This window comes from Pristiophorus japonicus, chromosome 8 (assembly GCF_044704955.1).
Source record: "Pristiophorus japonicus isolate sPriJap1 chromosome 8, sPriJap1.hap1, whole genome shotgun sequence".
NCBI classification, from domain to species: Eukaryota; Metazoa; Chordata; class Chondrichthyes; family Pristiophoridae; genus Pristiophorus; species Pristiophorus japonicus.
Genome location: NC_091984.1, coordinates 173184366 through 173328544, shown reverse-complemented (window position 1 = coordinate 173328544; position 144179 = coordinate 173184366). Strand labels below are relative to the sequence as shown.

Genomic DNA, 144179 nt, shown 5'->3' with positions numbered 1-144179 from the left:
GAAACGTTTCAAGGACACCCTCAAAGCCTCCCTGATAAAGTGCGACATCCCCACTGATACCTGGGAGTCCCTGGCCAAAGACCGCCCGAAGTGGAGGAAGAGCATCTGGGAGGGTGCTGAGCACCTCGAGTCTCATCGCCGAGAGCATGCAGAACTCAAGCGCAGGCAGCGGAAGGAGCGTGCGGGAAACTAGGCTCTCCACCCACCCCTTCCCTCAACCACTGTCTGTCCCACCTGTGACAGAGACTGTAATTCCCGTATTGGACTGTACAGTCACCTGAGAACTCACTTTTAGATTGGAAGCAAGTCTTCCTCGATTTCGAGAGACTGCCTATGATGATGATGATGAGTTGACCAACAGGAATCTATCAATTTCAGTCTTGAAAGCTCCAACTGTCCCAGTAACCACAGCCTTTTGGGGATAGAGTTCCAGATTCTCACTACCCTTTGTGTGAAAAGGTGATTCCTGATTTCCCCTCTAAGTAGCCTAGCTCCAATTTTAAGATCATGCTCCCAACAGAGGAAATAGTTTTACTGTATCTATCCTCTCAAATCCTTTTATCATTTTGAACACCTTGATTCGATCATCCTTCTAAACTCAGTGAATTAAAGCGTAGTTTATGAAACCTGTCTGTATAATTTAATACCCTTTCAGCCCTGGTGTCATTCTGGTGAACCTGCATTGCACTCCCTCCAAGACCAATAAATCCTTCCTGAGGAGCGGTGCCCAAAGACTAAGCACAGTCCTCCAGATGTGGTCTGAAGAAGGCTCTATTGAATTAAAGCATCACTTCTGTATTCCAACCCCAAACAACATAGAACAACAAAGGAAAAGGGGAATGTATTTAAAGCTATTTTGAGAGCTGACGATTAGGTTGAGGAAAATATATCTCGAGTACAGTGGTTAAATACGGGGGTTAGAAGGAGCCTTAAAAAAATCAATAGGAATACTTTAGAATGGGATGTCCAAACTATCACTCACATGACTCACCAGTCCCGGGAACCTGCCCCACAAATCACAAGCAACTGAAACATATTTGTGTATATTTGACCCATTCGAATTCCATGAGCCACGGGTGGCTAAATCCTAAATTGGAACACCAAGATCTGGTAGTAATTTCTACCGGGGGTCTGACCTCAAAGGTGGGAGTTAAAGTGGCCTGGGGCTCAGGCCACGCCGTCATGGGGGCTTCCTGGCTCCCCGGACCTCACACACCACACCTCGAACCTTTAGAGTGTGGCATCAACCCCAGAGTTGCCAGTGCACCAGGAGCGGGACATTCGCTTGACGTCAAAGCTGGTGATATTACGAACTTGAGCAATGTATCTCCGTAGCGCTGCAAGTACCGTGTGTGTCTGAGCAGTCACACGGAACGTTTGATTGTTGGACGCAAAATGTGGGGGTTAAAAACAAGATATTTGTATTACCGAAATTCAGAATGAAAATAATTGCTGTTGTTCTGTTACTGCTGTGTTGTTTTTCCAGGTGTTTAGTTGGAAATCCCAGTAGGAAAAGCTTTGGAGATGTTGCCTTCCTGGAGCACCACAACTTAATGGAAAATATAGAGAGTAAGTTAGCATCGAGTTTGTGACATTCTGCTATAGACAGTGGCTAAAGAATGGCTCCAAATTGAATTGATTGGAAGTGGGTGAAGATTTGTGGTCCTGTCATCATGGTTTAGATAGATTTGATATCATTTGAAAGGCTTAGGCAAAAAATTAACAATATGGAGGTCCAAGGAGTTTAATTTACTCTATGTGTAACCAGAGTGGAGATGAGGAGAATCTTTTTACACGGAGAGTTGTTATAATCTGGAACATACTGCCTGAAAGGGCGGTGGAAGCAGATTCAATAATAACTTTCAAAATGGAATTGGATAAATACTTGAAAAGGAACATTTTCAGGACCATGGGGAAAGAGCAGGGGAATGGGACTAATTGGATAGCTCTTTCCAAGAGCCGGCACAGGCTCGATGGGCCGAATGGCCTCCTTCTGTGCTGTATGATTCCATTTGTCGATGATCGGTTCACACGCTCGCCACAAATAGCACACAGATTTAGAATCATTTAAAATTCTTCTCAAATTTCTAAATGAAACGTGCATATTGAAAGTGATCCGTGAGCACCATTGACTGTCCCCTCTGCAGGTCTGAGCAGAAGCAAGTGGGCCGATGGTTGGAGTTCTGATGACTTTGAGTTGCTCTGTCCCGGTGGAGAGCGTGCCCCAGTCACAGAGTGGGAGAGTTGCAACTTGGGCCCCATCCCTCCAAATATCGTGATGACCAGGTCTGTCATTGCCACCAAAATCTACGACTTCCTGATGAAATCCCAGGTCTGTGTTTTGTTCGATGTTGTATATTTCTCTCTCAGAGCTTACGGTGGCTATGCTGGGCAGGACTGGAGCAATCTAGTGGTGAAGAGTTGTTTAACAGGTTCAAAAGTAATAGCTGAAGATGCCAATGGGGCAGCACTACAGAGAGATGACACTTATGGAGACCCGTGACAGTGTAAGGGGGTAATAACTTGCTTTTCAGCCTCGTGCAGTAAGCTGCAGCTTCATTCCAAGATTTCCATGTGCTGACTTCAAAGTCCAAGGGCTAGACTTTTCACTTCACATCACCCATATATCGCCCTGGACACCGTGGACCACTTCCCATATAGAAACATAGAAACATAGAAAATAGGTGCAGGAGTAGGCCATTCGGCCCTTCTAGCCTGCACCGCCATTCAATGAGTTCATGGCTGAACATTCAACTTCAGTACCCCATTCCTGCTTTCTCGCCATACCCCTTGATCCCCCTAGCAGTAAGGACCTCATCTAACTCCTTTTTGAATATATTTAGTGAATTGGCCTCAACAACTTTCTGTGGTAGAGAATTCCACAGGTTCACCACTCTCTGGGTGAAGAAGTTCCTCCGCATCTCGGTCCTAAATGGCTTACCCCTTATCCTTAGACTGTGACCCCTGGTTCTGGACTTCCCCAACATTGGGAACATTCTTCCTGCATCTAACCTGTCTAACCCCGTCAGAATTTTATATGTTTCTATGAGGTCCCCTCTCATTCTTCTGAACTCCAGTGAATACAAGCCCAGTTGATCCAGTCTTTCTTGATAGGTCAGTCCCGCCATCCCGGGAATCAGTCTGGTGAACCTTTGCTGCACTCCCTCAATAGCAAGAATGTCCTTCCTCAGGTTAGGAGACCAAAACTGTACACAATACTCCAGGTGTGGCCTCACCAATGCCCTGTACAACTGTAGCAACACCTCCCTGCCCCTGTACTCAAATCCCCTTGCTATGAAGGCCAACATGCCATTTGCTTTCTTAACCGCCTGCTGCACCTGCATGCCAACCTTCAATGACTGATGTACCATGACACCCAGGTCTCTTTGCACCTCCCCTTTTCCTAATCTGTCACCATTCAGATAATAGTCTGTCTCTCTGTTTTTACCACCAAAGTGGATAACCTCACATTTATCCACATTATACTTCATCTGCCATGCATTTGCCCACTCACCTAACCTATCCAAGTCGCTCTGCAGCCTCACAGCATCCTCCTCGCAGCTCACACTGCCACCCAACTTAGTGTCATCCGCAAATTTGGAGATACTACATTTAATCCCCTCATCTAAATCATTAATGTACAGTGTAAACAGCTGGGGCCCCAGCACAGAACCTTGCGGTACCCCACTAGTCACTGCCTGCCATTCTGAAAAGTACCCATTTACTCCTACTCTTTGCTTCCTGTCTGACAACCAGTTCTCAATCCATGTCAGTACACTACCCCCAATCCCATGTGCTCTAACTTTGCACATCAATCTCTTGTGTGGGACCTTGTCGAACGCCTTCTGAAAGTCCAAATATACCACATCAACTGGTTCTCCCTTATCCACTCTACTGGAAACATCCTCAAAAAATTCCAGAAGATTTGTCAAGCATGATTTCCCTTTCACAAATCCATGCTGACTTGGACCTATCATGTCACCTCTTTCCAAATGCACTGCTATGACATCCTTAATAATTGATTCCATCATTTTACCCACTACCGATGTCAGGCTGACCGGTCTATAATTCCCTGTTTTCTCTCTCCCTCCTTTTTTAAAAAGTGGGGTTACATTGGCTACCCTCCACTCCATAGGAACTGATCCAGAGTCAATGGAATGTTGGAAAATGACTGTCAACGCATCCACTATTTCCAAGGCCACCTCCTTAAGTACTCTGGGATGCAGTCCATCAGGCCCTGGGGATTTATCGGCCTTCAATCCCATCAATTTCCCCAACACAATTTCCCGGCTAATAAGGATTTCCCTCAGTTCCTCCTCCTTACTAGACCCCCCGACCCCTTTTATAACCGGAAGGTTGTTCGTGTCCTCCTTCGTGAATACCGAACCAAAGTACTTGTTCAATTGGTCCGCCATTTCTTTGTTCCCCGTTATGACTTCCCCTGATTCTGACTGCAGGGGACCTACATTTGTCTTTACTAACCTTTTTCTCTTTACATATCTATAGAAACTTTTGCAATCCGTCTTAATGTTCCCTGCAAGCTTCTTCTCATACTCCATTTTCCCTGCCCTAATCAAACCCTTTGTCCTCCTCTGCTGAGTTCTAAATTTCTCCCAGTCCCCAGGTTCGCTGCTATTTCTGGCCAATTTGTATGCCACTTCCTTGGCTTTAATACTATCCCTGATTTCCCTTGATAGCCACGGTTGAGCCACCTTCCATTTTTTATTTCTATGCCAGACAGGAATGTACAATTGTTGTAGTTCATCCATGCGGTCTCTAAATGTCTGCCATTGCCCATCCACAGTCAACCCCTTAAGTATCATTCGCCAATCCATCTCAGCCAATTCACGCCTCATACCTTCAAAGTTAGCCTTCTTGGGAGCCTCCTATCAACAAGAGCAGACAGTGACGACGAGATCCAACACCGCCTCCAATGCGCCATTGCAGCCTTCAGCCGCCTGAGGAAAAGAATATTTGAAGACCAGTCCCTCAAAACTGCCACCAAGCTCATGGTCTACAGGGCTGTAGTAATATCTGCCCTCCTGTATGGCTCAGAGACATGGACCATGTCCAGTAGACACCTCAAGTTGCTGGAGAAATATCACCAACGATGTCTCCGCAAGATCCTACACATCTTCTGGGAGGACAAGCGCACCAACATCAGTGTCCTCATTCAGGCTAGCATCCCCAGCATTAAAGCACTGACCACACTTGATCAGCTCCGCTGGGCAGGCCACATAGTGTGCATGCCAGACACGAGACTCCCAAAGCAAGTGCTCTACTCGGAGCTCCTTCAAGGCAAACGAGCCAAAGGTGGGCAGCGGAAACGCTACAAGGACACCCTCAAAGCCTCCCTGATAAAGTGCAACATCCCCACTGACACCTGGGAGTCCCTGGCCAAAGACTGCCCTAAGTGAAGGAAGTGTATCTGGGAGGGCACTGAGCACCTCGATTCTCATCGCCGAGAGCATGCAGAAATCAAGCGCAGACAGCGGAACGAGCATGCGGCAAACCTGTCCCACCCTCCCTTACCCTCAACGACTATCTGTCCCACCTGTGACAGAGTCTGTGGCTCTCGTATTGGGTTGTTCAGCCACCAAAGAACTCACTTCAGGAGTGGAAGCAAGTCTTCCTCAATTCAAAGGGACTGCCTATGATGATGATGATGATATCACCCAAAATGATCGGCTATTGCCCATTTTGACCAAATAGTGGAAATTCAGGCTGGAACATCGCCGGTAAATTAAGCCCCCCAAGTTTCAGCTCACATCGCCGAGCTGATCGCTGAGGTTTTTGCCCGCACATCGCCGAGTGGAACTTTCGGCACATCGCCGGCACAGCGCGGACTGATCGCTCGCCGAGAACATCGCTGGAGAATAGTTGCTTTTCCCGGGCCTTCCTCACCGAGCTGGGCACTACGGATGCCATTTTGAATTTCGGAGGAAGGGAGGAGGCAGCTAAAAAACTCGAGCTTATATATTGTGAGTTGGGCGATAACCAGCAAAGTGGAAAGTCTAGCTCCAAGACTTCAAAGTCCAAGCCATGCTGCATGCTGTTGTGGGGAGGCACTGATCCCAGGTAAGGCTTGTTCCTCTCTTCCACCACCCCCCCTCCCCCACTAGGAGGGAACCTTGGCTGCACTCATGTTGCCCTCGGTGGTTGGCTTAACTCACAGAAGCTTAAGAGAGGTTTCTTGCTCACCACCTTGGATTGGAGACTGCTACAGTCAGCAGATGGGACCTAAAGAAGGCAAGAATTATTTTTAAAGTGAAATCAAATCCTAATTGTTACCTGATCGTCCATCAGGATACTGCCCCCAGAGACAGTACCCTCATCATAGGCAGTCTCTCAGAATCGAGGAAGACTTGCTTCCACTCTTAACATGAGTCTTAGGTGGCTGAATAGTCCAATACGAGAACCACAGTTCCTGCCACAGGTGGGACAGATAGTCATTGAGGGAAGGGGAGGGTGGGACAGGTTTGCTGTACGCTCTTTCCGCAGCCTGCGTTTGATTTCTGCATGCTCTCGGCAATGAGACTCGAGGTGCTCAGCGCCCTCCCAGATGCACTTCCTTCACTTAGGGCAGTCTTTGGCCAGGGACTCCCAGGTGTCAGTGGGGATGTTGCACTTTATCAGGGAGGCTTTGAGGGTGTCCTTGTAATGTTTCCGCTGCCTACCTTTGGCTCGTTTGCTATGAAGGAGTTCCGAGTAGAGCGCTTGCTTTGGGAGTCTCGTGTCTGGCATGCAAACTATGTGACCTAATGTATAGGTGGCACACGTCTCTCCCAAGGACAGTAAGACACTTCCAAAGGCAAAGATAAATGGCGGCCCCAACAGCACTGAACACCATTAGCCTCCATTTTCCTGGCTGAGGCTGAGCTGATCTGGCCGCCTGCCCATAAAAGCTGAAGTGCAGGGTTTGAATTGTTGACGTTTATGGACAATCACCTGACATCAGCGATGGCCTCTCACATTTCTGGGTCAGAAGGTTGTGACTTTGAGACCCACTCTATGACTTGAGTTCATTATCTGGGCAGGCAATGCAGAGGGAGTGCTGTATTGTCAATGTTTCATTAAGCATCGTTAAACTGAAGTCTCGTCTGCTTGTTCAGCAGAACGTTAAAGCAGTGCTGGATTAATGGTAGACTTAAAGCATGAGGAGCTTGTTCATCCAAACCTATCTTTATTTGTATTCACAAGGCTCCAGATCATTCTGTCTTCCTTGGGAAGCAAGGTGAGATGTATTTGAGGTGAATTTGACTCTATGGCAAATTTCATATCCCAATACCTGAGCTAGATAGGTCTACAGTACTCCAAAGCAATGTTGATGATTGACCAGGTATCCTGGCTCGTTAATGGGTCCTGGACAAATAATCCTGTCACTGGGATCCTTCCCATTTAGCTCCACATATCGCTGTAATTAATAACATAAAGGGGAATTTGGCCCTCGTACATGAGCAGCAACCAGCTCACCAGTGCTCTGAGCATGGTTACAGCTGGTTAAACTCCTGGAGTGATTATTTGCCTGAACATGCTGCATGGTTTTCTGTGCATGCCGCCGTATCCCAAAGCTGCACATGTGCACCCGATTCCATTCTGGGCAGGGGGTCAGAAACTTGGGAGGGGAGTGGGTGGGAAGTAGATCAGGAACTTGTGGGGCGGGGCAGATGGGGGGGAATAGGAGGTCAGGAACTTGGGCTGGGGGGGTGGGGGGAGGTCAGGAACTTGTTTGGGGGGGTGGGAGAATGTCTTAACCTGTGAGAGTGAGCCCTGTGTTCTCCAAGTGAACTCTGTCTGAAGTAGGCAGTCAGAATGGCTCGAATTACACTTTGCAAACTAATTGACTAAGTAGGTATGTCCTTAAATTCCGGCAGTAATCCTTCGCACCCTTGCAGTAGCTAAACCTTGGCTGTCGCCAACCTGCGCTGAAGCTCTCTGGGCCCCATGAGAAGAAAGTGTGCACTCCGTATCAGACAAGCAGAAACTCTTCCCAGGTGGATTTCTCAGTAACTTGGTTTAGAGATTAGCTGCTGGGTTCACACATGTTGCACATCCGACTGACCAAACCAAAATCTCCTTCAGTTGGTAAAGAAGGAAGCAGATACACAGGAGTTAGGTTAACATCAGAAGAGCCGAGGGCCCAGGGGCAGCATGGGCCAGGCCACACTACGATATGTGTGCGCACTGGGTCCGTGCAGCAGAGCTGGTCTCAAGTCGTCTTGGCTAACCCTTGCCACTGGATCAAGACCTAGTTCTGTCAAGTCCATGTGGTGGCTGGTGTGCAATGGTCGCCACACGTTAAAAACATCTACGCACAGGCATCTTCCACCCTTCAATTGGAGTTCAGGACTGGAATATCGGGTCCTTCATCTGTGAACTTATCCCTTTTGGTGTGGAATCAAGTCATCCTCATTCGAGGGACTGCCTATGATGATATTAACATCAGTAAACGAGTTTATTATATTGGTGCCGGTGTGTTTAGGCTCTTTGAACATCACCGTCACCCCTTGGGCGGTAAATTGGCAGATTGTCCAACCCTTATAGGACCTGCCTGAACTCTGTTTCCATTGGACGATCTTTTCTGCCCTGTTGCCTCCCAGGTAGGGGAAGTTGAAAATTAAATTTTATTCTTCAGCCTTAGGCAAGTATTTGCAAAAACATTTATTTCTTAAAATCGAAGTGAACGTCCTGTGCAGGTCCCCCCAGTGAGTCAGAGAGCCTGGCAGAGGGCAATCAGGGTTGCAGTGAAAGATGGCCATATTCCCTCTGTACTGCACTGAAGTACCAGGCCGGATTAGTCCTGAAATGCGGCTTGAACTCACGACTTTCTGATTATCCAGGTTTTAAGCTCATTGGCATTCTTGAGTCATGAGGCACCACTGGGAAAATTGGGGCCAGGATATTTCATGAGTCGGGCATTTATGGAGATGATATGCTTCAGACCAGTACTGGGAAACCAGCTGCCTTGACTGTGAATAGCTCTGCTGCAATGAATGGAAACCATGGCTAGCACGCTGCCCCGGTTTATTACCATCTTAGTTCTTTGCCCTCTGAAACACAGCTTAATGGTCTACTTCTCAATTAACAGGAGCATTTTGGGGTCAGCTCGGACTCTGAATTTCAGCTTTTCCAGTCCCAGAAATATGGGGAAAGGGACCTGATTTTCAAAGACGCCACAAAATGTTTGACTCACGCGACTCATCTCAACTACATGAAGATCCTAGGCAATGAATTCTTTGACCTGGCGGAATCCGTTTTCAGTTGCACAGATTCAGGTAACCTTCATCAGTTTTATCAATAATTATTAAAAGTGCTTCAGACATAATACCACTCTCATCGGTGTATCATTGTATTGGTGTTTACTGAGGAAGAGGATGCTAACAAAATATCGGTAGAAGCAAATGGGCAGACAAGTGGCAGATGGAATTTAATACAGAGAAGTGTGAGGTGATGCATTTTGGCAGGAGGGATAGGGAGAGGCAGTATAGACTTAATGGCTCAGTTCTAAAAAGCACGCAGGGACAGAGGGTCCTGGGGATTCATGTGCATAGATCTTTGAAGGTGGCAGGACATATTGAGAGAGTAAGCGTCCTGGGCTTCATAAATAGAGGTACTGAGTACAAAAGTAGGGAAGTTATGTTGAACCTTTATAAAGCTCTGGTTAGGCCACAACTGGAGTATTGCGTCCAGATCTGGTCACCACACCAGGAAGGATGTGAAGGTCGTTGAGCGGGTGCAGTGGAGATTTACCAGAATGGTTCCAGGGATGAGGGATTTTAGCCACAAGGCTAGATTGGAGAAGCTGGGGTTGTTCTCCTTTGAGAAAAGGAGGTTAAGGGGAGATTTGATAGAGGTGTACAAGATTATGACAGGTTTGGATAAGGTAGACAGTGAAAGGCTGTTCCCATTAGCTGATGGTACAAGGACGAGGGGGACACAGATTTAAGGTTTTGAGCAAGAGATACAGGGGGGATGTGAGGAAGAACATTTTACACAGCGAGTGGTAATAATAGAAATTTACTGTACGGAAGGAGGCCATTTCGATCCATCGTGTCCATGCCAGCCAACAAGAGGCTATCCAGCCTATTCCCACTTTCCAGCTCTAGGTCCGTAATGATCTGGAACTCGCTGGCTATGAGAGTGGTGGAAGCGGAGACGATTTCAAAAGGAAATTGGATCGGCACGTGAGGGAAATAAACGTGCAGGGCGACGGGGATAGAGGGGGGAATGGGACTGACTGGATTGCTCTAGAGAGCCGGCATGGACTCGATGGGCCAAATGGCCTCTTTCTGTGCTGTAATGACGCATCCGACAAGAGCTGATCTATATTTCTGTACTGATTGCTTGACAGAAATTCTAGAATTCTGCACTCAGGATGTGTGCAGCAACCTGTGAGGGCGACTCTTCATCCGACTCTCCCATCCTGGCGACCCGGAGCGGAATGTGATTTTGGTCTTCATTGGGATTAGATTGCTCCACGCACTACTTTTAGAACACTGGGCAAGGTGCTTGGACAAATTCTTCTCTGGATTGTTTTAATACAGTTGGTAATTGTTTAAAATACATGAGTTAAGGACTATGGGGGTGGTTTTGGCATTGGCCGATAGTGTGAAATGGGCAAAATTGATTTGGCCGCTCGTTACACACCTCTTTCAGAATCAGTTTCCATTGGCTTTAGCAGGGGAATCGATATCGCCCATTTGATATTATCGCCCAAAGTCAAACTTAACCCCCCACACCCGTGTTAAAATAGCACGCAGGAATCCACCTGAATTTGTTTACTGGTGTGCTAAAGATAGTTCACCAAGGAAATCAAAGTCACACGCTAGCACAGGGTTTCGTGGGACGCAGCCAACACACTGTACTGTCCCTGAAAAGACTGATTCGCTGATCCTACACTCCCAGCGGCGAGGATTCGGTGCCGCAGTGTCACAGCTCACCGACTGCCCCTGTTCCCTCTGAGCACAGCCCGCCGCAGGAACCTTGGGCTTGACGGATTTCTCCAGCAGTCTCTACTCCCCTCAGGACAATGAGAAAGGGAGCCTCACCCACACAGCCCACTGCTCGTGTTGTTCTCTGGCTGGCGCTTCTGGCCTTGAATGTACCAGTGTGAGCGGGTTTGGAGGGGTTACTGAGCTCCACACTGCAGAGGAGCCAAAGTGACCTGAAACAATGGGCTGCTGGCTTCTGAAGTGAATGTAACTCCTGCACACTGTCGACTCAATGAGGCAGATCTTGACTTTGTGAGATAGTGTAAAATGGATGGGCTGGTTTTACATCTCTCTCATCAATGACTTCAATGGAAATTAAAATGAGGGGGGATGTAAAGTGGACAGCCGACTCGCTATCACCCATTTGACACTATCGCAGAGTCACAATCTACCCCAGTACCTTCTCTCACGTTGTTGCCCTAATAATCTCAGTGGGCTGCGATAGTTACAAATCAGTAAAACATACAAGGGTAAATAAAAATTAAACATCATCATTGATAAAGGTAATGCTTCATAATTCATATTGGAAGAGCGGTAAGTGACCCTCTCTTTAATGGTCAATAGATCGGGATATAGGATAACAAAGTGGTCACAATCAGACATTTTCCTTCATGATATTGTTCTAGAATATTCTGTCTTTTTCAAGTAGTAAAATCTGACCATTTTAACAAACCTGTTATCGCAGTCATAACCAGGTCAATGTCTTCATTATACAAGTGGACAAAGCAATTTGCTATCAGCTCATTCTACATAGAATCTTACAGCTCAGCTGGAGGCCTTTCGGCCCATCATGCTTGTGCAGGCTCTTTGGTAGAGCTTTCCAATTAATCCCACATTTCTTTCCCCGTAGCCCTGCATCTTTTCCCCTTTCAAGTATACATGCAATTCCCTTTTGAAAGTTTCCATTGAATCTGCTTCCACCTCCCTTTCAGGCACTGCGTTCTAGGTCACAACAACTCACTGTGTTAAAAAAAAAACCTTCTCATCTCCCCTCTGATTTGTTTGCCAAATATCTCAAACTGTGTCCTCTGGTTCTCGACTCACTTGCCAATGGAAACAGTTACTCTCTCAAAGCCCTGCCTAATTTGGAGCGCCTCTATTAAATCTCCCTTTAATTCAATTAAATATCGATGAAGCTTCTCTTCTCTGGTGAGAACAACCCCAGCTTCTCCAGTCTCTCCACGTAACCGAAGTCCCTCATCTCTGGTACCATTCTAGTAAATCTCTTCTGCACCCTCTCCAAGGCCTTGACATCCTTCCTAAAGTGCGGTGCCCAGAATTGGCCACAATACTCTAGCTGGGGCCGAACCAGTGAATTATAAGGGTTTAACATAAATTCTTCACTGATATCGTACGGAGATTTTTACCGTAAGTGAGCTTGGTGTCAATTGATGCTTCATTCATTACTCGTGGGACTGGGTAACCAACTGGAATGTTCTAATTGGATATTATTTTTTGTCTGAACCTCTTTCTGGCACTTACCAAACCACCTGAAGACATAAATACACGGCAGGAGATTCAGTCACAACGGCACGTTCCCACTTACAGTTTGGGGGAAAAAAATCAAAATCAATTATTTTCTGTTATTGGAACCACTGCACAGGTGGTAGAATATAACAACAGGCAAAGTATTCAATCGAATCCTCTCACCAGACCAGACGACATAAGCTGTCCAGTCTGTGGGCTCACGAGTGCTGCAGGCTGAGCTCGCTTGCTGGGTTATTTGGTGCAATAGTTAATGATGTACATGTTGTGTGTTGACGCATGTTGTCTAGTGGCAAAAAGGACCTGTACAGAGAAACAGAGTGTGGAGGACATTTACATAGTATTGTATAAATCCATGATATGACATGGGCCTCCAGGAGAAAGCCCAATGTATCATTTAATGTTAACTTTACACATGATTCATCACATTTTAGATTGATTTAAAAATGAACAATTATTTGTGGCACACAATAGGATAATATAGTTATCAGCTGTGGCTCAGTGGGTAGCACTCTCGCATCTGAGTCAGAGGATTGTGGGTTCAAGTCCCACTCCAGGGATTTGAGCACAGAAATCTAGGCTGACACTCCAGTGCAGTGCTGAGGGTGTGCTGCATTATCGGAGGTGTTGTCTTTCGGATGAAATGTTAAACCGAGGCCCCGTCTGCTCTCTCAAGTGGACGTATAAGATCCCATGGCATAATTTCAAAGAAGAGCAGGGGAGTTACCCCTGGTGTCCTGGGCAATATTTATTCCTCAAACAAAAAAACCCAGATTATCTGATCATTATCACATTGCTGTTCGTGGGACCCTGCTGTGTGCAAATTAGCTGCCGCATTTCCTACATTACAACAGTGACTACACTCCAAAAGTACTTCATTGGCTGGGAGACCTCCAGTGGTCGTGAAAGATGCTATATAAATAGTTTTTCTTTTCAAAAATACGAGTTTTCTTCCGGTTACTAATGTGGGATTTACAGTGAATGGACAACATATGTAGGGCATTGCAGTGGCTCTATAAGTAAGGCCAATGCCCCATGTGGAACTGAATCAAACAAAGCAGTCAGGTCCCAGGCTCCATCCTTGGCCTGTGTTGAGTAAGTGATCTCAGTCAGGGTGGTGGTTACATAAGAACATAAGAAATCGAAGCAGGAGTAAGCCAAACGGCCCCTCAAGCCTGCTCCGCCATTTAATACAATCATGGCTGATCCAATCATGGACTAAGGTCCACTTCCCTGCCCGATTGCAGATAGTCAACAGTTGAAGCCATCAAAGAGGGTAAGGTAGCATAGTGGTAATCCATAAGCCTGGATTAATAATCCAGAGACATGAGTTCAAATCCCACCATGGCAGCTGGAGAATTTAAATTCAGTTAATTAAATAAATCTGAAATTAAAAAGCTAGTATCAGTAATGGTGAGCATATAACTACCAGATTTTCGGAAAAACCCAACTAATGTCCTTTAGGGAAGGAAATTTGCCGACTTACCTGGTCTGGCCTATGTGACTCCACAGCAATGTGGTTGACTCTTAATTGCCCGCTGAAATGGCCCAGCAAACCACTCAGTTGTACCAAACTGCTACAACAAAGTCAGCATTGTGGGAGTATCTTCACCACACGAACTGCAGCGGTTCAAAAAGGTGGCTTACCTCCACCTTCTCAAAGGCAATAGGGATGGGCAATAAATGCTGGTCTTACCAGCAACACCCACATCCCATGAACGAATCAGTAAGGTAACAGATGGTTCCTTTTAGTTTGACTTTGAGAGACAAGGAGAAATTGTATCTTCCAAAAACTGGAATAATTGAAGGGCACAAAGGAATTCATAGAAACATAGAAAATAGGTGCAGGAGTAGGCCACTCAGCCCTTCGAGCCTGCACCGCCATTCGATAAAATCATGGCTGATAATTCCCTCAGTACCCCTTTCCTGCTTTCTTTCCATACCCTTTGATCCCTTTAGCTGTAAGGGCCATATCTAACTCCCTCTTGAATATATCTAATGAACTGGCATCAACAACTCTCTGCGGTAGGGAATTCCACAGGTTAACAACTCTGAGTGAAGAAGTTTCTCCTCATCTCAGTCCTAAATGGCCTACCCCTTATCCTAAGACTGTGTCCCCTGGTTCTGGGCTTCCCCAACATCGGGAACATTCTACCCGCATCTAACCTGTCCCGTCCCGTCAGAATCTTATATGTTTCTATGAGATCCCCTCTCATCCTTCTAAACTCCAATGTATAAAGGCCCAGTTGATCCAGTCTCTTCTCATATGTCAGTCCTGCCATTCCGGGAATCAATCTGATGAACCTTCGCTGCACTCCCTCAATAGCAAGAATGTCCTTCCTCAGATTAGGAGACCAAAACTGAACACAATATTCCAGGTGAGGCCTCACCAAGGCCCTGTACAACTGCAGTAAGACCTCCCTGCTCCTATACTCAAATCCCCTATGAAGTGATTCAGCCATTGCACTGGGAGAAGATTGGGAGTTGTGAACACTGAAGGGGGCTGTAATCTCACAAAGTCAATGAATATAGAAATCTAGAATGGAATAATCATTGAAAGGAGCAGATGAGGTTAGAGCATGAGTGGAAATTAACGAGTTGGAGAAGAAAGAGAGTGGGAAAGAAGGCTCAGATGTGGAATGATGGGCTGGCAGCTCAAGGTTTCCAGAGATCTAAGGACCATGAACTTTATGACGCACTCACTGTCTCTCAACACTGCTGTTTACGATCAGTGAGAATTGGGAAGCCTGATAGTCTGTCAAGCATTAGTACGCTGTGACCCAGATGACCTATTTTGATGAAGTAGCTTCTGAATTCTCTGAGGCTGGAAGTTTTTCAATGTGTATAAATGGGGCAATAGATGAAAGAACATTAAAACAATATGGAATGAGAATAAGGCATTTGGTCATCAAACCCAATGCTTATACAGACCATGTACACTGTATAATACACGGTTACAGGTTAAGAACTTGCCCAAAATATTCTCATGGTCCAGCAGTGCTGGTCATCTCACATTGAGGGGTGCGCCTGTACAGCCCAATATCTAACTATTCCACCAACTGTCTCCTTCAATCCCTCTCCCCGGCCCCCTCCACCCTCACATCCAACAAGTGCGAGGAGCTCATAAGAACGCTAAGAAACAGGAGCTTCTTTGTCACCAAAATTGAGCCCATCCGCTGAGCTGCCTGTTGCTTCCCTCCTTCCCCCAGTCCACTGCGCCAAACCTTGCCTCTCCCAGACTACCCCATCCTACTCACTGCACCAAACCTTGCCTCTCCCAGACTCCCTCCTTCCCCCAGCCCACTGCACCAAACCTTGCCTCTCCCAGACTCCCTCCTGTCCTAACCCTAAACCCCAATCTCTCTCCAATAAGCTGCTTTATTTCATAGCAAGTGCAATTATCTGACTCATGTCATACAACAACAACTTGTATTTATATAGAGCCTTTAACATAGTAAAACATTCCAAGGTGCTTCACAGCAGTGTTATAAAACAAAATTTGACACCGAGCCACACAAGAAGAAATGAGGGCAGATGACCAAAAGCTTGGTCAAAGATGTTGGTTTTCAGGAGTGTCTTAAAGGAGGAAAGAGAGGTAGAGAGGCGGAGAGGTTTAGGCAGGGAGTTCCAGAGCTGGGGGCCCAGGCAACTGAAGGCAAGACCACCAAAGGTGGAGCGATTATAATCAGGGATGCTCAAGAGGCCAAAATTAGAAGAGTGCAGATATCTTAGGGGGGGGTCGGAGGGTTGGAGGAGATTACGGAGATAGGGAGGGGCGAGGCCATGGAGGGATTTGAAAACAAGGATGAGAATTTTAAAATCGAGGCGTTGCTTAACCAGGAGCCAATGTAGGTCAGTGAGCACAGGGGTGATTGATGCGAGTTAGGGCAGCAGAGTTTTGGGTGACATCAAATTTATGCAGGATAGAACATGAGGCGCCAGCCAGGAGAGGTAATAAAGCCATGGATGAAGGTTTGAGCAGCAGATGAGCTGAGGCAGGGGAGTGGTTGCAGGATGTTAGAGGTGGAAATTATATAAAATGATGAGCACAGTCCACTTCCCCACATCAATGGGTTATGTTACTTGACATAAACTAACCCCTCTCTTAGCCTCCCACATGTCCATTTCATCTCCTGAGAGAAAGTTCCTCTTAAACACTCTCTGATCCCCAAAGGTTAATGAAGCAAGACTCCTGAATATTCACCTTTGCCCATATCTGCTATATCTTAGTGCCCTCCACAAGACACAGCCCCTCGGACTGTTGAATTGTGTGAAACGTTTAACTATTTCAGTCTTTTCCTACCCCATAACCGCCAATCCTATTCCCAATCCATTTTGAAGAAATCGAGCAACGCAGCCTCAATGCCTTTTTTCCCCCCACAGTCTGCTCCAGATATCCACTAATTCTGAGGGGATGGGAGAGAATGTTGCTCCTAAATCAAAACTGATTTATAATGTGTTTTCCTGCTGTTAAAAAGTGGTCCAAGTGAGCGACTGTCTTGAAAACAGAAGGCACGGAAAATGTGGTAGTTGTTAGAAGATGAAAGGGAGGCGAGGGTCACTTCTACAAATCAGACACCCTGCGAATCATGAAGGGGTCCACCTCTGAGGCTGAAGTCGGGCACACATTGCAGCCACGTGCTGGGAAGGTGCGCGAGCTTCCTGTGTACTCTCGAGCCCAGTCATTGATGGTCCTTCCTTTCCGGCTTCCCAACTGCTTTCTCATTACTCATCCAGATCAAAAAGGGACGTACTCAAGACTTTAACCTCCTTGTACCCCATTCCCATCCCTGGCTAAGCCCTGTGCAGAGATATCTTTGAACTATGATTCATCTGTACAGTTTTCCATTTGCTTTTGAAAGGAATGAATTACACTTTTTCATCCTGTGCTCAAAATATTTAGGCAAGTGAGTTCTCGTACTTTTTGCAAGTCTTGTGTCTGACCCTGACTTAACCGGATTAAAAAAAAATATATATAACTACAGTAAAATAAAGATTTACAGGACCTCGGGCCCCAAAGCATTTTGCAACCAAAGTAGTACTTGGGGGGCATAAATATAAGAAAGTCACTAATAAATCCAATCGGGAATTCAGGAGAAACTTCTTTACCCAGAGAGTGGAACTCGCTATCAAAAAGGAGTAGTTGAGCCGTATAGCATTTGCGGGTGTCATGTATTCAACCAGCATTGTAACCCATGCATAATCTGACCTAAGTTGTACACTGTGAGAACAATGACCACTAGGTGGTGAACTTATGGGAGATACTCCTAACCTGGACCTTCAGATATAAAAGGGGAAGCTCCACCCACTTCCAGCACTTAGAACATAAAACATAAGAATTAGGAACAGGAGTAGGCCATCTAGCCCCTCGCGCCTGCTCCGCCATTCAAAAAGATCATAGCTCCACTTACCCGCCCGCTCCCCATAACCCTTAATTCCCTTATTGGTTAAAAATCTATCTTACTGATATAAAAAAAAAGAAAAGCTACTCACCAATCACCAGCCAATCACTTACCCCTTTGGTTGTGACGTCACCTTTTGATTCCTTTCTACTTTTTTTGCTTTTTCTCCCGGCTGGAGCTGCACAAGCACACCTTTTATAGGCCTCACCACGCACCTCCAGCTCCCGCCTCCGATCTGCCGCCGCGTGTCGCAGCCCGCTGATTCAAAGCACTTGAGTGCTAAGGAAAAAGGCAGGTCACAGACTGACCTTCTCTCAAGCGTGGGCCTTGTGTCACTTTATACTGTATGTAAGGAATATGTGAAGAAGGGCGGGCATAAACACCAGCAGAATTGGCCCAAATGACTCTTTCTTACTTCTATGAAGTGTAATCACTGTCGCAATGAAATTTATGTGGGCTCGGACATGCTCTTCTTCGAAATCAATGTGCAGTGGGACCTTTTACGCCAACTGAGGGGGCAGACGGAGCCTCAGTTTAACCAAAAAGATGGTACCTGTGAGTGCAGCGCTCCCTCAGCACTGCACTGGAGCGTCAGGTTAGATTTTGTGCCCAAGTCGGAGTGACTCACCTTCCAATGAGAGGTCCTGACGCTCTCGGCTAAAAATTGTTAGTTCCTCAATATTCAACAGCAATTAAATATCTTCATTTGACAGTTTATAGGAAAAAGTTAAATTTTCTCATTTATTATTTATTTGGAAGTATATTTTGGGGATTTTCTCTTGAGGCTCCAAGTTTTCAGATGACACTAAACTGGATGGCCGGTGAAAGCTGTGAGGGGATGCTAAGAGGCTGCAGGGTGATTTGGACAGGTTAGGTGAGTGGGCAAATGCATGGCAGATGCAGTATAATGTGGATAAATGTGAGGTTATCCACTTTGGGGGCAAAAACGCGAAGACAGATTATCTGAATGGTGGCAGATTAGGAAACGGGGAGGTGCAATGAGACCTGGGTGTCATGGTTCATCAGTCATTGAAAGTTGGCATACAGGTACAGCAGGCGGTGAAGAAGGCAAATGGTATGTTGGCCTTCATAGCTAGGGGATTTGAGTATAGGAACAGGGAGGTCTTACTGCAGTTGGACAGGCCTCACCTGGAATATTGTGTACAGCTTTGGTCTCCTAATCTGAGGAAGGACGTTCTTGCTATTGAGGGAGTGCAGCGAAGGTTCACCAGACTGATTCCCGAGATGGCTGGACTGACATATGAGGAGAGACTGGATCAACTGGGCCTTTATACATTGGAGTTTAGAAGGATGAGAGGGGATCTCATAGAAACATACAAGATTCTGACAGGACTGGACAGGTTAGATGCGGGTAGATTGATCCTGATGTTGGGGAAAGTCCAGAACCCAGGGGATACAGTCTTAGGATAAGGGGTAGGCCATTTAGGATGGAGATGAGGAGAAACTTCTTCACTCAGAGAGTTGGTAACCTGTGGGAATTCCCTGCCGCAGAGAGTTGTTGATGCCAGTTCATTGGATATATTCAAGAGGGAGTTAGATATGGCCCTTATGGCTAACGGGATCAATGGGTATGAAGAGAAAGCAGGAATGAGGGAATGATCAACCATGATCTTATTGAATGGTGGTGCAGGCTCGAAGGGCTGAATGTCCTATTCCTGCACCTATTTTCTATGTTTCTGTTGGGCGGCCAACAAAACCCATAGGCAAATGGTCCAGACTTCACGTCACGGGGGAGGAAACAGGCCTTACAGAATCTCAGAGCCATTGGCTCTCGACGTGGATCAGTGGTATAATGCATCTTGCAGGGTTGCCAACTTTGGTTGGGCTTGGTCCTGGAGGTTTTATTACATGACCACCTGCCGGCAACTTCCCTGCCCCCACACTCACGCCATTGGTCCATACTCCAGTTATAGCCTTCCCACGGCCAATTGGAAAGGGAATAGACTCTTCATTTTCTGATTGGATGGTTCTTGATGATCAGTTAAACAGTCGTTTTCCCCCTATGTCTGTTATTTTATACCTAATATACAAGTGTTAGTTATTTGTATATTAGTTATATATACACAAATAGTGTTCAAAGAAAATGGAAAAAAAAACTAATGCTCCTATAATTTTTCTCCTGGGTTGCTGGCAGCTGTGTCCTAGAAATTAACCTTCAATTCCTGGAGACTCCAGGGCCAGGCTGGAGGGTTGGCAACTCTAGTCTCATGCAGGATAGATATAGTGTCACTGTAGTATGCAGGTACAGCAAGTAATCAGGAAGGCAAATGGAATGTTGGCCTTTATTGCAAGGGGGATAGAGTATAAAAGCAGAGAAGTCCTGCTACAACTGTACAGGGTATTGGTGAGGCAACACCTGGAGTACTGCGTACAATTTTGGTCTCCGTATTTAAGGAAGGATATACTTGCATTGGAGGCTGTTCAGAGAAGGTTCACTAGGTTGATTCCGGAGATGAGGGGGTTGACTTATGAAGATAGGTTGAGCCTATACTCATTGGAGTTCAGAAGAATGAGAGGTGATCTTATCGAAACATGTAAGATAATGAGGGGGCTCGACAAGGTGGATGCAGAGAGGATGTTTCCACTCATAGGGGAAACTAAAACTAGGACATAATTTCAGAATAAGGGGCTACCCATTTAAAACTGAGATGAGGAGAAATTTCTTCTCTCAGAGGGTTGTAAATCTATGGAATTCTCTGCCCCAGAGAGCTGTGGAGGCTGGGTCATTGAATATATTTAAGGCGGAGAGAGACAGATTTTTGAGCGATAAGGGAGTAAAAGGGTTATGGGGAGCAGGCAGGGAAGTAGAGCTGAGTCCATGATCAGATCAGCCACGATCTTATTGAATGGTGGAGCAGGCTCGAGGGGCCAAATGGTTTACTCCTGCTCCTATTTCTTAATGTTCTTATGAACAGTACAGGCCGGGACACTCCCAGGCTGCAACCCTGCTGTTTGTGGAGTTGGCTGATCTGCCCGTGACATCAGGCTCGGAGGTGGGTGGGGGAATCCACCAGGTATTGCACTCCTGATCATTACACATTCCATATCATCATAGGCAGTCCCTTGGAATAGAGGAAGACTTGCTTCCACTCCCAAAGTGAGTTCTTTGGTGGCTGAACAGTCCGATACGAGAGCCACAGACCCTGTTACAGGTGGGACAGACATTCGTCGAGGGAAGGGGTGGGTGGAGTTGGTTTGCTGCGCGCTCCTTCCGCTGCCTGCACTTGACCTCTTCACGCTCTTTGCGTTGACACTCGAAGAGCTCAACACCCTCCCGGATGGACTTTCTCCACCTCGGGCGGTCTTCGGCCAGGGTCCCCCAGGTGTCAGTGGTGATGTCGCACTTTACCAGGGAGGCTTTGAGCGTGTCCTTGTAATGTTTCCGCTGTCCACCTTTGGCTCGTTTGCCATGAAGGAGCTCCGCATAAAGCATTTGCTTAGGGAGTCTCATATCTGGCATGCGAAATATGTGGCCTGCCCAGCGAAGCTGATCAAGTGTGGTCAGTGCTTCAATACTGGGGATGTTAGCCTGGTCGAGGACACTGATGTTGGTGCATCTGTCCTCCCAGGGGATTTGCAGGATCTTGAGGAGACATCATTAGTGATATATCTCCAGTGACTTGAGGTGCCTTCTATACATCGTCCATGCCTCAGGTCCATACAGGAAGGTGGGTATTACTAGAGCCCTGTAGACCATGAGTTTGGTGGTAGATTTGAGGGCCTGGTCTTCAAACACTCTTTTCCTCAGGTGGCTGAAGGCTGCACAGGCGCACTGGAGGCGAAGTTGAATCTCCACATCAATGTCTGCCTTTGTTGATGAGGCTCCCGAGATATGGGAAATGGTCCATGTTGTCGAGGGCCGTACCGTGAATCTTCATGATTGGAGGGCAGTGCTGTGCGGCAGGATCAGGTTGGTGGAGGACCTGTGTCTTACGGATGTTAAGCGTTATGCATTAACCTTTGCTGAAAGGATGCATGCAGGGGTGTAGGGTGAATAGGATGGGATTTGGCTGGATGCTCACAATGGAATACGATGAACACGCACTCAGATTTATACAGCGCCTTTCGTGAACTCAGGATTTCCCAAAGCACTTAACAGCCAATGAAGTACTTTTGAAATGTAGTGACTTATGTAGGAAGTACAGCAGTTAACGTCGACATCGCCACACTAAGACAGACCCGACAGGCAGGGGAAGGCCAATTCAAAGAACAAGATGGTGGTTACACCTTCTTCTGGAAAAGTAAACCAGAAGAAGAACGCCGCCTCCATGGAGTTGGCTTCATCATCAAGAACAAGCTGGTCGATCGTCTCAGAGATTCCTCTTGTGGGATAATCGAAGGGCTCACCCTATCCCGGAACCAATGCGCCACAGTCATCAGTGCGTATGCCCCAACACTCGACGCAACAGATGAGACCAAAGAGGAATTCTACTCCAGCCTCGAACAATCCCTGTCCAGAGTTCCAACGGATGACAAACTGATCCTCCTCGGTGACTTCAACGTCAGGGTTGGCAAGGACACAACCCTCTGGGGAGGCGTGATCGGCAGAGAGAGGGTAGGGAAAACCAATTCCAGCAGTACCCTGCTCCTGACAAAATGCCTAGAACACGACCTTGTCATCACCAACACCTTGTTCCGTTAGCGGGGCAAGTTCAAGGCATCATGGCAACACCCTCGCTCCAAGCACAGGCATTTGCTTGACTAAGTCATCGTTCGAGCGAGAGACCGCAAGGACGGGAGCCGATGACTGCTGGATGGACCACCGCCTAATCTGCTCCGTCATTATCAATATAGCCCCAAAGCAGTGTCGGCAACAGAAACAATGCCGCAGAAAAATCAATGCCGGGGCATTCAAAGACCCAGTTAAGAGAGCCCTATACAGCCAGCGCCTCACTGCCAACCTGGCACGAGTGTCCTTGACTTCATCCCACAGGATGGTACCCGCCACCATCTCAGCAAAACCCCTGTGTGAGGTAGAAAAGGCCATCCGTCAGCTCAAGAACACCCCCTCAATGACCTCGAGACGCAGAGTGTCCACAGTGCTTGGTCTGCCTTCAAGGCCTACATAGCCAGCGCCTGTGGAGAGACACTCGGTTAATCAACCAGGAAACACCAAGACTGGTTTGAGGAGAATGACCAGGAGATCCAGGAGCTAATAAGCCGCAAGCGTAGTGCATTTCTGAACTTAAAGCAGCAACTCAACTTGGGAACAGCAAAGCATATCCACAGGAGGCTGAACACTGAGGTCCAACAAAAATCCCACGATCTAAAGAATAGATGGTGGGTGGAGAAAGCACAGCAGCTGGCCGACAGCTATGACGTGCAAAGATTCTTCAGTGCAGTCAAGGCCACCTACAGCCCAAGCACCCATGGCCCCACCCCACTGCTGGCCAAGAATGGAGAGACACTCATTAAGGACCCCGAGGCAGTCAGGGCCTGCTGGAAGGAGCACTTTGAAGATCTCCTTAACTGAGATTCGGCCTTCAACTCGAGTGTCCTCGACTCCATCCCGCAGCATGCTACCCGCCACCATCTCAGCAAATCCCCAGCCCTGCACGACGTAGAAAAGACCATCTGTTAGCTCAATAACAAGGCGGCATCAGGGGCAGATGGAATCCCTGCTGAGGCACTAAAGTATGGCAGAGAATCACTATTGGCACGAATGCATGATCTCATCTTTCTTATTTGGAAGGAGGAGCACATGCCAGGAGATCTCAAAAAAGGGGACAAGTCCGACTGAGGCAACTACAGCAGAAGCTCCCTGTTGTCGGCCACTGGGAAAGTCATTGCAAAAATTCTCCTCAACTGTCTTCTCTCTGTGGCTGAAGAGCTCCTCCCAGAGTTGCAATGTGGATTCTGTCCACTAAGGGGCACAACGGACATGATCTTCACCACGTGACAACTACAAGAGAAATGCAGGGAACAGCACCAACCCTTATTCATGGCCTTCTTTGACCTCACAAAGGCCTTTGGAACTGTCAACCGTGAGGAACTATCGAGTATCCTCCTCCATTTCGGCTGCCCCCAAAAGTTTGTCACCATCCTCCATCTGCTCCACGACGACATGCAAGCCGTGATTCTGACCAACAGATCCACCACAGACCCAATCCACGTACAGCCCGGGGTCAAACACTCTTCTTGATCTTCCTTGTTGCAATGCTCCATCTCACTATCAACAAGCTCCCCGCTGGAGTGGAACTAAACTACAGAACCAGTGGGAATCTGTTCAACCTTTGTCGTCTCCAGGCCAGGTCCAAGACCACCCCAAACTCTGTTGTTGAGCTACAGTATGCGGCTGACGCCTGCATCTGCGCACACAGAGGATGAACTCCAAGTCATAGTCAACGTATTTACTGAGGCGTACGAAAGCATGGGCCTTACGCTAAACATCCGTAAGACAAAAGGTCCTCCATCAGCCTGTCCCTGCCACACAGCACTGCTCCCCAGTCATCAAGATCCACGGCGCGGCCCTGGACATTTCCCATACCTTGGAAGCCTCTTAACAAGAGCAGATGAGATTTAACACCGCCTCCAGTGCGCCAGTACAGCCTTCGGCCGCCTGAGGAAAAGAGTGTTCGACGACCGGGTCCTCAAATCTGCCACCAAGCTCATGGTCTACAGGGCTGTAATAATACCCGCCCTCCTATATGGATCAGAGACATGGACAATGTACAGTAGACACCTCAAGTCGCTGGAAAATACCACCAATGATGTCTCCGCAAGATCCTACAAATCCCCTGGGAGGACAGACGCACCAACATCAGCGTCCTCGACCAGGCCAACATCTCCAGCATTGAAGCACTGACCACACTTGATCAGCTCCGCTGGGCAGGCCACATTGTCCGCATGCCAGACACAAGACTCCCAAAGCACGCGCTCTACTCGGAACTCCTTCACAGCAAACGAGCCAAAGGTGGGCAGAGGAAACATTACAAGGACACCCTCAAAGCACAACATCCCCACTGACACCTGGGAGTCCCTGACCAACGACCACCCTAAGCGGAGGAAGTGCATCTGGGAGGGCGCTGAGCACCTCGTGTCTCGTCGCCGAGAGCATGCAGAAATCAAGCGCAGGCAGCGGAAAGAGCATGCAGCAAACCAGTCCCACCCACCCTTCCCTCAACGACTATCTGTCCCACCTGTTAGAGACTAATTCCCGCATTGGACTGTACAGCCACCTGAGAACTCACTTTTGGAGTGGAAGCAAGTCTTCCTCGATTTCAAGGGACTGCCTATGATGACAGCAGCCAATATCTGAACAGCAAGGTCCCACAAACAGCAATGTGATAACCAGAGGGATCAATGTTGACCAGGACGCAGGGGAGAACTCCCCCGCTCTTCAAATAGGATCTTTTACATTCTGAAGAGGCAGACAGGCCTCAGTTTAACATCTCATCCAAAAGATGAACGCCCTCCTGATGCTCAACGTGCCAGCTCAGTTATGAAGAATGGTCATATTAGTGAGGCCACTGCCTTCAGGATAGAAGGGCAAAGAAAATGTGCTGAGTTATATTTACAGTGCAATAGTAAAGTGCGCTGGATTATTATAGGTGCTGTCCTTCACGCAAGAGATTGTTGAGGCGGATGTTGGAGATCTCATGGCACTATTTGAGAAGCAGAGTTCCCCTGGTCAACATTCCTCCTTCAACCAACACCACCAAAATCACAGCAACAAGGCACAGTTACTATTTGTGGGATCGTGTTGTTTGGCGATTGGCAGCTGTGTTTGCCTACATAACAGTGCTTGTACTTCAAAAGTAGTTTGTGTAAAGTGCTTTGGGATGTTTCAGAGATGTGAAATGGTGCAATATAAATGCAAGGCTTTCTTTGTAATTAATGGGAAGGAAATTGTTACAGAAAAGTTTAAACTAGCTTGGCAGGGGGATGGGAGCCTGAGACTAGATTCAATAGGGAAGGAAGTAAAGCAGAAATTGGATAGCAAGAATTTAGAAAGCAAGTCTATAAGACAGAGGAAACAAGAGTTAGTAAGTAGTAATCAAGGAGGTCTTCCTGTGTTGCACAGTATATTCTTTAATGCAAGGAGTATAACGAACAAGGCGGATGAGCTAAGAGCACAGGTAGATACTTGGAAATATGACATTATAGCCATTATAGAGACATAGAAACAGAGAAAATAGGTGCAGGAGTAGGCCATTCGGTCCTTGGAGCTATTCAATAAGATCATGGCTGATCATTCACCTCAGTAACCCTTTCCTGCTTTCTCTCCATACCCCTTGATCCCTTTAGCCGTAAGGGCCATATCTAACTCCCTCTTGAATATATCCAATGAACTGGCATCAACGACTCTCTGCGGTAGAGAATTCCACAGGTTAACAACTCTAAGTGAAGAAGTTTCTCCTCGTCTCAGTCCTAAATGGCTTACCCCTTCTCCTTAGACTATGTCCCCTGGTTCTGGACTTCCCCAATATCGGGAACATTCTTCCTGCATCTAACCTGTCCAGCCCCGTCAGAATTTTATGTTTCTATGAGATCCCCTCTCATCCTTCTAAACTCCAGTGAATACAGGCCCAGTCGATCCAGTCTCTCCTATGTCAGTCCTGCCATCCCAGGAATCAGTCTGGTGAACCTTTGCTGCACTCCCTCAAAAGCAAGAATGTCCTTCCTCAGATTGAGAGACCAAAACTGAACACAATATTCCAGGTGAGGCCTCATCAAGACCCTGTAGAACTGCAGTAAGACCTCCCTGCTCCTATACCCAAATCCCTTAGCTATGAAGGCCAACATACTATTTGCCTTCATCGCCGCCTGTTGTACCTGCATGCCAACTTTCAATGACTGATGTACCATGACACCCAGGTCTCGTTGCACCTCTCCTTTTCCTAATCTGCCACCATTCAGATAATATTCTGCCTTTGTGTTTTTGCCACCAAAGTGGATAACCTCACATTTATCCACATTATACTGCATCTGCCATGCATTTGCTCACTCACCTAACCTGTCCAAGTCACCCTGCAGCCTCTTAGCGTCCCCCTCACAGCTCACACCGCCACCCAGTTTAGTGTCATCTGCAAACTTGGAGATATTAACTCAATTCTTTCATCTAAATCATTAATGTATATTGTAAATAACTGGGGTCCCAGCACTTGAGCCCTGCGGCACCCCACTAGTCACTGCCTTCCATTCTGAAAAGGACCCGTTTATCTCGACTCTCTGCTTCCTGTCTGCCAACCAGTTCTCTATTCACGTCAGTACATTACCCCCAATACCATATGCTTTGATTTTTCACACCAATCTCTTGTCAAAAGCCTCTTGAAAGTCCAAATACACCACATCCACTGGTTCTCCCTTGTCCACTCTACCAGTTACATCCTCAAAAAATTTGTCGAGCATGATTTCCCTTTCATAAATCCATGCTGACTTGGACCGATCCCGTCACTGCTTTCCAAATGCGCTGCTATTTCATCTTTAATAATTAATTCCAACATTTCCCCCACTACTGACGTCAGGCCAACCGGTCTATAATTACCCGTTTTCTCTCTCCCTCCTTTCTTAAAAAGTGGTGTTACATTAGCTACCCTCCAGTCCATAAGAACTGATTCAGAGTCGATAGACTGCTGGAAAATGATCACCAATGCATCCACTATTTCTAGGACCACTTCCTTAAGTACTCTGGGATGCAGACTATCAGGCCCCGGGGATCTATCGGCCTTCAATCCCATCAATTTCCCTAACACAATTTCCCGCCTAATAAGAATTTCCTTCAGTTCCTCCTTCTCACTAGACCCTTGGTCCCCTAGTATTTCTAGAAGGTTATTTGTGTCTTTCTTCGTGAAAACAGAACCAAAGTATTTGTTCAACAGGTCTGCCATTTCTTTGTTTCCCATTATCAATTCACCTGAATCTGACTGCAAGGGACCTATGTTTGTCTTCACTAATCTTTTTCTCTTCACATATCTATAGAAGCTTTTGCAGTCAGTTTTTATATTCCTGGCAAGCTTCCTCTCATACTCTATTTTCCCCCTGCTAATTAAAACCTTTGTCCTCCTCTGCTGAATAATAAAATTCTCCCAGTTCTCAGGTTTGCTGCTTTTTCTGGCCAATTTATATGCCTCTCCTTGGATTTAACACTATCCTTAATTTCCCTTGTTAGCCATGGTTGAGCCACCTTCCCAGTTTTATTTTTACTCCAGACATGGTTGAAATAGGGGTAGGTTTGGCAGCTCAATATTCCTGGTTACAGAATTTTTAGACAAGACAGAGAGGGGGGTTAAAATAAAAAAGGGGATCACAGTATTGATTAAAGAAACTATTACAGCGGTGAGGAGAACATAAGAATTAGGAACAGGAATAAGCCATCTAGCCCCTCGAGCCTGCTCCGCCATTCAACAAGATCATGGCTGATCTGGCCGTGGACTCAGCTCCACTTACCCGCCCGCTCCCCATAACCCTTAATTCCCTTATTGGTTAAAAATCTATCTATCTGTGACTTGAATACATTCAATGAGCTAGCCTCAACTGCTTCCTTGGGCAGAGAATTCCAGATTCACAACCCTCAGAAGAAATTCCTTCTCAACTCGGTTTTAAATTGGCTCCCCCGTATTTTGAGGCTGTGCCCCCTAGTTCTAGTCTCCCCGACCAGTGGAAACAACCTCTCTGCCTCTATCCTGTCTATCCCCTTCATTATTTTAAATGTTTCTATAAAATCACCTCTCATCCTTCTGAACTCCAACGAGTAAAGACCCAGGCTACTCAATCTATCATCATAAGGTAACCCTCTCATCTCCGGATCAGCCTAGTGAATCGTACCCCCTCCAAAGCTAGTTTATCCTTCCTTAAGTAAGGTGAACAAAACTGCACGCAATACTCCAGGTGCGGCCTCACCAATACCCTGTACAGTTGCAGCAGGACCTCCCTGCTTTTGTACTCCATCCCTCTCGCAATGAAGGCCAACATTCCATTTGCCTTCCTGATTACCTGCTGCACCTGCAAACTAACTTTTTGGGATTCATGCACAAGAACCCCCAGGTCCCTCTGCACCGCAGCATGTTGTAATTTCTCCCCATTCAAATAATATTTCCTTTTACTGTTTTTTTTTCCCAAGGTGGATGACCTCACATTTTCCGACATTATATTCCATCAGCCAAACCTTAGCCCATTCGCTTAACCTATCTAAATCTCTTTGCAGCCTCTCTTGTGTCCTCTACACAACCCGCTTTCCCACTAATCTTTATGTCATCTGCAAATTTTGTTACACTACACTCCGTCCCCTCTTCCAGGTCATCTATGTATATTGTAAACAGTTGTGGTCCCAGCACCGATCCCTGTGGCACACCACTAACCACCGATTTCCAACCCGAAAAGGACCCATTTATCCCGACTCTCTGCTTTCTGTTAGCCAGCCAATTCTCTATCCATGCTAATACATTTCCTCTGACTCCGCGTACCTTTATCTTCTGCAGTAACCTTTTGTGTGGCACTTTATCGAATGCCTTTTGGAAATCTAAATACACCACATCCATCGGTACACGTCTATCCACCATGCTCGTTATATCCTCAAAGAATTAATGATAGCTTCAAGCATTTTCCCCACTACAGATGTTAAACTAACCGGCCCTATAGTTACCTGCCTTTTGTCTGCCCCCTTTTTTTTAAACAGAGGCGTTACATTAGCTGCTTTCCAATTCGCTGGTACCTCCCCAGAGTCCAGATAATTTTGGTAGATTATAACGGATGCATCTGCTATAACTTCCGCCATCTCTTTTAATACCCTGGGATGCATTTCATCAGGACCAGGGGACTTGTCTACCTTGAGTCCTATTAGCCTGTCCAGCACTACCTCCCTAGTGATAGTGATTGTCTCAAGGTCCTCCCTTCCCACATTCCCGTGACCTGCAATTTTTGGCATGGTTTTTGTGTCTTCCACTGTGAAGACCGAAGCAAAATAATTGTTTAAGGTCTCAGCCATTTCCACATTTCCCATTATTAAATCTCCCTTCTCATCTTCTAAGGGACAAACATTTACTTTAGTCACTCTATTCCGTTTTATATATCGGTAAAAGCTTTTACTATCTGTTTTTATGTTTTGCGCAAGTTTACTTTCATAATCTATCTTTCCTTTCTTTATTGCTTTCTTAGTCATTCTTTGCTGTCATTTAAAATTTTCCCAATCTTCTAGTTTCCCCACTAACCTTGGCCACCTTATATGTATTGGTTTTTAATTTGATACTCTCCTTTATTTCCTTGGTTATCCACGGCTGATTATCCCTTCTCTTACCGCCCTTCTTTTTCACTGGAATATATTTTTGTTGAGCACTATGAAAGAGCTCCTTAAAAGTCCTCCATTGTTCCTCAATTGTGCCACCGTTTAGTCTGTGTTTCCAGGAGGGATGATATTTTAGTGGGATCATCAAATGAAGACATATGGGTTGAATTGAAAAATAAAAAAGGGGCGATCACACTGCTGGGCGTGTATTATAGACCCCCAAACAGTGGGAGGGAGATGGAGGAGTAAATATATAGACAAATTACTGTGAAGTCCAAAAATCATAGGGTAGTAATAGTAGGGGATTTTAACTATCCAAATATTAATTGGGACAAATATAGTGTGAAGGGTATAGAGGATGAAGGGGTATTAGTGGGAGAGCACTTGGGTGCCAGTGACCATAATTCAGTCAGATTCAAATTAGTTATGGATAAGGACATGGATAGGCCTGGAATAAAAGTTCCGAATTGGGGAAAAGCTAATTTTGCTAAGTTAAGGAGTGATTTGGCCATAGTGGACTGGATACAGCTACTTGTGGGTAAATCAGTGTCGGAACAGTGGGAGGCATTCAAGGAGGAGATCCAAAAGGTTCAGGCCAAACATGTGCCCTTAAAGAAAAAGGCTGGGCATAACAATTCTAGAGCCTCCTGGATGTCTAGGAACTTACAGCAGAGCATAAAGAAAAAAGGGAAGCTTGTCGTCATATACTGACAGCTAAATACTATAGAATGTTTGGAGGAATATAGAAAGTTAAGAAGTAAAATTAAAAAGGATATTAGGAATGCTAAGAGAGCATGAAAAATTCTTGGCGAGTAAAATTAAGGAAAACCCAAATTTGTTCGATAAATATATTAAGAATAAGAGGGTACCTAAAGAAAGGGCAGGGCCTAGAGACCATGAGGATAATCTATGTGTGGAGGCAGATGTTGGTAAGATTCTTAATGAATACTTTGCGTCTGTTTACACAAAGGAAATTAAGCAGTAGGCCACTTAATTGTGTAGATGAACAAAGGGACCTTGGAGTGCTTGTCCACAGATTCCTGAAAGTAGGCCAGGTGGATAAGGTGATTAAGAAGGCATACGGAATGCTTGCCTTTATTGGACGAGGCATAAAATACAAGAGCAGGGAGGTTATGCTTAAATTGTGTAATACTCTGGTTAGGCCACAGCTGGAGTACTGCATGCAGTTCTGGTCGCCGTATTATAGGAAAGACGTGATTGCACTAGAGAGGGTGCAGAGGAACCCTCTCTAGTGCAATCACGTACTTCCTATAATACTGGAATGGAGAATCTTAGTTATGAGGACAGATTGGATAGGTTGGGTTTGTTCTCATTGGAACAGGGGAGATTGAGAGGAGACCTCATTGAGATGTACAAAATATTGAGGGGCCTGGACATAGAGGAGGAATCAATTACGAGGGGGCATAGTTTTAAGGTGGTTGGTGGAAGGTTCAGAGGGGATTTGAGGGGGTGGGGGGCTTCTTTACGCAGAGAGTTGTGGGGATCTGGAACTCTGTCTGGAAGGATGGTATATGCAGAAACCCTCACCACATTTAAAAGGTGCTCAGATGGGCACTTAAAGTGCCGTAACTTACAGGGTTATGGACCTAGAGCTGGTAATTGGGATTAGACTGGATGACCTTTTGTTGGCTGGCGCAGATATGATGGTAAGTACTGCAGGGAATCGAATACGGAATAGGGTGATCTCCTGGACTAGTTTTGATCGCCTGGCTGGGTCGGAGAGGAATTTTCCGATTTTTTTTTTTTCTTCCCCAATGGTCCTGGGTTTTTAAATCTGGTTTTTGCCTCTCCCAGGAGATCACATGGCTCCAGTTGGGGTGGAGTGTAGAATGTTTCAGTGTAAGGGGTGTCGCAGTTGTGTGGGGTGGACTGGTTGGGCTGGGTGCTCTTTGCCATTCCGTCATTGTTCATAGGTTTATAGGTAACTTTCAGGGCTGCTGACCAAGGGCCGTGTGACTCTGTCTGCCGGCATGGACACGATGGGCTGAAATGGCCTCCTTCTGCGCTGTAAATTTCTATGTTTTTAAGGCTTGCACAGGGAAACAGCAAATCAGCTGGCTTCACTGTGATATCACAAACAAGCTTCCATAGAAGTCTGAAATTTATTGATTGTGGATGAAGCCCTACTTTTACTATAATTTGTCATATACATGCTACAATCAATATCTTAGGAATCATAACCCATTCATGGTTTCAGTCAGCCTCATGTGCTTGCATCATATATCATGGTTCAGAAAGAGCTGTCATTATTTATCACCAATGATCATCACAACTAAGCCAAAACAAAGGTGCTAATAGTTTCAATCCTGGATCTTTGCACTTACAGCCCCGGGTGAAGATTGATGGTGTTAGTGACAAAAATGTGTTCTTTTTTTAAACAACTTTGTTGCCACCACATCAAGAAACATTTTGAATTTGAGTTACTGTACAAGCCTAAACTTTAGCACATCAGAGACAAGGGGGTAGATTTTCAATGTGGTCACCTCCAGACTCTCCCGAGAACAATTACCCATGTTCCACACTCAACATTAGCTTATCCAAAACTCTACTCCCCAAGGGGGCATAAATTTAAACCGAGAGCTAGGCCATTTATGGGGGATGTCAGGAAGCATGGTTTCACACAAAGGATAGTGGAAATCTCAGCTCCCTCCCTCCAAAATAAAAATCTGTTGAGGCTGGAGGTCATTTGAAAATGTAGATTGATGATTTTTGTTGAGTAAGGGTATTCAAGGGTTACAGAACCAAGGTGGGTAGATGGAGTTAAGATCCAGATCGGCCCCAATCTAATTGAATGGCGGAAGAGGCTCGAGGGGCCGAATGAGCTACTCCTGTTACTATGTTTCATATCTTGTCCTGCACTAAGTCATCCTTGTCCTGCATCAGTTCCTGGTCCAGCACCACCTCAAATTTAAAATTCTCATCATGTTAAAATTCTAACATCTCCCTTGTTGGTTAAGGAGGAACTGAGGGAAATCCTTATTAGTCAGGAAATTGATGGGATTGAAGGCCGATAAATCCCCAGGGCCTGATGGAATGCATCCCAGAGTACTTAAGGAGGTGGCCTTGGAAATAGCAGATGCATTGCATCATTTTCAAACATTCCATAGACTCTGGATCAGTTGCTATGGAGTGGAGTGTAGCCAATGTAACCCCACTTTTTAAAAAAGGAGAGAGAAAACAGGGAATTATAGACCGGTCAGCCTGACATCGGTAGTGGATAAAATTATGGAATCAATTATTAAGGATGTCATAGCAGCACATTTGGAAAGAGGTGACATGATAGGTCCAAGTCAGCATGGATGTGTTAAAGGGAAATCATGCTTGACAAATCTTCTGGAATTTTTTGAGGATGCTTCCAATAGAGTGGACAAGGGAGAACCAGTTGATGGTGTATTTGGACTTTGAGGCTTTCGACAAGGTCCCACACAAGAGATTAATGCGCAAAGTTAAAGCACATGGGATTGGGGGTAGTGTGCAGACGTGGATTGAGAACTGGTTGGCAGACAGGAAGCTAAGAGTAGGAGTAAATGGGTACTTTTCAGAATGGCAGACAGTGACTAGTGGGGTACCGCAAGGTTCTGTGCGGGGCCCCAGCTGTTTACATTGTACATTAATGATTTAGATGAGGGGATTAAATGTAGTATCTCCAAATTTGCGGATGACATTAAGTTGGGTGGCAGTGTGAGCTGCGAGGAGGATGCTATGAGGCGGCAGAGTGACTTGGATAGGTTAGGTGAGTGGGCAAATGCATGGCAGATAAAGTATAATGTGGATAAATGTAAGGTTATCCACTTTGGTGGTAAAAACAGAGAGACAGACTATTATCTGAATGGTGACAGATTAGGAAAAGGGGAGGTGCAACGAGACCTGGGTGTCATGGTACATCAGTCATTGAAGGTTGACATGCAGGTACAGCAGGTGGTTAAGAAAGCAAATGGCATGTTGGCCTTCATAGCGAGGGGATTTGAGTACAGGGGCAGGGAGGTGTTACTACAGTTGTACAGGGCCTTGGTGAGGTCACACCTGGAGTATTGTGTACAGTTTTGGTCTCCTAACTTGAGGAAGGACATTCTTGCTATTGAGGGAGTGCAGCAAAGGTTCACCAGACTGAATCCTGGGATGACAGGACTGACATATCAAGACAGACTGGATCAACTGGGCTTGTATTCAACTGAAGTTCAGAAGAATGAGAGGGGATCTCATAGAAACATTTAAAATTGACAGGTTTAGACAGGTTAGATGCAGGAAGAATGTTCCCAATGTTGGGGAAGTCCAGAACCACGGGTCACAGTCTAAGGATAAGGGGTAAGCCATTTAGGACCAAGATGAGGAGAAACTTCTTCACCCAGAGAGTGGTGAACCTGTGGAATTCTCTACCACAGAAAGTTGTTGAGGCCAATTCACTAAATATATTCAAAAAGGAGTTAGATGTAGTCCTTACTACTAGGGGGATCAAGGGTTATGGCGAGAAAGCAGGAATGGGGTACTGAAGTTGCATGTTCAGCCATGAACTCATTGAATGGCGCTGCAGGCTCGAAGGGCCGAATGGCCTACTCCTGCACCTATTTTCTATGTTTCCAAGTCTCTGAAGTGCTGTGGGATGTTTTTCTATGCTAGACACTTTATCGATGCAAGTTGCTGTTCTCGTATAATGGATGGATAGATACTTTGTCCCTTTTGTGTTGGCCAGTGCTGGGAAACATTACATGTAGAATGCACTCTACCTTCTCCAGCAGTACCTGTGACACAGCCGAGCCGAGTTAGATTAGGTCCAAAGTGATTTGTCGGTGATTTTAAATTGCTCTGAAAGAAATGCGGCCCTATTGATCTCAGACCACTTCGTACTTGGGTGCTGAGGAAGGACATCATTAACCCAGAGCCTTTTCTCAGCTCCTATAAACGTTGGAAAAACTCCTGTTAACCCATCAGCCAGAGGACCTGGCTTCCAGTGAGCCAACTTGATGTAGATAGAATAGCCAAAATTTGTAGGAAAGGAATAACTCAGGAAATTGCAAGCATAAAGCATTTTTGTCTTCAAGCCCCTCCACATGGCTCGCACATCCCTATCCATATCTCTGTAATCTCCTGCCCTACAACCCTTTATGTCCCTCCAACTTTGGCCTTTTGTGCATCCCTCACTTTCTTCACTCGACCATAGGTGGCCGTGCCTTCAGCCGACTAAGTCCTAAGCTCTGGAATTCCCTTCCCAAACCCAATCGCCTCTCTGACACAGTTTAAAACCAACCTCTTTTACCAAGCGTTTCATCACCTGTCTCAACATCTCCCTCTTTGGCTCGGTGTCAATTTTGGTCTGATTACATTCCTGTGAAGCACCAATGTTAAAAGTGCTATATAAATGCAAGTTGTTATTTTAGGTGTACATATTCCCATAATCACCAACATCTAGTGTGATATTACATTTTTATATTAATGTTTTCCACCCCCTTCAGTTTCACCTCTAGACTTACTGAAGGGGCAGAGCTATTGGCCATTCCCAGATCTCCCAAGCCACTGAGAACACAGCGCAGATTCCCATGCTGTCCAATGTTCCCTCTCCAGGCAAACTGCGGGAAATTCAGAGCTCATCAATGCAGTGAGGGGATTCGTGTGAAGAAGCTGAGATCAAAACATGGAAAATAGTAGTAGGCCATTCGAGTCTATCTATCTCCCTCTTAAATATATTCCATGACTTGGCCTCCACAGCTTTCTGTGGTAGAGAATTCCACAGGATCACTACCCTTAGTGAAAACATTCCTCCTCATCTCGGTCCTAAATTTCCTACCCCATATCCTGAGACTGTGACCCCTTGTTCTAGACTTCCCAGCCAGGGGAAACATCCAGTCTGTCCAACCCAACACTGGTGGCCAATGCACTCGACCTGTACTTCCGAGAAAGAGATGTAGCTCAATGCTAGAGGCTGTGCACTGAACAGGAACCCTTCAAGACATTTCATGGGTGGGGTAGAGTTCATGTTTGTATAAGGAATGGGCTCAATGGGGCCATATGGCTTCATTTGACCCTCTCCCAAAGGTTCTCACTCACTCAATTGCCAACGTATTGTCTAGTAACCATGTTACTTTCACATTAACAAGGCAACCAATAAAAAAAAGAAACACAGTTTTATTAGTATCATCGAAAATATACAGAGACAACTCTCAAACAGATCACGATTATTAGAAGATCTACACAAAAGGGCACACAAATCACTCGGGTACTCAAAAGGCACCGGTTAATTACATTTACAATAAAGCGGTATAATGGATTAGAAGCTGGTCAAGTGCAAGACATTCTGATCAACGAGACCAATCCACCCAGTAACCAGCACTATCCGAGGTATAATCCCCCCTGGTGTCAAACCAAAGGACAGAACCTCCAATAACAGCATTAAAAAGGCAACCAAAGAGATGAAGTACAATATCCAGCCTCTCTCACTAGCAGATATACACATGCATGCGAGTTGAAGGGTTCCCCAATGACTTTAGTGGGTAACTGTCAGCTACATCACAGACCTGTTCCCAGCCTACGCCACGTTAGCTCATCTTCACTACGGCTGCATTGGGAATTTCACATTTGCTCCAAGTTTCCCTGGGCTGGGAATCGAAAATATTTAAAAAAGTCAGCCGACATTGGGCCGGATTCGCTGCAATTCCACCCCCTCCAGTTGAATAACCGGCTGTATTCGATCGCCTGGGTGAGGTAGTGCAGGGGCGGTCTCTGAGGAACACTGCCAGCAATCATTCAACACCCGCAGGCAGGACTGCACTTGGGGCTCCAGGTCGGAGACGGGCACAAAAGGTCAGAGTGCAGAGTTGTTCCCGACGGACTACACAGCAAGGTGTGACTGCAGGCTCAGTACAACTCCCCAGAGATTTCAGTTCTAGTTAAAAATAAAATCATCCAGTGAGTAAGCAACAAATTATTTCAAAGCACGGAACTGGAGATTGTAGCGCAATCCCTCCAGGGGTACTCGTGGTGGGGGGGGGGGGGGGGGGGACAGGAGAGACTGAATATTACAGGGGTACAGGAGACAGAGGGTGAAACTTTACAGCTGCTTCCACCCTCATTCCTTACACATTTAAATAGGAAACATTTGCAAATTGCAATTTAGTTGAAACAAGAATCAGAATCACATTGTATTTTTCAAACGCTACTCGCAAATGTTATCATTCTTTAAATGGTGGTGCCATGTTATCAGGACAAAAATAAACAAACATTCAAGTAACGCAGATTTAATAAAAGTTTGAAGTTTAGTACGTGGCCCATTTTTGTTCCCCCCGGGAGCTGTCGATTATTAAGATGGGAATTTTTTAGTTTGCGTTTAGCCATATCTATATGGAAATAAAACAAAGAAAGTTAAACAGTTAGTGTTGGTGTGCTGTGATAGTACCATTATCATGCGTCCATTAAAAACCCCAGGCTTCAGTTATATGGAATAGGAGATGACACACTTCTGTGTAACGGGCTGGTTGGATGTGTGAATAGGACATTTCCGCCAGAGCAAATGTGCATCAATCTGCAAATGATTTAACACTAAATAAACACACTCTCCTCAAGCCAGGCATTATCTAGCTCGGGCTGTGTGCGGGGACCGGGGGGCGGGGGAAGGAGAGGAGAGGAAATCTCGCCCAGGTGATACCTCACACTGCCTCGTGTCTGGCAGATGCCTGGTGACCAGTCACCAGCAAGTGCAAGCAGAAGGGGACAAAAAATAAAGTGACAAATTAAACTAAAAGCTATCAACATCTCCTGGCAGAGGCTCCCTGTGGTGGCTGTGCCACTTCCCAACAGCAGCTTGTGTGTGCACAAAGACTCCCTCCAATTCCCCACAAAAACCATTCACTCCCCCCAAGTGACTAAAACCACAATCGGAAAGCTTTATAACTGGAGCAATACGGGGAGAGGTGAAAGACTTCATAGTTTGGAAACTGGACTTCACCTCGTGTGTAATAATCAGAAAATGGGGGTGAGGGAAGGGATGATCTCCCGGTATAAGGAGGCAAAGAACGTCAAAGCTAAAAGTACACGTGTCGACATGAACTGGGCCAGAATCCAGGTCACTCCAGGGAATTGAACATAATCCAGGCTGACACTCCAGTGCAGTACCGAGGGAGTGCCGAACTATCAGACATACCGTCTTTCGGATGATACATTAAACAGAGGCCCCGTATGCCCTCTTAGTGGACGTAAAAAAATCCCATGGCACCATTAGAAAAAGGGGAGCATTTTCATAATGTCCTGGGCCAATATTCATCACTCAACCATCATCACTCAAATGGATGATCTGGTCATTTCTCTCATTTTCTGTTTGTGGGAGCTTGCTGTACACAAATCAGCTGCCACGTTTCCTACATTACAACAGACTACACATGTAAAAGTAATTAATTGGCAGCAAAGTGCTTTGGGACGTCCGGAGGATGTGAAAGATGCTACATAAATGCAAGTTCTTGAAGCGGAGCACAATCCCCAGAGATGGGAATTAAGTTCTAGCTGTGCACCGACTGCTGCTCTGCCAGTTAGACTCAATTATAGCAATTGAGTTTCACAAGTACCCCTCCAAAAAAGAAACCATTGCCGTGTGCACCTCGAACTCCCACAAGATAAACACAGCAAAGGAAGGCAACTTGGCCCATTCTAGCTCATTCATTCAGGTGGACCCTGCAGTCCCACACAGCAGCCGCCCGTTAAACAATTCTCGGGTTTTTTTTCGCCTTCCTAACTGGAAGCCCATTCAATGCATTAACCACTTTTGCACGAACTTCCTGACATCAGTCCGAAACGTTTCTCAGACCGACATCACCAGCCTCCAAACTGACGGACACCACTTGCATACAGTAGAGCAGACGGTCCCACTCTGGTTTTCCTGCATTAAACAAAAGTAAAAATAAGGGAACACAGTCATAGAAAGCGAGACTTGCATTTATATGGTGCCTTTCACAACTTCAGGGCCTCCCACAACACTTCACTGCCAATGAAGTACTTTTGAAGTGTGGTCATTGTTGTAACGTAGACAACATGGCAGCCGCATTGTCTGTTGTTTGAGGGATAAACATTGGTCAGGAGAACGCCCCAGGTCTTCAAATTAATCCTGTGGAATGTTCCACACGTCTCAATGGAAAGACAGCATCTCCGACAGTGCAGGGCTCCTTCAGTACTGCCGTCAGACTGGATTATGTGCTCAAGGCTCTGTAGTGGGACTTGAACCCACAACCTTCTGACTTAGAGGCGAGAGTGCTATCCACTGAGCCACGGCTGACACTGCAGCAATTTAAAGACACATTTTAAACCCTTTTAGTGAGCATTTGGGCTTCGGCCCTGTAAGAGATAAGGTACAGGATTTATACGGTACTGCTCCTGTTTCTCCCGGCATGCTGGGTTACATACTGTAATCTGCACTACTCCGATCTACATTCTACAAGACACACTGTCACCTAACCCAAGAACATCCGTTCCTACTCTGGTTAGGATTGAGCAGGTAATGCCAGTTACTGCCAATACGATCCAGCATCTGAATATCAAAAACATTACCAAAAGTTAAATCTGCAGTAATCGTAAAACCAATTCACACGATCGCTGTAAATTAAGCACTCCGCCAGTGTAAAAACTAAGAAAACATACACACAATCAACGTGGACCAAAAGCCCGTACAGGTACCCCCTCTGGCAATGCAGACCTTCCACGGATAAAGGCTAAAGCTTAGGCCATGTTAACTGGGAGAGAGTGCAAGACATCAGGTTAAAGCTGCACTGCCCTCTACTGGGCACGTGCAACGTGCATCAGTGGTACCTGTACTCTCACATTTAGGAGCTGACAAGACACACACACACACACACACACACACACACGTCATTCCTGTTTCAGTATTTACTTTGGAATATTTACTTTTAGCACTTTAGGCTCAAGTTGCTTAGATATATAATCGGCATCCACCGTCAAACTGATCTCAGCCAGAACACACTTAAAGTTAGGGCTTCACTGAGCAGTTAATCCAGCCCAAACCACTGAAATTTACTGCTGGATCTGCAATCTTGTAAACATTAAAAGATGCTCTCTGCATTGCGTTCAAGCCATTCCTTCCCCAGTATGACAGTTTAAGCCAGATATTGGTTTGCAGCAAATCAAACTTTTGTGGAAATTGGGGAGCAGCAACTTAATTCGACGGTGAGCTTGCAAAGGTGGATTTCCTCCCAACGATCGATCCTCTTCCGTTCACTTCCGAATCTCTCCACAAACGCCCTTGCAATAAAGTACCATATTCCTCTTCCCGTCGCCGCTCACATACAGCAAGAGTGGAGCGGTGCCGTTACCGCAGGGCACTGTTTAAAGCCCCGCGCTCTCCCATTTCTACATGCAGCAGCCTGCAAGCTGTGCACCATTCTCTTCCCCGGGAACGAGGCTGAGGCATGGCGCAAGACCCCGGATCTTCGGCGTGTAGTGTAAACAGACCTGGGCACTCCGAGTGGTGGCCAGCTCAAGTCTAGTACGATTGGATAAATCGGTCAGCAGTGAACACTAGTCCTCTCCGGCCAGGAAGGCCTCCAGTTCGGTAAGTTTTTGGATGAGCAGCGAGTCGCTCTCCCCATCGCGCGTGGTCGCCTTCCTGCCGCGCGTGCGGCTCGGAACCTTCACCCCAGCGTGTGCTCGCCGCTTGCGGGGAAGGGTGTAGTCCTGGAATTCTAACAGGCGCTTGCGTTTTTGGAGGCTGGTGCAGACAAAGGAGCCCTTCTTCAGAACAGGCTCTTCAAAAATAGTCTCCAGATATTTACTGTTGCGGGGGGGAAGAGAGAAAAAAAATCATCACACACAAAAAATATTTAAACACAAGCAGAGTCAAATAATCACCGTACATTGCGTGTTACGTTACAGTCCTGCCCCTACTTCAAGTAACTAATATTCATAGCCAACAGCGCCGTCTGTAGGTTGCAGGCTGGTGATTAACACCATGGTTATTTCGGACCACACGGCCTCCCCCGACGGTTTGGGGAAGGCTCACTGATGTTCCAGAACCATCAGCCATTGAAAGAAAGTCAACCAACACATGCAGTTGTTCAAGTTGCAGCTCCCACCTCAACATCTCCGCGGCATCCCGGGAAAAGCCCGAGAGCAGGATTAAAGGCAAATACATTCCCAGATGCCTGGTCCCACTGCCGCTAAAGAGCTCACTATTTCTCTTTAGATTGTGAGACCCCAAAAAGGACAGACTTGCATTACACAGCGCCATTCACGACCTCGGTGTCCCCAAGCATGTTATAGCCAATGAGGTACAGCAGTCACTGCTGTAATGTAGGAAACGCAGGAGCAATTTGCGCACACAGCAAGGTCCCACAAACAGCTATGTGATAATGACCAGATCATCTGGTTGTTTTTTTAGTACTAATAGGCAGTCTTTCCTATCGAGGATGACTTGCTTCCACACCAAAAAGGGATCGAGTTCACAGGTGTTTCAATGAGGGTCCTGACATTCTAGGTCCCGAACTACATACTGAAGGGTGGAAGTTGCCTGTGTGTGGATTTTTTTTAATGTGTGGTGACCGTTGCACACCAGCCACCACACGGGCTTGACAGAGCTAGGTCTTGGCCCAGTGGCAAGGGTTAACCAAGACGTCTGGAGACCAGCTCTGCTGCACGGCCCTAGTGCGCACACATGCTCCTACTGTCCATAGATTTTTTTTTAAAAAAGGTGATGTTGGTTGAGGGATAAATATTGGCCAGGATACCGGGGCTCACCAACCCACCATCTATCAATTGCAGAGCGCTGCATTATTCCATTAGAAAAGTCAGGTGTAAAGGGGAAGGAATCACCATCGTCCTCTCCTCCACTTCCACTTCAGTCACAATCCAGACTGACACAGGCTCCCAGCGAGGAGAGCGGCCAACTTTCACTCCCGCACTCTCCCCGCCTCTCTGCACCTTCCAGCCGCAAGATAAATATGAAGAGACTCCATTTGTAAACATCCAACGAGCTTCCTCCCGAGCTCATCGTACTCGGTGAAACCGTCAGATTACTCGAGAAATTTCAGCTCCTGCGAATGACCTCAGCTAACGAAGCTGAGATTTTCTCCCACTTCCCCCAAAGTATATTCTGTGAGCTCAGCCACCTGCTAGGAGTGGGACAGGGGTGGGGAGGTGGAATCCAAGCTGTGTACTTGCCCACAAGGGGTTACCCTGCAACTTGAAATGGTGGAGTTGCAGGTTGGGAGGAATCTCAAGATGCTCCATGTTCTAACATGCAATGCAGCCCAGTAGGTGCACAACCTTTGCTGAAGCACTGAACTCATCACCCCACCCCCCCCAAACGGAAACCAGACGAGACAGAAGTGGAAGAAAGGAAGGTGAGCCCCAATTTTAAAAAAGTGACCTTTGGTGCTTTGCATTTTAGAAATCTCCAACGGCCCATGCAAATACAGAACCAACTACTTCAGATCCAGAACATTGCAAATGCGATTCCTAACTATCACTTGTATAGGGCCTTGCTGAGACCACACCTGGAGTACTGTGTATAGTTTTGGTCTCCTTACCCAAGGAAGGATATACTTGCCTTAGAGGAAGTGAAATGAAGGTTCAACAGGCTGGTTGCTGGGATTGCCCTATGAGGAGAGATTGTGTAGTCTAGCCTATATTCCCTAAAGTTTAGAAAAATGAGAGATGATCTCATTGAAACATAAAATTCTTAAGCAGCTCGACAGGGTAGATGCTGGGAGTATGTTTCCCTTGGCTGGAAAATCTAGAGCTAGGGTTCACAGTCTCAGAATAAGGGGTTGGTCATATGGGACTGAGATGAGGAGAAATTTCTTCACTCAAAGGGTTGTGAATCTTTATCCAAAGATCTGTGGATGCTCAGTCATTGAGTATATTCAAGACAGAGATTGATAGATTTCTGGATACTAGGGCAAGGGGATATTGTGGGAAGGTGGAGCTGAGGTAGAAAATCAGCCATGATCTTATTGAATGGCAGAGCAGACTCGAAGGGCCGAATGGCCTACTTCTGCTCCTATTTCATATGTTATATTCCTTGGGTTCAGCATCATAGGCACTCCTGCAAGTGGATTTTACATTCCGTACGAATCTGGGTGTCTTTATCTGCCAAATAGCAAGACTGCGGGATTGAACAGGGAGCCCTTGATACTGCACTCCCGCTGATTGGGATACACGGTGCAAAATGACCTTGTCATTGGGAGGTGAAGGTCTTGTATACCCTGTACAGACCTAGGCTGGCTACAATCGAGAATTCGTTTTAAAAACTGTTAAACAGGTCAATGAACAGCACGAACATTTACATAGTTTACATAATTTAAGGACATAAGAAATAGGAGCAGGAGTAGGCCATACAGCCCCTCGAGCCTGCTCCGCCATTTAATACGATCTTGGCTGATCCAATCATGGGCTCAGCTCCTGCCTGCTTCCCATAACCCCTTATCGGTTAAGAAACTGTCTATTTCAGTCTTAAATTTATTCAATGACCCGGCTTCCACAGCTCTCTGAGGCAGCCAATTCCCCAGATTTACAACCCTCTGAGAAAATTAATTTCTCCTCATCTCAGTTTTAAATGGGCGGCCCCTTATTCTAAGATCATGCCCTCTAGTTCTAATCTTCCCCATCAGTGGAAACATTCCCTGCATCCACCTTGTCAAGCCCCCTCATAATCTTGTGTTTCGATAAGATCACCTCTCATTCTTCTGAATTCCAATGAGTAGAGGCCCAACCTACTCAACCTTTCCTCATAAGTCATCCCCCTCATCTCTGGAATCAACCTAGTGAACCTTCTCTGAACTGCCTCCAAAGCAAGTATCTTTCGTAAATATGGAAACCAAAACTGCACGCAGTATTTCAGGTGTGACCTCACCAAAACCTTATATAGCTGTAGTATCCATCCTCTGTGAAAGGTTTGCAACATTAAAAATAGTCCCATGTAGCCAACGTAAACAGAGACCACAGAGCCAGTAGAGGGAGGTTATTAGCAGTGACGGGGGCTAATCAAAAACAGGCCTTTTTGAGACGGTTTCCAAAGGTAGAGCAGTTGAGGAGTTTAAAGGGCGACGGGAGAGTTCCAGAGTAGGATTGAAGGCTCTGCCACAAGGGAGGGGGGAGGAGGGTTGTAATTGGCCAAAATCAGAAGATTTAAGGGAGGAGACTCGAGGCTGGAGGTGGTTGTGGACATGGGGTGGGGGCAAGGCAATAGAGGGATATGAAACACAGACTTGACTTTTAATTCACGGGAGAACAGAGATGTAGTCAGCGCGAACTGGGGTAAGTCAGTAGGTGGGACGAGATGCAGGAGAGGAAATGAGCTGGTGTGTTTTGGTTAAATTGGAGTTTAGAGAATAGAAGGCCGGCAAGCACGATATCATTAGAATCATTAAATCTAGAGGAAACTCGATCATGGGCGAGGGTTTCAGTGACAGAGGCCAAGTGGTTGAAGATGGAAGATATCGAAGGCTGAAGCAAGTGATCTTCCTGATGGACTCGGTTTATTTTCAGGATTGAACACAGCACCAGGACGGCAAAAGGTTTGGTTCAGCCGAAGAGAGCAGTTGAGAAAATGGCGTGGAATCAGAGTTAGGGCAGCTTTGGTATTCCTTAAGTTCCAGATCTGCTCTGGCCCCAGATGGCCCAATAACCATCCCTTTCTCCCTCTTCCCAACAGAATCCTTAGAGGTGACCTGCTCTTGTCTCGGTCTAAGCCCTCCTCCCACACCACTGGCCACTCAACCCCCTCCCCCACCCCACCGGCCACTCGATTTCCCCCCCCCCCCCCCCCCCAAAGTTCAGTCAAACGAGGAACCAGAGGCTCAGAACACCACACTGGACCAGCACATTCCAAAACATAACCGTTGTCCGGTGTTAAACCTGGAATCTGGGCTTTGAATAAAAATGAGGGGAAAACACATTTAATCCTGTAACATACCTGTGTGCAGATGGTGACTTGTAATTCTGATTAGTGTATATCTCCTCCAAACTAAATTCTTTCTTCTTCAATCTAGAAAGCAGAGCGGTCTCCAATTAACCATTAAAATAGTCAGCAAATTATCCGGAATAGCAAATGCCGTGGTGTGCCTGCTGTACACAGGGGTGCATCGTACTAACCTCTTGGGTTTGGGCAGCCCCATGGGGGTAAGATTAGTGTCTTGCTTGGGAACGGTTTTCCGGATTCGGATTTGGGAGACCTTCCTCAGAGATCCCTTCGATTTGCTGACGGGCTTCTCGGGAGGTGCACGTTCCTGAAGAGGAGTCAAGACTGGTTACTGCCAGATTCAGCATCAATAGAGCAACACACGGACAGGAGTCAGCCATTTGGCCCCTCCAGCCTCTTCCGCCATCCAATTGGATCAAGGCTGATCTATATCTTAACTCCATCCACCCGCCTTGGAACTGTAACCTTAATACCCTTTCCAAATCTATCAATCTCAGTTTTGACATTTTCTATTGACCCCACCCCCTGCCACCCCCAGCATTTTGGGAGAGTGCCAGATTCCCATTGCCCTTTGTGTGAAGTGCTTCCTGACATCATCGCTGAACGGCCTAGCTCTAATTTTAAGGTTATGCTCCCTTGTTGTGGAATCCCTCACCAGAGGAAAAGGCTTATCTCTATCTACCCTATCAAATTCTATCATCTTAAACACCTCAATTAGATCTTCGATACTCAAGGGAATACCAGCCTAGAATAAGGGGCCGCCCATTTAAAAACAGAGATGAGGAGAAATTTCTTCTCTGAGGGTTGTAAATCTGTGGAATTCACTACCTCAGAGCTGTGGAAGCTGGGACATTGAATATATTTAAGACAGAAATAGACAGTTTCTTAAACGCTAAGGGGATAAGGGGTTATGGGGAGCGGGCAGGGAAGTGGAGCTGAGTCCATGATCAGATCAGTCATGATCTTATTAAATGGCAGAGCAGGCTCGAGGGGCCAAATGACCTACTCCTGCTCCTATTTCTTATATTATGTTCTTATGTAGTCTATTCAACCTATCCTCCTAATTGAACTATTTTAGCCCCAGTATCATTCTGGTGAATCTGTGCTGCAAGACATATGATGTGGTGCCCAGAACTGAATGTAGTACTCTAGATGGATATCTAACCAGAACTTGGTATTGGTCAGTCCATTCACTGGCAAAGAAACACAAGGTGTAAGTGGTGGAAAAGTTGACTTGTACCCATCAGACTTTCAAAGAAACCCTTTAAAACCAGTGATGGAGGCTCAAGCCCCAAAGCACAGGCTATCATTGAGAAACAGTTGTTGACTCTGTTTAACAAGGCTCAGATTGTACAAACACTCTTGGAGAGCATGTGTCTACACATTGAATATACTGCATGATGGGCTTCCGTGGAGACAATATTTCACACGTTTTAAGTCCAGATCTGCCACTGATCGTTGCTGTGCTCAATCTAGTGGTTACACATCTGTCATAAGAACGCAAGATTAAGGAGCAGTAGGTCATACGGTCCTTCGAGTCTGCTCTGCCATTCAATAAGATCAACTCCACTTTCCCACTCTATCCCCATATCTCTTATCCCCTTAGTGCCCAAAAATCAATTGATCCCAGTCTTGAATATACTCATTGATTGAGCATCACAACACTCGAGGATAGAAAATTCCAAAGATTCACAACCCTTTGAGTGAAGAAATTTCTCATCAGTCCTAAATGGCCGACCCCTTATCCTGAGACTGTGCTCCCTAGTTCTAGACTCTCTAGCCAGGGGAAAACAGCCTCTCAGCATCTATACTGTCAAACCCTCGAAGAATGCTATATGTTTCAATGAGATCACACCTCATTCTTCTAAACTCCATCCTATCCTATCTCTCCTGCAGCCCTCTCAACCCAGGAATCAATCTAATAAATCTATGTTGCACCCCCTTCAAGGCAAGTATATCCTTCCTTGGGTAAGGAGAACAACATTGTACACAGTACTCCAGGTATGGTCACACCAGGGCCCTATATAATTACAGCAAGACTTCCTTACTCTCATACTCCAACCACCCCCCCTACCCGCCCTTTGCAATAAAGGCCAACGTACCATTTGCCTTCCTAACTGCTCGGTGTACCTGCATGTTAACTTTGTGATTCATGAACAAGGACTCCCAAATCTCTCTGAATACCAACATTTACTAGTCTTCCACCCTTTAACAAAAATTCTGCTTTTCCATTCTTCCTACTAAAGTGGATAATTTCCCACATTATACTCCATCTACCACCTTCTTGCCCAATTACTTATCGCATCCTCCTCACAGGTTACTTTCCCACCTGTCTTTGTATCGTCAGCTCAGTCCCCTCATCTAAATCATTGATATAAATTGTAAATAGCTGAGGCTCAAGCACTGACCCTTGCAGCATTCCACTAGTTACACCCTACCATCTCAAAAATGACTGTTTATTCCTACTCTCTCTTTTCTGTCCGTTAACCAATCCTCAATCCATGCTAACCTATTCCTCCCATCCATGAGCCCTAATCTTATGCAACAACCTCTTGTGTGGCACCTTATCAAGTGCCTTCTGAAAATCCAAATAGACTACACCACTGGTTCCTCCTTATCTACTCTGCTAGTTACCCCCTCAAAAGACTCAACAGATTTGTCAAATACAATTTCACTTTCATAAAACCACGTTTAGTCTGCCGAATTATAGTGATTTTCGAAGTGTCCCGTCCACGTCCTTAATAATAGATTCTAGCATCTTCCCTACCACCTATAACTGGTCTATAGTTCCCCATTTTTTCTTGAACAGCTATCTTCCAATCCACGGGGACCAGTCTAAAATCTGGGGGACTCTCAGACCAAAACCAATGCAGCCACCATCTCTGGGGGTATCTCTTAAAACACTAGGATGTAGGCCATGGGGATGTCCCATTAATTTCTCTGGTACTTTTCCTTTACTAATATCAATTATTTTAAGTTCCTCACTCTCATTAGATCCTTGGTTCCCCACAATTTCCAGTATGTTTTGTGTATCTTCGACACTGGTCAGGTGGGCAGAACAGTGACAAATGGAATTCAATCCGGAGAAGTGTGAGGTAATACATTTGAGGAGGGTTAACAAGGAAAGGGAATACACATTAAATAGTAGGACACTGAAGTGTAGAGGAACAAAGGGACCTTGGAGTGCATTTCCACAGATCCCTGAAGGTAGCAGGACAGGTAGATAAGGTGGTTAAGAAGGCATACGGAATATACTTGCCTTTATTAGCTGAGGCATAGAATACAAGAGCAGGGAGGTTATGCTTACATAGAAACATAGAAATTAGGTGCAGGAGCAGGCCATTCGGCCCTTCGAGCCTGCACAGCCATTCAATATGATCATGGCTGATCATTCAACCTCAGTACCCCTTTCCTGCTTTCTCTCCATACCCCTTGATCCCTTTGGCCGTAAGGGCCAGGAAAGATGTGATTGCACTAGAGGGTAGAGAGGAGATTTACGAGGATGTTGCCTGGGCTGGAGAATTTTAGCTGTGAGGAAAGATTGGATAGGCTGGGGATGTTTTCTTTCGAACAGTTGAGGCGGAGGAGAGACCTTATTGAGGTGTATACATTTGAGGGGCCTAGATAGGGTGGATAGGGCGGACCTATTTCCCTTAGCAGAGGGGTCAACAACCAGGGGGCATAGATTTAAAATAATTGGTAGGAGATTTGAGTGAAAAGAAAATTCACCCAGAGGGTGGTGGGGGTCTGGAACTCACTGCCTGAAAGGGTGGTAGAGGCAGAAACCCTCACAACATTTAAAAAGTACTTGAATATGCACTTGAAGTGCCGTAACCTACAGGGCTATGGACCAAGAGCTGGAAAATGGGATTAGGCTGGATAGCTCTTTGTCAGCCGGCACAAACGCGATGGGCTAAAATGGCCTCCTTCCATGCTGTAAATTTCTATGCTTCTATGATTTTACTGTGAACACAGATGCAAAATATTTCTTTAATATCTCTGCCATTTCCTTATTCCCCATTATAATTTCTCCTGTTACTGCCTCACATTTACTTTCGCTTATCTCCTCTTTACATACTTGTAAAAGCTCTTACAATCTGTTTTTATATTTCTTGCTAGTTTACTTTAATACTATTTTCTCCCTCTAACAATTTCTTGGTCATCCTTTGCTGATCTAAAAAAAACCATCCCAATCCTCAGGCTTACTACTCTTTCTGGCAACATTGTCAGCCTCTTTTAATGTAACACTATCCTGAACTTTTCTAGTTAGCCATGGCTATACCACTTCACCAGTGGAGTTTTTATTCCTCAAGGGAATGTATATTCATTGAGAATTATTTATCTCAAATATTTGTCATTGCCTATCTCTCGTTATATCTTTTAATCTAATTTCCAAATCTACCTCAGCTCCTCATAAATTTAAACAAAGCCAATTACAGAGTTAAGACCCTAGTTTCAGACTTAACCACATCACTCAAACTCAGTATGAAATTCTATCATATGACCACTCTGCCAGAGGATCCTATGCTATAAGATTACAAATTAACCCCATCATTATACAATACTAGATCGAAAATAGCCTGTTCCCTTATTCGTTCCAACATATTGTTCTAGAGACTGGCTCGAATGCATTCCATGAACTCACCCTCCAAGCTACTTTTGTTAATTTGGTTTGCCCAGTCTATAAGAAGATTAAAGTCCCCCACGATTATTGCATTGCCTGTTACATGCTACTCTAACGTCTTGATTTATATTCTGTCCAACACTATGATTACTGTCAATATACTCCCACCAGTGTTTGCTGCCCTGTGTTATTTTTTCCGCTCCATCCATATGGTTTATACACAGGATATACAGCATAGAAACAGGCGATTCGGCCCAACCAGTCCATGCTGGCATTTATGCTCCATAAGAGCCTCCTCCCGTTGTTCCTATCTAACTCATCAGCAGAACCCTCAATTCCCATCTCCTCATATGCTTATTTAGCTTCCCCTTAAATGCATCTATACTATTTGCTTCAACCATTCCCTGTGGTAGCGAGTTCCACATTCTCACCACTCTCTGGGTAAAGTAGTTTCTTCTGAATTCCCTATTGGATTTCTAGGTGACTATCTTATATTGATGGCCTCTAGTTATGCTCATCCCCACAAGTGGAAACACTCTTTCTATATCTATTCTATCAAAATTTTCATAATCTCAAAGAACTCTATTAGGTCACCCCTCAGTCTTCTCTTTTGAAGAGAAAAGAGACCTAGCCGGTTTATCCTTTCCTGATAGATTATAACCTTATTACTGGTATCATCCTTGTAAATCTTCTCTGCACCCTCTCCAGTGCCTCTCTATCCTTTTTATAATATGACGACCAGAACTGTGCCTTGCCCCAAATGGGGTCTAACCAAGGTTCAATACAAGTTTAGCGTAACTTCTCTACTTTTCAATTCCATCCCTCTAGAGATAAACCCTAGTGCCTGGTTTGCTTTTTTTTGGCCTTACTAACCTGTGTCACTACATTTAGTGATGTGTATTTGTACTCCCAAATCCCTTTGCTCTTCTACCACATTTAGATCCTTATTTTTCAAGTAATGACCTCCTTATTTTTGTTGCCAAAATGCAATACCTCACATTTGTGTGAGTTAAAATCCATTTGCCAATGATATGCCCATTCTGCAAGTTTATTAACGTCTTCCTGTTGCAGTCCTCTTCAATACTGGCTATGCCCCCTAAATTTGGTGTTTTTGATTCCAACGTTTAAATTGTTAACATAAATTGTGAACAGTGGTCCCAGCACTGATCTTTGCTAGACCCCACTTTCCACCTGCCACCGTGAATATCAGCGACCCTTTACCCCTACTCTCTGCTTCCTGACTTGAAGCCAGCTAGCAATCCATTCTGCTACTTGTCCCCTGACTGCGCATTCTCTGACCTTGTTCATTAGTCTATTATGGGGTACCTTATCGAAGGCCTTTTGGAAATCTAGATAATTACATCTACTGCATTACCCTTATCTACTCTGTTACCTCTTCAAAAAATTCAATGAGGTTGGTCAAGTAAGATTTTCCCTTTTGAAATCCATGCTGACTATTAGTTATATTTTGGGTTTCTAGAGGTTCTATTTTCTCCATTAGTAGGAACTCCATTACTTTTCTTACCACCAATGTTAAGCTGACTGGTCTATAGTTCCCTGGAAATGTTCAATCTCCCTTCTTAAATAAAGGTATTACGTTAGCTATCCGCCAGGCCTCTGGCACTACACCATTTTCTAACAAATGGTTAAATGTGTGTAATATAGTGCCTCTGCTATCTCTTTCCTAGATTATTTTAAAATGCGCAGTTGTAATCCTAGCTTCTCAAACACTCGAGCAGAATCTCATTCCTCGCTCTACCTGTGTCATTGGTTCCTACGTGGACCACGACAACTGGATCCTCCCCCTCTTGCTCCAGCTGCAAGGCTTTAACCAGTCTTTAGCCTTGGCACCGGCCAGGCAACACAGCCTTCTGGACTCCCGGTCACGGCTGCATTGAACAGTATCGGTCTCCTCTTGACTCGCTATCTCCTACCACTACAACATTCCTTTTCGTCCCCCCTACTCAATTGTGACTTTCAAAAACGCAACTGGACAAGTACCTGAAGGAAAAAGAATTTGCAGGGCTACAAGGAAAGTGCGGGGGAATGGGACTAGTCGAAGTGCTCTTGCAGAGAGCCGGCACGGGCTCGATGGGCCGAATGGCCTCTTTCCATGCTGTAATCATTCTATGATGCTGCTTGAATAGCCTCCTGTACCACAGTGCTGTGGTCAGTTTGCAGACTTTGCCCTCATCCACACAGGCAGAAAGCTCCTTGTACCAGTTGGATAAGGGCAAAGGCCGAGGCTCCTCCAGCACTGCACCTGGGCTCTCCTTATCTGCCCCGAGTTGGAGTCACATCCTTCTGTTTCTTATCACTAACTGAATCTAGACCACTACCAAACCAAGAGGTGTGACTGCCTCCTGGGTCAAAATGCCCAGGTAACACTCTCCTCTTTCTCCCCACCACCGGATGTCCTGCAATATCTGCACCTCGGACTCCAGCTTAACAACTGGCGAGTTTTACTTGCCTCTTTTTGCTCAGAGTGGAGTTGGGTTTCAACGTATGTAATGCTCGGGATGGGGAGTGAAGCGGAGGAGAAGGTGCTGTCGGAAACAGTGCATTCTGTGGATGAGGTAGGCGGGTCTGGCAAAGCAAGATACGGCTCTTTGACGCAGGCAAAACTCAAGTGCTGCAGGCCACTGTGGGGGAAAAAAAGCAAAGATTACTTTCCCTGCTCCTTTAGAACAAGCCCGCCCACTGACACTACAAATCCCCAATAACAGAACATACCAAGAACCATAAATTATATTGAGATATCAGCCACTGGCAAACATCATACTCTATCCCACACTCATCCTTCCCTCCCCCCCCCCCCCCGCCCTTGTCCAACAATCTCCAGTACTATTAGCAGACTATTTGATCATGGGAGGCAGCATTCCAGCTCACCCAGCATCCACACGACTGGGCATTCTCCAGTAGGGGGCACTGGATAGTGATCAGAAGTGGGAACACCGACCGATCCAGAGTCTGGGGTCCAGGGGGTCAAGCACATGGGTCATGGCCACATCCTGCCCTTGCCGAGATCCCCCAATTCTCCTGGAATGAAAGCTCGGACCTTCCTGCTCTACTTGTCTCAGTACCACCATCCTCACCAGAGAATATTACAGCAGCCGAGCCGGCTTCACCTGACGCTTCTGGGACTAAAAGATGGAGCTCTCGCCAGGGTAGATAATCCATATCGCATTTTAGAAACGTAAAGCGGATGAGGGCCCATTCTGGGCCGAGGGGTTATCGTTTAGGGGCAAGGGACCAAAGGAAGCCCAAGTCCCAGTATCCACCAGCCAGAGAATTAAAAACACTGCTCGTTTTAGGAGGGACAAGTTCACCTCCACAAGGGAAGGGCTGCTGAAGTGACATTGCACATTAATTACAGGGAGGGGGAAGGGGAAAGGCATGAGAGGGGGAGGAGAGGGTTGAGGATTCTGGGGTAGCCCACACTTGAATTCAGAGACCAGTATTCTATAGTCATCATAGGCAGTCCCTCGGAATCAAGGAAGACTTGCTTCCACTACTAAAGAGTTCTTTGGTACTGAACAGTCCAACACGAGAGCCACATACCCTGTCACAGGTGGGACAAATGTTCGCTGGGGGAAGGGGGGCTGGGACTAATTTACCACACGCTCCTTCTGCTGCCTGCGCCTGCCTGACCTCTTCACGCTGGCAGCATTGAGATTCAAAGAGCTCAACGCCCTCCTGGTTGCACTTTCGCCACCAAGGGCGGTCTTCAGCCAGGGTCTCCCAGGTGTCAGTGGTGATGTCGTACTTCACCAGGGAGACTTTGAAGGTGGCCTTGTAACTTTTACGCTGCCCACCTTTGGCTCGGTTGCCATGAAGGAGCTTCGCGTAGAGAAATTGCTTAGGGAGTCTTGTGTCCGGCATGCGAACTAAGTGGCCTGCCCAGCGGAGCTGATCGAGTGTGGTCAGTGCTTCAATGCTGGAGGTGTTAGCCTGAGCGAGGGACACTGATGTTGGTGCGTCTGCTCTCCCAGGGGATTTTCAGGATCTTATGGAGACATCGTTGGTGATATATCTCTAGCGACTTGGTGTCTTCCGTACATCGTCCATGCCTCTGATCCATACAGGAGGGCGGGAATTACTACAGCTCTGTAGACCACGAGCTTGGTGGTAGGTTTGCGGACCTGGTCTTCGAACACACTTTTCCTCAGGCGGCCGAAGGTTGCACTGGCGGCGATGTTGAATCTCCGCATCAATGTCTGCCTTTGTTGACGAGAGGCTCCCGAGGTATGGGAAGTGGTTCACGTTTAAGGGCTCGAGGGCCGCGCCGTGAATCTCGAGGATAGGGGGGGGGCAGTGCTGTGCGGCGAGGGCAGGCTGGTGGAGGATCTTTGTCTTACGGATGTTAAGCGCAAGGCCTATGCTTTCCTATGCCTCAGTGAATACATCGACTATATCCTGGAATTCAGCCTCAGAATGTGCGCAGACGCAGGCTACAGTAGCCCACACCTGTATTCAGAGACCAGTATTCTATAGCTGCCCCCATCTGTATTAAGACTGGGGCTGGATTTCTGGTCTTCTGCCTCCCGTTGGCACCCCAGAGTGGCGAGCCGGTGTGCAACACCCCTGGTTGGGATACTGGCTCGATTTTTGGCTGCCGCCCCTTTGTTATGGTGCTCCGAGGTCGACTGTTTAACTCGGAATTTTCGCTTGCTCAAGCCGGCCTAGTGCCCTAAAAGAGGTGTGCAACGCTTTTCTTAGTGCTCTGCTCCAACTCCGGGCCCAGCTGATGAACTTTGTGGTGGCAGACACAATCCATTTACTGGTGCAAAAATGACCACTCCGCCTGGGTTAATGCCGCGACAGAGGCGTGACCGAATGGCCACCTGCAGCATTCTATAGCAGCCACGCAGGTAATTGTGACACTTACATCCCCTTATTGGTCTGTAGACGTAGCAATGACTTTGCTTCACTCAAATTGGTTCCATTCCCAGCGACCAGATAGGACGGAAGATAACTGGAGAAACAAACACGCGTCTATTATGTGTACAACTGCAAACAGAAAAACACCTACATGAAAGATTCACGACTTTTTCTAATGAATCACCATAGGATATATGTGGCTGGGAAACATGGGCCAAGACTCTTATCGCAACTAGACAGCCGAATACAAGGCCTATATTAAGGATATTAACCTCTTCCCGCGGGGCATCGGGGAATATTTGGATACCATGACGGAAAGGTTCAACTAAAATGAGAATGCCAGAGTTAACCTAAAGTTGGAGACATTTACCTCTAAGTTTGTACAGTGTTAACTCAAAAGAATCTGGACATTTTTTACACTCCATTTACATGTCTGTTTGAATCTTATTAAAACAGGGCCAACCATTTACTGCGCTAACATCATTTCTAAGACTTTATATACAGGGAAAATAACATTCGATTCGATAATTAAGGGGATAGATAGCATCGTCTGCATTCACGGCTGAGAGTTTAGGAGGGCTTGTTACCTTCCTGGCGAGGGCAAAGGACATCGATGCAACTGGAGGGGAACTGGTAATGGAGGGGGAAGATCCAGTTATGATCCATGTCGGGAGCAATTAACACAGGAAAGGGAGGGGGGTCCAGCTGAGGTAGCATCAGGAGCTAATTTATAAAGCAGGACCTCACAGATTATCTCGGGATTACTACCAGAGCCTTGTGCTAATCACACAAGGGTAAACAGATCAGAGGCGCGAATGCATGGCTGGAGTGGTGTGGGAAGGTGGGTGCCCACTCCATGGGGCACTGATACCTGCATTGGAACAGGAGGGAGCTGTACCACTGGGATGGGCTCCAGCTGAACCAGAATGGGACCATGGTCCTAGCAGAAAGGATATATAGGGCTGTAGATAAGACTTTAAACTAGTAAAATGGGGGGAGGGATCTGGTAGAAATAACAGTAGCCTGAAGATAAAAGAAACGAGATATGAGAAAAGGCAAGGAATTAGGGTAACATAAAACGGGTAGATAGTTTGGAACATAGGAGCAGGAGGAGGCCATTCAGCCCCTCGAGCTTCTTCTGCCTGATTAACCTGCTTTACTACTTTTAGTAATTTGTGAATCTGTACCCCCAAGATCCCTGTTCCTCTACCCCATTTAGACATTTATTTCCAAGGAGAATGTGGCCTCATTCTTCCTACCAAAATGTATTACCTCGCACTTATCTATATTGAAGTTCATCTGCCAATTACACACCCATTCTGCAAGTTTATTAATGTCTTCTTGTATTTAGTCGCATTCCTCCTGTATTAACTACACTCCCGCAATTTGTTGCGATCTGCAAATGAAATTGTATTTCATGGCCAATACGTAGCTCAACTCCACGTCCCCTAATACCCAGACCCAACACAAATCTCCCTTAAAACCAGACCCAACACAAATCTCAGCTTTTAATTTTTCAATTGAGCCCCAGCCTCAAAATCTTTGAGGAAAAGAAACTCAGATTTTCACCACCCTTTGTATGAAGTGCTTCTTGACATCATCCCTGAACAGCCTAGCTCTAATTTTAAGGTTATGCCCCCTTGTTCTGGACTCCACCCGAGGAAATAGTTTGTGGCTCTACCCTATCGCATTCTTTAATCATCTTAAACACTTCAATTATATCACTTCTTAATCTTCTATATTCAAGGGAACACAAGCCTAGTCTAGTCTCTATGCAAGCTGTCCTCATAATTTAAAGTTTTTAGCGCTGGATCATTCTGCTGAATCTGTGCTGCGCCCTCCATGGCCAATATACCCTCCCTGTGGTGTGGTGCCCAGGCTGGATGCATTGCTGCAGAGGGGGTCTGACCAGAAGCTCTGCATAGGTGCAGTATAACTTCCACCCTTTTACATTCCAGCCCCCTTGGAGGTTAAATCTGCTTTTTAAATTATTTTTTGTAATAGTTCACTAGCTTTTTAGTGATTTCTGTACCTGGACCCCTAAATCTCCCTGCTCCTCCTTAGCTCAAAACTTTTTACCATTTAGAAATTACTCTTACTTGGGCCCTAAAGATAGATCAATGATCTCACGCTTCCCCGCGTTGAACTCCCATTGGCCAGAGTTTGCTCACACACTTAATCTATCAATGTCCCTTTGCAACTTTCGGGTCTCATCTACACTACTTGCTGCACTTCCTAGCCTAGTTTACACAAGATATACGGCACAGAAACAGGCCGTTCGGCCCAACTAGTCCATGCCAGCGTTTATGCTCCATTCGAACCTCTCCAGTCTGTCTTCATCTAAATCTATCCGTATAACCCTCTATTCCCTTCTCCCTCATGTGCTTATCCAACCTCCCCTTAAATGCATCAACACTATTCGCCTCGATCACTCCCTGTGGTAGCAAGTTCCACATTCTCATCACTCTCTGGGTAAAGAATTTTCTTCTGAATTCAATATTTAAATTCTTGTTGACTATCTTATAGTGATGGCCTCTAGTCACACTCTTGTCCACCAGTGCAAACATATTCTCTCTGTATCCACTCTGTCAAAACCTTTCATAATTTTAAAGACCTCTATTAGGCCACCCCTCAGCCTTCTTATTTCAAGTGAAAAGAGACCCAGCCTGTCCATCCATGGCCAACGATCCAGAGGACCCGCGCTGGCCACTCAACGGCTTTTACATGAAAGAAACCACGCACGTGCAAATGTTTGAATGGGCCGCGCAGCCAGTTAAAGGGACAGAATTTTTTTTTTTTTTTTTTTTTAAAAAGAGGGAACATTGTACTCAGCTCTATTCCTTCACCAAAATCATTTATAAATATAGTGAAGAACTGAGGCCCCAGTATAGGTCGCTGTGGGACACCACTCGTCACATCCTGTCACATGGAGCACATACCCATTTATCCCCCCCACCCATGCACTCATTTTTTACCAACAGTTGTATTGTTGGAACCTTATCGACTGCCTTCTGGACATCCATATGAACAACATCCATAGACACTCCCTGCCAGGTTAGTACCGAGCTACGGAATACAAGTATAAAACAGCGAGAGGGGCAACTAATAAAACCAAATTAAATTGCCTGTAGAGCAATGTGCACAGCTTCAGAGACAAAATGGGGGCAACTGGAGGCAATAATTTGTAGAGAGGAACCTGATGTAGCAGGGATAACTGAAACATGGCTGTGTAAAGAACAGGATTGGCCGTTAAATATTGCATATATTAAATATAAACTTATTTCGAAAAGATAGGGAAGAGGGGAGGTGGGGAGAAGCTGTGCTAATTAGAGATAACAACGGCAGTAGAAAAAAAAACAGGCTAACTAGCATTGACAATAAAAACAATGTACATGAATGGAGATAGAGGATAAGAAGGTATCGATCACGCTAATAGGGGTATTCTACAGACCACCAAATAACAAAAGGGAAGTGGAGGGAGAAATATGTAGGCATATCTATGAAATGAGTAAAAGACATAGAATAATAATGGGGGACTTCAGCTACCCTGAAATAAACTGGCAAGAGGCAGTGAAAAGGGAAGACGAGGAATGGAGTTTTAAAGACAGTGTCCACAGGACTCCTTTCTTGCCCAGCATGCAAGAAGCCCAAGAGAGGAACGACTGCTGGCAATGGGATATGAACCAGAGCCGATAAGAGAAGTGTAGGGGAGCATCTAGGCAATAGCAATCATAACATAATACGATTTAAGGTAATGATTGAGAGCGACATAAGCAAGTCAAAGACTAAAAGTAATAGATTGGAAAAAAGCTAATTATAAAAGGGATGAGAATAGAACTAGGAAAACTGGAAAAACATATTGGGTTGAAAATTACAGCCTCGCCAGGTGCATATGAAGTGCACCCGGCGAGGCCTCACAAAAGCTGGTTCTTGCCGCACGACACGCATAGAACCGGCTTTTCCAATCGGTCAAACTTTTTTTTTTTTTTAAAAAGACAGATCCTATGCATCCCCAGGAGAAGGACATCCGCGTGGCAGAGATTCAGCTATTTGCCCAACGAATGTCCTTCAAACTCTAATGCCTGGCGTATAGCTTACTTTTACCAGGCAAGAGTTTTAAAACATAGAAAAATTAAATCTAATCACTCAATTTTATATTAAACATCCTCTCCATTAAGTTTATTTTTAACCCTATTAAAACACATTAAAAAATGTTTTTCTAAAACATTCAATTTCAATTAATTTAAAATGTGAGGTGTTTTTTTAAAAAAAAAATTATTGTGCTGCATTTCTTGTTTTAGGTGGGTTTCCTCATTGATAGCAATGGGAGCTCGTACAAACGGAGTTCCCATTATCAGTGAGAATACTAGATAATGATTGGTGGTCTAGGCCCACGTGACTCCAGCAGATGCATTTGTACGTGGAAGACATGTCCCCGTGCACTGCGCAGCGAACGAAGGCCTCCGACCGGAATCCTATGTTTCTCTGGGACCACCAGGTATTTTCGTAGATTTCTTTTGGAGTCGGACGCGCTCGTACAGAGGAAGCCTCCGACTGCAATTTTCGGCCGATTGACAGAGATAGAACAGCAGTGAGAAATAGTTAAAGAGGTGATCAAGAGAGTTCAGGAGAAAAATAACAATAGCCAATAATTAAATACCATGGATGAATAAAGATATATGAGTAACATGGAAACTCAAGGAAAGGGCATACACTAAGTACATAGACAACAAAGGAGAGGATGACAGAAGGAGATACAAAGGCATTAGGAAAGAAGTCAAAGAACAATTACGAAAGCATATTTAAACTAGTAAGTTATAATATCAAGGGATATAAAAATGGTGACGTATTCTAGTCACATAAATAACAAATGAGATAGGGCCACTAAGGGATGCACGATAAACTCATGGGAAATGACAGCCTAATTAAAAATGGCAGGAATATTGAATAACTGCAGCATACACCAGCGAGACTAACAAGGTGGATTAGGAGAAATCAAGAAGGATATGAAGACATTTAAGATAGAAAGGAAGGAAATAATAGATAAACTAGAGGATATGACCCCTGGTTTGGATGGATTGCATCCAAACAAAGTAGAGTGTATATATAAAAAATATATATCTAATGAATATATATAAAATATAAATAAAAACATTATGAAAGGGAATAGGGACAGGACAGCTAATATTATTCCGATATTTAATAAGGGAGATGCAACAAATCAAGGGAACTATAGACATGTTAACTTAACGCCAGTGGCAGGAAAGATTTTGGAATTTTTACTAAAAGATGTAATAGAAAAACCTCTGGAAACCAAAAATATAGATTTCAAAAGGCAAGGTCATTTTTGACCAACCTTATTGAATTCTGTGAAATAATAGACAAGGGTAATGCAGTTGATGCAATATACACGGACTTTCAAAAGACCTTCGATAGAGTGTTCAAAGTAGCCTCATGAACAAGGTCAGAGAGCATGTGGAGTCAGGGGACAGCAGAATGGAACGGGCTGCAAAAGAGCGCAGCGATTAAATGTAAAACAGAAAATGCTGGAAACGCTCAGAAAATGTTAACTTGGTCTCTCCCTCCGCGGATGTGGACAGAGGCGTTAACTCGGTCTCTCCCTCCGCGGATGCTGCCTGGCCTGCTGAGCATTTCCAGCATTTTCTGATTGTGTTTCGGGTTCCAACATCCGCAGTATTCTGCTATTATATTGGGATTAAAGGTAGCTGCTCAGATTGGCAAACGGTGAGAAGTCGGATTCCACAAGGATTGGTCCCGGAACCACTGCCGTTCACCATTTACATAAAACAATTAAAACATTTGCGAATGACACCAAATTGGGAGGCACAGTTAATACTGAGGAAGACCACGAAAAAAAATACAAGACGTTAACAAATTTGCAGAATGGGCATGCAAATGGCAAATTAATTTCAAGAGAGTCCATTCTGGTAGAAGGAATAAGGACTACACACACTCCTTGGAAAATGGGAGATAAATGGGCTCGATGTGCAAAGGCATTTAGGAGGTACACATTCACATTGTTAAAAGTAGGAACTCAGGTTAAAGTCATAAAAAAAATGTAAACAAAACACTGGGGGTTCATTTCCAGAGAAACAGAATTCAAAAGCAAAAAGTGATGTTAAAAACCTCTATAGAACCTTGATTGGATTGCACAGAGTGCTGTGCACAGCTCTGGTCTCCATGTTACAGAAAGCATATACAAGCACTGGGAAAAGTGCAACACAGGTTTACAAGGACGATACCAGAACCAAGAGGCACAACTATCAGGAAAGACCGAGCAGGCTAGGGCTCTTCTCTCTAGAAAGGAGAAGGCCGAGGGGTGATCGATAATACTCTTTACAAATATGAAGGGGCAAGATGCTTTCACTTGGGGGAGGGGAGGGGGGAAGGAAAGAGAGAGAGAGAGAGAGAGAGAGAGAGAGAGAGAGAAAAAAAAAAGAGAGAGAGAGATCAAAACTAGGGGTCATAAATACAAGTGTCACTAATAAATCCAATATGTAATTCAGGAGAAACTTCTTTACTCAATGAGAATGTAGAACTTGCTATCACGACAACATGCATTTTATATAGCACCTTTAATGTAGTAAAACGTTATAAGTCGCTTCACAGGAGCGATTCTCAAATAAATTCAACACCGAGCCACACAAGGAGATATTATGAAAGGTGACCAGAAGCTTGGTCAAAGGTGTAGATGTTAAGGACTGTCCTAAAAAGAGAGAGAGGCGGACGGGTTTGGAGAGGGAATTCCAGAGCTCAGGGCCTAAGCTCTGCACTGGTAGTGCGATGAAAATCAGGGATGTGCCAGAGGCCAGAACTGGTGGAACGCAGAGATATGAGGGTTGTAGGGCTGTGGTCATGGTAGGATTTCAAAACAAGGATGAGAATTTTAAACTTGAGGCGTTGCCAGACAAGGAACCAGGATGAACAGGTCAAAACAGCAGCGTGGAGGCCCCGACCTGCGTGAGAACACCAGCAGCAGGTCGGGGCCATAAAAGGAGAGGCCTCGGGAGCAGCGTGGAGGCATACAACTCCAGGGAGCAACGCGAGCTGGTACAGGTGGGCAACAGCAGCGAAGAGTGATGTCATCAAGGTCCAAATCGGTGATTGGAGCGTGGGCAGATACAGCAGGAGCAGCGAGATTAGGGCGAAGGAGCGGTGGGAGCCTGTGGAGGAACGTGATTGGAGCCCAGGAGAGGCGCGAGTTCAGCCTAGGGGAAGTGCAAGTTCGGGGCCAGGGGCAACACGGGCCAGCCAACACTACGATGTGTGCGCGCACTAGGTCCGTGCAGCAGAGCAGGTCCCATCGAAACATAGAAAATAGGTGCAGGAGTAGGCCATTTGGCTCTTCGAGCCTGCACCACCATTCAATAAGATCATGGCTGATCATTCCCTCAGTACGCCTTTCCAGCTTTCTCTCCCTACCCCTTGATTCCCTTAGCCGTAAGGGCCATATCTAACTCCCTCTTGAATATATCCAATGAACTGGCATCAACAACTCTCTGCGACAGGGAATTCCACAGGTCAACAACTCTGAGTGAAGAAGTTTTTCCTCATCTCAGTCCTAAATGGCCTACCCCTTATCCTTAGACTGTGTCCCCTGGTTCTGGACTTCCCCAACATCAGGAACATTCTTCCCGCATCTAACTTGTCCAGGCCCTTCAGAATCTTATAGGTTTCTATGAGATCCCCTCTCATCCTTCTAAACTCCAATGTATAAAGGCCCAGTTGATCAAGTCTCTCCTCATGTGTCAGTCCGGCCATCCTGGGAATCAGTCTGGTGAACCTTCGCTGCACTCCCTCAAAAGCAAAAACATCCTTCCTCAGATTAGGAGACCAAAACTGAACACAATAGTCCAGGTGAGGCCTCACCAAGACCCTGTACAACTGCAGTAAGACCTCCTATACTCAAATCCCCTAGCTATGAAGGCCAACATACCATTTGCCTTCTTCATTGCCTGCTGTACCTGTATGCCAACCTGGTCGTCTTGTTTAACCCTTGTCACTGGACCAAGACCTAGCTCTGTCAAGCCCGTGTGATGGCTGGTGTGCAACAGCCACCACATGTTAAAATCCACGTACAGGCATCTTCCACCCTTCAGGATGTAGTTCGGGTCCTTCATTGAAACACCTGTGAACTCATCCTTTTAGCGTGGAAGCAAGTCATCCTCTCTGAGGGACTGCCTATGATGAACAGGACATGGTGCGAGTTAGGATACAGACAGCAGAGTTCTGGATGAGCTCAGGTACAGAGGGTGCAAGGTGGGAGCCGGCCAGAAGAGGGTTGGAATAGTCGAGTCTAAAAGGCATGAATAAGGGTTTCAGCAGCAAATGAGCTGAGGCAGGGGCAGAGATGGGCAATGTTAGAGGGGGGGGGGGGGGGGGGGGAAAGCAGGCGTTCTTAATGATGGAGAGGGTATGGGATCAGAAGCTCATCTCAGGGTTAAATAGGATGCCAAGGTGCCCACAGTCTGGTTCAGTCTCAGAGGCCGGGGAGAGGTATTAAGTCGGTGGCCAGGGAACGGAGTTTGTGCTGGGAACTGAAGACAATGGTTTTGGTTGTGCCAATATTTAATTGGAGGAAATTTCTGCTCAACCAATACTGGATGTCGGACAAGCAGCGTGACAAATCAGAAGCAGTGGAGGGATTGAGAGGTGATGATGAGATAGAGCTTGGTTTGTCAGCATCCTTGTGGAACCGAAGTCATGTTTTCCGATGAGATCGTTGAGGGGCAGCATGTAGATGAGAACTAGGATGTGGTCAAGGATAGATCCCATCACACGGAGTAATTGAGGCAAATAGCAGATGCATTTAAGGGGAAGTTAGATAAGTACATGAGAGATAAAGAAATAAAAGGATATGTTGATGGGGTAAGGTGGGAGACTAATGTGAAGCATAAACACCAGCATAAATCGGTTGGGCCGAATGCCTGTGTCTGTGCTGTAATTTGTCTAATTCTATTTAACATTTTAATACAATAATCAGAAACAATATTCATGGGTGTCAGCTCACTGCAGGAGAGTTGGGACGTAGGGCAATAGTAGGCCCGATTCCTGCCTTTTCTCCTAACCCACCAACACTAATTACTGAATAGAAACCAGTGGCACTCTTGACTGGTTTTAAAACCGAGCTCCTTGATGAATCAGGGATAAACACGGGACAACCCAAACCAGAGCTATAAAAACCAGAATGGTTCTGTGATCGATCTGTGGCCTGTGCAAATGACGACAATATCAAAATAGACTTCAGCAGACTAGACTTGAAAGGGGAGAGGGAAAGAAATCAATCAGGTCTCCCACTTCTGATCACTACCCAGTGAGTGCTATTGGAGCCACATGTATTGTTGAGAAAACTAGAAATCAGCTGCGATAGCACCCACGAGACAATAGCCATATGGGGCTACGTGAACTATGCCAATATTTGGGTGAAACACTGGGGGTGGGGGTGGCGAGGTTGTCAACGGCAGTTCCTGTGGAACCACAATCCCCAAGTTACCACCTTCAGAACAGGAAGAATTGTAGAAAACTGGAGGAGTTAAGAGAATGCACAAAAGTTCAGAGACTATGGCAGACTCGAGGCCAAGCAGCAACTTATGATCTGGAGTGCACTGCCCGAGTGTGTGGGGGGACCAGATTCAATAGTAACTTTCAAAAAGGGAATTGGATGCATACTTGAAGGAACAATTTGCAGGGCTATTGGGGAGAGAGAAGGGGAGTGGAACTAATCAGATTGCTCTTTCAAAGAGCTGGCGCAGGTATGATGTGCCATGTACTGTATCATGTACATTAGACACCTCAAGTCGCTGGAGAAATACCACCAATGATGTCTCCGCAAGATCCTACCAATCCCCTGGGAGGACAGACGCACCAACATTAGCACCCTCGACCAGGCCAACATCGAAGCACTGACCACACTTGATCAGCTCCGCTGGGCTGGCCACATTGTGCGTATGCCAGACGCGAGACTCCCAAAGCAAGCGCTCTACTCGGAACTCCCACACAACAAACGAGCCGAAGGCGGGCAGAGGAAATGTTACAAGGACACCTTCAAAGCCTCCCTGATAAAGTGCAACATCCCCACCGACACCTGGGAGTCCCTGGCCAAAGACCGCCCTAAGTGGAGGAAGTGCATCCGGGAGGGTGCTGAGCACCTCGAGTCTCATCGCCGAGAGCATGCAGAAATTAAGCGCAGGCAGCGGAAAGAGCATGCAGAAAACCTGTCCCACCCACCCCTTCCCTCAACGACTGTCTGTTCCACTTGTGATAGGGACTGTGGTTCTCGTATTGGACTGTTCAGCCACCCAAGGACTCATTTTAAAAGTGGAAGCAAGTCTTCCTCGACTCCGAGGGACTGCCTATGATGATGATGGGCTGAATGGCCACCTGCAGTGCTGCAAGATTCTATTGACTAGTATTTGCCCCATTACAATGACCTTCCTCTCCTAAAGTGCACCTGATATAATATAAAGGATGTGGCACTAACCTGGGGCAGCTTCCCAAGCTGCTCCTCCTGCAGTTGTTCCAAGGGCCGATGTTGAAAGTTGACACACAAGGAGATGGACTGTGAGGATCCCACCATGACACCACTCCGCCCAAGCTATAGGGCAGCGACAAAAGGGGGTTTTCTGAAGGAGTTGGGGGAATTAGTCTTTTTAAACCCTCTCCGAACTGAGTCAAGAATGGCTGCTGGGCATTAGGGACTCTACCAAAATGGCGCTGCCGTGTCCAGAGCCTGTAACAGGCCGGGGATGAAAGTGCTAGAACAGTGTGCAAACCAAACTTGGAACGAGTGCAAGGGCACCGGCCAGTCCTGAACGGTGAAGCAGGCGGCCAAAAGGTCTTGTCAAAGCTGGCCTGGAATTGGGAGACCATCCAAGAGTCTTGGCTCGAGTGTTGAGGAATGATCGATAAATCTGTCCTTTCAGACACACCGCGTTGATCAACTGCTTTACTGCCGTCGGTAAATAAAGTAAGTAGCGAGGCCAGATCGAGGGGAGGCGAAACAGGGAAAACTGGAGTAACGAAATGCACCGACTGCGTACAGTTACTTGGAAAAGGCCAGTGCTGATCCTTTCCATAAAATCGAGCAAGAGGCTTCACACTGATGGACTGATCTTTACTTGGGGTCCGTAGGTGACAGAAAGTGTCCCAGAAGGATGTTCGTTCAGCATTGAAGCAAAACTGTAGGTCCATGCATTTCCGGGATTGAAACCTACTGCACATGCCCATAGCTATAATAAGCTCGGATGTTCTAGAGAATTCCTGCTGCATTTCTACACACTTGGAAAACACACCCAGACCATTGGCAATGGTTGACAAATGCTCCAACAGCATGGGCTGTCTGCACAGTTTACTATGTGTTAAATCGTTAAACGGAAGAAGAGGCAGATTCTTTGGTTTTATTTCTTCCATTTGCTGAAACTTGTGGTCAAAGTCAGAAATGACACAGTTACTCTCTCTCCTGCAACAATCCTCACTCGCTGAAGTCCTGTTCACCCAGAACTTCTCCAGTTTGGGGAAATTTGGAGTACAATCTGGTAAAAGCATGGTGTGGTTTAATTTCCTCAACTTTAACGTGACAAATTCATTTCTCCTATTTGTACTTCTCAGCGCTTTCCGCTTTGCAGAGCAAATAGCTGCTTTCTCAGGCACTGGTACAGTTCCAAATTCGCCAAGCATGTCTGTTCTGTCCATAACCAGTTGACCATGTCTATCTTCCACAAAGCTTGTCTCCTGGTCTCTGCACTGAACACACACATGGTTTGTAAACGGCACTGGCACACATTCCAACTCAGAGTTATTGGACTCAGCAGCTCTGTGTCCATTATCCTCACAACACATTGCATCATTTTCGGCACAGACATTGCCTCTTTTAGATGTTAGTGACTCGGATTGCTTGTTTTGGAAGGTGTTGATACCAGAGATTTCATCTGACACCTTGCTTTTCACTGTGCCTTTAATCCCCTCTTCGATTGCATTTCTGGCCACTGTTGGCTCATCTTCTGCATGATCATTGGTCGGTGCTGTTGGATAACCTTCTGCATGGTCATTGGTCAATGCTGCCATTACTGCATCTCCTGCATTGTCATTGGTCAATGCTGCCATTACTTCATCTCCCGCATTGTCATTGGTCAATGCTGCTGTTACCTCACCGTTTGTAGCCATCCCCATGCTGGCTATATCTGGAGGTGGCTTCATCGACCCATTCTCTTCAAGTATGCTGCTAGTCATCACAACCTCTACAGGAACTTCTCTGACCTTCTCCTCCTCTATGGGTGCCAAGGACCTTGGCGAAAACGCAACCAATTCATTCTCTGAAAAGACCCGACTGGTTGTTATATGATGGGAAGGCACTGCATTAGCTAGCCAGTCAATGGCAGACATCTCCTTGGTTATTGTATCTGGGGATAGAACAAACAATCCATTCGCTGCAAACATTCCTTTGGTTGTCGCAACTTCTAAAGGCTTTGCTTCATCGACATCAACCACTGTAGCCAATTTAGTGACTACTATATCTGTGGTGATATCCACTAACTCCCCGTCTGCTAGAACCTCAAATATTACACTTTCAGCTGTAGTTTCAACTTCTGCAAGTGCCTCACCAGCTAGCTGTTCCTTGGCAAATGCACTACCGGTGGTCACACCTATTTCAATGGCCAGCTCACGTGCTCTATAAACCTCCATGGCAGCAGCAGTAGTATCTGTGGGTATGTCAGCCAACTCATTCTCAGTTAGTCCTCCATCAGCCGCCACATCTTCAACAGGCACTTCCATGGTCAGCTCATCTACTGCAAAAGCCTCCATGGTGGCAGCAGTAATATCTGTAGGCACTTCAGCCAACTCATTCTCTCCCATGAAATTGGACATCACCCTTTCTACAGGATCTTCTTTGGGCAGCCTGCTATCTGCAGACATCGCCATGGCTGTATCTGGAGGGAGCTCACTATTTTCAGACACCTCCATGGTTGTATCTGGATGGACCTCATTGGGCAATCCAGCAGACATCTCTACGGCTGATTCAGGATGGAGCTCATTGGGCAGTCTACTCTCTGCAAACACTCCCACAGTTGTGTCTGTATGAAACTCATTAGGCAGCCCGCTATCTGCAGACATCTCCATGGTTGCCGCAACTCCTAAAGGTACTGCTTTGGTCATATCATCTGTAGTCAATTGACTAGGCGTTGTATCTGTGGGTACATCAGTCAACTTGTACTCTGCTAGAAACTCAAAGATCACAAATTCTGAAGTTGTTACCTCCCCTGCAAATACCTCAATGGCCAACTGATTCTCAACAAGTGTCCCACTGGTTCTCACATTTTCAACAGGCACGGCTGTGATCACCTCACCTTCTGCAGCGGTGTCCATGGCTTCTGTAGTACCCGAAGGTACCTCAGTCAATGTGTCCTGAACAGCCCCATTGGTTATTGCAATTTCAAACAGCATTCCTTTGGCCACTGCATACTCTGCAGTCAACTCACTGGGTACTGTTTCTATTGGTACATCTGCCAACTGGTCCTCTCCGAGATTAGCACAAGCCACACATTTGCTAATCACTTCACCTAATGTGTCACAAGCCAACTGACTCTCTGCAAGAGGATCTGAGGTCACCTCACCTTCCACAGGCAGCTCAACAGTTGATTTTTCTGAAGGCACCTCAGCCAACCCATTCTCTGCAAATGTCCTAATGGCTGCTGCACCTCCTATAGGCACTTCATTAGCCACCTCATTCTCTGCAAGCAAGTGGTTAGTTACTGTGGCGGCTGAAGGAATCTGGTCAGGCACATCACTGGTCACAACATCTTCTAAAGGCACTTCTTGAACCAACTCAACCTCTGTAGGTTTCTCAGCGGCCGCAGCATAGAGAGGTACCCCAACCAAGTTATTTTCTGCCAGTGCCTCACCAGCACTCTCTGTTTCCGCACGTAGCCCTGTGGCCTTCTCTCCCTCAATGTGCTTCACAGGTGTGGCAGGAAGCTTCATTGCACATTTTGGAACTTTGGTACCCATGTTCCCTTCAGATACATCACCGCTTGCTCCGTTTTCTGTACACATTTCATTGGCCAATGCAGAAAACAAACGGTCATTGCTGGCCGAGTGTTTCACACTGCGACACAGAAGATAACTGCACTTTGTTTCGTGCTGATGGACATGAGCAGTGGGGACTCCTCTCTCGCAGTTGTCCATTACAGTGGGAACTTCTGCTCTCCTGTACCCCTCCGCGCTCTCATACCCGGCTACTGATAGGGCAGCTCCGCAGCTCGAGTCATCTCCACCTGGCAACAGAAATACAGAAAGAAAGTTACCACCAGTCTGTTCGGCACTAGGGAATGTTACCAATATAGATTAAATCTTTCTACCCAGTTCTCCCCACCACAATCTTAGTCAACCTCCAAATCCCACAATCTCCACCAGTTAGAAGGGCAAGGGCAGCAGGCGCACGGGAACACCATCACCTCCAAGTCACACACCGTCCTGACTTGGAAATATATCGCCGTTCCAAAATCCTGGAACTCCCGCCCCAACAGCACTGTGGGAGTACCTTCACCACACGGACTGCAGCGCTTCAAGAAGACAGATCACCATCATCTTCTCAAGGACAATTTGGGATGGGCAATAAATGCTGGCCTTGCCAGCGACACCCATGTCCCATGAATGAATGAAACACTTCATGGTTCGACCAATGAATAGTCAACTTGAGGATGCTTAAAATGAACCACACAGAAGAACATGAGGGGCCGATTCCTGTTGTACCCTGAAGCCCCAAAGTACCTCATTTCAATATAATGGTGTCGCTACAAAAGTTTCAATGTCTGCCCATAAGTTTGAAATTCAAGCCACAGTTTAGCAAAGGTCAGAATTAGACATTTCCCAGAGTCAGGACAGGAAGGAGCTGTACCGATGGAACAGGCTCCACCTGAACAGGGATGGGACCTGTGTCCTACCGGAAAGGGCAAATAGGGAGGTGGCAAAGGCTTTAAACTAGTTGGTGGGGGGGGGGGGGGGGAGGGATTTACAAGAAACGTAACCAGCCTAAATATAAACAAAATAGGAATAGAGAGCGTAGGAAATAATAAAGTAAGGGAGGACATTGGTGGGGATGGAATAAAGTTATAGAACAGGAGTCTAAAAGATAGTTAAACATAAAGTGAGAGGAAATCCTATTAAAAATTAGTTAAACTGTCTGTAATAAAACAGGGGAGCTGGAGACAATCAGACATTGCGAGGAACCAGACATAGTAGGGATTACTGAGACATGGCTACAGAAAAATCAGGACTGGGAATTAAACATTGTAGGGTATAACATACTTAGAAAAGATAGAGGGGGAAAGGGGAGGTAGAGTTGCTGTACTTATTAGGATAACATAATGGCAGTAGAAAAATGTGACACAGCTATCAGCAAGACAAACATAGAATCCATGTGGATAGAGAAAAGATAATAAAGGATCAATCACACGAATAGGCGTACTCTACAGACCACCTAATAGTGAAAGGGAGGCGGAGGAAGAAATATGCAGACAAATTAGGGAAATGAGTAAAAAAATAGATCATCATGGGGGATTTCAACTACAATATTAATTGGACAGAAGAGGTAGGTAAAGGGGCTAAGGGAATAGAGTTCCTACAATGTGCACAGGACTCCTTTTTAATCCAATATGTAAGAAGCCCAACAAGGGAGGATTCACTATTGGATCCAGTACTGGGGAATGAACCAGAGCAGATGAGAAGTAAAAGTAGGGGAACATCTAGGAAATAGTGACCATAATATAATACTCTTTATAATTGAGAAGGACATAAGTATGACAGAAAACCAGGATAATAAATTGGAGAAAAGCTGATTGAGGAGCTGAGGATAGAACTTGGGAAAATAAAATGGACAACAATATTGGCAAAAAATGACGTAGAACAATGGGAAACATTTAAAATGGTGTTCAACAGAGTGCAGAAACAATATATTCCGCTAAAAGGAAAGAACAACCTAAACACTAATGAGACTCCATGGATGAATAAAGCCATAAGGGAACAATTGAGGGCAAGGAAAGAGGCATCCATTAAGTACATATACAGCAGGGGAGTGCATGATCAGGGAGAATACGAAGAGATTAGGAGAGAAGTCAAAAAAACAATTAGGAAGGCAAAGTGGAACTATGAAATTAAATTATCAAGGAACATAAAACAAAATAGTAAAATATTTTACAGTCTCATCAATAAAAAAAAGGAAGGTTGGGATGGGATTAGGGCCATTAAGGGAGACACAGAATAATACCACAAGTAACGATAAAGAGATGGCATAAATATTAAATTATTATTTAGCTTCAGTATTTACCAGGGAGATAGAACAGGTGGACATGACATTGGATGATGAGATTAGTAATGAAATAAGTACATTTTAAATAAAGAGAGAATATATTAAATAAACTAATGAAACTCAGGATAAAACCCCTGGTCTGGATGGATTGCATCCACACATTTAAAAAAAATCTAGGGAAGGGATAGCAGAGGCATTAATAATTTGTTGGAAAAAGGTGCAGTGCCAGAGGACAGCTAACGTAATACCTATATTTAAGGAAGGGGATAGAACATGTCCAGGGAACTATAGACCAGTCAGCTTAATATTAGTGGTAGGAAAAATAATGGAATCCCTACTAAAGGAGAAATAGAACATCTAGAAATCAAAAATAATAATAATAGTCGGCATGGATTTTAAAAGGAAAAGTCTTGTTTGACCAACTTCATTGAATGTTTTGAAGAGGTAACAGAGAGTAGACAAGGGTAATGCAGTAGATGTAATTTATCTAGATTTTCAAAAGGCCTTCGATAAGGTAGCCCATAATAGACTGATGAACAAGGTCAGAGAATGCGGAGTCGGGGACAAGTAGAATGGATTGCTAGCTGGCTTCAAGACAGAAAGCAGAGAGTAGGGGTAAAGGGTAGTTATTCACGGTGGCAGAAGGTGGGTAGTGGTGTTCCACAAGGATCAGTGCTGGGACCACCGTTGTTCACAATTTATATTAACGATTTAGACTTTGGAATCAAAAACACAATTTCTAAATTTGCAGATGACACCAAATTGGGGCGATAGTCAATACTGAGGAGGACTGCAACAAATTACAGGAGGACATTAATAAACTTGCAGAATGAGCATATCATTGGCAAGTGAAGTTTAATACAGATAAATGTGAGGTATTACATTTTGGTAGGAAGAATAGGGAGATCACTTATTACTTGGAGGGTGCAAGTCTGGGTGGGGTAGAGGAACAAAGGGATCTCGGAGTACAAATACACCAATCGTTAAAAGTTGAGACACAGGTTAGCAAGGCCATAAAAAAAAAGCAAACCAAGCACTAGGGTTTATTTCTAGAGGTATAGAATTGTATTGAACCATGGTTAGACCACACTTGGAGTACTGTGTACAGTTCTTGTCACCATATCATAAAAAGGATACGGGGCACTGGAAAGGGTGCAGAAAAAGAAATGCGAGGGTATACAAATCAAGAAAGGATGAACAGGTTGGGTCTCTACTCCTGAAAAAAGACCGAGGGGTGATCTAATAGAGGTCTTTAAAATTATGAACCGTTTTGATAGAGTAGATACAGAGTGCTTCCACTTGGGGAAGAGCATAACTAGAGGTCATCGATATAAGATAGTCAACAAGAAATCTAACAGGGAATTCAGAAGAAACTCCTTTAGCCAGAGAGTGGTGAGAATGTGGAACTCGCTGCCACAGGGAGTGGTTGAAGCAAATAGTATAGATGTATTTAAAGGGGAGGTTGGACAAACATGAGGGAGAAGGGAACAGCAGGTTACGCTGATAGATTTAGAGGAGGAAAGACGGCAGGAGGCTTGAGTGGAGCATAAACGCCGGCATGGACTGGTTGGGCCGAATGGCCTGTTTCTGTGTTGTATATCCGATGGTATTTTCTGTTTAAAGTTAACTTTGACTGGCAGACAAACTAAAAATGTATAGAAAACTAAGATAGGATTCTTACAACATTTACAACCACAGCTGGAACAGCATTTTAAAGCTAGACTGCAAGAAAAACAGATCAAATAACAAGAATGAAAAGAAAAAAAATTGCAGGGCTAAGGGGAAAGAGCAAGGGAGTGGGAGTAGTTGGATCGCTCTTTCAAAGAGCTGCCCAGGCACGATGGGCCGAATGGCCTCCTGTGCTGTCTGTCTCTATGAACAATATTGTGAATACTGGTTCGCAAGGGTGGCAATAAAACGTCACGACTTATAATTTAAAAGGGACTCCTTGGTCCGGAAGTACTTGATCTTCAGGATGGGTGGACCACACCATCTCACTCATCATTCCCTCCTTTACTTTGGATTTATTCCAAAAAAATAATCGGCAAAACAGACAAATCTGCAAAACACTTCCCCGCTCTTCGCTTTCCTCTCAACACCAAAATAAGTTGGATCATAATAGAAATGTCAGGCCTCCGGCTTGCATCATTGTTAAAGGGCAGCAATTACAGTAGAGGAACACCCAACCCTGGGAGAAACGATCAATATTCATATAGCAGCTCCTTGCTCCCAAATGTCCCAGAGCGCTTTACAGCCAATGAAGTATTTTTGGAGTGTAGTCACTGTTGTAATATGGGAAACGCAGCAACCAACTTGCGCACAGCAAACTCCCACAACCAGCAATGTGATAATGACCAGATAATTCATTTTTGTTACGTTGATTGAGGGATAAATATTGGCCAGGACATCGGGGATAACGCCCCTGCTCTTCTTCGAAATAGTGCCATGGGATCTTTGATGTCCACCTGAGAAGGCAGACAGGGTCTCATCCGAAAAACGGCACTGCTGACAGTGCAGCACTCCCTCAGCACTGCATTGGGAGTGCCAGCCTAGATTTTTATGCTTAAGTCGGTGGACTGGGACTTTAACTCTCAACCTCCGTGCCACCAACTGAGCCACTGGATGTCAGCTTTGCTCCAACTATGTAGACAAATGTGTCAGGCAATCTTTGTGCAAGGTCCCACAACAGGAAATGAGGTAAATGACGAAGTAATCAGTTTTCGATGTTGAAGTGAGGGAAGCTTGGGCAGGACCCCCCAGCCCCCCACCCCACTCTTCAGAAAGTGCAACGGGATTTTTTTTTTTTTATATATCTACATGAACAGGCTTCAGTGCCGAAAGCCCTTTCACACAATGAATTACTTTTGAGTGCAGTGACCGTTACGTAGGCTGCCTACAAAGAGCAGACACACAGCCAGCCAATTCCATTCCTTGTTGATGTATTGATCAAGGGAAGACGCTGCTTTTCAAATAATGCCATGGGATCTTTAACTTCTACCTGAACAGCCAGACAGGATGTTGGCTCAAAGCCTTATTAAAAAGGGACAGTGCTTCAGCCGGTATTTGATCATGACTTAATCTGACTTGTGGCTCTGGAAAATGAGAGGTGGTGGTAAATGACAATGATAGTATCGACCGACACCAACAGACTGGCTGGTGCCGTGATATCTCTCGATACTTGGCACAGCATCACAACAGCTGGAGGAGGCCCTCGGTGAATGCCCTGGAGGACACAGGCTCAGCCAAAACAGTCACTTAGAACCATCCGAAGGGCTTGCCAAGAGCCTGAATTGGTCTGATCAAAACCTGCAAATGCTCTATGGTAGAGTATCAGGTGCTGAATTTACTATTTGTGTTGGCAGCATGGAGTTGAATGTAAACACAAGTGCGAGAACAAAGTCAACACCGACTTTGCCAAGACGGACTCAGGTATGCTTCTGCACCAAGTGCCTGAACACTGCATGGACCCATCATCATCACAGGCAGTCCCTCGGAATCGAGGAAGACCTCCTTCCACTCTTAAAGTGAGTCCTTGGGTGGCTGAACAGTCCAATACGAGAACCACAGTCCCCGTCACAGGTGGGACACATAGTTAAGGGAAGGGGTGGGTGGGACTGGTTTGCCACACGCTCTTTCCACTGCCTGCGCTTGATTTCTGCATGCTCTCGGCGATAAGTGTTGGGAGCTCATGTGACCCTCAGTTCCTGCACCTCAAAACGAGAAGGAACACATCCCAATGGCTTGCCCCCAATTTACAGAGAGGTTAAATGCATGCAATCCATTCAGGGTCGGTCTACACCTGCCTGTTCTTTTTTTCATGGGATGTTAGCCGTGATCCAATTGTACGACAGATTTGTATACTCACTACATAGGTTGGTTGCTAAGGCAACCGGATTCTCACCAGTCTGGATACGGGCTTCAGGCAACTCCACCTTCAGCTTGATGCTACAAAGAGGAGAAATGGTCACGTAAACAAAACATTTTATGGAAAGACAAATAAGAGAGTCTCTCTCCCCCCACCATATATTCTCACATTTACCATTTTTAGAGTTTCTATTTTCCTGCCGCTTCTCTTAGTCCCCTTCTCTAATCCTCCACATTTATTATATTTCTCTGTCATTTGCCCCCCTCATCTAACACTAGTAATGAGGCCATTCGAAGACTCCAGTGGCCATTTTCTTTGTTGCAATACATTTCTCTAAGGATCACCAAAGTTACATACAGGGAAGGTTATTTGTTTTGGGTGGGGTAGTAGTATTAATGGAGGGAGAATAATGGGCTGAATTTGGACAAAGCACAAAACAGGCCAGAGGAAATCAGCAGCCTTTTACACTCGGCTCCGTTGTCTTTTACAAAGATTTGCAGGGTTACGGGGAAAGGGCAGGGGAGTAGGACTAGTTGAAGTGCTCTTGCAGAGAGCCGGCATGGGCTCGGCAGGCTGAATGGCCTCCTTCTGTGCTGTAACCATTCTGATTATATTCCATTCTCCCTCATGCATTTAGCTAGCTTCCCCTTAAATGCATCGATACTGTTTGCCTCAACCACTTGCTGTAGTAGAGTTCCACATTCTCACCACTCTCTGGGTAAAGACATTCTCCCGGAATTGGATTATTGCATCCAATATTGAACTGGATCCCTATTGGATTTATAAGTGATGATCTTATATTTATGACATCTAGTTTGGCTCTCCCCACAAGTGGAAACATCTTTAAGTTTACCCTATCAAACCCTTTCATAATCAGGTCACCTCTCAGCCTTGTCTTTTCTAGAGAAAAAAGCCCCAGCCTGTTCAGTGGAGTTAAGACAAGGCAATTGCAATGATTCAAAGTGACTAATTGTGTTCACACGGTTACCCAGGAGGGCCCAATCTTTGAAGTGATCTTTCAATGGTCAGTTTAAAAAAGGTGCATAAATGTTTCACACTCACTCAGTGATGGTTGACGACCAAGTCTCTGGTCCCGCTTCACTGCCGGCCTGTTTGCACAAAAAAGATGGGTTAAAGATCAGAGAACAGTAAAACCGCTGCCATTCGCTCCAGCCTTGCACAAAGTCACCAAACAGCAGCCCACTGCACCCAGCCCAGGACTCAGGAGATTTCGCCTTCAAAATCACCAACATCTTTCCCGGAAATTACGGTACTTGTCAGTCTTTCAAATGATGTTAAACCGTTTTTTAAAAAAAAAAGTGGATGATGTAAAAGACCCCACAGCACTGAGGAGCTGGGGAGTTCTCCCCGGTGTCCTGGCCAATATTTATCCCTCAACTAACATCACTAAACAGATTATCTAGTCATTATCACAATGCTATGAGGGAGCTTGCTGTGAGCAAATTGGCTGCTGCGTTTCCTACATTACAACAGTGACTACGCTTCAAAAAAGTACTTCATTGGCTGTAAAGCGCTTTGGGATGTCGAGGTTGTGAAAGGCGCTTTAAATGCAACTTATTGCTTACTTCTTTGTAAGCAAGAAAGTAATATTGATAGCGCAATATTGCCCAGCGTGGGCTGCACATTACAACAGTGACTACACTTCAAAAGTATTTATTTTTTACTGAGTTCAGGACCATCAATTAATTTCCTTGTGGATGCATAAAGCTGCCTACATTTCAGCGGTCACAGGGATGGTGTGGGAAATGAATCCAGACTCGCGCTGTAGAGACTGCTCTAATGAGACTAGGGTTAAGGCACGATAGGCAGAGTGGAAGCAGCAGTACGAGGAGCTAAAAGTTCATCCTACTCCCCGGCACCAACAAACACCAACACAGAGATGAAAGCAAAATTGGGAAACGTTGGTGTTCAGAGGGACCTGGGTGTCCTTGTATACGAATCACTAAAAGTTAACATGCAGGTACAGCAAGCAATTAAGAAATCAAAAGGTTTGTCAGCCTTTATTACAAGAGGATTTGAGTACAAGAATAAAGACGTCTTACTGCAATTATATAGGGCCCTGGTGAGACCGCACCTGGAGTATTGTGCACAGTTTTGATCTCCTTACCGAAGGAAGGATATACTTGCCAGAGGGAGTACAATGAAGGTTCACCAGACTGATTCCTGGGATGGGGGGGGATGTCCTATGAGGAGGGATTGAGCAGACTAGGCCTATAATCTTTAGAGTTTAGAAGAATGAGAGGTGATCTCATTGAAACATACAGAATTCTTACAGGGCAGATGCAGGGAGGATGTTTCCTCTGGCTGGGGAGTCTAGAACCAGGGTCAGCCATTTAGGACTGAGATGAGGAGAAACCGCTTCACTGAGGGTGGTGAACCTTTGCAATTCTTGGATGATGTGGAATCTGTATAGGTAGAGCTGCGGAACACCAAAGGACAGAAAACGCTAGTGGGAATTGTGTACAGACCACCAAACAGTAGTAATGAGGTTGGGGATGGCATCAACAGGAAATTAGGGGTGCATGCAATAAGGGTACAGCAGTTATCATGGGTAACTTTAATCTACATATAGATTGGGCTAACCAAACTGGTAGCAATACGTTGGAGGATTTCCTGGAGTGAATAAGGGATGGTTTTCTAGATCATTATGTCGAGGAACCAACTAGAGAGCTGGCCATCCTAGACTGGGTGTTGTGTAATAAGAGGGGATTAATTAGCAATCTTGTTGTGCGAGGCCCCTTGGGGAAGAGTGACCATAATATGGTAGAATTCTTCATTAAGATGGAGAGTGACACAGTTAATTCAGAGACTAGGGTCCTGAACTTAAAGAAAGGTAACTTCAATGGTATGAGACGTGAATTGGCTAGGATAGACTGGCGAATGATACTTAAAGGGTTGGTGGAGGATAGGCAATGGCAGACATTTAACGATCACATGGATGAACTTCAACAATTGTACATTCCTGTCTGGCAATAAAATAAAACAGGGAAGGTGGCTCAACCGTGGCTAACAAGGAAAATTAGGGATAATGTTAAATCCAAGGAAGAGGCATATAAATTGGCCAGAAAAAGCAGCAAACCTGAGGACTGGGAGAATTTTAGAATTCAGCAGAGGAGGACAAAGGGTTTAATTAGGAGGGGGAAAATAGAGTACGAGAGTAAGCTTGCAGGGAACATAAAAACTGACTGCAAAAGCTTCTATAGATGTGAAGAGAAAAAGATTAGTGAAGACAAATGTAGGTCCCTTGCAGTCAGAATCAGGTGAATTTATAATGGGGAACAAAGAAATGGCAGACCAATTATACAAATACTTTGGTTCTGTCTTCACTAAGGAAGACACAAATAACCTGCCGGAAATACTAGGGGACCGAGGGTCTAGCGAGAAGGAGGAACTGAGGGATATCCTTATTAGTCAGGAAATTGTGTTAGGGAAATTGATGGTATTGAAGGCTGATAAATCCTGAGGGCCTGATAGTCTGCATCCCAGAGTACTTAAGGAAGTGGCCCTAGAAATAGTGGATGCATTGGTGATCATTTTCCAACATTCTATAGACTCTGGATCAGTTCCTTGGATTGCAGGGTAGCTAATGTAACCCCACTTTTAAAAAAAGGAGGGAGAGAAAAAACAGGGAATTATAGACCGGTTAGCCTGACATCAGTAGTGGGGAAAATGTTGGAATCAATTATTAAGATGTAATAGCAGCACATTTGGAAAGCAGTGACAGGATCGGTCCAAGTCAGCATGGATTGATGAAAGGGAAATCATGCTTGACAAATCTTCTAGAATTTTTTGAGGATGTAACTAGTAGAGTGGACAAGGGAGAACCAGTAGATGTGGTGTATTTGGACTTTCAAAAGGCTTTTGACAAGGTCCCACACAAGAGATTAGTGTGCAAAATTAAAGCACATGGTATTGGGGGTAATGTATTGACGTGGATAGAGAACTGGTTGGCAGACAGGAAGCCAAGAGTAGGAATAAACGGGTCCCTTTCAGAATGGCAGGCAGTGATTAGTGGGGTACCGCAAGGTTCAGTGCTGGGTCCCCAGCTATTTGCAATATACATTAATGATTTAGACGAAGAAATTGAATGTAATATCTCCAAGTTTGCAGATGACACTAAGCTGGGTGGCAGTGTGAGCTGTGAGGAGGATGCCAAGAGGCTACAGGGTGACTTGGACAGGTTAGGTGAGTGGGCAAATGCAGTTTAATGTAGATAAATGTGAGGTTATCCAGTTTGGTGGCAAAAACAGGAAGACAGATTATCTGAATGGTGATAGATTAGGAAAAGGAGAGGTGCAACGAGACGGGTGTCATGGTACATCAGTCATTGAAAGTTGGCATGCAGCTATAGCAGGTGGCAAATGGCAGGTTAGTCTTCATAGCTAGAAGATTTGAGTATAGGAGCAGGGAGGTCTTACTGCAGTTGTACAGGGCCTTGGCGAGACCACACCTTGATTGTGTACAGTTTTGGTCTCCTAATCTGAGGAAAGACATTCTTGCTATTGAGGGAGTGCAGCGAAGGTTCACCAGACTGATTCCCGGGATGGCAGGAGTGACATATGATGAAAGACTGGTTAGACTAGGCTTATATTCACTGGAATTTAGAAGAATGACAGGGAATCTTATAGAAACATAAGATTCTGATGGGACTGGACAGGTTAGATGCAGGAAGAATGTTACCAATGTTGGGGAAGTCCAGAACCAGGGGTCACAGTCTATGGATAAGGGGTAAGCCATTTAGGACCAAGATGGAGAAACTTCTTCACTCAGGAGAATTGTGAACCCGAGTCCAGTTCGTTAGATATATTCAAAAGGGAATTAGATGTGGCCCTTACGGCTAAAGGGATCAAGGGGTATGGAGAGAAAGCAGGAATGGGGTACTGAAGTTGCATGATCAGCCATGATCATATTGAATGGTGGTGTAGGCTCGAAGGGCCGAATGGCCTACTCCTGCATCTATTTTCTATGTTTAGCCCAGAGGACTGTGGTGGCTCAGTCTTTTGAGTATATTCAAGGCAGATATCGAATGTATAAACAAAGGTGAATCAGAAAATGCAGTCAAAGCAGGAAAAAATGGTAAATAAACAAATTTAAAAGCTCTACCTGAATGCAAGCAGCATTCGTAACAAAATAGATGAGTTGACAGCACAAATGGATCTGATATGATCTGATAGCCATTACATAGACGTGGATGCAAGGTGATCAGGACTGGGAACTAAATATTCAGGGCTATTTGAAAATTCGGAAGGATAGAAAGAAAGCAAAAGGAGGTGTGGTAGCTCGTTAATAAAGGATGCGATCAGAGAGTTAGAGAGAAACAATATTGGCTCAGAGGATCAAGATGTAGAATCAGTTTGGGTGGAGATAAGGAACACTAAGGGGAAAAAGTCACTAGTGGGTGCAGTCTATAGGCCCCCTAACAGTAGCTACACTGTTGGACAGAGTATCAAGAAATAATGGAGGCTTGTAAAAAAGGAACAGCAATAATCATGGGCTATTATAACGTGCATATTGGACAAAGCAAATTGGCCAGGGTAGCATTGAGGTAGAGTTCATAGAGTGTATCCGGGATAGTTTCCTTGAACAGTACATTGCGTAACCAACCAGGGAGGCGGCTATCTTAGATCTGGTACTGTGTAATGAGACAGGATTAATAACTGATCTCTTAGAAGAATAAAGGATCCTCTAGGAATGAGTGACCATAACATGGTTGAATTTCAAATTCAGTTGGAGTGAGAGAAAGTTGGATCTCAAACTAAGCTTAAATAAAGGAGACTGCAAAGGTATGAGGGCAGAGTTGGCTAAAGTGGACTGGGAAAATAGATTCAAGTATGGGACGATTGATGAGCAGTGGCAAACATTTAAGGAGATATTTCCTAACTCGCAAGAAAAATATATCCCAATGAGAAGGAAAGACTAAGCAAGGGGATAACCATCTGTGGCTAACTAAGGAAATGAGGGACAGCATCAAATTGAAAACAAGGGCATACAAAGTGGCCAAGATTAGTGGGAAGCCAGAGAATTGGGAAACTTTTAAAAGCCAGCAAATAACGACTAAAAAAGTGATAGAGAGGGAAGATAGATTATGAAAGTAAACTAGCACAGAATATAAAAACAAAGAGTTTCTACAGGTACATAAAAAAAAAAAGAGTGGCTAAAGTAAATGTTAGAGGATGAGACTGGGGAATTAATAATGGAGAACAGGGAAATGGCAGAGACTTTGAACAAATATTTTGTATCGGTCTTCACGGTAGAAGACACGAAAAACATCCCATAGTGGATAATCAAAGGGCTATAGGGAGAGAGGAACTTAATACAATCACTATCACAAATGAAGTAGTACTTAGTCAAATAATGGGACTAAAGGCGGACATGTCCCCTGGACCTGACGGCGTACATCCTAGGGTCTTAAAAGAAGTGGCTGCAGAGATAGTGGATGTAGGAAACTATAAACCAGTTAACCTAACATCTGTCGTTGGGAAAATGCTGGAGGCCATTATTAAGGAAGCAGTAGCGGGACATTTGGAAAAGCATAATTCAATCAAGCAGAGTCAGCATAGTTTTATGAAAGGGAAATGGTGTTTGACAAATTTGCTGGAGTTCTTTGAAGATGTAATGAGCAGAGTGAATAAGGGGGAACCAGTGGATGTGGTGTATTTGGATTTCTAGAAGGCATTCGATAAGATGCCATATAAAAGGTTACTGCACAAGATAAAAGTTCACGGGGTTGGGGGCAATATATTAGCATGGATAGAGGATTGGCTAACTAACAGAAAACTGAGAGTCGGGATAAACGGGTAATTTTCCGGTTGGCAAACAGTAACTTGTGGGGTGCTGCTGGGGCCTCAACTATTTACAGCCTATATTAGTGACTTGGATGAAGGGACCGAGTGTAATGTAGCCAAGTTTGCTGATGATACAAAGAAGAGTAGGAAGACAAATTGTGAGGACGATACAAAAGATCTGCAAAGGGATATAGACAGGCTAAGTGAGTGGGCAAACATTTGGTAGATGGAGTATAATATGGGAAAATGTGGGGTTATCCACTTTGACTGAAAAAAAATAGAAGAAAATAAGTTAAATGGAGAAAAATTGCAAAGTGCTGCAGTAGAGGGACCTGGGGGTCCTTGTGCATGAAACACAAAAAGTTAGTATGCAGATACAGCAAGTAATCAGGAAGGCAAATGAAATGTTGGCCTTTATTGCAAGGGGGATAGAGTATAAAATCAGAGAAGTCCTGCTACAACTGTACAGGGTATTGGTGAGGTCACACCTGGAGTACTGCATACATTTTTGGTCTCCATATTTAAGGAAGGATATACTTGCATTGGAGGCTGTTCAGAGAAGGTTCACTCGGTTGATTCCGGAGATGAGGGGGGTTGACTTATGAAGATAGGTTGAGTAGTTTGGGCCTCTACTCATTGGAGTTCAGATGAGAGGTAATCTTATCGAAACATATAAGATAATGAAGGGGATCAACAAGGTGGATGCAGAGAGGATATTTCCACTCAGGGGAAACTAAAGCTAGGGGACATAGTCTCATAATAAGGGGCTGCCCATTTAAAATTGAGATGGGGAGGAATTTCTTCTGAGGGTTGTAAATCTGTGGAATTCTCTGCTCCAGAGAGTTCTGGAGGCTGGGTCATTGAATATATTTAAGGCGGAGATAGACAGATTTTTGAGCTAAGGGAGTCAAGGGTTACAGGGAACAGGCAGGGAAGTGGACCCGAGTCCATGATCAAATCAGTCGGGGGGGGGGGCGGGGAAAGGGAGGTTGGGTGGCTGAAGCAGGGGGAAGTCCGGATTTCGGAACATTTTCTAGTTTCCGGACGACTCCGCCACAGATGAGCCTGGTGTCCTGATTCCAGAATGTTCCGAATTTCGGAACTCCAGATTTCGAACACTCAACCTGTACAAATTTTTCCTTCAAGTATTTCCAATTTCCTTTTGAACGTTATTATTGAATCTGCTTCCACCACCAGTGCATTCCAGATCGTAACAACTCGCTGTGTAAAAAAAATAATTCTCATCTTCCCTCTGGTTCTTTTGCCAACAACCTTAAATCTGTGTCCTGATTACTGATCATCCTGCCAGTGGAGACAGCCACTCTCTATCAAAACCCGTCATAATTTTGACCACCTGTATTAAATCACCCCATAACCTTCTTTGCTTTAAGAACAACCAGCTTCTCTAGTTTCTCCACGTAACTGAAATCCCTCATCCCTGGTATCATTATAATAAACCGCCTCTGTACCCTCTCCAAGGCCTTTACATCCTTCCTAAAGAGTGTTGCCCAGAATTGGACACAATACTTCAGTTGAGGCCGAACCTGATTTATTACAGTTGAACATAACTTACTTGCTTTTGTACTCTATGCCTCTATATATAACACACACATATATACAAATAAAGCCCAGGATCCCATATACCTTAAAAAAAAGCCGCATCAACGTTCCCAGACACTTTCAAATGTGTGTGTGTGTGAACTGCCTTTATAGTTAATATTGCTTCTCCTTGTTCCTCCTTCAAACTTCTCTGTTAAATTTCATCCACCACGTGCCTGCCTATTTTGCCAGTCTATGTCCACCTGAAGTCTGTTGCTATCCTCCTCACTGCTTTACAACATCTCCGAGTTGTGCATCATTTGCAGATTGTGAAATGATGCCCTGTATACCCAAGTCCAGGTCATTAATATACATCAGAAACAGCAGTGGCTTTAATACCAACCTCTGGGGAACACCACTGTGTACTTTGCTCTAGTCTGGGAAACAATCGTTCACCGCTACTTTCTGTCTTCTGTCCGAGCCAATTTCAGATACATGCTGTCACTGCCCCTTTAATCCCCTACACTTGTCATGATATGCAGCAGGGTCCTGGATGTGTTATTTGCACACCTACGTGAACACCAGCGGCAGGTCGGGGCCATAAAAGGAGCGGCGGTGCAGCGGCCCGGGAGCTGCGCGAGCTGGTGCAGGAGGGCGACAGCGGCGAAGTGTGACATCATCAAGGTCCAGGTCAGTGATTGGAGCGTGGACAGGTGCAGCAGGAGCGGCGAGGTTGGGGCGAAGGAGCTGCGAGCGACTGTAGAGGGATGTGATCGGGGCCCAGGAGAGGCGCGAGTTCGGGGCCAGGGGCAGCACGGGCCAGCCCACACTGCGATATGTGCGCGCACTAGGTCCGTGCAGCAGAGCTGGTCTCCGGTCATCTTGGGTAATCCTTGCCACTGGACCAAGACCTAGCTCTGTCAAGCCCGTGTGGTGGCTGGTGTGCAACGGCCACCACACATTAAAAAAGTCCACGCACAGGCATCTTCCACCCTTCAACATGTAGTTTAGGACCTGGAATATTAGGTCCATTGAAACACCTGTGAACTCATCCTTTTTTGGCGTGGAAGCAAGTTATCCTCGATTCGAGGGACCGCCTATGATGAAGAAGAATCCCCTACACTTGATCAGCTCTGCTGGGCGGGCCACATAGTTTGCAAGTCTAACACAAGACTTATAAGCATCGCTCTACTCGGAACACCTTCATGGCAAATGAGCCAAAGGTGGGTCGAGGAAACGTTACAGGGACACCCTCAAAGCCTCCCTGATAAAGTGCAACATCCCCACTGACACCTGGGAGTCCCTGGCCAAAGACTGCCCTAAGTGGAGAAGTGCATCCGGGAGGGCGCTGAGCACCTCGAGTCTCATCGCCGAGAGCATGCAGAAATCAAGCGCAGGCAGCGGAAGGAGCGTGCGGCAAACCAGTCCCACCCACCCCTTCCCTCAACGACCGTCTGTCCCACCTGTGACAGAGACTGTGGTTCTCGTATTGGACTGTTCAGCCACCTGAGAACTCATTTTAAGAGTGGAAGGAGGTCTTCCTCGATTCCGAGCGACTGCCTGTGATGATGATGAATCCGCTACACTTGCTAACAAGTCTATTATGTGGTACTTTATCAAAAACCTTTTGAAAGTCTATATATAGAACATCCATACTATCCTCATCAACCCTCTCTGCTACGTCACATAACTCAAGTTAGTCAAACACCATTTTCCTTTAACAAATCCTTGCTGGCTGTCATTTATTAAACCATGCTTTTCCAAGTGACAATTAATTTTGTCCCTTCACAAGATTTCCTTTTCCATCGCCAACAATCAGCCACAACCATTTTCTGGGGCCATTTTTACTTGTAAAACATTTATAAAATCCGATTTCTATCTTAGTCTTTGTCTATTAGGTGCCCCGCCAGTCTTTCATCTAACCCCCTCTTCGGCTTTCTAATCGCCTCTTTGGTACGAATGGAACCTCAGAGGGCACCCTGGGCATTGCAGGAGCACAGCTACCACACCAATCACTTCAAACTTCAGCCCCATGGAGCTGCAGACACAAGCCACACAAGCTCTCTCACAACTGAAGCCCATCCATCTGCCTTTGGAAGGGGCTATCCTCAAGAAGCTAAATGCAACTTTGTGCAAGTGGAGGTGTCAGAGTGAATAATTCTCAGTACACCATTCAGAAAAGTGTGTTTCAAGAGTCAGTATTCTTGGATCAAAGGTATATACTGAATAAGGAATTAGATGGCAGGATCAGAAATAGCACAGTAAATAAAGTGGCCAAAACTAGTGGGAGGACAGAAGATTGGGAAGCTTTTAAAAGCCAGCAAAGAATGACTAAAAAAATGATTAAGAAAGGGAAGATAGACTATGAAGGTGTAAACTAGCACAAAATATAAAAACAGATAGCAAGAGTTTCTGTAGGTTTATAAAAAGAGTGGCTAAAGTAAATGTTGGTCCCTTAGAGGACGAGACCGGGGAATTAGTAATGGGGAACATGGAGATGGCAGAAACTCTGAACAAATATTTTGTATCAGCTTTTACGGTAGAGGACACTAACAATATTTCAACAGTAGATAGTCAAGGGACTATGGGGGGGTGGGGGGGGGTGATGGAACTTAACACAATCACAATCACTAAGGAGGTGGTACTCAGTAAGATAATGGGACTTAAGTCCGATAAATCCCTTGGACCTGATGGCTTGCATCCTAGGGTCTTGAGAAGTAGTGTCAGGGATAGTGGATGCTTTGGTTGCAATTTACCAAAATTCTCTGGATTCTGGGGAGGTCCCAGCAGATTGGAAAACTGCAAATGTAATGCCCCTGTTTAAAAAAGGAGGCAGACAAAAAGCAGGAAACTATAGACCAGTTAGCCTAACATCTGTAGTTGGGAAAATGCTGGAGTCCATTATTAAAGCAGTAGGACATTTGGAAAAGCAAAATTTGGTCAGGCAAAGTCAGCATGGATTTATGAAGGGGAAGTCATGTTTGACAAATTTTCTGGAGTTCTTTGAGGATGTAACAAACAGGGTGGAGAAAGGGTGGACTTCCAGAAGGCATTTGACAAGGTGCCACACAAAAGGTTACTGCACAAAATAAAAGTTCAGAGGGTTGGGGGTAATATATTAGCATGGATAGAAGATTGGCTGACAAACAGAAAACAGAGTCGGGATAAATGGTTCATCTCTGGTTGGCAATCAGTAACTAGTGGGGTGCCACAGGGATCAGTGCTGGGACCCCAACTATTTACAATCTATATTAACGACTTGGAAGAAGGGACCGAGTGTAATGTAGCCAAGTTTGCTGACGATACAAAGATGTGAGGAAGGACAAAGTGTGAGGAGGACATAGACAGGCTAAGTGAGTGGGCAAGAATTTGGCAGAGGGAGTATAATGTTGGAAAGTGTGAGGTCATGCACTTTGGCAGAAAAAAAATCAAAGAGCAAGTTATTATTTAAATGAAGATTGCAAATGCCACAGTACAGCAGGACCTGGGGGTACTTGTGCATGAAACAAAAAAGTATAGTATGCAGGTACAGCAAGTGATCAGGAAGGCCAATGGAATCTTGGCCTTTATTGCAAAGGGGATGGAGTATAAAAGCAGGGAAGTCTTGTTACAGCTATACAGGGTATTGGTGAGGCCACACCTGGAATACTGCGTGCAGTTTTGGTTTTCATATTTACGAAAGGATATACTTGCTTTGGAGTCAGTTCAGAGAAGGTTCACTAGGTTGATCCTGGGGATGAGGGAGTTGACTTATGAGGAAAGGTTGAGTAGGTTGGGCCTCTATCATTGGAATTCAGGTGATCTTATAGAAACGTGTAAGATTATGAGGGGACTTGACAAGGTGGATGCAGAGAGGATGTTTCCACTGGTGGGAGAGACTAGAACTAGAGGGCATGATCTTAGAATAAGGGGCCGCCCATTTAGAACCGAGATGAGGAGAAATTTCTTGTGAGGGTTGTGAATCTGTGGAATTTGCTGCCTCAGAGAGCTGTGGAAGTTGGGGTATTAAATAAATTTAAGACCGAAATAGACAGTTTCTTGAGTGATGGGGGGGGATGAGGGGTTATGGGGAGCAGGCGGGGAAGTGGAGCTGAGTCAATGATTAGATCAGCCATGATCTTATTGAATGGCGGAGCAGGCTTGAGGGGCCTTATGGCCTACTCCTACTCTTATTTTTTGTTATATTCTGAGGGGGCCCAATAAATAAACTGCATTTACATAGCACCTTAAATGAAGCAAGACAACAGAAGGCGTTTCAACAAAGCATTATTGGACAAAAATGGATGGCAATTTAAAAGGATATATTAGGAGGGGAGACTAAAGCTTTGGTCAAAGAGGTGGGTTTTAGGGAGCACCTTAAAGGAGGAAAGAGCGGGAGAGAGAGGCAGAGAGGTTTAAGGAGGGAGTTCCAGAGCTTGGGGCCTAGACATGAGGGTACGGCAAAAGAATGGAGGGAGGTGGGTCCATGGTTTACTGCTCTGCACCACAGATGATCCAAGGCAAAACACAATTCCCACAAACTTCCCAATTGGATGTTTTTCTTCAAGCCGCCCCAGGACCCCCACCCCGCAAGAGGTGGGGGATTGTTCATTTCCCATTAGGTAGTATGCTATCAGGAACAGTACACATAAGGCAGCTAGCCAAGAGGGAGAAGCGGGTGGTGGGGGCTGAGAAACTAAAGCAGCACACGGTTTAGACTGCTCACTCAGCTTATCTACGGCTCACAGTATGGGCGTGGGGGTAGGAAAGAGATGCACATGAAAATATACCACTGAAAAATAATAATCAGGCAAACGATGAGACAAGCTTCACTAGTCTTCAAGCTTTGTGACTGAAACCTAAAGGTTGATTCAAATTAATTTACATAGATGCTTAAATGGTCCAGGTACTGGATTTTAAATCCATTGCTTTAGTGTTGGCCCAGGTGACTGTTACATTCGGAGTCTAGGATAAGTTGAGAATTTTTAGGAGTAGAGATGTCCAGGAGAAAGATGAGGGAGCCCTTTCAACGCCCCATTCCCAGTCTGACCTCCATCACTCCACACCTTTCTAATGCAGCTCAGTGGAGGCATCGGGGACTATATCTAATCTTTGTCCTGGACATCCTGGTCCCCTCTGGTCGGAGTAAACTTCAAACTTTACCTACACCCTCATTCCCAAACCCGTTTCACACTTGACCCTCAGGATTTCCATCCTCCCAACTTGCCCAGATGTTTATTTCCTTAGCTGTTTACATATCCTTTGTCACCGCAATGTCTTAACACTTCTGTCCAGTACGTGACTGAGAGGTTCTGCTACACCACTCCATTCACAAACCCTCGGTTTATATAAATATTCCCCCCTTGCCTCTTGTTGATAGTATTAATACTCCAGCCCATCTCTTACTCTTCCTAAAGACGGCGACGGACTCGCTGCGCTTTTCCAGCATTTGGTTTGAAGTTTGCAGCACCCGTTGTATTTTATTTTACACAAATTAAGAGGACACGCTCTAAAGAGCTCCATGACACCCAGGAGGGAAGGAAAGAGTCAGCACACGTTTCTGTACAGGAAACAGATGAGCGACTGCGGCCGAGGTCTGGAAACCACCAACTGCAACAGGGGGACAAGACACGCCTGCCAAACCATCTAATAGCAAGGTCTGTGTCTGAAAGCACAAGGCTACTCCAGGGGAATTCTGGGATATACAGAGCTGAGGGGATCAGGAGTGAAACAGCATCACCTGAAGGCTGCCAGTCCTGTAAGCATAGATTGTCCTCATCCAGTGACGATTTAGTAATAGCTTTGGAATAGTTTGCAATTTTGCTAATCATCCCACCACCCCTTGGCCAGATGTTCTTGCAGCTGTAAACAGCGATGACAGGAAAACTGGCAATAATGTCCACACTGAGGTAGCACATAAGAAATAGGAGCAGGAGTAGGCCATATGGCCCCTCAAGCCCGATCAGCTATTTAATACGATCATGGCTGATCTGATCATGGACTCAGTTCCACTTCCCTGCCCACTCCCCATAACCTTCGACTCCCTTAGCTCAAAATCCTGTCTATCGCCGCCTTAAATATATTCAATGACCCAGCCTCCACAGCTCTCTGGAGCAGAGAATTCCACAGATTTACAACCCTCAGAAGAAATTCCTCCTCATCTCAGTTTTAAATGGGCGGCTCCTTATTGAGATTATGTCTCCTAGTTTTAGTTTCCCCCATGTTGAAAACATCCTCTCTTCATCCACCTTGTTGAGTCCCTCATAATCTTATACGTTTCTATAAGATCACCTCTCATTTTTCTGAATTCCAATGAGTAGAGGCCTAACCTACTCAACCTTTCCTCATAAGTCAACCCCCTCATCTCCAGAATCAATCTAGTGAACCTTCACTGAACTGCCTCCAAAGCAAGTCTGTTCCTGATGTTGGGGAAGTCCAGAACAAGGGGTCACAGTCTAAGGGTAAGGGGTAAGCCATTTAAGGCCAAGATGAGAAGAAACTTCTTCACTCAGAATTCTTTACCACTGAAAGTTGTTGAGGCCAGTTCGTTAGATATATTCAAAAGGGAGTTAGATGTGGCCCTTACGGCTAAAGGGATCAAGGGGTATGGAGAGAAAGCAGGAATGGGGTACTGAAGTTGCATGATCAGCCATGATCATATTGAATGGTGGCGCAGGCTCGAAGGGCCTATTCCTCCACCTATTTTCTATGTTTCTATCCTTTCGTAAATATGGAAACCAAAGCTGCTCGCAGTATTCCAGATGTGGCCTCACCAATACCCTGTATAGCTGTAGCAAGACTTCCCTGCTTTTATACTCCATCCCCTTTGCAATAAAGGCCAAGATTCCATTGGCCTTCCTGATCACTTGCTGTACCTGCATACTTTCTTTTTGTGTTTCATGCACAAGTACCCCCAGGTCCCGCTGTACTGCAGCACTTTGCAATCTTTCTCCCTTTAAATAATAATAACTTGCTCTTTGATTTTTTTCTGCCAAAGTGCACAACCTCACACTTTCCAACATTATACTCCACCTGCCAAATTCTTGCCCACTTACTTAGCCTGTCTATGTCCTTTTGTAGATTTTTTGTGTCCTCCTCACACATTGCTTTTCCTCCCATCTCTATCATCAGCAAACTTGGCTACGGTATAATCAGTCCCTTCTTCCAAGTCATTATAGATTGTAAATAGTTGGGGTCCCAGCACTGATCCCTGCGGCACCCCACTAGTTACTGGCTTCCAACCAGAGAATGAACCATTTATCCCAACTGTTTTCTGTTAGTTAGCCAATCCTCTATCCATGCTAATATATTACCCCCAACCCCGTGAACTTTTATCTTGAACAGTAACCTTTTATGTGGCACCTTGTCAAATGCCTTCTGGAAGTCCAAATACACCACATCCACTGGTTCTCCTTTATCCACCCTGTCCGTTACATCATCAAAGGATTCCAGCAAATTTGTCAAAGAATGACTTCCCCTTCATAAATCCATGCTGACACTGCCTGACCGAATTTTGCTTTTCCAAATGTCCTGCTACTGCTTCTTTGATAATGGACTCCAACATTTTCCCAACCACAGATGTTAGGCTAACTGGTCTATAGTTTCCTGCTTTTTGTCTGCCTCTTTTTTAAAATAGGGGCGTTACATTTGCAGCTTTCCAATCTGCTGGGACCTCTCCAGAATCCAGGGAATTTTGTTGCGAGTTATGAAATATCTCCTTAAATGTCTGCCTCTGCTCATCAACTGTCCCATACTTTAATCTATTTTCCCCGTCCACTTTAGCCAACTCTGCCCTCATACCTTTGTAGTCTCCTTTATTTAAGCTTAGTTTGAGAACCAACTTTCTCACCCTCCAACTGAATTCAAAATTCAACCATGTTATGCACTCATTCCTTGAGGATCCTTTATTCTTCTAGGAGATCATTTATTAATCCTGTCTCGTTACCAGATCTAAGATAGCCTGCTCCCTGGTTGGTTCTGCAATGTACTGTTCAAGGAAACTATCCCGGATGCACTATGAACTCTATCTCAAGACTACCCTGGCCAATTTGCTTTGTCCAATCAATATGAAGGTTAAAATCACCCATGATTCTTGCCATTCCTTTTTTTTTTTTACAAGCCTCCATTATTTCTTGATTTATACTCTGTCCAACAGTGTAGCTACTGTTAGGGGGTCTATAGACTACGTCCACCAGCAACTTTTTCCCCTTATTATTCCTTATCTCCACCCAACTTGATTCAACATCTTGATCTTCTGAGCCAATATAATTTCTCACTAACGCATTGATCTCATCCTTTAACAGAGTTACCTCACCTCCTTTTCCTTTCGGTCTGTCCTTCCGAATTGTCAAATACCCTTAAATATTCAGTTCCCACCTTGCAATCACGTCTCTGAATGGCCATCAGATCATACCCATTTATATCTATTTGTGCCGTCAGCTCATCTATTGCGTTACGAATGCTGTGTGCATTCAGATAAAGAGCTTTTAAATTTGTTTTACCACCACATTTCCCTGCTTTGATCCCACTTTCTGATTCACAGTCACGTTTATACATTCTGTCCCTTCCTGGCATGCACTGGTTTTCATTTCCCCCAGTAGAAGGCACAGTAAGTCGTGTCGATGGGAGCAACAGGTTGGAAAGGGACGCAGACAGATTAAATGAGTGGACAAAGCTATGGCCGATGAGAGTTCAAATGTGGGAAAGTGTGAGGTCACCCACTTGGGGTCCAAGACAGACAAATAAGAATATTTTCTGAATGGTGAGAAACTAGGCATTGTGGAGGAGCAACAGGATTTGGGTGCCCAGGTACATAAATCACTAGAAGCTCACGCACAGGTTCAAAAAGTAGTCAACAAGGTTACTGGAATGTTAGCCTTTATCTCAAGGGCTGGAAGACAAAGGAGAAGAAGTGATCCTTCAGTTGGACAGATGTAGAGTATTGGTGAGATCACATTTGGAGTACTGCATTCAGCTGCAGACACTGCACCTCAGGGAGCATGCACTGGCCTCGGAGGGGCTGGGTGCAGATTCACCAGAATGGTACCTGGGCTTAAAGGATTAAACTATAGGGCCGGGATGCATAAACTTGGCATTTGTTCCCTTGAATTTAGAAGATTGAAGGCTGATCTAATCAGAACATGAGATAGGAGCAGGAGTAGGCCATGTGGATAAATGTGAGGTTATCCACTTTGGTGGTAAAAACAGAGAGACAGACTATTATCTGAATGGTGACAGATTAGGAAAAGGGGAGGTGCAAAGAGACCTGGGTGTCATGGTACATCAGTCATTGAAGGTTGGCATGCAGGTGCAGCAGGCGGTTAAGAAAGCAAATGGCATGTTGGCCTTCATAGCAAGGGGATTTGAGTACAGGGGCAGGGAGGTGTTGCTACAGTTGTACAGGGCATTGGTGAGGCCACACCTGGAGTATTGTGTACAGTTTTGGTCTCCTAACCTGAGGAAGGACATTCTTGCTATTGAGGGAGTGCAGCGAAGGTTCACCAGACTGATTCCCGGGATGGCGGGACTGACCTATCAAGAAAGACTGGATCAACTGGGCTTGTATTCACTGGAGTTCAGAAGAATGAGAGGGGACCTCATAGAAACATATAAAATTCTGACGGGGTTAGACAGGTTAGATGCAGGAAGAATGTTCCCAATGTTGGGGAAGTCCAGAACCAGGGGTCACAGTCTAAGGATAAGGGGTAAGCCATTTAGGACCGAGATGCGGAGGAACTTCTTCACCCAGAGAGTGGTGAACCTGTGGAATTCTCTACCACAGAAAGTTGTTGAGGCCAATTCACTAAATATATTCAAAAAGGAGTTAGATGAGGTCCTTACTGCTAGGGGGATCAAGGGGTATGGCGAGAAAGCAGGAATGGGGTACTGAAGTTGAATGTTCAGCCATGAACTCATTGAATGGCGGTGCAGGCTAGAAGGGCCGAATGGCCTACTCCTGCACCTATTTTCTATGTTTCTATGTCTATGTTTCTATGTGGCCCCTTGAGCCTGCTCCGCCATTCAATACGATCATGGCTGATCTGATCATGGACTCAGCTCCACTTCCCTGCCCGCTCCCCATAACCCCTTATTCCCTTATCGGTTAAGAAACTGTCTATTTCGGTCTTAAATTTATTCAATGTATGGCTTCCACAGCTCTCTGAGGCAGCAAATTCCAGAGATTTACAACCCTTAGAGAAGAAAGTCACGGTCTTTAAATTGATTAAAAAAGATTTGATGGAATAAACAAACTATTCTCTCTGTTGGAAGTGGGGTGGGGGGGAGAAAGAGACCAGAACAAAGGGGCATAATCTTAAACTTGAAGCCAGGCCATTCCGAGGGAAAATTAGGAGGAACTTCTTCACACAAAGGGTAGGGGATATCTGGAACTCTGTTCTCCCAAATGGTTGTGGACGATGGGGTCAATTGAAAATGTCAACACAGAGATAGATTTTTGTTAGGTATGAGTATCCAGGGATATGGAGCAAAGATGGGTAAATGCATTTAGGTCCAGATCAGCCCTGATCCAATGGAGTGGCGGAACAGGCTCGAGGGGCTAAATGGCCATTTCCCGTAAAGCTCAACTTTTGCACCATCCAACGTCCTATTGGCGGTGACGGCTGGCTGTGGGGAGAGGGGAAGAAGCAAAGCGGGGACAGCAGGGGACGATGGGGTGCAATGAACTTCAAGCAGCCTCAGTTAACTCTACCGGTCCAGTGAAGGGTTTGGAAAGCAAGAGCATCGGAGTCCCTCGCTGAACAAGATCGACCCAAACGAATATATCATTACAAACATTAGTTTGACCATTTCCCGCTCCTTGCTATTCCCTAAAGCTTCCTCTTTCAACAAGATGATTTTAGTGCCAAATCGATCAACCTGAAGAAAAAATGGCTTTCAAAAGGCAAATCCCAGCTTACTGAGCCCAGGAAACAAATAACTCTCAATTAGCGACCTGTTTGACTTCCCAGTTCATAAGTAGCCAACAGAGAATCACAGCCAACTTCCCACAAAACTGGCACACTGCTACTGCTCATGGTAGCTTGCATTGGGTTCTCACCTGGTTACTGCCGGGCTTCGCAACTGAACGCGGCTTACTCCGTCGGACTGTAGAGGGGCTCTTCCCTACAGCCCCTGCTCTCTTTCTCCGCACCAATCCAACTTCCCGAGACAACTTAGCACTCGCTTCCACCTCGCGTTTAACGCCAGACTCCAACCATGCCTGGTCACTGCCTTCGGCTGCCACCTCTCTGCTCTTCGGTCTGGCGTTCCGTCTCGTGGCGCCCACGTCTGGCGATCCAACCAGCCCGCGGTTAGCTACCTTCCGGTAGTTCAGCTTCCGGACCGTCCGCCCACTGGACTTGAGCGCGTGGGTTCGGATTCGCGGCACGGCCTCTGGGTCGGAGGGCAGGCTCTGGACGGACATCCTGGTCACTCTCCGACCCTGAAGCTCCTGCGACAGGAGAAGGGAGGCAGCCTCCGAGATGGACAGCTGCCGAGCCCGTTCCCCAGGTCTGTGGGCCGGTGGGCCATTCTCCGGCTGAGGTGGTCTACTTTGGACGGACAGTCTGGTCACTCTCCGACTCCGAAGTCCGATGCAGAGCTCCTGGGCCAGCAGAAGTGAGGCCGCTTCGGGCGTTGGCAATTGCTGGGCCCTGCTTACACCTCCGCCTACAATAGCTGAAAGCATGGCTCCTTTCGGACGGGCCTTCGCAGGGGGGTGGGTGGGTGGGATGGATTTACACTGTAGATGCTTAGGCACTCATTTTACACAGCGACACCTATAAAAAAAACAAAAAAAACTGTAGAACCCCTTCAAATGATTCCCAATTCTGTGCTTACAACACCCTAAGATATTAGCAGCACCAGATCTAGAAGTAGAAGCTGGAGAAGTGATGTCCAGCCCTACCTAGCTCGAGTGACTGCCAGTCACCTGCATTTATTGCAGTGTACAGCGACACCAATCGTTCGATCAAAACTAGCCAATTATGTGGATAGGCGGCCTAATGTTGGAAACGGTCGACCAATACCCAGCGAGCCCTTCAGCGACATCCAACATCAACCCCAGTTCAGTCAACCAGGGGAAACAAAAACTTAGAGAGTCAACAAGATGGCATATTTTACAGAATATAAAGCAACATTGAGTGCCCGTACTTTTCACCGAGATAATTAACTCCAGCATTGTGTGGAAGGAGGATACAGACCGGGTTCAACGGCCAGATTGTGCTGTTTGTCCATCGCAGTGTAATGGTACGCACACAATTGGCCTTGGGCTGGGCTGGTCGGCCACTATTCCCGCTTCTGATCGCTGTCCAGCGACTCCTGTGATCACTTCACCAATCTGGGCTGAGGCAACAATAAGGGGCACTACAAGTGGCCTCCAAAACCTGTGGCCAAGAGCAGGCTGGTTCACACTCTTCAATCCCCCACCCTCACCCACCCAGCAGGTCCACCTTGAACGTGCAGATCAGGCTCCGCTCCGTGGAATTAGATAGACCGCGTTGGCAGATACTTCAAGTACAAGTAGTATGGACCTCATGATGCCTTAGCAAGACTATACTTGGGCACTGCATCGGGCTCTACACTTTAAAGATGTTGAACGATAAAATATTTCCAGAACACGGAGAGAACTCCCCTGTTCCTCTTCGAAATAGTGCTGTGGGATTTTTTACGTCCACCCAAGAGGGAAGACGGGACCCTCATCTGAAAGATGGCACCTCCGACAGCGCAACACTGGAGTGTCCGCCTAGATTACGCACTCCAGTCACTGGAGTGTGGGTTGGACCTACGGCCATCCAGCTCAGAGACGGCACTGCTACCATTGAGGCAGACACTTGCGCAGCAGGGCAAACTGGATTAGCAGCATGCTGTAGACTAGTATGGATGGCCCACCAACTTACAATCCTCCATGAGATATCGTGCAGAGAATGGATTTTATTTTTGGGGGGGGGGGGGCTTGTGCTGTGCTGGCAGGTGACCAGGCCCTCTAACATGTGGGCAGGGTGCAACAGCAAGAGGGGAAACTCCCTCGCACTACCCCAATTCAAACAACATACGCAAGGATGGGGACACACACCCCCACCCCCCAGAGCGTATCGCACACAGATTATCCATCGGTAACTGTCCAATGAAAACAGAACTGAATCTTCATACAAAAGAAAACAAAAACACAAAATATTACAGATGCTGGAAATCTGAAATTAAATGCTGGAAGCTCTCAGCAGGTCAGGCAGCATCTGTGGGGGTGGGGGGAAGAGAGAGAGAGTGTGAACGTTTCAGGTCAGCGACCCTGCGGCAGGTCTGACCAGGTTCTAATAAAGCAGTTATCCACCGAAAGAGGAACTCTCTTTCTCTCCTCACAGATGTAGCCTGACCTGCTGAGTGCCTCCAGCAGTTTCTGCTTTTACTGTGTGTAAAGGGTCCGCGCCTCGCCAGCTGGCCGCTGAAACCTGGCAACTCGACGCACCCCTCACTCGTTTGCGGGTTTCTGTCAACCCCACTTTATCCAGGCAGAGTGGTGGAACAAGGCAGCACTGCTTCACATCGGGCTTTACACGTCTGAGAAAGATCCACTGCCGTGTAACTCGATTCGAGAAAACTCTCCAAATCCAAATGCTGAAAATGAATCCTGCTTCAAACGAACAAGGAAAACAAACAATCCAAACTTTTATTTTGGATTGGGGGGGGGGGGGGGGGGGGGATGGAAAGAGAAAAGAAAAATCAGACACCATCCATCTGAAAAGACAGCGATTGCCCCAGTGGATGTCAACGGCTGATTTAAACACAGCCACCAGCCCGGGTCACTCCGGTAAACCAACCCTTGGATAATATAACCGAGAAAAAAGGTTTAAGCTGCTTCAGTCACTTATAAGCCATCCACACTCACCACATGGAGAGTTAAAGGCAAAACTCACAAAGCCAAACAGAGGAAGCAAGTGAAACAGAGGCCAGGGTCCAGCCGGAGGGGAGACCCAGACCCCAGGAGATGAGCAAGAGCGAAGCCACCCTTGGACCAGCTGACAACGCAGCAGGGCGGAACGGGCTGGATATCACTTACATCTCATTAAAGGCCACGGCAAATTATTTGGACGTCCTAAACTTGCAGCAATAGTCAGAAGCTTGTTTTTCCCCCCGTCAGCGTTACAGGCACAAAACGGTTGGCAGCAGTCAAGGCATTTTTTGAAAAAAAAACGTGATCCAGTTCCAAGATTGAATCATGTTAAAGAACAGTAGACGCCTTGGAATGCAATACCTTGAGAATAAGCTCACAAACCGTTTACAGAAACACAGGAACCCTGCCAACCATGAGGCACTGAAGCTTTAAATACTTCTGCTGAATTAAAGATACAGCACTTGACAATTTCAGCAAAATCTACACAGATTTTGACAGTATCGGCTACTATGAACCACTGCCCTTTGCCCCAATAATGCACTTGAACTTCACGGTATTTAAGGGGTCATTCCCAATCACCCCCATACCAGGTATCCTGGGCCATCGGGTCATTTGCCGACGAGGCACCGGGTGTTTTGAGGCGAGCTGTTCGCTACAGCCACAAGAAATTGAGCTGACCCTATCTAAATTGACTTCAATTTGGACCCTTACCACCAGAGAGCAAACAACTCCCACCACATGGGTTAAAGTCAAATCTTGGTCCCACAGCCTTGTTCTAATTTACTTTGGGTTGGACAGACTGGATGCGGGGAGGATGTTTCCACTGGCTGGGAAGTCTAGAACAAGGGGTCACAGTCTCAGGATACGGGGTAGGAAATTTAGGACCGAGATGAAGAGAAATGTTTTCACTCAGAGGGTGGTGAACCTGTGGAATTCTTTACCACAGAAGGCTGTGGAGACCAAGTCATGGAATATATTTAAGAGGGAGATAGATAGATCTCTAGAAACAAAAGGCATCAAGGGGTATGGGAAAAGGTGGGAATAAGGTGTTGAGATAGGAGATCAGCCATGATCATATTGAATGGTGGTGCAGACTCGAAGGGCTGAATGGCCTACTACTGCTCCTATTTTCTATGTTTTCAATCCCCTTACACCGCTCCATAAAACACGGCGAATAACCCCGGGGGGAGGCGCGAGCGCGAGAGCTTTCAGCATTGCACAAACTCTAGGAAGCTGCAAACTGGACAAGGTTGCTCAGAATGTGGACTATCCCTTCGGTTCACACATACACCGTCTCAAGTTCCTCTACCCTAGAGTCTGTAACCTTGTCGAGCAGGACTGTTATAAGGTATATGAGGATAGTGCGGGAAGGTGGAGTTGAGGTAGAAGATCAGCCATGATCTTATTGAATGGCGGAGCGGGCGCGAGGGGCCTACTCCTGCTCCTATTTCTTGTGTTCCTAATTGGGAGGATATGGGGAGACTTCGAACACAGGAGCTATGTCGGTACTGCTCACAGACAGCTGTTAAGCAGTGATGACCGAGTGGGTAAAAGGTGTGGTGAGCCGTGAAGAGCAGAGAATCCCCCCAGGATTGTGATACTCTGTTTTCCTCAGTTAGGTCATCTCACCAGTTCTACAAGAAATCGGATTGGGGGGGGGGGGGGGGGAAAAGAGATAAATAAAACTGGAGGGAGCCAAGGCCCAGCACCAGATCATTATTTCCCCCTCCCCAACCAACGAATGACCAGCCTATTGACACTTGTTGCTGAAGCTTCCATACGGCCACAGTACTGGAAAGCTGAGGAGGAATCCTCCAAACAGGTCCCTCTCGGGTGGGGGCGGGGTGGGGTTAAATTGTATACAATTACTAGCTGGTCTAAAATTCTTATTACACCTTTCAAGATTTCACATCAATTGTTCAGTAAGGAGACTAACTGGATTGCTGTTCGAAAGAGGCGGTGCAGACTCAATGGGCCGAAGGGCCTCTTTCTCCACTGTACTACTCAATGATCTAACCCTGAGAGTTAAGCAGCCCTGTGGGCACATACCAGGACGTCTTTTAGATCGAACTGGAATATTTATGGTGAAGGGGGAACATTTTGGAAAACTTAACTATTTAACATGTTACCCACCACTCAAAACAGCCAAATCTTTCAAGCCTCTCTCCATCCCCTTTCCCCTAGTCACTGCCACAGATCGAAATGTTGAAACCTCTGCATATCCAGGGACACTGAGCCCAACTGATTCACAGTGGGGAAAATAACTGCTTAGCCATCCTAAAGTAATGAGTGCATCCATGCCAGGGCTACAGGCGAGGCCAAGACTTTGGGTTTTTCCAGGGCTGCTTAAAGCTGTCAATCTAAATGAAGTTGATGGGGAAACGGAATCCTCATTTTGAGACGGACGGGAACGTACTTGCAGCAGCAGTCACGGGATGACGGTGGGACTCCCAGTCCAGGAAGGACCCCCATGGTCACCTGGCTCAGCACAGACCGGGGACCGTCCGATCGGCCTAGTGCATTACCACACCGCACAATTAGAGGAAGAGGAAATGAGAAAAAGCGGCGTCATAATCAACACACAGAAAGCAGTGGCACAACTCGAAGAAATTAAGCAAAGTATCTACATATCCCTTTGTGCGTCTGGTAGGGGCAAGCTTGAGTTAGTGAGGAATTAATAAAAGTGCAAGGAAAATGAGCCAAGTTATTCAATATTAACTGCATTTAAAGATGCTAACAACTGATAAATAACTAAGTAATTAATCACAGTAACTAAATACTAATTGATTAAAAAACAAGCCAAATCCACCTATTTAATAAATCTAGATTCAAGTGGCCAATTAGTTCAAGAATTAAAGGACAGATCATCACCATAGCAGTCCTTCGGAATCGAGGAAGACAGGCTTCCACTCTAAAAATGAGTCCTTAGGTGGTTGAACAGTCCAATACGAGAACCACAGTCCCGGTCACAGGTGGGACAGACAGTCGTTGAGGGTAAGGGAGGGTGGGACAGGTTTGCCGCACGCTCTGCACGCGATTTCTGCATGCTCTCGGCGATGGATGCACTCGTGTCTGGCATGCGAACAAAGACAGATAATGAATGATAACATGGCAGTGCAGGTGGTGTGTCGGGATTGTAGTGTGTGGGAGTTTGTGGACAGAGAGACTGTCCCAGATTGCCATATCTGCAACAAATGTCGCTGCCTCGAGACATTCGGACTCAGTCGCTGAGCTGGAGATGCTCCAACACACAAGGGGGAGGAGGAGGAGTTACTGGATAATTTACTCCCCAGTACAGTCACACACACACACACACACACACCAGAGGAAGGTGCAGGAAGGAGAGTGTATGACTGTCAGTCAGCCAGGTAAGGAGAATGTAGGAGAATAACCTGGATTATTGGTTTGTACAGAGGTCTTACAGCTCCTGTGAAACAGGTACAAAGTACTCGATACCAGTGAGGAGGAGGAGAAAGACTGTGGGAACGGAATTCAGAATGGCGACCATGGCACCATAGAGCAGATAATGTAACGTAACTAACAGAAAACAGAGTCGGGATAAATGGTTCATTCTCTGGTTGGCAATCAGTAACTAGTGGGGTGTCGCAGGGATCAGTGCTGGGACCCCAACTACTTACAATCTGTATTAACAACTTGGAAGAAGGGCCTGAGTGTAACGTAGCCAAGTTTGCGGATGATACAAAGTTGGGAGGAAAAGCATTGTGTGAGGAGGACACAAAAAATCTGCAAAAGGACATAGACAGGCTAAGTGAGTGGGCCAAAATTTGACAGATGGAATATAATGTTGGAAAGTGTGAGGTTATGCACTTTGGCAGAAAAAAATCAAAGAGCAAGTTATTATTCAAATGGAGAAAAATTGCAAAGTGCTGCAGTACAGCGGGACCTGGGGGTACTTGTGCATGAAACACAAAAGGATAGTATGCAGGTACAGCAAGTGATCAGGAAGGCCAATGGAATCTTAGCCTTTATTGCAAAGGGGATGGAGTATAAAAGCAGGGCAGTCTTGTCACAGCTATACAGGGCATTGGTGAGGCCACACCTGGAATATTACTTGCAGTTTTGGTTTCCATATTTACAAAGGGATGTGCTTGTTTTGGAGGCAGTTCAGAGAAATTTCACAAGGCTGATTCCAGAGATGAGGGGGTTGATTTATGAGGAAAGGTTGAGTAGGTTGGGCTTCTACTTATTGGAATTCAGAAGAATGAGAGGTGATCTTATCAAAATGTATAAGATTATGAGGGGACTTGACAAGGTGGATGCAGAGAGAATGTTTCCACTGATTGGGGAGACTAGAACTAGAGGGCATAATCTTAGAATTAGGGGCCGCCCATTTAAAACTGAGATGAGGAGAAATTTCTTCTCTCAAGAGGGTTGTAAATCTGTGAAATTCGCTGCCTCAGAGAGCTGTGGAAGCTGGGACATTGAATAAATTTGAGAGAGAGAGACAGTTTCTTAACCGATAAGGGAATAAGGGGTTATGGGGAGCGGGAAGGGAAGTGGACCCGAGTCCATAATCAGATCAGCCAAGATCTTATAAAATGGCGGAGCAGGCTCGAGGAGCTGTATGGCCTACTCCTGTCCTATTTCTTATGTTATGTCGTCTGAGGGAAGATGGTCCAGAGTAGAAAGGTTACAGTTATTAGGGATTCTATCATTAGGGGGATAGATAGTATTCTTTGCAGTCAGGATCGAGAGTCGCGAAGGGTGTGTTGCCTACCCCAGTGCCAGGATAAGGGACATTACAAAATGGCTGGAAAAGAATTTGGAAAGGGAGGAGGAGGTTCCAGTTGCTGTGGCCATATTGGAACCAACAACAGAGGATTAGGGAAGGGGTGCTGCTAAGGAAATATCAGGAGTTAGGAGCTAAATTGAAAAGCGGGACCTCATTATCCAAGTCACGTGCAAATTGGCGCAGGGACAAATGGGGAAAGTCAACACATGGCTAAAGGAGTGGTGGGGGAAAAGGAGGGATTCCATTTCATGTGGCACTGGCACCAGTACTGGGACAGGAAGGAGCTGTACCGTTGGGACGAGCTCCACCTGAACCCGGCTGGGACTACATTCCTGACAGAAAAGGATGACCAGGGCTGTAAATTAGTAACATAGGGGGAGGGAACTGCTCGAAATTACGGAAACCAAACAATAAATGAATCAGGAAGAGCTTTAAGGACAGATTAAAATAATAAGGATAAGAACATAAAAATAGGAGCAGGAGTAGGCCATTTGGCCCTTGAGCCTGCTCCACCATTCAATAAGATCATGGCTGATCTGCCCACTTCCCTGCCCACTCTCCAAAACCCTTATTCCCCGGATGACCAGCGATCTGATACAGTCAGAGCATAAAGGTAAAATAACTACTAAAAACAAAGGAATAACAACACAAAGTAATTTAAATTGTTGGTACAGCAATGTATGTAGTATTCAAAACAAAATGGATGAACCGGAGGCAATGATTTGTGTGGAGAATCTGTCAGTCAGTCAGAGGCAGTCCCTCGAAATCGAGGAAGACTTGCTTCCATTCCAAGAGGGAGTGTGGATGATCTCGGGGATGGCTGAAACATGGCAGAGAGTACAGGACTGGCAACTGAATATTGCAGGATAGAACACAGTTAGAGAGAGAGGAATGAGAAGGAGGGAGGGGAGGTGGAGTAGCTGGACTAGTTAAAGATAACAATGGTAGTTTAAAACAAAGGTTGTAACCGATGCTGCCTGTAATTATTTTGGCCCACGCAGCACCTTTAAGGGGGGGGGGGGGGGGATTCAAAATTCGACGCACGAGCGTTTTTTCCTATTTAAAAGCTGTCTCACTGGTTGCACAAACCTTGCATGCACTAGAACATTGGTTGTAACTATCAGCAAAATAGATACAGAATCCATATGGATAGAGTTAAGATACAAGGGATCCAGCACCCAAACAGGGATATACTATAGACCACCAAATAATGGAAGGGAATCGGAGAAAGGAATATGTTGGCAAATCTACAAGGAGTAGCAGGCATAGAATAATAATGATGGGAGATTTCAACTACCCCCAAATAAACTGGCAGGAAGGAGAAAGGAAATCGAGTTTTTAGTGTGTACAGGACCAACGAGTAAAGAATCATTGTTGGATGCTGTAATGGGTAATGACCCAGAACAAAAAGAAGAAAGAATGAATAGGAGAGCATCTTAGTAGTAGCGATCATAACATAGTAAGGTTCGAGATTAGGATTGAGAGTGACACAAGTAGGACAAAGACTAAGGTAATAGATTGAAAGAGAGCCAATTATGAGCAAATGAAGGTGGAACTTGAGGTAAACTGGGGGGAGATCTTGAAAAAGCTCAAGAGCTCAAGACAGAAAAACAGTAGGAAATCTTTAAATTGGTTATCAATACAATTCGAGAGAAATATAATCCACTAAAAGTCAAAAACAAGCAAGCCAATGTTCAGGCACAGTGGATGAATAAAGAACTAAACGGAAAATTGAATGTAAAGAAAAAGATATACAAGTACTTAGATACTAAAAAGGTACACAGTGTCAGCTGTGGCTCAGTGGGCAGCACACTCACCTCGGAGTCAGAAGGTGTGGGTTCAAGTCCCACTCCAGGGACTTGAGCCCAAAAATCCTGTCTGACGCTCCCAGTACCGTGCTGAGGGAGTGCTGCACTGTCGGAGGTGCCGTCTTTCGGATGAGACGTTAAACCGAGGCCCCGTCTGCTCTCTCAAGTGGACGTGAAAGATCCCATGGCACTATTTCGAAGTGGAGCAGGGGAGTTCGCCCCGATGTCCTGGCCAATATTTATCCCTCAATCAAAACAACAAAAACAGATTATCTGGTCATTATCACATTGCTGTTTGTGGGAGCTTGCTGTGCGCAAGTTGGCTGCCGCATTTCCCACATTACAAGTGACTACACTCCAAAAGTACTTGCATAGAAAATAGGTGCAGGAGCAGGCCATTCGGCCCTTCGAGCCTGCACCACCATTCAATAAGATCACAGCTGATCATTCCCTCAGTATCCCATTCCTGCTTTCTCTCCATACCCCTTGATCCCCTTAGCCGTAAGGGCCATATCTAACTCCCTCTTCATTGGCTGTAAAGCGCTCAGACGTTTGGTGTGGTGAAAGGCGCTATATAAATGCAAGTCTTTTAAAAGGACAGAGAAGTTAAAAAACCATCAGGAAGGCAAAGAGCAATTACAAAATCAAATTAATGGAATATAAATAATAAGTATTGTATAGACACACAAGTAACAAATGAGAAATGAATGCAAGAATGGGGCCACGAAAGGATGAGCAAGATAAACTCTCCGGTACTGAGAGAAATGGCAAAGTATCGAAGAACTGCTTCGCCTCAGATTTTAACTACGGAAGCTAACAAAATAAACATTTCAATAGAGGATGAACTTAAAAAGGAATATTAGTGTAGTTGGGATAGAAGGGAGAAAATATGTGACAAACTAGCAAAACTAAAGAGAATATACCTCCAGGTGTGGATGGTATGAACATATATATATTCCGTAGAAGAGCAGGTATTGCCTGAGAATTGGCAGACAGCTAATGTTGGTCCCACAAAAAGGGAGATAGAACCAAACCTATGAACTATAGACCAGTCAGCCTAATGTCAGTGATAGGAAAGATACTGGAATCTAAACTAAAAGTGATAGAAAACATAATACAAAATAGTCAGCATGGATTCCAAAAGCTAAATCGTGCTTAATTAACTTGATAGAATTCTTCGAAGAATTCTTTGAAGAGGTAATGGAAAGATTAGACAAGGGATATGCAGATGTCATGCGCTTGGATTTCCAAAAGGTTGGTAAGGTACCACAAAGTAGGCTCATGAGGAATGTTAGGGTATGTGGAGTCAGGGAGCTAATAGCTGAATGGATAGCAAATTGGCAATAAAATAGAAAGTAGAGAGTAAGGGTAAATGGTAGTTATCAGATTGGTGGAAGGTAGAAAGTGATGTTCTGCAAGGATCAGTGCTGGGGCCATTGTTATTCATACCACTCCAGGGAGCAGTGTGAGCTGGTGCAGGAGGGCGACGTCATCAAGGTCCAGGTCGGTGATTGGAGCGTGGGCAGATACAGCAGGAGTGGCGAGAGACTGTGGAGGGATATGATCGGGGCCCAGGGGAGGCGTGAGTTCGGGGCCAAGGGCCCAGGGACAGCACGGGCCAGCCCACACTGCGATATGTGCGCGCACTAGGTCCGTGCAGCAGAGCTGGTCTTCCAGTCGTCTTGGGTAATCCTTGCCACTGGACCAAGACCTAGCTCTGTCAAGCCCGTGTGATGGCTGGTGTGCAACGACCACCCCATGTTTAAAAAAAAAAATCCACGCACAGGCATCTTACACCCTTCAGGGTGTAGTTCGAAATCCGGAATATCAGACCCTTCATTGCAACACCTGTGAACTCATCCTTTTTGGCGTGGAAGCAAGTCATCCTTGCTTCGAGGGACTGCCTATGATGATGATGATTATTCATAATTTACATTCATGGTTTGGGCTTAGGAACAAGTAACTCAATATCAACATTTGCAGATGAAACCAAACTGGGAGTGTAACTAACACAAGAATGCACTATAATACAAGTTAGAAAATTTGCAGACTGGGCAGTCACATGGCAAAATGAATTTTAACAAATGTGAGGAGCTGTGCTTTGGTAGGAAAAACAGAACCATCACCTTGGAAAATACAAAACTGAATGGGGAAGAGCAGCAAAGGATCTAGGTGAACAAATCATTAAAAGCAATGTCACAGGTCAGCAGAGCAATTAAAAGTAGGTTAACAAACACTGGGGTTTATTCCTAGGGGTAAAGAATTCAAAAGTAGTGAAGTTATGAACTTGTATAGGACCCTGATCAGCCTGCATGAGAGAACTGTGCACAGATCTGGTCTCCATACTATAAAAAGGACAGAGCACTGGAAAACATGCAGTAAAGATTTACAGGAATGGCACCAGACAGAGATTACAGCTATCGGGAAAGTTTGAACAAGTTGACGATTTTTTTCTTTAGAAAAACAGAATACTTAGAGGAGACCCGATAGAAGTCTTAAAAATGATGAATGGGTAGCTGAGGAGAGAATGCTTCCACCTGTGGAATAATCCAAAACTAGGGTCCATAAATACAAGATACCTGCAGTTACTTTGCTCAGAGTGCTTAGTGATCCACTCGCAGGAATGTGGATCAGATAAATAGCTTAGATGCTTTCAAAATGACACTAGATGAGTACATGAGAGAAAGGGGAATAGAAAGATAGGCCGAAAGGCTGAGAGGAGGCAGACGGAATGGGAAGGGACTGGTGTGGAGTATAAACATCAGCACAGACTGGTTGGGCTGAATGGCCCGTTTCTGTGCTGTATATTCTATGTAATCACTGAGCTAGCAGAGATCCTCGCTTGATTTTTTTCCTTTTTAAACCCCATCTACAAGGGAGATATGTATCTGGAAAATCTCTGCAAGTTTTAGGCTTAAATATATATTTTTAAAATAAAGGACACTGCCATATTGACTGATGCCTTGCTGTAGATGGGTCACACTGACAGATGGGCAGAATTAGTCGAGGACTGTTCACAGCAAGAGTCCAGCTGACTATCGCAAGCTCCAAGGCCTTCACTGCTTCAGACACTAGGTGTTGCACAAACAGTCTGCCACCAGCAAATGGGCAGTCTCGAAATCCACCGCAGTCAGGGGGCACCCAACACTGCAGCTCTCCCCCCCCTCCCCTGCCCCACAGACCGTTTGATTAAAGTAGATTATATACCACTTGTTCATCTCCCTACTCCTATTCAACGGAGCGAAGAGCAAAATCCTCGGAGCACAGACGCATGCTCTCAGGTTCTGTACACAATGTACTCAAATCTGCCACCAAGCTCATGGTCTACAGGGCTGTAGCAATACCCGCCCTCCTGAATGGCTCAGAGACATGGACCATGTACAGTAGACACCTCAAATCGCTGGAGAAATACCACCAACGATGCCACCGCAAGATCCTGCAAATCCCCTGGGAGGGCAGATGCACCAATGTTAGTGTCCTCGACCAGGCCAACATCCCCAGCATTGAAGCACTGACCACACTTGATCAGCTCCGCTGGGCAGGCCACACCGTCCGCATGCCAGACACGAGACTCCCAAAGCAAGCGCTCTACTCGGAACTCCTTCACGGCAAACAAGCCAAAGATGGGCAGAGGAAACGTTACAAGGACACCCTCAAAGCACAACATCCCCACTGACACCTGGGAGTCCCTGGCCAAAGACCGCCCTAAGTGGAGGAAGTGCATCTGGGAGGGCACTGAGCACCTCAAGTCTCGTCGCCGAGAGCATGCAGAAGTCAAGCACAGGCTGGCGAAGAGCGTGCGGCAAACCTGTCCCACCCACCCCTTCCCTCAATGACCATCTGTCCCACCTGTGACAGGGACTGTGGTTCTCATATTGGACGGTTCAGCCACCTACCGGCTCATGTTTAAGAGTGGAAGCAAATCTTCCTCAATTCCGAGGGACTGCCTATGATGATGATACAATGTACACCAAGTTACACCTGCCTAGTACTTGCAGATACGTACAATTAAATCCTTACGCGGTTCTGATTGGGGCATTAAGCATTGGTAGAAGCTCACATCAGGTGTATTTGGTACCAATATTCTATGGGGAACAGGGCAGCAATCATCAACACATTTCAATTTTAGCTGATGCTTTTCTTGAGTGATATTCTTAGCACATCAGTTCAAATTGCTCTCACCACAAGCGACAGACTTGTAAGCACCAGAAACCTTAGTGTTAAACAATACTCTCGCCAGACACAATCCAGGACTGGAAGAGTAGGGTCGATGCCTGGAGTGTTCGCATTCCTCGTAGTTCAGGTGGGCTTCACGCAGCCACCAGTATTACTGTAATTCTGGTGACAACACAGTGCTGGGATTTCTCCATCTTCAGACACAGCCTGTACATCAGTCACTCAGACTGGCAAATGCCCCACTGGTTCTTTATCAGCACTTTCCCGGAGGTGGTATCAGGGTGCACCTTCTTGCTTCGCTCAGCCCTCACCAGCAACCAGTTTTTAAAATAGACGTTTTATTGCATTCTACCCGTTCTTTATATAAAAAGGTTGGGTAATTGCATGGCCATTAGTACATCCATATTAATTCGTTCTAAACTTGGTGCTCGAGACCCAGCACAACCCAGTGGAGTTGTGTGTGACAGCTGATCGTGGAACTGGCACTTACCCTGGAGGTTCACACAGAATCTGCCTCTTTTGACCCATGAGCACATCCAGCCTCTGAACTCCGGCAATTAATAATTCATCAAAAGATGGTTAATGACTACAACACGTGGTGTGAGCGAGAGCGAGAATCCAACATTAATAACAGCAAGAGCTATGGCGAGGGTTAGCACTCCATCCCCCACCTTTGAACAACTCTGCAGCCTCGAAGCTAATCCTCCAGGACACTAGGGGACAGAGCGTCTGCTCAGTTGCGCTGGTATTTTTGGCACAACTTCCCCAAAATTAGCATAACCTCCGCGAAAGATCGCGGAATTTTAAGCCCAAATTACATTCAGCGCAACTCGAGTTGCCGCAATCTTTCACACGGGTTTAAAAACCACTGCGCTACAAGCCAGCCCCACCCACACGTGGCCACACCCCCAGGGTGAATTCATTATCATTGGGGTTCCCCAAGCCTTTGAGGAGGCTACAAAAATTAAGCTGGTTGTTTTCAGCTCAAGGACACCAACAGAAATGTTTTAAAAGCTTTTGAATATAATATGTTTTAATTTACTGAGAAACTGACTACTGAACCCCAATTTAACTAGAAAATAGTTTTGCATATTTAAAAAAAGTTATTTTCAGTCATTTTAAATCAGGTTTCTCGGGTGGATTGACACTGATTAAAAATGCTTCGTATGTGATAAAACCCATTTTCAGTTGCAGTAATCAGACTGCACCAAGTTACCATCTTAACTATATTAAGGAATTTTTTTTTTTTTAAGAAAGCAAATTTAAAAAAAATTACATTTGAAAACTCTGCCCGATTGAGCTGGTTCATGGCAGATTGTGTGTTCCGTGATATACAAATGAGTGAGTGGCAAGAGGGGGGGAAAAAAGCACTTATCAAAACTAGCGCAATTTATGCCCGACTCGCCGATTGTGTCCAAAGTCCAAACTCAAACCCTGCAAGCCCGGTTTGTGCAGTGGGACTAACACCGACCACAAGACAACGCCATATTTACAGCACAACTGTGCGAGCTTTTTGTCTTCATGGGTTAGTCAGGACGTCCCCGAGCACTTTACAGCCAATGAAGTACTTTTTGAAGCGTAGGCATTGTTGCAATGTCGGAAGTGCCGCGGCCAATTTGCGCACAGCAAGCTCCCACACTGAAATGATGCCCAGACAATCGGTTTTAGAGGTGTTAACGTCAATCCGCTGTGAAGGCTTGCTCACGCAGTTCCCAAGCCTTGGAGTGTGGGGTGGGGAGTGCAGAAATGTTGATTCACAAGCTCTGCACGACAGGCTGGACTGGGTCATTACTCGGTCATTGTTTGCAAGGTTTTAAACTTGAAATTTGCCAGGCCTGAGAGTGGGATTGTTACAGGACGAGAGTAAAGTGCGGCCATCAGTGTTTTGCAGCATATGAGCTGCAGAGGACAGCTACCGACTGTGAAACTGGAATGGTTGATGGGAGATGTTAAACCTTTTTAAAACATGTGTTGCTTTGTGATTTTCTTTTTAATGGTTCCTAAATCCTGGCAAACAAATGCTTCAATTTTAAAACATTTTTTAATATTGGGGAATCCCAACAGTTATCACACTGAAGGAGGCCATTTTGTCCATCCTACTTATGCCAATGAGCTCTTTAATCGCAGTCACATTTTCCCTGCCCTTTCCTCATATCTTTCCAAATACTTACCCAATTCCATTTTGAATGAGGTAGTCTCGGATTGTCATAATAGCCACTTGTAGCAAAGCATTGTGTCCAGATAATCCTCAGAAAATGGCCAACTTCCCCCTTTGTTCTGTTAATGGTAATCTTTTGTCTGTGTTTTGTTACTGATTCAACAACCGCTGGAAACACTCCATTATCTACCCTCTCAACCTTTTACATTTCGGGCAGTCTGTATTAGATGGATCCTTGACCTTCTCTGCTCCAATGCTGGGGGGGCGGGGGGAGAGAATTTGCCTTTCTACACAAAACTTGTATTCCCATGTACTGTGCAAGTGAATCTTCACTGTCCCCCTTCCTGTGGCTCTCGTGTCCATCCGATAATGGGGTGCCCAGAACTACGCACGATGCTCCCAACTGTGGCCTCAAGCATCATGCACAAATACAACATCAATTCCTCACTCTTGTATTCACTACTCCGCTGTACAAAACCCAGAATTCCCTCTTTCAGGCCTTTCTACCATTAATGTCTGTAGCCCTCCTCATCTCCACTTGCACCTCCCCCCACACACACACACACACACACACACACACACACACACAAACCGGCGACTGCTCCTCCCTCAGCACGCCCCTTCCTTCCCCCCCCCTACCTGCCACACGTGTGCCCCCCCACCACCACCACCACCACCAAGAAATTAGCTTTTAGTACAGGGAAACTCGCAACAACAAAAGGCCACTGGCCTCTCGCCATGTCTGCTTGCATTGACCAGGTACAACCTGCCCTATCGGGGGATTTTACCCCACCCCGCACATTCAACCCCTGGGAGAAGGTTTTGCACAAACGTTCCCATATTCGCCCGAAGACAATGGAGCCAATATTCATTCCGCTCCTGATCCCCCATCCAGTGACGCCTGCAAAATGTGAGTACAAATGTCGCTCGGCAGTGAGGCGTGTCCTGCACTTTTAGCTGAACGTGAGTGGGTGCCGAGGAGTTTATCCCTCTCGGGTACCCACTCTGAACGTTAAATGCACGCAGTCCTGTCTGCAGTAGCGCGGTAACTTGAAGGTGGCTGCAGCTATTTTATTGCAGAACCGTAGTAAAACACGGCTTGGGCCCCACAGCTGGAGTATCGTGGCCATTTTTAGACACCACACCACAGAAAGGATGTCAAGGCCTTGGAGAGGGTGCAGAGGAGATCTATTAAAATGGTACCAGGGTTAAGGGACTCCAGTTATGTGGAGAGACTGGAGAAGCTGGGGTTGTTCTCCTTAGAGCAGAGAAGGTGAAGAGGAGATTTAACAGAGGTCATGAGAGAGTATACCCTGTGCAAGAGAAACAGTTTTCACTGACACGCGGGTCAGTAACCAGAGGAGACAAATTTAAGATAATTCGCAAAAGGGTGGTGGAAGCACATTCAATCGTCATTTTCAAAAGGGAATTGGATATATACGTGGACTCAGAGGGTGTTTCCACTGATGGGGGAGACTAGAACTAGGGGGCATGATCTGAGAATAAGGGGCCACACATTTAAAACTGAGATGAGGAGAAATTTCTTCTTAGGGTTGTAAATCTGTGGAATTCGCTGCCTCAGAGAGCTGTGGAAGCCAGGACATTGAATAAATTTAAGACAGAAATAGACAGTTTCTTAAACGATAAGAGGATAAGGGGTTATGGGGAACGGGCGGGGAAGTGGAGCTGAGTCCATGATCAGATCAGCCATGATCGTATTCAATGGCGGAGCAGGCTCGAGGGGCCGAATGGCCAACTCCTGCTCCTATTTCTTATGTTCTTATGAAAAGGAGTAGTTTGCAGGGCTATGGGGAAAGAGGAGACTGGGACGAATTGGTCAGCTCTTTCAAAGTGTGGACACGGCAGGCCGAATGCTGTATGATTCCATGAAATGCTAAATCTCAGCGCCAAGATCGGTTAGCAGCAGCAACCTGCGGTATCCACACTCTGGTGTAGTGTTGTGGTACTGGACCGGTAGCAGAGGGACCGCAAGTTCAAATACCACCATAACAAGTTATGGAGCTGAATGTAATGAATCAAAGCTCTGGGATTGTTTCACCGGGTTGATTAATACACTTCAGAGACTGGAACCCCCAACCTCCAGCAGGTCTGGCTTGTATGCGACCCCAGTCCCCACCAGGTGCTTGATTCTTGATGCCCTCTTGAAGTAGCCCAGCCAACTGCTCAGTAATAAGCAATGAACGACAGAGCGCCACGAGCAAGGAGTGCAGCAGTTCAAGGAGAAGGCCGGCCACCAGCTTCAGGGGACAGCTAGTGACAAGGATTAACTTGTGTGGCCTGTGGAACTCCATGGTAATGTCCACTCCAGGGACTCGAGCACAAAATCTAGACCGACACTCCAATGCAGTGTGAGGGAGTGCTGCACCGTTGGAGGTGCAGTCTTTCAGGTGAGATGTGAAACCCAGGCTCTCAGTCTGCTCTCCAATCCCACGGCACCATTTGAAGAACAGCAGGGGAGTTATCTCGAGTGTCCTGGACAATACTGATCCCTCAACCAACATCACTGAAAAAGATTCTCTGGTCATTCGCTCATTGCTGTTTGTGGGAGCTTGCTGTGCGCAAATTGGCTGTCACATTTCCCACACTGCAACAGTGGCTACACTTTTTTTTTTATAAAGTACTTCATTGGTTTTGGGGCATCCGAAGGTTCTGAAAAGCGTTGTATAAATGTAAGTACTTTCTTAGATTGTTACAAACTTTAGTTTAGAACCATTTATGAAAAGTCAGTGGATTCAAGCTCTCCGACACCTATTTTGGGCTCAGAGTCTCTGTGGAACAGTTTGTACACCTGGGTATTGCTGACCAAATCACAGGCGGTCTCTCGAACAAGGATGACTTGCTTCCACGAGTCCACAGATGTTTCAATGAAGGACCCGATGTTCCAGTCCTGAACTCCAATTGAGGGGGTGGAAGATGCCTGTGCGTGGATTTTTTTTTTTAAAAAAACGTGTGGTGACCGTTGCACACCAGCCACCACACGGGCTTGACAGAGCTAGGTTTTGGTCCAGTGGCAAGGATTAACCAGGACGACTGGAGACCAGCTCTGCTGCACAGACCTAGTGCGCACACATATCGCAGTGTGGTCTGGCCCATGGTGCCCCTGGGTCCTTGCCTCTTATGGGCCTCGTACCCTCATTTGCCACACCTCCACCACGATCTCTCGCCGCTCCTCCACCACAAACATTCGGGGAATGTGGGGGGGGGGGGGGGTGACCAAACAGGTGCAGACACTCAAACCAGGTGCCCTTCAGGATGCATGTGACTCCCAGCATGTTTGGCTGTATAAAGGGTGCAAACCTCGTGTCGGGAATCACATGACCAGCTAAACAATCTCAAACTTTTAGAAAGATTTCTACAAGTAATAAAATGACCTAGAATTTTTTTTAGCTATAAGAGGTTAATAATGTTTCTTTTCCTTCAGCTCCCAAAAACTCTAATACGTGCCTGCAGTCCCCGGCCCAAACTACACAAGTGATCCAAGGCAACAGGCTATTCAACAGGGGGAGTCTTCACAGCTGTCCCCGATCCTATCCCCACCAATATACTCTCCTTTTTCTAACGCTCATAGCTTGGAAAAGGTTCAGAGAAGGGCCACTAGATTGATACCAATTTAAAGGCCCTCAGGTCAGACTTAGTGAGTTGGGGCTTTTTACTTTGCAAAAGTGTACACTGCAAGAAGATATGATTGAATGCCCCCTAGTTCTAGATTCCCCGACAAGGGGAAACATCCTCTCTGCATCGACCCTGTCAAGCCCCCTCAGAATCTTATAAGTTTCAATAACTCCAATGAGTACAAGCCCAATCTGCTCAACCTTTCTTTATAAGTCAACCCCTTCATCTCCGGAAATCAACCTAGTGAACCTTCTCTGAACAGCCTCCAATGCAAGTATATGCTTCCTTAAATATGGAAACCAAAACCAATCCTTCCTTAAATACGGAGACCAAAACTGTATGCAGTACTCCAGGTGTGGCCTCACCAATACCCTGTACAGTTGGAGCAGGACTTCTCTGCTTTTATACTCTATCCCCCTTGCAATAAAGGCCAACATTCCATTTGCCTTCCTGATCACTTGCTGTACCTGCATACTAACTTTTTGTGTTTCATGCACGAGAACACCCAGATCCCTCTGTACTGCAGCACTTTGTAATCTTTCCCCCATTAAAATAATAATTTGCTTTTTTATTTTTTCCTGCCAAAAGGTGGATAACTTCACATTTTCCCCCAAAGTGCTGAGTTTCCTGATTGCACCACCCACCCCCACGGTTGAATAGCCAACACACGCAGTCGAGACTTATACATGAAGATTAGCCTCTTGGGTGAGGTGCAGCATAGCAGCCGGTATCCTGAGAAACCTCAGCCCAGCGAAGCAGACTGCGTCTCGGAGAGAGGAGAAACTTGGCGAGCTGCGGGGGAGGTCATTAAAGACCCAGAAGAGGTGAGGGCCCAGGGGCAGCATGGGCCAGCCCACACTGCGATATGTGTGCACACTGGGTCCGTGCAACAGAGCTGGTCTCCAGTCGTCCTGGTTAACCCTTGCCACTGGACCAAGACCTAGCTCTGTCAAGCCCGTGTGGTGGCTGGTGTGCAACGGTCACCACACGTTAAACAAAATCCACGCACAGGCATCTTCCACCCTTCAGGATGTAGTTCGGGATCTGGAATTTTAGGTCCACCATTGAACTCATCCTTTTTTGGCTTGGAAGCAAGTCATCCTCGTTTCGAGGGACCGCCTCAGAAGAATAATTATTGAAGTCCCCACAATAATGAAGAGGGTAGATTCTTGCCACATGGATAGGCTATTCACGCTAGATAGGCAGGAGGGCAGTATAAGTTACGAAAGCACAGAACTGGGTTAGAAACCAGGAATCATTGCCGTGCGCAGAGAATGTTCGATCTCTGGAAGAAGTTGGCAGCACGTGAGGAGAGCACGGCGTCGCGGCTCGACACAAAAAGCAGAGCTGGCCAGCTTTCTGCGAGCGAAACACATCAAGGTATAGCGGGTAGCTGTGACTAGAGATATCAGTTACTGCAGTCAGAGAGGAACTTCCTGGAGTTCCCCACCCCCCATCTCTCGCAGACAATTTTGTGGTTGGGGGGGGGTAGAGGGAATGTGTTGGCACATGCAAGTTGCACTATACCAGGACAAGATCGATGGACCAGCTGGTCTTTTGCTGTTCTGATTTTGCACGAGTGGAAAGCCAGGGACTGTAGTTCTCGTATTGGACTGTTCAGCCACCTAAGCATGAATTCTAAGAGTGGAAGCAAGTCTTCCTCGATTTCGAGGGACTGCCTGCGATGATGATTGGCACGAGTCAGTATCACAGCACATGGCAACCCACTCAGCTGTTTTGGGGGGAGGGTTGGGCCCTTTATGGTCAGCGGAGATGTGTGGGGGGGGGGGGGGGGAGTGGCCTCAATATCATGTGTCCCTCTCATACCCAAGATGAGGGGTCAGGTGACAGCTGTGACTCAGTGGGTAGCACTCTCGACCGAGTCAGCAAATTGTGGGTTCAAGTCCCACTCCAGAGACTTGAGCACAAAAATCTAGGCTGACACTCCCAGCGCAGTGCTGAGGGAGTGCTGCATTGTCGAAGATGGCATCTTTCGGACGAGATATTAAATCTATGCTCCGTCTGCCTTCTCGGGTGGACGTAAAAGATCCCAGGTCACTATTTCGAAGAACAGGGGAGTTCTCCTGGTCAATTCTCATCTCTCAACCAACACCACTGAAAAAAACAGACAGATTATCTAGTCATTACCTCATGGCTGTTTGTGGGAGCTTGCTGTGCAAATTGGCTGCCATGTTTCCTACATTACAACAGTGACTATACAATGTACTTCAAAAGTACTTCATTGGCTGCAAGGGTATACTTGCACATCTTTCTTTAAAATCTGCTACAGATCCCATTACGTAACCTGTTCGCTTCTGGATCAAGATGCGTGAACTTCACAACGCACATGAAGTTATTCACCTGCAGGATTAGCTGCATTTCACCCGCGGATTGTGCATTACTGCCGAAACTCACGGTGCTGCAATGGCACACAGTGTCAGCAGGAAGCATCATATATAGAGCACAGGGCAAATGAGAGCCAAGCTTCCTTTATTGCAAAGACACGGGTCGACCAGCCCAACCCTCGAGTACCTTGTACTGCGCCAGTCTACAATTCCAGATCCCCCTGTCCTGCCAGGGTGCTGATGTGTTGCTAATTTGAGGCAGTTGCACACCACAGACTGAAAAGCACTGGAAGCAGAAAACTCTGGCTAACATCTTTACACAGACAATGGTGAGAATGTGGAACTTGTTAACACATGGAGTAGTTGAGGCGAATAGCATAGATGCATTGAAGGGGAAGTTGGACATGAGAGAGAACAGTATGGAAAGATACACTGACAGGGCAGAGGGAGAGGCGGGGGGGGGGGGGGGGGAGGGGAGGTAGTCAGGTCGTGTGGAGCATAAACGCTGGTATAGAGCAGTTGGGCCAAATGGCCTGTTTCTGTGCTGTACATTCACCCAATAGTTTGATTATATGACAGCATACTTTACAAGGCATCAGACGTAGCTAGGTTTGTGGACCAACCTTGATTCAAAATTGTGGGCAGGCTTCTTGATCTCGCTGTTCTGAAGAGGGAAATTGGGTGACGGAGCGGCAAGAGCTGGGGAAGGTCTTGGGTCAGCACAGGTGACCTGCAATGACCTGCTGCTAACCTGCACTACAAGCTGGAGAACGTCAGGCATTCCTTCGCCTGCTGTACATTCTTACCATGTGCTCAAACAAGGTGATCTGAGGCACAGGCCCTGCCAGGAATTTAAATAAAAACAATCCTCTGATTTATTTATTTTTAAATTGCATAAGCACGGTGGAGAAATTTTTCATTCACAAGAATAGGAACCGCATCCCAAAGGTAACAACAACTTGCATTTATATAGCGCCTTTAACGTAGTGAAACGACCCAAGGCGCTTCACAGGAGTATTAGGAGATAAAAATTTGACACCGAGTCGCACAAGTAGAAATTAGCGCAGGTGACCAAAAGAGGTAGGTTTTAAGGAGTACCTTGAAGGAGGAAAGAGGTGTAGAGGGGCGAAGAGGTTTAGACAGAGTTCCAGAGCTTGGGGCCTAGGCAACAGAAGGCACAGCCACCGATGGTTGAGCGATTACAATCAGGGATACTCAGGAGGGCAGAATTAGAGGAGCGCAGACATCTCGGGGGGGTTGTGGGGCTGGAGGAGATTACAGCGATAGGGAGGGGCGAGACCATGGAGGGATTTGTAAATAAGGATGACAAAAGGCTGTTTTGTTTACACAAACATGGTGGCCACAGCAAGCAACTTCACCCTGTCCAGAACAGTGGAACCACAGGTCACCACCTGCACTAGCAGGGGGCAAATTCAAACCTAATCTGTGGAAACAATATTTCAGTGAGTGAGGGGTCAATCTATGGCACAGACTCCTGAGGGAGATGGTGGAAGCAATTAGTATTGATCCAGATTAGAAAGATTTCATTCATAAATTAACATTTTGGGATACTGTATAGGAGTACTTTGAGACATGACATACAGTAAGTAGCATATTTGGGAAGAACAGGTGACTTTGGCCCTATGGTTCCCAAAGCACTCCACCACTGGGGGCTTTCCTCGCCTCACATCTGGGTCTGTTGTAGACTCATTGATTGTTAGGATTAGTCAACAACTCCATTATCATTGTATCATGTGACTACCAGCATGGTAGAAGACGAACAAGATAGTCCTTGGTCTTTTCGTATCTAGCAATTGCCACGTACTATGGTGCCAAGGGAAGGGTTTGATGTATGGTGGAGGCAGTCAGTGCCCACATTTACTGCTTCCGTACGCTTCGGTGAACATGGGCCTTATACTAAACATCCGTAAGACAAAGGTCCTCCCCCAACCTGACCCCACCACACAGCACTACCCCCCCCCAGTCATCAAAATCCACAGGGCGGCCTTGGACAACGTGGACCACTTTCCATACCTCAGGAGCCTATCAGCAAGGGCAAACATCGACAACAAGGTCCAATACTGTCCCCAGTGCGCCAAGGCAGTCTTCAGAAAAGTGTGTTCGAAGACAAGGCCCTCAAATCTGGCACCAAACTTATGGTCTACAGGGCAGTGATACCCGCCCTCCTGTATGGCTCAGAGACATGGACCACAGACAGTAGACACCTCAAATCGCTGGAGAAATACCACCAATGATGTCTCCGCAAGATCCTGCAAATCCCCTGGGAGGATAGACGCACCAACGTCAGTGTTCTCCATCACATCCCCAGCATCGAAGCACTGACCACACTCGACCAGCTCCATTGGGCGGGCCACATTGTCCGCATACCCAACACAAGACTCCCAAAGCAAGCGCTCTACTCGGAACTCCTACAAGGCAAGCGAGCCCCAGGTGGGCAGAGGAAACATAAGAAATAGGAACAGGAGTAGGCCATACGGCCCCTGGAGCCTGCTCCGCCATTCAATACGATCATGGCTGATCCGATCCTGGACTCCGGTCCACTTCCCTGCCCGCTCCCCATAACCCCTTATTTCCTTATCGTTAAAGAAACTGCCTATTTCTATCTTAAATTTATTTAATGTCCCAGCTTCCACAGCTCCCTGAGGCAACAAATTCCACAGATTTACAACCCTCAGAAGAAATTTCTCCTCATCTGTTTTAAATGGGCAGCCCCTTATTCCAAGGTCATGCCCTCTAGTTCTAGTCCTCCCCCATCAGTGGAAATATCCTCTCTGCATCCACCTCGTCAAGCCCCCTCATAATCTTATACATTTTGATAAGATCACCTCTCATTCTTCTGAATTCCAATGAGTAGAGGCCCAACCTACTCAACCTTTCCTCATAAGTCAACCCCCTCATCCCTGGGATCAACCTTGTGAACCTTCTCTGAACTGCCTACAAAGCAAGTATATCCTTTTGTAAATATGGAAACCAAAACTGCACACAATATTCCAGGTGTGGCCTCACCAATACCCTGTACAGCTGTAACAAGATTTCCCTGCTTTTATACTCCATCCCCTTTGCAATAAAGGCCAAGATTCCATTGGCCTCCCTGATCACTTGCTGTACCTGCATACTATCCTTTTGCGTTTCATGCACAAGTACCCCCAGGTCCCGCTGTACTGCGGCATTTTGCAATCCTTCTCCATTTAAATAATAACTTGCTCTTTGATTTATTTCTGCCAAAGTGCATGACCTCACACTTTCCAACATTATACTCCATCTGCCAAATTTTTGCCCACTCACTTAGCCTGTCTGTTCTTTTGTAGATTTTGTGTCTCCTCCTCACATTTCAAGGACACCTTCAAAGCCTCCCTGATAAAAGTGCAACATCCCACCAATACCTGGGAGTCCCTGGCCAAAGACCACTAAGTGGAGGAAGAGCTTCCGGGAGGGCACTGAGCACCTCGAGTCTCGTCGCCGAGAGCATGCAGAAATCAAGCACAGGCGGCAGAAGGAGCGCGCGGCAAACCTGACTCCCCACCCACCCCTTCCTTCAACAACTGTCTGTCCCACCTGTAAGAGAGACTGCAATTCCCGTATTGGACTGTTCAGTCATCTGAGAACTCACTTTTAGAGTGGAAGCATATCTTTCGAGGGACTGCCTATGATGGTGATTACCGGTTCAAATTTAGATCATATCCACTGGCAGGAAAACAACACACTAGATCTTTACTCCCTATATTTTCCAGCAATATTGCCTTACTAGGTTTGAAGTAGCAAACAGGAGCCAAATCATCTCTTTATAAAATATTAGTTGGCTCCAGTGATACTACAAACCGTGGAGTGGTCAGAGATTTTACTGTCACTCGGAGTTAGATTCTAGTCCCAGAGGTGCAGAAAGGAGGGAAACGTCCAGCACAAGGACCAGGCAGGTATTGCCAGGACCACACGTGGCGTCGAGGTCATACTGACCCACCCACCGAGATCATTCATCACAGAGTGCAAACAAACTGGGGCTGCTAACAGGATACAACTTGTACCACAAGGAGCAACACTCAAAAGCAGTCCCACACATCCCAGTCACCCGACAATCTGCTCCAGTACTTCCCAGTCAGAATCCTACCATTTAGCTTTGTGTATCTGACCCCAGCAACTCCCAATGACTTGGAGCAAGAATCACACAAGCTGCAAACACTGGAAATTCAAGTCGCAAACACTGGAATGGACCAGCTGCTTGTTTCCAGTATTTCCTACTTGAATTTCCAGCGATGAAGGGAAAAGGACAAGCTAGCATTTTGGGATTGAAACAGAAAACATTGGAAAGACTCAGGTTCAGGTTGCATCCGTGGAGAGGGAAAGGGCAGGGTTATCATTTCAGGTCCATGATCTTTCATCAGAACCAGTTGGAGGGTTTGGGTCCTCATTAGGACCGAAAAAGGGTTTACACCCAAAACATTAACCCATCTGCTGATGAACCTGATGGGTATTTCCAGCATTTTCTGCTAACTGGATATATTTAATTAGGTTCATACACAGACACACACAGTGTGCGCGTGTGTTTTAAAACGATCTAAAATCTCACTTCTGATATTTCCACCCAAAGTTGACAGCAACAATCTGAACGAGGAACGACTGTCCCTCGGGACCACAGACCCCCTTTACCTGTAGGCAGGCAATACCTGAATATACAAACCGTGTGACCTTGCAAACCAACTGTACAAATTACATCACGACTCAAACATGTTGACAATTCAAAATAACTTAAGCATGCCCACTTTAAAAAAAAATCACCCAAACCTTTCCCCCCCCCCTTAACATTATGAAAAACCATTCTACACATTGAAGAGGATAGGAAAGTAAATATATATGTGCAATACCCTCCCTAATTTGAATGGAAACAGTTTCCTGCAGTAAGTGTTTGCATTGGTGGGTGGAGAAGGGGGTCAGACCAGGAGGAGCCCCCTCTCCCCAGGGGAGGCTGTGATTACAGTACCTGTGCTGCAGGCTGGAGCCGGAGCCGTGAGCGGACTGTGCAACGCTGCTCCCTCTCCCTCTCCCTCTCCCGGCCCACCCGGCTCACTGTCACGCGGCCGCGCACAGCCCCTCTCCACACTCTTTTTTTCCGCTTCCTGCCAGCGCCACGCGGGCCGAGAGCTCGCCTGCTATTGGCTCCGCGGCCCGGGAGCTCGCCTCCCATTGGCTCCTCCCCCCCCCGCTCGCTACATCTATCCAATTCCAGGTAACCAAGCTGGGCGGCGCCGGCCAATTGGCGCGTTCCTCTCATCGCCTGGCCCCGGGGCAGCATTCCAATCAATGGAGCAACGGGAAATAAGGGGGAGCAGGTCGCCATGGGAACAACACACCCTACAAAAAGTTCCCAATCAGGAAGTCGCGGTCCGGGGAGCGTTCACCTCTCAGGAACTTTCTGGGCTTGTTGACTTTCCAAGGCCTTCTTTTTCTGACCCTCCTCCAAAGCTGTGCTGAAGCTTCAGATTGCTCCAGAAGTGAGGCGGGCGCCCTGTGGGGCTGACCACCTTATTTGAGCATCCGTGTCACTGCCACTTGCGTAATGTGCAAATAGAATAGGCAGTGGGTCTGGGTTAATGCTTAGTTTTGCTTTCTTTTTCAAAAGAGGAGAATTGCCACTGTAATCCCCGTGGTGCTGACTGCGATGCTCCCAGCTTGTTAGACACTGGCTTGTCCACATCCTCGTTACCTACACATCATTTCCAAAAAATGACATGAGAATTGTTTTTTCTGCCTCCCCCCCCCCCCCCCCTTTCCTGTCTGGAGCAATGTGTTCCCACAGGCATTGCTTGCTCTCCCCTACCTTGCCCAATGAGTGCAGACAGAGCCTGCTCCTGGCCCATACCCATGTGCACTTCCCAGCAGAAGCCACGAGGTAACAACCAAGATGGGAAGCCCAAGCTTCGGGGTATTGAGCCTTATTGTCCTACCCCTCACTGGCACTCCAACTGTGCTGCGCTAACTCAATAGAGACCATGGTTGGAACCTGCTACTTTCTGGTATCAGGGAGCACTTCTAGTTAAGTCATAAAGTGTTACAACTGCTGAAAGAGCAAATCAAGGAATTTGATTTACAAGGATGATACCAGAAATGCGAGGCTACACCTATCAGGAAAGTATGAACAGGCTGGGTCTCTTTTCTCTTGAAAATAGAAGGCTGAGAGGTAACTTAATATAGGTCTTTAAAATTATGAAAGATTTTGATCAGTGGCTACAGAGAGTGGGGCCGAAATTCAGGGTCCCAAAAATCAAATGGCTGCCGCTTTGGGGTCAACAGGCCGACCCGACCTAAATTCAGGGTGGTGATTTTTCGGCCTGGACCCCATACCGCCCAAGTGGTATCACTGCCAGTAAAATGAATAAAACGACAATAAAAATACTTACCCAGCGATTTTCACCTCACGCCGTGGATCCCCCGCTGCGTGGTGCACCTCTGCAGAGTGACTGCGGGCCAGCAGTGCGGCCGCCCTTAAAGGGGAGGGTCCACTGCCTCGGCCGCAGTTCAAGAATTTTTGTTGGCCGACTTGCCGATCAGCTGGCAAAGTACTGGCCCTGGGTTTAGCCGGGCTGCCAACGGGCAGCCTGGCACTCCCTCTTAAGTGGCAGACTGCTGGCCCAGCCGAAACCTTTCCTGGTGGACCAGTGGCCAAAGTTTAAAAAATAGCCAGAATCTCTCCCCTTTAATGGAGGGGAGAGAGCGTGGTGACGCACATGTGCTGTGACATCACCACGCTGATTGACAGCTGTGGACGGCCCAACCAAACCATTTTCAGCCAGTCAGCCTGGCTTTGAGTCTAAAGCCGCCCTCATTATGATCCATTTCTTGCAGGGCTTCAAAGTCCTGAAAATGGATCAACTCACCAAGAGTTCCAGCGGTAAGTACCAGTTAAAAATTTATAGGTGCGCCAGCTTTCTGGTGCACTTGAATTTCTGCCCCAGTGTTTCCACTTGTGGGGAAGGGCAAGAAGAAACGTCCTTACCCAAAGAGTGGTGAGAATGTGGAACTCGTTACCACAGGGAGTGGCTAAAGTGAATAGTTTGGATGCATTTTGTTATGTATGTAAACATTGTAATTGTGTAAGACTTGCCACCAGAGGGCGCAACTGTTGGAGGCTCAAGGGTCACCTGCACACCTCGTGCAAGGGAGTATAAATGGTCTGCCAAGCTGCTTAGGCACTCTGGAGTTGTGTTAAAGAGACTAAGGTCACATCAGTTTTAGCTCACAGTACTCAGTCTTGTGGAGTTCTTCCACACTTAACAATTGGCGACAAGTAACAGATTACGAACTTTCACACGGTCATGGCCGCCGTTGGTATTTTAGAGAGATTTGTACAGGGTGATGATTGGGAAGCCTTCGTTGAGCGTCTCGACCAGTACTTCGTGACCAACGAGCTGGACGGGGACGATAAAGCGATCAAGCGCAGGGCGATTCGCCTCACTGTGTGTGGGTCCACAATATACCGCCTCATCAAGAATCTGCTAGCACCAAAGAAACCAGCAGAGAAGACATATACAGAGTTGTGTACGCTGGTTCGGAACCACCTCAAGCCGAAGGAGAGCGTCTTAATGGGCAGGTATCGCTTCTACATGAACCACCGCACCGAGGGCCAGGGCGTCGCGAGTTATGTCGCCGACCTGAGACGCCTTGCGGGAACTTGTGAATCTGCTGGATTTTTTGGGGAAATACTTGGGACTTTTTTGTGCTTGGCATTGACCACGAGGTCATTCTTCGCAAGCTGCTGTCTGCTGAATCCCTAGACCTGATCAAGGCCATCACGATAGCCCAGGCATTGATATCCATGAGCGATAATACCAGACAGATATCTTCCCAGAATCGAAGCTCACTGGCAAGTACTGTGCATAAAATAACGTCGCTAGCAGGCAAAACTGCATATGGCAGGGCCTACACATCTGCAGCTGCAAGACCTAGGATGACGCAGAGTCTGCCATCGGGCGTGAATGCAAATCCATTATCACCATGTTGGCGCTGCGGGGGTAATCATCGAGCCCATCAATGTCGATTCAAGCAAAGGCTGCGAAACAATGGGGCACCTCCAGCGAATGTGCAAGAGTGCTGCGACTCACCACGTGGCAGAATCAGCAGAGGATGATCGATCCGGCGCGGATCACGCAGAACAAACAAGAGAGGCAACTTAACCCGAGGAAGAAGTGTATGGGGTACACACCTTCACCACCAAGTACCCTCCTATTATGCTGAAAGTCAAACTGAACGGTATTCCGGTATCAGTGGAGTTGGACACGGGGGCGAGTCAGTCAATTATGAGCCAGAAGGCTTTTGAGAAACTGTGGGGCAACAAGGCACAAAGGCCCAAACTGAGCCCGCTTCAGACAAAGCTGTGCACCTACACCAAAGAGCTCTTACCAGTCATTGGCATTGCGGCTGTTAAGGTATCATATGATGGAGCTGTGCATGATTTATCACTGTGGATTGTACCAGGCAATGGCCCAACGCTATTCGGCAGAAGCTGGCTGGGAAAGATGGGACGACATCAAAGCACTATCTTCAGTGGATGATACCTCGTGCGCTGAGGAAGTTTCTGTCGCTATTTGAACCAGACATCGGCAACTTCACAGGCGCCAAGGTGCAGATCAATCTAGTCCCCGATGCAAGGCCTGTTCATCACAAGGCTCGAGCAGTTCCATATATGATGAGAGAGAAAGTCAAGATCGAACTGGACAGACCTCAACGAGAGGGAATCATATTGCCAGTCGAGTTCAACGAGTGGGCCAGTCCAGTTGTTCCGGTGTTGAAAAGAGATGGCATGGTCAGAATCTGCGGCGACTACAAGGTAACTATCAACAGAGTCTCGTTACAGGACCAGTACCCGCTACGCAAGGCGTATGACCTGTTCGCAACGTTAGCAGGGGGGAAGTCGTTCAACAAGTTGGACCTAACCTCCGCCTGCATGACACAGGAGCTGGCTGAATCTTCAAAAAGATTGACGTGCATCAACACGCACAAAGGATTGTTTATGTGCCACAGATGCCCTTTTGGGATTCGCTCGGCCGCTGCCATCTTCCAGAGGAACATGGAGAGTTTGCTGAAATCTGTTCTGCGCACCGTTGTGTTTCAAGACAACATCCTGATCACCTGTCGTGACACCACCGAACACCTGCACAACCTAAGTCGACGAGACAGAGTGGTACTCAGGCTGAAATGCGCCAAGTGTGTTTTCCTGGCGCCAGAGGTCGAATTTTTGGGGAGAAAGATTGCAGCAGACGGCATCAGACCCACAGACTCAAAGACAGAGGCCATCAAGGATGCACCCAGACCACAGAATGTGACAGAGCTGCGTACATTCCTGGGACTCCTCAACTATTTTGGTAACTTTCTACCGGGGTTAAGCACTTTGCTGGAACCGTTGCACATGTTGCTACATAAGGGTGACGACTGGGTTTGGGGTAAATCTCAAGAGACAGCCTTTGAGAAGGCCAGAAACCTACTTTGTTCTAATAAGTTACTTGTACTGTATGACCCGTGTACACGATTAGTGCTAGCTTGTGATGCATCTTCGTATGGGGTCGGCTGTGTTACAGCAAACCAATGTATCGGGCAAACTTCAACCAGTTGCATACGTGTCTAGAAGTGTGTCTAAGGCTGAAAGAGCCTAAAGTATGGTCGAGAAAGAGGCATTAGCATGTGTATATAGGGTTAAGAAAATGCACCAATATATATTTGGACTTTGGTTTGCGCTTGAAACCGACCACAAACTGCTCATTTCGCTGTTTTCAGAAAGCAAAGGTATAAACACCAATGCTTTGTCCCACATCATCATCATAAGATGGGCACTAACATTGTCCGCCTATGACTATGTTATCCACCACAGACCAGGCACTGAAAACTGTGCTGATGCCCTCAGTCGGCTACCATTGCCCACTACAGGGGTGGGAATGGCGCAGCCCGCAGACTTGCTTCTGGTCATGGATGCTTTTGAGAGCGAGGGGTCACCCGTCACTGCTCACCAGATCAGGACCTGGACCAGCCAGGATCCTGTGCTATCACTTGTAAAAAGTTGCTTCCTCAATGGGAGCTGGTCGGCCGTTCCCGGGGAAATGCAAGATGAAATTAAGCCGTTTCACCGACGCAAAGATGAAATGTCCATCCAGTCGGATTGTCTCTTATGGGGTAATCGTGTGGTTTTGCCAAAAAAAGGCAGGGAAACATTTATATGCAATACCCACTCAGGCACAGTCATGATGAACGCTATAGCCAGGTCGCATGTTTGGTGGCCCGGCATTGACTCGGACTTAGAGCCATGCGTATACCAGTGCAACACGTGCTCACAACTGAGCAATGCACCAAGGGAGGCTCCATTGAGTCTGTGGTCATGGCCCTCCAAACCATGGTCCAGGATCCACGTAGATTTTAATGGCCCCTTTTTCGGAAAGATGTTTTTAGTTGTGGACGCATACTCAATGGATTGAATACATAATCATGTCATCCAGCACATCCACTGCCACCATTGAAAGCCTCCAGGCTAAGTTCGCCACCCATGGCTTGTGTTAAGTCCTGATTCTAATGTACTGACTTACACGAGACACATGCTGAAGTCAAGGTCACTCAGGACCTGCACCTTTAATTCCAGCTCTCCAGTGCTGCACTTGCCTGAGACCTCCCTTTATATAACCACAGTGGGACAGGTATGGAGTGTCTCCTGCAAGTGTACCCCTGGCGGTAAGGTATGCTTATTGTTACAGGTCATATCCAGTTACAGTCATGTATAGCATGGTAAGATACAGTAATGTGAGATACATGACATCACCCTCCCCCAAGGTCTTGTTGCCTTTATAGATTCAGTCTCTCAGGTGGTCTGCGCTCTCACGTGGAGCGTCTTAGTTGTGGTTCAGTTGTTTGCCTTGGTGCCTGTTTTTCGTTCGGTGTGATTGCTGGTATCTCGCTTGGGCTGTCTGTTGAGACTGCCCTTTCCTCAGGTTGTTCCACCTGTCTGTCCACCAGGTGTGGTGTGAGTTCCACATTGTAGTCTGCCTCTAGTTCTTCAGTGTTATCAGTGAATCTACTTTTTACTTCGTCTACATGCCTCCGGCAGGTTTGGCCATTGTCCATTTGTACAACCAGTAGCCTGTTTCCCTCTTTGTCTGTTACTGTCCCTGCAAGCTATTTGGGACCCCGGCCATAGTTTAGCACAAACACTTTGTCCCCTATCTCATTCCACCTCCCCCTCGAATTTCAGTCATGGTATTCAGTTAGCTTTTGATGCTAAGCCTCAACAATTTCATGCATGTCTGTGAGGATTAACGAGAGCCTGGTCTTTAAGGTTCGTTTCATCAATAGTTACGCGGGGGGAGCCCCAGTCAACGAATGCAGACGAGATCTGTATGCCAGCAGCAGTCGCAACAGGCGGCTCTGCAGCGTGCGACCTTGGATTCTGAGCAGGCCTTGTTTAACGATCTGCACTGCTCGCTCCGCCTGGCCATTGGAGGCCGGCTTGAAAGGTGCCGTCTTAACGTGATTTATACTGTGGTCAACTATAAAATCGTGAAATTCTGCGCTGGTGAAGCACGGACCATTATGACCGACCAATATGTCAGGAATGCCGTGCGTTGCAAACATGGTTCTAAGGCTCTCCACAGTGGTGGAGGTGGTGCTCGAGTTTAAAATGGTGCACTCGATCCATTTTGAAAATGCATCAACGACTACGAGGAACATTTTGCCCATGAATGGGCCCGCATAGTCTACATGCACCCGCGACCACAGTTTGGTGGGCCAGGGCCAGGGGCTTAGGGGGGCCTCCCTGGGGGCATTACTGAGTTGGGCACAAATGGTGCACCAACGGACGCAGAGTTCCAAGTCCGCATCAATGCCAGGCCACCAGACATGGGATCTGGCTATGACCTTCATAAGGACGATCCCCTGGTGCTCGCGATGGAGCTCTCGACAAACGCCTCCCTGCCTCATAAGGGCATAACTACTCAGCTGCCCCACATCAGGCAGTCTGCCTGTAGTGAGAGTTCATGCATGCGCCTATGGAAGGGTTTGACCTCCTCGGGGCAGGCATCGCGAGCCTCCGCCCAGTCACCGGTTAAAACACATCTTTTAACTAGAGATAACGTGGGGTCGCTGGTCATCCAGGCTCTGATTTGGCGAGCCGTCATGGGCGAACCTGTGGATTCAAAGGCATTGATTGCCATGACCATCTCACAGTCCTGTTCGTCGGACCCTTCTGTGGTCGCCAGGGGTAGCCTGCTAAGCGCGTCGGCACAGTTGTCTGTGCCTGGTCTGTGCCTTATCATGTAGTCGTAAGCCGCCAGCATGAGTGCCCACCGCTGAATGTGCGCCAAGGCGTTGGCGTTGATTGCCTTGCACTCGGATAGTAGGAACGTGAGGGGATTGTGGTCGGTTTCTAATGCAAACTTGGCCCCAAAAAGTTATTGGTGCATCTTTTTGACACCGTACACGCACGCGACGCCTCCTTCTTAACCATACCGTACCCACGCTCTGCCCGCGAAAGTGACCTGGAGGCATAAGCAACGGGCTGCAATTTACCCGCATCATTGACATGCTGTAAAACGCACCCGATCCTGTACGCTGATGCATCACACGTAAGGACTAACTTTTTATCTGGGTCAAAAAAGGCTAAAACACTCTTGGAACATAGAAGGTTGCGTGTCTTATTGAAGGCGCGTTCTTGGGCGTCCCCCCAAAACCAATCGCACCCCTTTCTGAGTAGCACGTGGAAAGGCTCCAGCGGCGTGCTCAAGTTCTGCATAAAGTTCCCAAAGTAATTGAGTAGCCCGAGAAAGGCGCACAGTTCCGAGACATTCCGGGGCCTGGGTGCCAGGCGAATCGCTTCGGTTTTGGATTCTGTTGGGCGGATTCCATCAGCGGCAATCCTTCTGCCCAAAAATTCAACCTCAGGCGCGAGAAACAGACACTTGGATTTCTTAACTCTTAGGCCTACCCAATCCAATTGAGTTAGTACTTCCTCAAGATTGCGGAGATGAGAGTCGGTGTCCCTGCCCGTGATGAGTATGTCATCTTGAAACACAACCGTCCCCGGGATGGACTTGAGCAGACTCTCCATGTTGCGCTGGAATATAGCAGTTGCCGACCTGATGCCGAATGGGCATTGATTGTACATAAAAAGGCCTCGATGTGTGTTGATGGTGGTGAGTAGCTTAGACTCTTCGGTCAGTTCTTGCGTCATATACGCAGATGTGAGGTCAAGTTTCGAGAAAAGTTTTCCTCCAGCCAACGTGGCAAATAGGCCCTCCACTTTGGGCAGCGGGTATTGGTCCTGTCGGGAGACTCTGTTTATGGCAGACTTGTAATCCCCACAGATTCGTACGGATCCATCAGGCTTCATGGCAGGAACGATGGGGCTTGCCCAGTCGCTGAATTCCACGGGAGAAATTATGCCTTCTTGCAGAAGCTGGTCCAGTTCGTTTTCAATCTTTTCCCTCATCACATAAGGAAGGCACAGCTCTAGCCTTGTGATGGACTGGTCTGGCATTCTGTGTGATGTAGATTCTAACTTTACCCCCTTTGAAGGTGCCCACACTTGGCTGAAAGAGATGTTCAAAACAGCTTAGAACTGTTGAGCAGGAGGTCCATTCCTCTGACGACATGGCGTGAACATCATCCCATTTCCAATTAAGTTCTGCTAGCCAGCTTCTCCCCAACAGTGCTGGGAGATCCCTGGGGACAATCCACAGGGAAAGTCGGTGCACCATCCCTTTGTGTGTGACTGAGAGCATGGCGCTGCTAAGGACTGGGACGATTTCTTTAGTATAGGTCCTTAGTTTGGTGTCGATCTTTGTGAGTTTTGGTCTGTTGCTTTTGTGCGGCCACAGCTGTTCAAATTGTTGAACGCTCATGAGGGATTGACTGGCCCCAGTGTCCAGTTCCATGTTGACAGGTATCCCGTTGAGTAGAACCCTCATCATAATTAGAGGCGTCTTGGTGTAAGAACAGTGGACGTTGATCGTGTTAACCCGCTGTACCTCGGCATCCCGTGCACTGTTCCAACCGTCTTCTGGTCCGCTTTCCGACCCTTCCGATTCGTATACCAGCCGAGCTGCTGTTTTTCTGCACATGCGAACCAGATGCCCTGTGTAGTTGCAGTTTCTGCAAACGGCATGCTGAAATCGACACACCCTGGTTGAGTACCTTCCCCCACATCTCCAACACAGCCCATTTCCATTGTTTCCGAAGGATGACCTGCGTCTGGCTGATCGCCCTTCAGCTTCTCTCAATCTGTTGTTGATTGCTCGCATAGTGGGTTGATGAAGTGTGATCGGCCGTTCATGTGGCCCTTGATTTTGATGGCTTCTGGCGTCACTGTCTGCTGTTGAAGGCCTGCTCTCCTGCCTTTGTCTGTGTGTGGGGGTAGCAGTTTGTTTCACAATGTGAACCCCTTGTTCCGATGCCTCGTTGGTTGTCGTACCCGAAGTATAGATCAGCCTCGTTTCTTCTTCGCCTGCCAAGAACGTCTGTGCGACCAGTGCTGCTGCCTCTAGAGTCAAGTTCTTAGTCTCTATAAGCTTTTGGAATATGCCTGCGTGGCCTATTCCTTCAATAAAAAAGTCTCTCAGTACTTCTCTCCTTAGTTCATCGGGGAACTCACATGAACTAGCCAACCTCCGAAGTTCCGCCACGAAGTCGGGTATGCTTTGCCCCACACAGCGTCTGTAGTTGTAGAACCTGTGTCTGGCCTTGTGTAGGCTGCTCGCTGGCTTCAGGTGGTCTCTCACCAATGTGCTCAACTCCTCAAACGACTTGCTTGCTGGTTTCTAGGGTGCCAGCAGGTCTTTCATTAAAGCGTATGTTTTCAAGCCACAGCTGGTCAAAAGATGGGCTCTTCTCTTGTCTGCTTTATCGTCGTCCAGCCAGTCTTTGGTCACAAAGCTTTGCTGGAGCCTTTCTATAAAGTCATCCCAATTGTCTCCAGCATTGTATTTCTCATCTGAGCTGTTGGTAGCCATTCTGTGGATCCTGTGATCTCGTAACTCGTTGCCACTATTAAGTCCTGATTCTAATGTACTGACTTACACAAGACACATGCTGAAGTCAAGGTCACTCAGGACCTGCACCTTTAATTCCAGCTCTCCAGTGCTGCACTTGCCTGAGACCTCCCTTTATATAACCACAGTGGGACAGGTATGGAGTGTCTCCTGCAAGTGCACCCCTGGTGGTAAGGTATGCTTATTGTTACAGGTCATATCCAGTTACAGTCATGAATAGCATGGTAAGATACAGTTATATACAGTAATGTGAGATACATGACAGCTTGCCCGACGTCCTTGTCAGTGACAATAGACCGTGTTTCACCAGCTCGGAATGCAATGAATTTATGACCCGCAATGGCATCAAGCATGTCAGGTCTGCCCCGTTTAAGCCCGCATCCAATGGTCAAGCGGAACGGGCAGTCCAAACTATCAAGCCGAGCTTGAAACGCCTGACGGAAGGATCCTTGCAGACCCGCTTATCTCGGGTTCTGCTCAGCTACCGGACGCGACCCCACTCGCTCACTGGGGTTCCCCTGCAGAATTGTTAATGAAGACAGCACTCAAAACCAGGCTCTCTCTAGTCCACCCGGATCTATATGATCATGTGGAAACCCGGCGTCACCGGCAAAACATGTACCACGATCGCGCGGCTGTATCGCGTGACATTGATGTTAACGACCCTGTGTTTGTCCTGAATTACGGTCATGGTCCTAACTGGGTTGCTGGCACTGTCTTGGCCAAGGAGGGGAATAGAGTGTTTATAGTCAAACTATTGAATGGACAAACATGCAGAAAGCATTTGGATCAGACCAAACTGCGGTTCATCGACAACCAGGAACAACCTGAAGAGGACATTACCATCATCGATCCACCAACCCACACCCAACCAGCAATCGACCTCGCTGTCAATCAGGAGGATGAACCCACTATTCCCAACAGTCCTGTCATACCTGCTGCGCCGCAGTGCAGCAATGGTCCAACCAACTCACCCATGCCAGAGTTTGAACTCAAATAATCAACCAGGGAGCATAGGGCCCCGGATCGTCTCAACTTGTAAATAATTCGTATCAAAGACTTTGTGGAGGAGTGGTGTTATGTATGTAAACATTTTAACTGTGTAAGACTTGCTGCCAGAGGGCGCAACTGTTGGAGGCCCAAGGGTCACCTGCACACCTCGTGCAAGGGAGTATAAAAGGTTGTCTGCCATGCTGCTTAGGCACTGTGGATTAAAGAGACTAAGGTCACATTAGTTTTAGCTCAAAGTTCTCAGTCTTGTGGAGTTCTTCCATACTTAACACATTTAAGGGGAGGTGGGGCAAACATATGAGGGAGAAGGAGATAGAGGGTTATGCGGATAGATTTAGATGAGGAAAGACGGGAGGAGGCTCGAGCGGAGCATAAACACGGCATGGCCTGTTTCTGTGCCGTATATCCGATGTAAGCCTTTGTAAAATCAGGACTGATATCAGCAAGGACGCCTTCGTGCAAAGTTTGATCAACGTGTATTTCTGATGGGGTATTGGAGGCAAATAACTGGGGTTCATTCAAGATGCATTTGAATAATGCAATGGCGAGAACAGAAAAAGAGAATCCTAGGTGGATGAGTTGAGATGGACGAGTGCCCCCCCCCCCCACCTCCCCTTCATCTATTATTGTGAAGTCACTGTTAAAATGTTCGCTTTGTAAAATTAAACACTTTTTCTGTTTATTTAAAGAAAAGTTTCCTAGTTCTAATCTGTTGAATTAGGCAGGGTCCGCTCACCCCATCCCTCCATTCCACTCAAAGAGCTCCGGTGTATAAGAGGAATGACGTCTTACTGCAATTATATCGGGCCCTGGTGAGACCACACCTGGAGTATTGTGTACAGTTTTGGTTTCATTAGCTAAGGAAGGATATACTTGCCATTGAGGGAGTGCAACGAAGGTTCACCAGACTGATTCCTGGGATGGGAGGATTGTCCTATGAGGAGCGATTGAGTAGAGTAGGCCTATATTCTCTAGAGTTTAGAAGAATGAGAGGTGATCTCATTGAAACATACAACATTCTTACAGGGCTTGACAGGGTAGATGCAGGGAGGATGTTTCCCCTGGCTGAGGAGTCTAGAACCAGGCGTCACAGTCTCAGAATCAGGGGTTGGCTATTTAGGACTGAGATGAGAAGAAATTTCTTCACTCAAAGGGTGGTGAGTCTTTGGAATTCTCTACCCCAGAGGGCTGTGGAGACTCAGTCATTGAGTATATTCAAGACACAGATCGATAGATGTTTGGACACTCGGGGAATCAAGGGATATGGGGATAGTGCAGGAAAGTGGAGTCGAGGTAGAAGATCAGCCATGATCTCATTGAATGGCAGAGCAGGCTCGAGGGGCCGAATGGCATTCTCCTACTCCTAATTCTTATGTTCTTGTATTCTTGGTGAAATCATTCAGCAGGCAGGAGAAGCGGTGAATTGCTCAGGGTATCCCCCATAGCTCATGGGATCTAACAGCAAGCGTCAAACAAAGAACGTTAAGAGGAGATCTGATCGGGCTGTTCAAAATTATGGGAGGTTGTGATAGAATAAATTAGGAATCCCTATTTCTACTGGTCAGTGAGTCGGTAACTAGAGGGAATAATCTTAAAATCATAGCCAAAAGAACAAAGGGAGAGGTTGTGAGAATTTATTTTTGTGTGGAGAGTTGCTAGGATGTGGAATGTTCTATCAGAGCTGTAATGCGAACAGAATCCATTACAGTTTTTGAAAGGGAAGTGGATGTGTTCTTGAAAAATATAAACAATAAAAGGGTGTGGGGAAAGAGCAGGGAAGCTGTCACTGTTGCAATGGGTGGAATTACCTCCTTGTAATATAACATTCTCGATAGAAATTCCAATTCTGCACTCACATTGCGTGAGTTTTGTTTTGCTCATTCACTTCACTTTATTCTGGCCGTGCGTCTGAGTGGTGGACACCCATCACCACATGTCAAACTACTGAGAGATGAGGCTGAACAGTTTCTTCATTGATGCCTCTGCCGCTGCACTGGGGCTGCCGTTTGTACCACCCACAGGATGCACTGCAGCATTTCACCAAGGTTACTTCGACAGCACCTCCCTCTCCTGCAGGCCATCAAGAAGGACAAGCAGCAATGTCGTGGGAAACCACCAACTCCCAAGTTTTCTTCCATCCTGACTTGGACATATATTGTTGTTCCTTCCTCGTTACTGGGTCGGTAACCTGGAATCCGTTAACTCTGCTTCTTCTCCACAGATGAATAATATATGAAGATAAGAAATAGGAGCAGGAGTAGGCCATATGGCCCCTCGAGCCTACTCCGCCATTTAATCAAATCATGGCTGATCCGATCATGGACTCAGGTTCACCTCCCTGCCTGCTCCCCATAACCCCTTAATCCATTATCGTTTAAGAAACTGTCTATCTCTGCCTTAAATTTATTCAATGTCCCAGCTTCCACAGCTCTCTGAGGCAGCGAATTCCGCAGATTTACAACCCACTGAGAGAAGAAATTCCTCCTCATCACAGATGCTGCCCGACCCGCTGAGATTTTCAGCATTTTCTGTTTTTATTCCAGATTCCAGCATCTGCAGTATTGTGCTTTTGTACCTAGAATTCCCTACCTAACCCCATTGTGGGAGGAGCATCACCACAACAACTGCAGCAGTTCAAGGAGAAGGCCCCCCAACCACAACCTACTCAGGGAAACCAGGGATGGGCCATAAATGTATCGGCCTCATCCTGGAATTTTTAAAAATCCTTACAGGTGGAGATTCCGTTTGCCCGACATGAAGTGTATTCTCTCTCACCCATAGACACATATCACTCATCTAAATCTAGACTTCATGGATATGGATTGGCAGAAACCAACGCTGATACTCTCAAGTATGCACAGCCTTCTTATTGACTAAAGCAGATAACCAGTACAGGGCACTGGTTAGAAACATAGAAAATTGGAGCAGTAGTAGGCCATTCAGCCCTTCGAGTCTGCATCGCCATTCAATATGATCATGGCTGATCCTCTATCTCCACACCATATTCCCGCTTTTTCCCCATACCCCTTGATGCCTTTTGTTTCTAGAAATCTATCTATCTCCCTCTTAAATATATTCAGCGACTTGGCCTCTACAACCTTCTGTGGTAGAGAATTCCACAGGTTCACCACCCTCTGTGTGAAAACATTTCTCCTCATCTCTGTCCTAAATTTCCTACCCCATATCCTGAAACTGTGACCCCTTGTTCTAGACTTCCCAGCCAGGGGAAACATCCTCCCCGCATCCAGTCTATCCAACCCAGTCAGAATTTTATACGTTTCAATGAGATGCCCTCTCATTCTTCTAAACTCTAGTGAATACAGGCATAGTCGACCCAATCTCTCCACATACGACAGTTCTGCCATCCCAGGAATCAGTCTGGTGAACCTTCGCTGCACTCCCTCTATGGCAAGTATATCCTTTCTTAGGTAAGGAGACCAAAACTGCACACAATAATCCAGGTGTGGTCTCACCAAGGCCCTGTATAACTGTAGTAAGACATCCTTGCACCTGTACTCAAATCCTCTTGCAATGAAGGCCAACATATCATTTGCCTTCCTAACTGCTTGTTGCACCTGCATGTTTGCTTTCAATGACTGGTGTACAAGGACACCCAGGTCCCTCTGTACAATTGGCACTTCCCAAGCCATCCTTTGTCCTTATGTTTTTCCTACCAAAGTGGATAACTTCACATTTATCCATGTTACCTACTGCCTGTCTAGCTCAGACTTTCCTCCCATTGGAACAGTAAATTAAAGGATTGTGACGAATCTCAGTCCCTAATGTCAGCCTTGGTTCAGTCGATGGCACTCCAACGTCTGAGTCACAAGGTCATGGTTCAAGCTCCACTCCAGGACCTGAGCATAAAATCTAGGCTGCACTGTGAGGTGCTATCCTTTGGATGAGATATTATACTGAAGGTCCCGTCTGCCTCATGGGAGGATGGAAAAGAACCCTTAGTTGTAGACGAGCAGAGAGTTGTCCTGACCAACAATTATCCCTCAACCAACACGACCAAAAGCAGATAATCTGATCACTTACCTTATTCATGTTTGTGGGACCTTGCTCTGTGTGAATTGGCTGCTGTGTTCACTACATTACAGCAGTGACTACTCTTAAAAAGGACTTCGTTGGCTGCAAAGCATTTTTGGGACGTCCTGAGGTTGTGAAAGGCGGCAACTAAGATCAGGTCCCTTCGTTATAGTGAGAGATTAACTCCCCCAGGCCCTGTACTGAGCCACGATTAGCTGGTCTGTCATCAAAAAAGGTGGGTTGATTGCACTGCTCCCATTTGCCCGTGGGGCAATGATCTCACAATGTGCAGGTGCAGAGCCTGAGCAGCAACTGTTTGCCTCCCAGCAACCAACCCAGTCACTGAGGACACAGTCCCATACATACCCAGCCTCCACGTGAGGTATTGCAGCAGCTGTCATGTCAAGTTTCAGAGTTTTACAATCAGTTACATTATGGACATCTGCCATCAGTGTTGGGAGTCATCTGAAGGGAACAGCGGCCACACTGAAGAAATGAAGATTCCATTGTGTGTGACAGAGAGAAAGTTTTACTGGACAGGGAATATGTGCTGCATGGTTCAAGCCCAGTATCAATGGAAGGTGATGGATTGGCTTCCAGCAGGGAAAGGATCACATACAAGGCCAAATATTAGATGGTGGGTCTTTTTACAGTTATTGACACACTCCTGGGAACCCCCTACAATTATTGACACACTCCTGGGAACCCCCTACAATTATTGACACACTCCTGGGAACCCCCTACAATTATTGACACACTCCTGGGAACCCCCTACAATTATTGACACACTCCTGGGAACCCCCTACAATTATTGACACACTCCTGGGAAGTCCCCACAATTATTGACACACACCTGGGTACTCCCTACAATTATTGACACACTCCTGGGAACCGCCTACAATTATTGACACACTCCTGGGAAGCCCCTACAATTATTGACACACACCTGGGAACCCCCTACAATTATTGACACACTCCTGGGAACCCCCTACAATTATTGACACACTCCTGGGAACCGCCTACAATTATTGACACACACCTGGGAACCCCCTACAATTATGGACACACTCCTGGGACCTCCCCCCTCCCCCTCACAATTATCGACACAGTTCTCTCTACAATTATTGACACTCCTGGAGAATGCCTGAAAATACTGTCACACTTTTTCGATCCCCCCACCCCCAACAATTATTGACACACTCCTGGGAACCGCCTACAATTATTGACACACTCCTGGGAACCCCCTACAATTATTGACACACTCCTGGGAACCCCCTACAATTATTGACATACTCCTGGGAACCCCCTACAATTATTGACACACTCCTGGGAACCCCCTACAATTATTGACACACACCTGGGAACCCCCTACAATTATTGACACACTCCTGGGAACCCCCTACAATTATTGACACACTCCTGGGAACCGCCTACAATTATGGACACACTCCTGGGAACCCCCTACAATTATGGACACACTCCTGGGACCCCCCCCCCCCCCCCTCACAATTATCGACACAGTTGTCTCTACAATTATTGACACTCCCGGAGAATGCCTGAAAATACTGGCACACTCTTTAGATCCCCCCACCCCCAACAATTATTGACACACTCCTGGGAACCCCTCATCTGCAATTAGAATCATAGAATGGTTACAGCACGGGACCATTTGGCCCGTTGAGACCATGCTGACTCTCAGTTAGTCCTGCGCCCCGTCCTTCCCCTGTAGCCCTGCAAATTTTTTTCCTTCAGGTACTTATCCAATTCCTTTTGAAAGCCACGATTGAGTCTGCCTCCACCACTCTTCCAGGCAGTGAATTCCAGATCCTAACCACTCGCTGCGTAAAAAAAGTTTTTCCTCTCGTGGCCTTTGGTTCTTTTGTCAATTACATTAAATCTTGACCCTTCCGCCAATGGGAACAGTTTCTCTCTATCTACTCTGTCCAGACCTCTCATTTGAACACCTCTATCAAATCTCCTCTCAAACTTCTCTGCTTCAAGGAGACCAACCCCAGCTTCTCCAGTCTATCCACTTAACTAAAGTCGCTCATCCCTAGAATCAGTCTGGTAAATCTTTTCTGCACCCTCTCTAAGGTCTTCACATCCTCCCTAAAGTGTGGTGCCCAGAATTGGACACAATACTCCAGTTGAGGCCGAACCAGTGTTTTATAAAGGTTCATCATAACTTCCTTGCTTTTGTACTTTGTCTCTATTTATGAAACCCAGGATCCCGTAAGCTTTTTTAACCGTTTTCTCAGCTTGCTCTGCCACCTTCAGCGTTTTGTGCACATATACCCCCAGGTCTCTCTGTTCCTGCACCCCCTTTAGAATTGTACCCTTTAGTTTATATTGCCTCTCCTACCTGCGTTAAATTTTATCTGCCACGTGTCCACCCATTCCACCAGCCTGTCTATGTCTTCTTGAAGTATATCACTATCCTCCTCATTGTTCATTATACTTACAAGTTTTGTGTCATCTGCAAATTTTGAAATTGTGCCCTGTACACCCGCATCCAAGTCATTAATATATATCACGAAAAGCAGTGGTCCTAGTACCGACCCCTGGGGAACACCAATGTATACCTTCCTCCAGTACGAAAAACAACCGTTCAACACTACTCTGGATGCAGGCCGATGCATTGGTATTTATCCCTTTACTCTCAGAAAACAGGAATATAAGTGGCTTGTAGTCAGTTTCCAATTAGAATTTTAGCCCAATCAGGTATTAATGCATTTTCTTTACCCCATAGACACACGTTAATGCTTCTTTTTCAATTATGCTGGAGGCTCTCTCAGCCTTAGACAGACTCCTGGATGCATAAGCAACCGGTTGCAGTTTCCCGAAATCATTAGCTTGTTGCAATACACACCCGATGCCATATGATGACGCATCACATGCTAGTACCAAACGCTTACATGGATCATACAACACAAGCAATTTGTTTGAGCATAACAATTTTCTCGCTTTTACAAAGGCATTTTCTTGGCTTTTGCCCCAAACCCATTCGCCCCCTTTTCGTAGTAAGACATGTAGTGGTTCTAGCAGTGTGCTGAGACCTGGTAAGAAGTTACCAAAGTAGTTCAAGAGTCCCAGGAACGACCGCAGCTCCGTCACGTTCTGTGGCCTCGGTGCGTTCTCGATTGCCTCCATCTTCGCGTTAGTGGGCCTGATGCCGTCCGCTGCAATCTTCCTTCCCAAGAACTCCACTTCAGGCACCAGGAAATCGCACTTCGAGCATTTTAACCTGAGCCCCACGCGGTTGAGCCGACTAAGAACCTCCTCCAGGTTCTGCAAATACTAGACTGTGTTCCGACCTGTGACCAAGATGTCGTCCTGGAAGACCACAGTGTGCGGGACCGACGTCAGTAAACTTTCCATGTTTCTCTGGTACACACTTTGTTGATGCCGCTTGCCCTCCACGTGATCATGGAGATCAGGGTGGACAAGCGAGAGCCTTGTTTTTAGTGCCCTTTTCATGAGCAGCTCGGCTGGGGGAATCATGGTGAGTGAGTGGGGACTGGTGCGGTAGCTGAGCAGCACTCGGGACAACCGGGTCTGCAGGGAGCCTTCCGACACACGTTTCAAGCTTTGCTTGATGGTCTGAACTACCCGTTCTGCCTGGCCATTGGATACGGGCTTGAACAGGGCAGATGTGACATGTTTGATCCCATTGTGGATCATGAATTCTTTGAATTCAGCACTGGTGAAGCATGGCCCATTGTCGCTGACTAGGACATCAGGCAGGCCGTGCGTGGCAAACTTGACTCGTAGGCTTTTAATGATGGCCGTGGACGTACTTACAGACATTATCACAAATTCAATCCATTTTGAGTAAGCATCCACGACAACCAAAAACATTTTGCGTAGGAATAGACCCGCATAGTCCATGTGGATCCTTGACCATGGTTTGGAGGGCCACGACCACAAACTTAGCGGTGCCTCTCTGGGCGCATTGCTCAGCTGAGAGCAAGTGTTGCACTGGCACACGCATGACTTTAAATCTGAGTCGATGCCGGGCCACCACACATGGGATCTGGCTGTGGCTTTCATCATTACAATGCCTGGGTGGGTGTTGTGCAGTTCACAAATGAACGTATCTCTGCCTTTCTTGGGCAAGACTACGCGATTGCCCTACAACAGACAGTCCGCCTGCAGGGACATTTCGTCTTTGCGCCTGTGGAACGGCTTAATTTCCTCCTGCATCTCCACTGGGACACTGGACCAGCTCCCATGGAGGACACAGTGTTTTACCAAGGACAGTAAAGGATCCTGGCTGGTCCAGGTCCTGATCTGGCGGGTCGTAATGTTCTCGAATGCCTCCATGACCATGAGCAAGTCTGCTGGCTGTGCCATTTCCACCCCGGTGATGGGCAGTAGTAGCCAACTGAGAGCATCTGTGCAGTTCTCTGTGTCCGGTTTGTGGCGGATTACATAGTTGTATGCCGACAGCATAAGTGCCCATCTTTTGATGCAGGCAGAGATATTGGTATTAATCCCTTTGCTCTTAGAGAACAACGATATGAGCGGCTTGTGGTCAGTTTCAAGCTCAAACTTGAGGCCAAATAAGTACTGGTGCATTTTTTTTACCCTGTAAATGCATTCCAGAGCCTCTTTTTCAATCATGCTGTAGGCCCTTTCGGTCTTGGACAAACTCCTGGACGCATACACGACCGGTTGCAAGATCCCCGATTCGTTAGCCTGTTATATGACGACGCATCGCAGCCTAACACTTGTAAGGGGAGCTTGGGGTGTGGGTTCGAATCCACACTCCCCTGGGGTTCTGTACGTGCGATTTATGAGGATGGGTGAGTAATGAGGCACCAGACACAGTGGGTAAGAGTACAAAATGGCTAATGTTGTTCATTTAGAATAGTAAACACCAAGATGGAGGGCATAGGAAGAGGTCATAAATAGCAGCAATGGCACAATCTCACTCAACAACACGAAAATTCTCGCAACAGGGAAGGGGAAGATAAGAGGTTAAAACATTCCACCCAAACAACCCCACCTCCCACTTCCACCCTTCTTACCAATTCCTATCCTAAATTGAGTCTGTGAGGGGGTTTGGGCTACACTTACAATCCTATCAACTCCGGGGTTCTGGGGGGCACTTATTTCAGCTCGGGGTCCCTCTGGGGTGGGTTTTATGTTGTTGGTCGGTTCGGTTTTCCTCCTCGATGTTGCGTCGGTTTCTTCTCTTTGCCTCTCGGTTGGCTCCTAAGCAAAAATCTGCTGGAGTTAAGCACACCTTCCCCAGAGCGAGGGCCCTGTGAAAAGCTGACTCAACTCCCCTTTAACTCAACTCAACCACAACGAAAACTGACTCCCACCTTCTTAACTCAACTCTACAACTCAATGCAAAAGCTGTCTCCAACCTCCAACCTCCAACACCCTTGTGTGTTTTTGCAGCTTTCCTTATAGTCAGTTCATCTTCGCGCCAAAACTGCATTTGCCTCTCGGTATCTGTCTCTCTGTGACTGCTACTGCTCCTCGACTCCTTCTCCTACTGCCCCAGCTGCCCCCCCCCCCCCACCCCACTGTTGGTTCTGTAGCTCCTATCTTTGTATCCAATTTAGTTCTGGCCTTTTCGCCCTCAAACTCAGTTGGTGGTCCATTGTGTAAGTTTGGGCGGAGAGATAGCTGTGAATATTTAATCAGAAGATGTCACAGGTACAGGTAGGTGTGAGGACAGGGGTATTGTTTCAGTGCACATTGGTGCCTCAAGCTCAGTTGGTGGTCCATTGTGTAAGTTTGGGCGGAGAGATATCTGTGAATATTTAATCAGAAGATGTCACAGGTACAGATAGGTGTGAGGATAGGGGTATTGTTTCAGTGCACATTGGTGCCTCAAAGTCTGCTGGTCCATTGTAACAATCCTGGGAGTGAATCGGTTTGGGCCTCCCCTTTGATGGGCCATTAGGTAGATGATGGTCCACATTCATTAGGGTGAATCATATTTTCAAACTGGGCCGGGTAGTCCCCATTGGTTGAGGATTTCCCCACTACAGGCCCGACTCGACCCCTTATTGGCCTGTCAGAATGCACTTATCCCCCATTGGCCAGTGCCTCTGTCTCGCTTGTGAGCCAGACTCCACAATATCTGTATCCGCCCACACATTTCCCAGCCTGCCTTGTCTGAGGATTTTACTTGGCCAAAAATGTTCATTTAAAATGTATATGACAATCCCATGGTAGTTTCCTTGTCCTTCGGGTGTTCCAATAAAATGCGGCCGTGGATTTTCGAACCTTACACTCCCCCATTAAAACACTCTGTCTCAGGGTGTTTTCAAAATGTGAAGCAAAACCTTTTCCCTCTCACAGAGCCAATCTTCCCCAAATCTTACCTAAACCCACGATAAAACATTAAAATACACCAATGGTATTCATACATTTGGAATCAATACAATACTGAAAATGTAAAAATGCTTCTCAACCAATACCCTTCACCAAAATCATAATAGTACATAGTATCACACATCATAGTATTACAGATAGGGAGGTACGAACCTTTTACAAGGGACAGACTTTTCTTTACAGTGCAATACATTCGGTTCGTACAATCAGTCCCGTCATACTGAATAGACTTTGCTAGCCCTCCCTTTTCGTTTGGCCTTTGACTTGGCCTCCCGCATAACTTTCTCAATTTTTAAACGACGGCCCTTTCTCCTACGCTGGCAGCGGATCGCCAGCAAATCGGCTACGATGATCAGCTGTGCCACTACATAAGAACATATAAGAACATAAGAATTAGGAACAGGAGTAGGCCATCTAGCCCCTCGAGCCTGCTCCGCCATTCAACAAGATCATGGCTGATCTGGCCGTGGACTCAGCTCCACTTACCCGCCCGCTCCCCATAACCCTTAATTCCCTTATTGGTTAAAAATCTATCTATCTGTGATTTGAATACATTCAATGAGCTAGCCTCAACTGCTTCCTTGGGCAGAGAATTCCACAGATTCACAACCCTCTGGGAGAAGAAATTCCTTCTCAACTCGGTTTTAAATTGGCTCCCCCGTATTTTGAGGCTGTGCCCCCTAGTTCTAGTCTCCCCGACCAGTGGAAACAACCTCTCTGCCTCTATCTTGTCTATCCCTTTCCTTATTTTAAATGTTTCTATAAGATCACCCCTCATCCTTCTGAACTCCAACGAGTAAAGACCCAGTCTACTCAATCTATCATCATAAGTTAACCCCCTCATCTCCGGTATCAGCCTAGTGAATCGTCTCTGTACCCCCTCCAAAGCTAGTATATCCTTCCTTAAGTAAGGTGACCAAAACTGCACACAGTACTCCAGGTGCGGCCTCACCAATACCCTGTACAGTTGCAGCAGGACCTCCCTGCTTTTGTACTCCATCCCTCTCGCAATGAAGGCCAACATTCCATTTGCCTTCCTGATTACCTGCTGCACCTGCAAACTAACTTTTTGGGATTCATGCACAAGAACCCCCAGGTCCCTCTGCACCGCAGCATGTTTTAATTTCTCCCCATTCAAATAATATTCCCTTTTACTGTTTTTTTTCCCCAAGGTGGATGACCTCACATTTTCCGACATTGTATTCCATCTGCCAAACCTTAGCCCATTCGCTTAACCTATCTAAATCTCTTTACAGCCTCTCTGTGTCCTCTACATAACCCGCTTTCCCACTAATCTTTGTGTCATCTGCAAATTTTGTTACACTACACTCTGTCCCCTCTTCCAGGTCATCTATGTATATTGTAAACAGTTGTGGTCCCAGCACCGATCCCTGGAGCACACCACTAACCACCAATTTCCAACCCGAAAAGGACCCATTTATCCCGACTCTGCTTTCTGTTAGCCAACCAATTCTCGATCCATGCTAATACATTTCCTCTGACTCCGCGTACCTTTATCTTCTGCAGTAACCTTCTATGTGGCACCTTATCGAATGCCTTTTGGAAATCTAAATACACCACATCCATCGGTACACCTCTATCCACCATGCTCGTTATATCCTCAAAGGATTCCAATAAATTAGTTAAACATGATTTCCCCTTCATGAATCCATGTTGCATTTGCTTGATTGAACTATTCCTATCTAGATGTCCTGCTATTTCTTCCTTAATGATAGCTTCAAGCATTTTCCCCACTACAGATGATAAACTAACCGGCCTATAGTTGCCTGCCTTTTGTCTGCCCCCTTTTTTAAACAGAGGCGTTATGTTAGCTGCTTTCCAATCCACTGGTACCTCCCCAGAATCCAGAGAATTTTGGTAGATTATAACGAATGCATCTGCTATAACTTCCACCATCTC

The 144179-nt window shown here is 46.3% G+C and overlaps 2 protein-coding genes across 2 annotated transcripts in view; one reads left to right on the top strand and one right to left on the bottom strand.

The window, feature by feature from the left end:
• sxph (saxiphilin) overlaps positions 1-11645 on the top strand; it is a 179022-nt gene extending 167377 nt beyond the window's left edge. Inside the window, exons 17-20 of the mRNA XM_070888316.1 lie at positions 1487-1569; positions 2148-2332; positions 9089-9275; positions 10352-11645. Coding sequence (XP_070744417.1) covers positions 1487-1569; positions 2148-2332; positions 9089-9275; positions 10352-10395 — 499 coding nt within the window. The 3' untranslated portion in view covers positions 10396-11645. The remainder of the gene's footprint in view (positions 1-1486; positions 1570-2147; positions 2333-9088; positions 9276-10351) is intronic.
• A 24603-nt stretch (positions 11646-36248) lies between these two features.
• Positions 36249-120933, bottom strand: LOC139268823 (uncharacterized). The gene is made up of 10 exons (XM_070887553.1): positions 120827-120933; positions 94126-94846; positions 75808-75854; positions 74746-74825; positions 65058-68847; positions 54564-54650; positions 52146-52317; positions 45225-45358; positions 45046-45117; positions 36249-40905 (listed from the first exon to the last, which is right to left on the bottom strand). The coding sequence occupies exons 2-10, from the start codon at positions 94753-94755 to the stop codon at positions 40653-40655; spliced, it is 5265 nt and encodes a 1754-aa protein (XP_070743654.1). The 5' UTR covers positions 94756-94846; positions 120827-120933; the 3' UTR covers positions 36249-40652.
• Positions 120934-144179: the final 23246 nt, after the last annotated feature.

Coding starts and splice junctions, on each gene's coding strand:
- LOC139268823 (XM_070887553.1), bottom strand. CDS start 94,755: ATGCTTTCAGCTATTGTAGGCGGAGGTGTAAGCAGGGCCCAGCAATTG. Junction 75,855..94,125: donor CGAAGCCCGGCAGTAACCAG/GTGAGAACCCAA, acceptor TTGTGCAAACAG/GCCGGCAGTGAAGCGGGACC. Junction 54,651..65,057: donor AGCTTGGGAAGCTGCCCCAG/GTTAGTGCCACA, acceptor TTGTTTCTCCAG/TTATCTTCCGTCCTATCTGG.